Source organism: Lissotriton vulgaris, unplaced genomic scaffold (genome assembly GCF_964263255.1).
Source record: "Lissotriton vulgaris unplaced genomic scaffold, aLisVul1.2 SCAFFOLD_1007, whole genome shotgun sequence".
NCBI classification, from domain to species: Eukaryota; Metazoa; Chordata; class Amphibia; order Caudata; family Salamandridae; genus Lissotriton; species Lissotriton vulgaris.
Genome location: NW_028253487.1, coordinates 690,160 through 806,053, shown reverse-complemented (window position 1 = coordinate 806,053; position 115,894 = coordinate 690,160). Strand labels below are relative to the sequence as shown.

General features: G+C 44.7%; 1 protein-coding gene across 1 annotated transcript; it reads left to right on the top strand.

Annotated features, from left to right (window-relative positions):
* Positions 1 to 31,871: 31,871 nt before the first annotated feature.
* Positions 31,872 to 114,536, top strand: LOC147660954 (ferroxidase HEPHL1-like; the record flags this gene model as incomplete). The annotated part of the gene is made up of 9 exons (XM_086951413.1): positions 31,872 to 32,082; positions 40,348 to 40,487; positions 70,950 to 71,090; positions 71,754 to 71,860; positions 86,956 to 87,178; positions 99,705 to 99,844; positions 102,766 to 102,928; positions 109,191 to 109,229; positions 109,313 to 114,536. Coding segments are annotated over 9 exons (1,364 nt in total), but the record flags the coding sequence as incomplete, so codon positions are not given.
* Positions 114,537 to 115,894: the final 1,358 nt, after the last annotated feature.

Here is a 115,894-nt window from a genome sequence, read left to right as displayed (position 1 = left end):
CACTCCACTAGTACCGATGACGCTGTCTTCTCGTTGTGCATAAAGTAATCGCGTATGCTGGTTTTGTGTGCGTCCCTGAAAACCGGGTCCGTTAGACAGTCTCTAGGGAGGCGCCAGGTGGGGACCGGTGGATGCGGGGGGCGCCAGGTAAGACGTATTATGTGGGCATCATGATCTGAGAGGATCCGTCCCAGATAATCCGTAGATGTAACCTTAGGGAGGATCGGAGCAGAGCAGAGGAAACGGTCTAGGCGGACCCGAAGGTTGTGTGGAATCGAGTGGAAGGAGTAGATGCGAGCCAGTGGGTGTAGGTGTCACCATGCGTCAGTGAGCGCCCAGTGTGTGGTCCATGCCCTGAAGAGGGCCGCCTGCCGGGGGGCCGGGGAGTGTGTGGGGGGAGGATGTGAGCGGTCCAGCGAGGGGTCTAGTGTGCAGTTAAAGTCGCCTCCCAGCACCCATGGGACTGTGGTGAACTGGGCTAGGACGCCCGTAAGGTGATCCCAGAACCGGTCCTGATCCGTATTAGGGGCGTATATGCTGCCAAGGAGTACCCCTTGCCCATCAAGAATTCCCTCCAGAAGCGTGTATCTGCCCTCTCTATCTACTACTCGCGGGAGCGCCCGGAAGGGAGTACCCGGTCTCACCCAGATTAATGCGCTGCGCGCGAACGCTGAATATTGTGTGGCGCAGATGGTCCCTCGCCATTTGGCTTGTAGGCGATTGAGTTCAGTAGCGTTAATGTGCGTCTCTTGTAAAAACGCTATATTGGCCGCCATGCGCCGTATGTAGGAGTACACAGAGTAGCGCTTGCTGGGTGTGTGTAGGCCCCGTACGTTTAGTGTAAGGATATTAATGTCTGAGTGGGGGACAGCCATTCCTAGGGTGATGTGGTTGGGGAAGGGGCACCTCTACAGTTCCCGTGAGCCGCCCATGTGTGCGTGTCGTGTATGTTCCTGCGCGCCAAGCTTCCTTAAACGTGGGGGGGGGACTGGGGGAGTTAACAGCAACTAGAACTTTGGGTGGGCAACTGTCCCAATACTGAGGATACGTCACTGGGGGTGGCATATCCAAACTAGTGTCCCACTAGGGGAGAAAATCAGCAGAAATTTGCGGGGGTGGCAGCATGTGTCGCTGCTGGGCCTGTGCGCGGGTCGGGCTCTAGTAGGAGAAGTGCCTATCGCTCGCTGGCGCTTACATTTATCTAGTAGATCAGTCTAGGCTTCTAGACATCGCGCATTATAACAGGCATTCATGAAAAGGATATGTCAGGTGACAGTTCAGTTGTTCACGAGGAGGTGACAGGTTGGCTGGCTAGGGCAGCGTCCAATGTGTGTGCCACAACAAGGGGGGAGGAGATCGGGCCAAATCCCGACATAGTTCCATCACTGTCCCGGTCTTTCTCTGGGGTGAACAGGTGTGGCTGACCTTCCAGGTCTGAAGCAGGGGGTGACAAATGTAGTTCAGTGGCCGCCCGCAGGGCGTCTCGTCGTTCCTGCATGATTTGGGTGAGATCGGGTGAGCCCGCCGAGGAGTACGCCTGGCTCTTGGGGTGGCCAGATCGCTCATGGTTTGCGCCCCGTCTCCTGGACCGTCTGGAGTCATTATTGCGTGCCTTCTGGGGTCCGGGTTAAGGGATCAGCGGGCAATGAAATTCGGTCCAATCCTGTGCGTCCGCCGCCGTGTCGAAGAAGAGGGCTTTCCCTTTGTGGATCACCTTAAGGCGGGCAGGGAACAGCAGGGAATATTGAAGATCGTTTGCGCGGAGGCGCCTCTTGACTTCTAGAAACGTGGATCGTCGCTGTTGAACCTCTCTGGCATAGTCCGGGAACACCATAACGTGTTGGTCCTCCACCCGCAGGGGGCCCGCCGTCCGGGCCGCACGAAGCACCGCATCCCGGTCTCGGAAGTGTAGAAACTTGGCTAGCATGGGCCGCGGGGGAAGACCAGGTTTGGGTGCCCGGGCCGGGACCCTGTGTGCCCTTTCGATGGAGAAGTATGGCGATCGGTCGCAGTCCGGGGTGAACGATTTAGTCCAGTATTCCATGTAGGTCAGAGGGTCCGAGTTTTCAATCCCCTCCGGCAGGCCCAGGACGCGAATATTGCAACGTCTCGAACGCCCCCTCCAAATCCACTGTGCGTTCCTCCAGGGTCGTCACGCGGCGCAGGATCTCCTGCATATCTGCTGCCTGCGATTGCACCGTTGGTTGCAATTCAGTCACGATCCGCTCACCCTCCTTCACCCAATCCGCCAGTTTACGGTGTTCATCTCGGATTAGGCTAATGTCTGTTGCCAGGGTGCCCAATCTCTCCTCCATCGAGAGGCGAGACATTTCTATTGCTGCCAACACCTGGTCCAGCTTCGTTGATAGCGTAGGGTCGGCTTGCGACGCATTGGTCTGTGTCCATGCCCTCGTCTGGGGCATCTTCTCGACAGCCGTTTCCGGGACTGTCGTCCCCTGGGTGCCCCTCGGCTTCCCCATGGGTGCTGCTGAAAGGAAGAGGGGGGGTTCCCCTTGGTCGTCGCGTGTCTCGCGGGCGGTAGATCGTCGCCACGCGGTGTCGGTGGGTGAGTGGTCAGCCTCTTCGGCTCCTCCGGGTCCAAGGCGAGGCTCGTTCCACCTCGGGTGGCCACCACCGAGGGCGTCAAGGGTGGTACGCGGTTACCGGGGCCGGTGGTTTGGACTGCGTGGGGGCCTCTCCTCTCCGTGGGGTGGGGCCCAGTACCCGCGTTGTCCGGCAGGGCAAGGTCAGGTGGCGTGGGCCAGGGGAGGCGCTGATATTGTCTTCAGTGCAAGTGGGGCGCTCCCGTCCCCAGAGCGAGACTCGTGGCTGTCCCCGGCGTCAGGTCTTCACAGGCGCCATATTAAGGTCAGGCACTCGGAGTCACTGGGCAGTTTGTATAGGTGAGTGCGACCCGGGCTCCCTGGTCGGGTGGCGGCGTGCTCAGTGGCTTTCCCCGTGGGCGGACGTGAGAAGGGGGCCACCGGGGCGTCGACTTGAGATCTTCGGGGAGGGGGAGGGGAAATGGCAGCACAGCACTCACCGCCCTCGGTGATAGTGGCGGGTTTCCGAAGCGCTCAGCTCCGTGTGAGTGGCGTCCCTCCCACGGTCCGCGGTGGCAAGCTGTCAGGATTTGGGGGCCGATCAGGCTCCTGGCAGGGAAATAGCTCCAAGGTGCCGGAGTCCCGGGGTGGCGGCCGCCATCTTGGGGTCCGGGGCCCCGGGGTGAAAGAGGGCGCCGCTCGGTGTTCTCGCCCCCGCAGGGATGTCTCCCGGTCGTCGGCTGGCCGCGTTCTCTGGGGCCGCTGTTCAGGGATCTAGCGCCCGGGGGTTCAAGGGTCCGAGGCTGAGGCGCCGCGGTCAGGATCTCCGGGGGGGACGGGAGAGACCAACACTCACCGCCCACGATGAGGGTGTCGGGCACCCGGGATGGTCTGCTCCGCATCGGTGGCGTGCTCGCCGGCTTCTCGTGGTCAGTGGTGACAGGCCGTCCAGGTCTGGGAGCCGATCAGGCTTCTGGTGGGTGTTCCGCTTCTATGCATCGGAGCCCCGGGGCGGCGGCCGCCATCTTGCGTGTCGGGGCTCCGGAGCGCAGAGAGGTGCCGTGCAGCATGCCCCCCCGTGGGCCAACGCCGTCCCTTATGTAGGCTCCTCCGTAGTTGTTGCTGGTCGCGTCTTCAGGAACCGCTGTCCAGGGAGCCGGATCTCGGCGGCTCACAGATCCGCAGGTTTAGGTAGCGCTCGCCATTTTCCAGGGTCGGCGTCCCTCGGTCCTGGCAGGATACAGCTCGACTTGCGTTGTCCGCCCGCTGTAATTGCTGGTCACTCGAGGGGTGCCCCAGTGTGCGGGGGCATCCCGAGCGTTGTTTCGGGCAGGTTGAGGCTCCCGGCGATCTCGGGAACTGGGCAAGATGCTAGCCCGATCGCGGAGCCTCAGCAAGACACAGCCGCCATCGTGGCTTGCTAAGCCACGCCCCCCTGCCTCCACCTACTTCATAACTTCTCGCAGCCCCCGCTTTGCGGGAGCCGCTAGTGAAAGCCGTTTGGAATTTGGGGCATTTGTGTGTGTGCCAGCAGCTGGGGGTCTTCCTACCCCCCACCCAACCAGGAGTACCGTTCCAGCAGGACAGGAGAGGACTCCAGGGACCAGGAGCCTCTAGGATAGCCACACCTGTGTTCGAGCCGACGGCTCCGCCTCCTCTCAATATTTAATCAGCCATTGTCCCTGCTACGTGGGACGCGGGCGGGCGCCGGGCGAAGCCCGGGCAAAGGGCAGGCCGTCTGTGGCCGTCCGGGGCCAGAGGAGGCCAGCGTGGGCCACCCTATTGACACTTCTACTCTTGGACAGTAAGCTATAAACAATTTAAGACTATAGCACTTGGCTGTAGCGGTTTGTTTGGGGGCTATTATTATTCGATTGTACCGCCCTTATAAGAGTAAGAGAAAGATGGTGGACAGGGTGGTGGGTACTCTTGATGATTTTCTAATAAGAGCTGAATCAGTCTTAACTCAAGAGATTGAGGCTACCGAGCGTAGACTTTCGCTCGATCCGATTCTAGCTAAGGGGGGGGTCACTTCCCAGTGCCCAGAGACCTGTCATCCAGTTGTCCTCCGAAGTAGTGATATTAAATGATCCTTCCTCATCAAGGTCGCTAAGCTTGCTGGCAATTAGCCCAGAGCCGTGCTCCCCTCAGTTACAGAATAATGATGGGAGCCCAGCTAGGGTCATGACAAGAGGGAAGAAGGTCCCGGGTGGCAAAAACATAGAACCTCCAAATAAAAAAAGGAAGGGAAAAAGCAAAATTCCCCGTTAGGAACTTGTGTACCAACTGGGGCATTTGTCTTTGGTAACTCAAGTTCCACCATGCCTGGTTCTTCCTCTATGGCCCCCACTATCCCCCCGATGAATAGAAGTGACTTCTGCACCCTAGTAAAGGAACAATTAGCAGTTTTCTTCGAACCACTCTTGAAGAGATTGGATTCTGTTGATTCCATACTCTCCAAGATGGAAGAAGCCCTGTCCTGCCCGCCCCATGTGCCCCCGATGCAGCCCATCATACAGGCACTAGGTGGGGATACTCAAGCCAGAGTGGGCGATTTACGCAGGATGCAGGGGGGCGCGACGGTAAACGAGCAAGCAAAGGGGGGTGGGGTGCAATCCGCAGGGCCCACTGGTAGAGTACCCACTACTGGTGCAAGTAACAATATGCCCACGCTCCAACGGAAGCCTCTGGGAACAGAGGGGATTTGGAGTCAGGATGATAATAGTAATGGTGGTGGGATAGATAAGCCCCCCTACCTTCAACTTCTACCCGAAGCAACCCCCTATTCAGTTATTCTAGCGAATGTTCCCCCCTTCCCTCAAGGCTCAAGCGAGCACTGGTCGGCACTCAAAAACAAGGCCCTACACTTTCTGAATAAGATGACTGGGATTGGGGATGATCTATTCCATGAGTTTAAAATGGTCAGACGTATAGATTGGGTGGGCCATTCTACTAAAACAATGTCAGGTGACTGCGTAGTTTTGAGTTTTAGGTCACCTACTCTGGCTCGTCACATCCATGAGGTGGCTGGTCATTTCCCATCTAATGCGGCTGCCATTACAATCCTTCCACTTGGCTTCTTCTATAAGAATCATATTATGTCTAGACCCAGGAACTATCGAGAACCACAGGGTGGTTGGACCTGGCCTGATTTTCACATCCGGTCCATCAATCGCTATGAGGTTCTTTCCTCACTTGAAGAAATTGACTGACTGGGAGATGATGCTCATGAGGGTTCAGTTAATGGAGTATTGAAAGCGGGTGAAGAGGCTTTTATGACATCAAGCTCCCCAGCTGGGGAGGCAATGGAAGTAATGGCAGTACAAACCCTTATCCCCACTCCCGTGTCGCCAGTGCCTGATGCCTGCCCACAGGTGGTGGCAGTTGCTGCTGGGTGTGGTGACCCAGGACCGTTGAGAGAACACATGGTTATTTCCTCATGGAATATAGCGGGTCTTGAATCCAAAATTGCTTCTGCCGATTGGTTATCTTATATTGATGGTGCTGACATTTCGGTATTCAAAGAAACGTGGTCAGTAGTTGAGGTGTTTCAAGCTGGATATTTAAATTTTTCCAATCCAGCAAGAACGGGTCCTAGGGGGAGACCGGTGGGTGGGTTAACCAGTTGGGTAAAGCAAGTCGAGGGGTTAACTGCGGAAGAGGTTTGTATAGATAGCCCTGATATTTTAGTCATACGGGTCAGATCAGCTAATGGCCTTGATGTGCTCTTGCATAATGTATATGCTAGGGGACAACCGGGTGGTAGGAACTCACAAGTTATTATGGCTTTAGAGTCTCACCTGATCCAGGGTGCACCCAATGCTAATTTAATTATAGCAGGAGATTTTAACACATGCTTTGAACCTCTGGACTCTGAAGATGGCAGACTTAGTGAGGAGGTAGATGCACTTTGGCGGTACCACAATTGGATCTCCCGCCTATCAAAAAATGGACAGAGGCAGCACTACAAGTAAAAGGGCTGTGCCTAGAATGGGGCCTAAGGGCAGTTAACGGCAGGACTAAATCCAACGCCATGGGGGCAGCAACTTTTGATAATCGGCGCTCCAAAAGTCGCATAGACTACATTCTTGTGAATGTGGAGATATGGTCCTTAGTCCTCGATACGGAAGTCCAATGCCGCCCGAAAGTGATCATAATCCCCTGGACCTTAAAATGAATGTTAGGAGTTTACGGGGCATAGCGCCAATGGAGGATGACAATTGCTCCAATCAATTAATCATCGTGAATGATCTAAGAAGGGTCTGAAGGGCTAAGGTGGTTTTAGATGACAGGAATGTGGTAGCGATTAGGGAACTAGTAACAGGGTCCCTGGAGAAACTCCTCGAATGTAGCTCCCAAGAGGTCCTTAATGTTAATTTAGCTGGGATCCATAAAAAGCTTTTTAGTGGGCTGAAAAGGTTCTTTACCAACTCTAAACCAGCTGGGAAGATTTGTAGGATTAAGCCCAACACTTGGTATAATGACTTGTGTAGACTAGCACATAAAACTCTAGTGGCAGCTATAAAATCAAGGAAACAAGCCAATATCCAACAGTGTGGAGATTTTTACAAGCTAACTCTAAGAAACGCAAAGAAAGCCTGGGATGAGGAGCGATGGCATAGCCTGCTATTAGCATGTAATGGAAGGAAAATGACCCAGTTCTGGGACCTCATTAAATGGGGGAATGGGCAGAGGTCGATTATCCTGAACAACAATGTTGACCCACAGCATTGGGTTGCCTTTTTACTAAGCCCAATTCCAACTGGGCGTGGAAAGCATGGCCCCTGTCCCGCACATCATCACTGATGCACCCCTGTTGTTTAACACTAAAGAGGTATAGGCAGTTCTGAAGACCATTCCAAGTGGTAAGGCACCAGGACCTGATTGTATCCCAGCTGATCTATTTAAGCAGGATCTTGATCTCTGGGTCCCATATATCACAAATCTAATTAATTCGTTAGTAGGGGCGGCCCCAATTCCTGCATCTTGGTCTGGAGCGGAAATCATCCCGATTTATAAGAAGGGTGATCGTTCCTCCCCGGCCAATTATAGGCCCATCAGCCTTATCGACGCACTGCAAAAGATAGTAGCACGAGCATTACTGGGTAGGATCCAGGGCTCGATGATAGAAGAAGATATCCTATCACCTTTGCAGACAGGGTTCCGGTCCCATATGGGGACCCTGGCCCAAGCTTTTCGATTTGTCCTGCTTTATTGGAAGACGGTCCTTTTGGGTAGGGGAACGATCTTTGCTGCTTTTGTGAATTTAAAATCCGCATTTGATTTTGTCCCTAGAGCTAAGTTGTGGGAAGTCTTACTAGGATTGGGGATGACTAAGGAATTAGTTTCTTTTGTGGTGAGACTCCACAAATCCACCTATGCCCAGGTTCGATGAGGGAAACCCGGTGAAGTAACAGAGATTTGAGGTAGGGAAAGGAGTACGCCAAGGGTGTGTGTTGGCTCCCACACTGTTTTCCCTATTCATTAACGGTGTGGTGCAGTATTTTGCTAACCACCCCACAGATGCTCCTATGCTAGCCGGCCACAGGGTGCCCCTGCTCATGTTTGCCGACGACACCCTAATACTATCCAAGACGAGACAGGGGCTACAATCGGCACTGTCTCGCTTTGAGGAGTTTTGAGGCGACCATGGGCTCGTGGTCAATGCAGAGAAGTCTAAATTCATGGTACTCCATGGGTCTAGGTCTGTTAAATCAAGAGTTTTCATGAGCGGAAGGCTCTTGGAGCAGACCGATGTCTTCACCTACTTAGGTGTCACCTTTGGCGATAATCTGAGCTGGAAACCCCAAGTTAAGATCCTTGCTCTGAAACACTCCCAACTAACAGGAGACTGACTGACTGAAATATTTATAAAGCGCTCGAATGCTGCGGCGTCTTGGCGCTAGGAGCCTTGATTAAGGAACATAGGGCTTCATTAACCAAGCCTGTAGCTCCAGCAGTTAAAATTTATACCACTAAAATCATCCCCGCGGTATTATATGGTGCAGAAATTTGGGGATTTGGCAATTTAGCCCAATTATCAACAGCCCAGAATAAATGTATGAGAATGGTGGTGGGCTTGCCTCAATCCTCCCCCCGTATCACTCTTCTTCTAGACCTTGCCTGCCATTCAATTGAGGATATTGTACGGTATAGGCCGCTGGCTTTCTGGAGAAGGCTGTGGATTACTCCAGAGTTACATTTATATGCCAGGGCTCTGACTGAAGTAAGGGGATTGGACCGTTTGCATAAGATCTCATGGTTGATTGGCATAAAAACCCTGCTAATCCATATGGGGAGGAGAGACTTGTGGGACAATCCAGAGTCTGTGGACTTTCCATCTAAAAAATCTATAGAGCAGCATACTGGAACCTAATTAAAACAAGGAGATATTCTGCCCTAACTAGCTCCTCTTTGTCAAGAGATTTTTGCGAATTTAAAGATGAACCCAGCATGGAAAGCTATTGGGATTTAATAACGAAACCCCGAGATCATAAGCTCTATCACCAGTTTAGAGTAGTGACACTCCCGCTTAGAAAGTTTACATGTAAATGGTTACTAGGATCCAGTGACAAATGCCCATTCTGCCCGGATTGTATAGAAGGTATTGACCACTTTCTATATGTTTGCCCGGCGTATCAACATCCGAGAAGTATGTGGCTAAAACCAATTTGTAGAACCCTGGGAACGCGCTCCGCGCGGACTGCTAATAGGCTACTGAAAATAGGTTGTAATGACTTAGTAGTAATAGGCGTAGCCAAGTTCCTGAGCTGGGCTTGGGTTTTGCGGGAGAGAAACAGGAGGTCGTAATAGCTACATATTGATTATGCTGGGCTCAGTATCTTGGGAAATGGAAATTTGGGGTTTACCTATTGTATATAAATAGTGTAAAGTCTTTTGCGAATCATATATTTAATTGTGTTTTAATGTAAAGAGTCTTAAAACTGTAAATATAGACATTTTTTCCTTTGGTGTATTAACGGTTGCATCTTGCTGTAACTTGTAATTATTTGATTGTCCTGTCTTTTAAGATGAATAATCGCAATAAAGACTTTTCTGAATTTGAATTTGGAGAAATATTTGTTACCTGCAATTTAAAGGGGAACTATGGCTAAAATATCAGATAAACCTTATGACATTAACTTCCTTCAGCTTTCAGTTCTTAAATATTTGTGGCTTGCCTTAGATTTCTACAAATTAGAAAATTGTCAAATCTGTCTAGATGAAGAAACATCTCCACTTACCAGAAGCAGGTTCATTCACATGTTTTTTTAACATATATTTGAATTTAGGACATATCAGAAATTGTTACCTACTGACAATGTGGCATGCCTCTTATTTAACTATTTTTTAGGATCACTAACCTTTCTTTTGTGCTTCTGGGAAGAATTGGGAATGCGACATAGATTATGGCATGTCCGTATTGAAACTGGTATCTGTACACACAAGGCAGCGATCCAACATTGGCTTAGTGTGAAATCTTCAACTGGTTGGCAGAGTGGCCAAATCTGCAAGGTGATAGCGACACACTTGTTGTGTAGAACTTTGTTACAAAATATTGTTTGCAGTCCAATATTTGTTTGAGGGGTAACTCTTTTAAAATTAGTAGTGACATTTTGGCTATAATTATATTTATAAACAAGTGGTTTACCGAAGCCCCATTGACTTTACTCCATAATTCTAGTAATTTGACAGGTAGTGCATTCTGTCTCGGATTCTGGTGTAAGATTACAGTGGAGATTCAATATTGTAAATGCCCTGTCAGCATCATAATGAATACCATATGTTTCTTAGAACATGTCAATGAGATCTCAATTAAATGTGTGCAGAAACTTTGCAATGTTCAGGAGTTTTAACCTTTTCAAATTCTGACTCTATTGCCTTTGCATGTTTGAATGTAGGGGCCAGATGTACGAACATTAGGAATAGTGATTTCCTAATTGTGATTTTCTGTGAACCGCAGTTATATCCTAATTGTTATTCCTAATGTATGAATGTATGATAGTTTTAAATTAAAATGAGTGATTCCTAGTGGGTCGTAAATCGACCTACTTCATGAATATCAAAGGGACAGGTTGTAGTTTGCAACCTTTTAGGAAATATAGACATCACAGGAATGGTGGCCCGCTGAGGTCAGCAGATCACCATGTCTGTGATTGCAATTAACTGAAGCAGTCTTATTTTTCTTTGCAATGCAGTCCATTTTCCATAAACATTTAAAACATTTAAAATACATTAGACAGTGGTCCATGGGACCACTACCTGCTGTTTTAAAATATTTGTTTTTATACGGGTATCCCTTCCCATTTGCAAATGATTACCACTGCCTTTGAGTAGTGGGTAAAAAAATAATGTTTTGGGATTGTAATGTTTAGGGTGCCCCTTCCAAATACACAAAAATTAACCCTGCTGATCATGAGGGGCTCATGTCTGTCTTCTTTGCTTGTCGGCCATATGTGGAACGTATGGGCAAAAATTCTACAAGATCTTGGAGCGTGGATTCAGAATATGCCAGTGATGCACAAACTGTATTCCACTTACCTAAAAACCTAAATGTAGAAAAAAGGAATGTAGAGGCGGCATGTGAGATTTGACGGTGGTGAGGCATAAAAAAATGATTGTATTGCGCTGCATTGAGCGATCGTAGCGAGCAAGCCTAAACAACCTCCGGAGGGTTCGGGAGGTTCTCCCCCCGAGAAAATTTAGAAAAAAGAGTGGACAAATGATGCATTTTCAGGCAAATGTGAGAAAGCAAGGTTCATAAAGAATTCTGAAAGTGTAGTTATGACATCAATAAAGAAATTAAATATGATAATGACGTAGGTTTCTGTTGTTTCTGAGCTCAGTACTGCTCTGCAGGCAGTCATTTTGTACATACACTCCAATTCATAAGCAACCAGCTTAATAATCTATGTCACATATCAGCCCACAGAAGCAAGATAAAATTAGCCTTTTAGAAATCCAAACTGTATACAGTGTGCATACACACATTACAAACAGGTTTTGAGGATCCTACAAAGCGAACAGTCCAAAGAAATTTGTAATGGGGCAGCGAGACTGGGGCCTGGTGCTTGACAGGGATTACATACAAGCTGCAGAACAGCAGGTGTTCCTGCTGGATAAGTACAATCAACCATTCGCTATAATTGTGCAGATTTGTCCCTTATTTAAAAAATAAAATACAAGGCTCTGCTCCTTTCAGCACTCCTACCAAGGCAGGTCTTAAGGTGCACTCATGTATCTTATAGCCGACCTTGGTTCCCAGTGCCACCATGGTCTTGTAAAACAGCTGTAATTTCCTCAAGACATTTAAAGGCACTTTTACTTACTTTACTCTAAAAAGTGCAGTTTAAAGAGACAGATCTGTTCTTGTTTAATGGGTTTAGAACTACCATAATACAACTTGTTTTTTTTATTTAACACTTTACACTACATTTAGTTTAAAGGTATCATTAGCCTTTTAAAATACACTCACTTTACCGACCTTGTTAAGATAAAGGCTAGGTTGGCCCTGCCAGAGACGAAGCTGGTGACATGCAGATCAACCCAAGTGTGAAGCAGTTCCCTAAGCGGCCCATCCGCCAAGCTTGCAAAGAGGGCTCAGTGGGCAGGGAAATGGACACAACCTGGCAACAAAATTGCGGATACTTGCATAAAATCAGTTTAGTGAACCCCATAATGGTAAATTCACGAGCAATTTGCATATAATTGCTAGACGTATCAAAGTGTGAACCAGCTGCAAATTGTCCACTTGCTAATTGGTGCGCCCATGTGAAAAGATAATAGTGGGGGCAGTTTGAACCTGTGACGACGGGTCATTTGTAATTGGGCTTTTATAATTTTTTTACTAAACTCATTTTCGTTTTTCTTTTCACCGTTTTTAGCTACAATCTAACTCAAATAATTGGCATAAACTACACAGGTCCGAAGAATCGTTTGTTTAGGGTGTGGTAATTAGTAGATGAGTAATTTAGACCAGATTCTGAGGTTGATGCCTCGGTATGAGGAACATTGACAACCATGCGCTAATTGCACATGAATTCACATGGAAACTGTCACTGTAAGATTTGCCTACCATGCTGATTTGCCCCACGTTTTCCGAGGCAAGCAACGAAAACAATCAACAAAAAATGTAAACACCCTCTTTGGGAACACTTGCATCCAAATTGCAATCCTTTGTAGGAGTTATAAAAAACTGCACCCAAAACAGAATTCACTGCCCAGTCGCAATAAGGTCTAGGCACAGAGACATGGGGGAGGGAGCACCGCGGACATGTCACCGCTGAATTACCTGTATTGCATCTTGGTAAATGTAGTTCATTGTTATTACTCGTTTGGTTCAAAATTCATAAAGTTCAAGGCCAGTGCCATTATTCTTCTGCCGCGTATCCCTAGACACGTGTTTCAGGCTTCTGCCATCATCAGTAGGGAAAATATCATCAGGTCGCCGGACATGCTGCCACAATCTTCTCAGGACCTTCACCACTCAAAGGCATGCAGGCACTCCCTCAGCTCGTCAGCTCGCGGCTCACGGGAACCATTTTACATAAAGACATGGGGGAGGGAGCACCGCGGACATGTCACCGCTGAATTACCTGTATTGCATCTTGGTAAATGTAGTTCATTGTTATTACTCGTTTGGTTCAAAATTCATAAAGTTCAAGGCCAGTGCCATTATTCTTCTGCCGCGTATCCCTAGACACGTGTTTCAGGCTTCTGCCATCATCAGTAGGGAAAATATCATCAGGTCGCCGGACATGCTGCCACAATCTTCTCAGGACCATCACCACTCAAAGGCATGCAGGCACTCCCTCAGCTCGTCAGATCGCGGCTCACGGGAACCATTTTACATAAAGACATGGGGGAGGGAGCACCGCGGACATGTCACCGCTGAATTACCTGTATTGCATCTTGGTAAATGTAGTTCATTGTTATTACTCGTTTGGTTCAAAATTCAAAAAGTTCAAGGCCAGTGCCATTATTCTTCTGCCGCGTATCCCTAGACACGTGTTTCAGGCTTCTGCCATCATCAGTAGGGAAAATATCATCAGGTCGCCGGACATGCTGCCACAATCTTCTCAGGAGCATCACCACTCAAAGGCATGCAGGCACTCCCTCAGCTCGTCAGCTCGCGGCTCACGGGAACCATTTTACATAAAGACATGGGGGAGGGAGCACCTCGAACATGTCACCGCTGAATTACCTGTATTGCATCTTGGTAAATGTAATTCATTGTTATTACTCGTTTGGTTCAAAATTCATAAAGTTCAAGGCCAGTGCCATTATTTTTCTGCCGCGTATCCCTAGACACGTGTTTCAGGCTTCTGCCATCATCAGTAGGGAAAATATCATCAGGTCGCCGGACATGCTGCCACAATCTTCTCAGGACCATCACCACTCAAAGGCATGCAGGCACTCCCTCAGCTCGTCAGCTCGCGGCTCACGGGAACCATTTTACATAAAGACATGGGGGAGGGAGCACCGCGGACATGTCACCGCTGAATTACCTGTATTGCATCTTGGTAAATGTAGTTCATTGTTATTACTCGTTTGGTTCAAAATTCATAAAGTTCAAGGCCGGTGCCATTATTCTTCTGCCGCGTATCCCTAGACACGTGTTTCAGGCTTCTGCCATCATCAGTAGGGAAAATATCATCAGGTCGCCGGACATGCTGCCACAATCTTCTCAGGACCATCACCACTCAAAGGCATGCAGGCACTCCCTCAGCTCGTCAGCTCGCGGCTCACGGGAACCATTTTACATAAAGACATGGGGGAGGGAGCACCGCGGACATGTCACTGCTGAATTACCTGTATTGCATCTTGGTAAATCTAGTTCATTGTTATTACTCGTTTGGTTCAAAATTCATAAAGTTCAAGGCCAGTGCCATTATTCTTCTGCCGCGTATCCCTAGACACGTGTTTCAGGCTTCTGCCATCATCAGTAGGGAAAATATCATCAGGTCGCCGGTCATGCTGCCACAATCTTCTCAGGACCATCACCACTCAAAGGCATGCAGGCACTCCCTCAGCTCGTCAGCTCGCGGCTCAGGGGAACCATTTTACATAAAGACATGGGGGAGGGAGCACCGCGGACATGTCACCGCTGAATTACCTGTATTGCATCTTGGTAAATGTAGTTCATTGTTATTACTCGTTTGGTTCAAAATTCATAAAGTTCAAGGCCAGTGCCATTATTCTTCTGCCGCGTATCCCTAGACACGTGTTTCAGGCTTCTGCCATCATCAGTAGGGAAAATATCATCAGGTCGCCGGACATGCTGCCACAATCTTCTTAGGACCATCACCACTCAAAGGCATGCAGGCACTCCCTCAGCTCGTCAGCTCGCGGCTCACGGGAACCATTTTACATAAAGACATGGGGGAGGGAGCACCGCGGACATGTCACCGCTGAATTACCTGTATTGCATCTTGGTAAATGTAGTTCATTGTTATTACTCGTTTGGTACAAAATTCATAAAGTTCAAGGCCAGTGCCATTATTCTTCTACTGCATATCCCTAGACACATGTTTCAGGCTTCTGCCATCATCAGTAGGGAAAATATCATCAGGTCGCCGGACATGCTGCCACAATCTTCTCAGGACCATCACCACTCAAAGGCATGCAGGCACTCCCTCAGCTCGTCAGCTCGCGGCTCACGGGAACCATTTTACATAAAGACATGGGGGAGGGAGCACCGCGGACATGTCACCGCTGAATTACCTGTATTGCATCTTGGTAAATGTAGTTCATTCATTGTTATTACTCGTTTGGTACAAAATTCATAAAGTTCAAGGCCAGTGCCATTATTCTTCTACCGCATATCCCTAGACACGTGTTTCAGGCTTCTGCCATCATCAGTAGGGAAAATATCATCAGGTCGCCGGACATGCTGCCACAATCTTCTCAGGACCATCACCACTCAAAGGCATGCAGGCACTCCCTCAGCTTGTCAGCTCGCGGCTCACGGGAACCATTTTACATAAAGACATGGGGGAGGGAGCACCGCGGACATGTCACCGTTGAATTACCTGTATTGCATCTTGGTAAATGTAGTTCATTGTTATTACTCGTTTGGTTCAAAATTCATAAAGTTCAAGGCCAGTGCCATTATTCTTCTGCCGCGTTTCCCTAGACACGTGTTTCAGGCTTCTGCCATCATCAGTAGGGAAAATATCATCAGGTCGCCGGACATGCTGCCACAATCTTCTCAGGACCATCACCACTCAAAGGCATGCAGGCACTCCCTCAGCTCGTCAGCTCGCGGCTCACGGGAACCATTTTACATAAAGACATGGGGGAGAGAGCACCGCGGACATGTCACCGCTGAATTACCTGTATTGCATCTTGGTTAATGTAGTTCATTGTTATTACTCGTTTGGTTCAAAATTCATAAAGTTCAAGGCCAGTGCCATTATTCTTCTGCCGCGTATCCCTAGACACGTGTTTCAGGCTTCTGCCATCATCAGTAGGGAAAATATCATCAGGTCGCCGGACATGCTGCCACAATCTTCTCAGAACCATCACCACTCAAAGGCATGCAGGCACTCCCTCAGCTCGTCAGCTCGTGGCTCACGGGAACCATTTTACATAAAGACATGGGGGAGGGAGCACCGCGGACATGTCACCGCTGAATTACCTGTATTGCATCTTGGTAAATGTAGTTCATTGTTATTACTCGTTTGGTTCAAAATTCATAAAGTTCAAGGCCAGTGCCATTATTCTTCTGCCGCGTATCCCTAGACACGTGTTTCAGGCTTCTGCCATCATCAGTAGGGAAAATATCATCAGGTCGCCGGACATGCTGCCACAATCTTCTCAGGACCATCACCACTCAAAGGCATGCAGGCACTCCCTCAGCTCGTCAGCTCGCGGCTCACGGGAACCATTTTACATAAAGACATGGGGGAGGGAGCACCGCGGACATGTCACCGCTGAATTACCTGTATTGCATCTTGGTAAATGTAGTTCATTGTTATTACTCGTTTGGTTCAAAATTCATAAAGTTCAAGGCCAGTGCCATTATTCTTCTGCCGCGTATCCCTAGACACGTGTTTCAGGCTTCTGCCATCATCAGTAGGGAAAATATCATCAGGTCGCCGGACATGCTGCCACAATCTTCTCAGGACCATCACCACTCAAAGGCATGCAGGCACTCCCTCAGCTCGTCAGATCGCGGCTCACGGGAACCATTTTACATAAAGACATGGGGGAGGGAGCACCGCGGACATGTCACCGCTGAATTACCTGTATTGCATCTTGGTAAATGTAGTTCATTGTTATTACTCGTTTGGTTCAAAATTCAAAAAGTTCAAGGCCAGTGCCATTATTCTTCTGCCGCGTATCCCTAGACACGTGTTTCAGGCTTCTGCCATCATCAGTAGGGAAAATATCATCAGGTCGCCGGACATGCTGCCACAATCTTCTCAGGAGCATCACCACTCAAAGGCATGCAGGCACTCCCTCAGCTCGTCAGCTCGCGGCTCACGGGAACCATTTTACATAAAGACATGGGGGAGGGAGCACCTCGAACATGTCACCGCTGAATTACCTGTATTGCATCTTGGTAAATGTAATTCATTGTTATTACTCGTTTGGTTCAAAATTCATAAAGTTCAAGGCCAGTGCCATTATTTTGCTGCCGCGTATCCCTAGACACGTGTTTCAGGCTTCTGCCATCATCAGTAGGGAAAATATCATCAGGTCGCCGGACATGCTGCCACAATCTTCTCAGGACCATCACCACTCAAAGGCATGCAGGCACTCCCTCAGCTCGTCAGCTCGCGGCTCACGGGAACCATTTTACATAAAGATACTATTAAGATTCCCTGGACCACTATACATCTAGTGTTAAAACGTGTAAAAAAAGAATGATATTCTAACACACTAGATTGTGAACTTTGAAAGTGGACAGGACATTTTGTTTTGTTTTATTAGTATTGAATCAGTATATTCACTTGTATAAATTGTCACCAACTCTTCTTTCTCTTTCTCTTAAATCACTTGCGCCATCTTTCGAGCACTAACTCTATGCACGTTCTCCATGAGCACCTTGTTATGCGTACCTTTAAAAACATTGTAAATATTGAAAAAACCTGATAAAATTGGAACTTGAAACCTTTGAATTCTAAGAGGTTATAAGCATGGTTTAGTAAAAATAAAAATATTATATTTTTCTATAAATATGACACAGTTGTTGGGCTCTGTGACTGTATGAATAAGTCTGGATCTTTTTCAAAGAGCAAAATTTATTTGGGCTCCAAGTTAGTAAATTAAGGACTACTTTTTTGATATAATCATTGCATTGAATTGGGTCAAGGACCATTGTTTTTGTTAACGTACTGTACCCAGGTCCCAGACCGGTTTGGGATACCCCATTTTTGGTAATCATCACCACTCAAAGGCATGCAGGCACTCCCTCCCCCATGTCTTTATGTAAAATGGCTCCCGTGAGCCGCGAGCTGACGAGCTGAGGGAGTGCCTGCATGCCTTTGAGTGGTGATGGTCCTGAGAAGATTGTGGCAGCATGTCCGGCGACCTGATGATATTTTCCCTACTGATGATGGCAGAAGCCTGAAACACGTGTCTAGGGATACACGGCAGAAGAATAATGGCACTGGCCTTGAACTTTATGGATTTTGAACCAAACGAGTAATAACAATGAACTACATTTACCAAGATGCAATACTGGTAATTCAGCGGTGACATGTCCGCGGTGCTCCCTCCCCTATGTCTTAAGGTCTAGGCACAGAGATGGGATGGTGATTAACGCAGCCCGCGCAGAGGCAGATTCCCAGCGATGGCATTTGTCTCTCTCCATTAGGCTTTATGGGCTGAATTTATGGCGCTATTACTGGAGCTACCGCACTGCGCGTGCAGATGAAACCGTTCACGCTAATAATGGAAAAAGTAACAAAAATAAGGGGGACGATTAGGCCGGCGCGCATTTTGGGGTCTGTAAGAGCATGTCCTTGCCAAGTAGGGCTCAGGACGATGCAGGAGCTCCAGTAAATAACAATATCCCTACACGTTAGCCTACTCTTCATATAGCCGCATGTGTGTGCATTTCGTTGTATAAATTAAACGTTACCTTCCTTACGTGCCGCCTCCGCTCCTTCACTCTATTTAATGCTACAGCCGGTCCCGATACATATTCCAGAACAGGGAGCACGGAAGCAGCAGGCAGGCAGCCTCCCTTCCCTACCCTAGCCAAACACAACGCCGTAATGGCAGCGTTGTGATTGGTGAGGCGCAACAGAGAGCGCCCCAGCCGGGCCTTTTTCTCTATGTAGGCTGCTGCATGCAGCCTACATAGAGAAAAAGGGAAAGTGCGCATGACTGAGTTGGTCGGCCCTGGAGCTGACCAACTCAGTCAATACCCACAACAGTGGGTAAGCCACTCCCCCCTGCCCTCGAGCAGGACCGCCCACCCGCCGGCCCCCAATCAGGCACCAGGCACTTCTGCTTTCTTGCAGTGCGAGAAGCAGAACCATAACATGTTTTACCATTTTATGCTTCTGCTTCTCGTATGGTGAGAAAGCAGTAGGGCGACGCCCCAACACCCCTATGGTGAAGCGGCCACCGCAGGAATGTCTGATTGGGATTATTTACCGGAATAAAGTGATGTATGGGTTACAAGTGATTGGACCTCATGTAAAACAGAGTTATTGGCTGGGTTCATTGTCGAAAAATCGTTATACCTCTGTTAAAGTCAACAACACTGACATTGTGGTTAATAAGGAGAATACAACTTCAGGAGGTCAGTCACAAGACCAATGTGGCCTTATCACCACACTCTCATCTAAAGATGCAGGCAAAGACTAGACACTCACTCTCAGAAGACGGCTGATAGCCAGAAAGCGGTCCTAGGATGCTTGATTCCGGTCCAGGGAAGACATGGCTTGGCAGTTTGGGCTGGACTGTTCCCATGAGGCACAGGGTCAAGACTGATTTGCATATGGTCATGTCTGAACTGGGGTGGCTTGGTGAGCAAAATAATGATGGATTAAACCCAGATCTGTGACTGGGGGGAATGTTTTGCCACTGTGCAACATTCCGTCCATCACCTTGCGTGTTTTCCCAGTCAAACGTTAGCATATAGTAAATGTAATAAGGTAACCCATTGTTACCCTACAGGAGAGGTGGGACTCACAGCAGTGAAAAAAAAATGTAGGAGTTTTTCACAACCAGGCTGTGACGGCTCCGCCGCTAAGGTGAAAGAGCGTCACCCCAATTCTCTTTAAAAGGGAAAAATAAAATGATGATAACAAGGTTATTGTCATTTTAATTTTCCGCTACTGAGGGCTGGACTAGGGCTGGGCATGGCTGGGCTGGTGGCTCAGGGAGGAGGAGTGGTTTGGGCACACTGAAGTGCACATGACTGCTTGGCTGGCCATCTTGGCCCGACCAAACATTCATGCGCACTTTGCATGTTCCTCACCAGGCTGTAATGCACAGCCTGGTGGAGAATATGCAAAGGCTCCCTGTCCCCATCTGAGCGCTGATCCACAGTGTTCAGACCAATCACAAAGCTGCATTGCAGCATTGTGATTGGCTCAGGGTAGCCTGTGTGCCCGGGTGCTTCCTGCAGCTTCTTCTGGACTGCAGCCAGGAAGAGAAGCACAGCGGAGACGAAGGAGAGGCGGCAGGAAATGTGAGTTTTATTTTATTCTATATATATTTTTTTAAGTTTAGAAAGCTTTATTGAATCAAATATACCATGTAAAACATCAGTACAATATCACAAGCAGTAAAAATAAGCCAATGAAGATACGCAATATAAAGGTGAAATCAAGAAGAAATCCCAAAAAGGGAGTAATACAAATGTATACTAAGAGAAAATGCATTTTTAAAGATTTTTGTGAAAGGTGAGAAAAGGGGGAAGAAAAGAAAGGAGGGGTAGAGAGAGAAGGAGAGGGGAAAGAAAATAAAAAGGCAAACAATTCATAAACTATAAATACAAATTAAGGCAAATGTCTGGAAAGAAAATCAGTTAAAGGTAGCAATAACAAATCCTTTTTGGTCAAAAGGGGGTAGTAGTAGCATAGGCACGATCAAGTCTATGGTGGTGACATATCAAATTCCACCATGCATTGTAAGACATTTTTGACGTATCCTTCCAGTTCGTAGTAATTACCTGCAAAGAAATGGCTATAAACAAATCTATAAAGTTACGAACATTGCATGAAACATTCCAAATGGGGGAAGAACCACCTAGAAAAATATGAACAATATCAAAAGTGTAATTTGAGCCTATAATATCATTCAACTTGGACCATATTTGATACCAGAGGGATTTGACCAATGGACAGTGAAAAAACATGTGAAAAAGATCACTGTCAGTATGAGAGCAGGACCAACATGGACTAGATTCTGAGGATTTGAATTTAAATAAATCCTAAGGGGTAGCGAAAAGACGATTATAAAAGAAATATAAAGTCAATGTGGTACTTGCTGAGCGAGATACAGTGTGAATTTTAGACCATATGGAATCCCAGACAGGGAAGGAAAATTCCTGCGACAAATCTCTTTCCCATGCAAGCTCAGGTTTAGATTTGGGACGGTGTGGGGGAGAACGGGAAAGAATCTTGTAAATAACAGCAGCTTTGGGAGGAATAGTGAAATCTGGTGGAGAGGAGCCTGACGGATCAGTATCAGGTAGGGAATTATGATGAGATATGAAGGTGGTTAGAGCTAATTTAAGCACGGGGTATTGGGAAGAGTATGTGTTATATAAATTATAGGACGTACGAATATCAGAAAAATCCATCAAGGAATAATCAGTGAAAAGCTTATCCGCAAAGATAATGCCTTTGTCAATCCATTCCTTCCAAAAGAGTGCTTTATTATTGGTCTTTAGGGATTGATTGTACCATAACGGGGTGAGAGAATGGAGACGTGCTTCAGAGAAGGAAGAGCGAAATATTGATAGGGCGAGCGCCCTTGAATGTTTGAAAATGGGTGTAAGAAATCGTTTAGGGGGTTGAGACAAACGGGTAGCAGTGAGAAAAGAGAAAGGCAAAAACTGAGCCAGGTCTATTGCACTCCAGGCTCTGACAGAAAGAGGGGATGAATCTGTTAAAAAGGGCCACATTTGTTTTAAAGTAAAGGAGGAGTGAAATTGGATAAGGTTGGGAAAGTTGACCCCTCCCAAATTCTTTGGTTGCTGAAGGCGAGAGAGAGAGATCCTAGACTTGCGATTATTCCATAAGAACCGAATGAGAATGCGATTGATGAGCGTAAAAAAGTAAATGGGAAGGGAAATGGGAAGCATTGAGAGATAGAAATTAACAATGGGGAAAAGCATCATTTAAATGGTTGCTAATCTCCCCCACCAAGATAAGAATAATGGAGGCCAACGGTCTATAAGGGATGTGTGTGTGTGCGTGTGTGTGTGTGTGCGGGCGTGCGTGCGTGTGTGTGTGTGTTTGTTTTTCAAACACTCAAATAACTGAAGCGCTATACCCCTTGCTTTTGCAGCCGTGGTCTCACTCTCCACCATCGACCCCTTTTAAAATTATTTTGATTTGAGATTTTTGTAATGCTCCTAATGGCTTGGAATCCTGCATTCATCTAAACTGCTCGTCTTTGAATTGGATTACTTTTGGTTTTTGTGTATTACCAGCAAATTCCCATCTCTGCAGTTCGTATTTGAAGACACTTGTGTGTGTAATATTTACAAAATGAAATTAAATCATTTGTTCAATGTCAGCTTGTTTCTTTGTCACGTGTTGTTCTGGTTTTCAATGTCCCAAAACTCATAGTAAGCATATTTCAAACTTAATTAGCAATATTTCATTTGTACCCTGCTAGAACCTCTGGCTTTGTGGACTGGGTATGTGGGAACTGTTAAACGAAATACACCTTTTGGCCCTGTTTTTGCTTTAAAAAATTTGGGTTTGCGTATATTGGTCGCTCAGTGCCTTTCGGGTATTTTATGAAGCTCACCATTCGCCTTTGAGAGTTCTGTTCTGGCAGTGCTTAATTTGTAAAAAAAAAAAACATAAGTGCCAGGGCTGTCGTCAGGAGGCCACTGCATCTTGCACCACACATTGCCCCTGCCATGCTGCCAATGATAGTATCAACACAACTACTAACCATCACACTCCAGTGTGACAATTCGCACTGTTCCAGGCCCCCCCAAGCTTTAAGAATTGCTTGGGCGGCAGGTAATAGTTGTTTTTAATGTATACTCAATTAATAATTAACTGTTATTGTTGTAAAGAGACAGCGCTAGCTTGTGGTACTCTGTCACTAGTACTGGTGTTGACAATCAAGTGCAGGTGCTGACCTTAGGAAACCACCGGCTCATATTAAGCACTGTATTCTGGAGCCCCTCGGCCACATGCGTATCTTGGGCCTCGACTAGTTTCAGCTGTTAGATTGCACCAGCTCTTTGGCTGTCTGATCAAATCTAAGTTGTAACTCAGGGCTTTAAGTGGGCCAGGTCTCACCAGTGCTGAGCATCAGCAGTTTTTTAAAGGGGACCTCAAAACGGGTCTCTATCGGGCTCTGTTTTGTGCCCTGGCACCCCGTTATTTTCTGGACTGCAGTGACAGCAGACACATCGATGTGCGCATGCTCAAACCTCTCACTAATGGAGATGTTACGGTATGACATCATGCCAGTTGAGCGATGTAGGTAGGGGGAAGGGAATTTCTTTAAAGAGACTCATTTTCTCTCTGGGTTTCGCTTCACTTTTTGAAAATCGGGAGCAGCAACAGTGTCACCAGGGCTTTAAGTGGAATCTTTTTCAATATTATATACAAGCTATAGTTGCTGCTTATTTATCTTATGCAACTAACAACCATTGACAAAGCCAATAATCCTGACGTGTTGTAGGTATTATGTTACTTGTTGTATCATATATCTGGATGCAATGACAGAAACAACAAAATACAAGTCGGGCTGTACACTATTCTAAGCAAAGATTTTTAGCTTATGTGTTTTTAAACCACGCCCTTAATTACATCGGCCTTGCCCCTTTGGGACACCCTCCCTTCCCCCCCTCCCAGTTCTCCCAGTTTTTTCTTCCCACTTAAAGCCCTGTTGTAACTATCTGAGCACCTAGCTACTAGGTGAGTGGTTCGTGGGCCTTCTGCAGTCCGATAGAAGCTGGAAAGAAAGACTTATTAAAGGCCGCTGTGTCAGGCTGCTTGCATGGATGCCTGTGAGAATGAGGGATGTTAATGTTAATGTTAATGTTAAAAGATTTCTAAAGCACATGGCTGCCCATGGGAAGGACATGGCTTTTGTAGTTCGGACTGGACTGTTCCCATGGGGCAACAGGGTCAGAGCTGATTTGCATATCGCCATTGTCTAACCCAGGGGGGTGTGGAGTGCAAAAAAACGATGGATTTGGGCCCAGATCTTTTGACTGGGGGAGTGTGTGACATTGATCCACATTCAGTCCATCACTTGTTGTTTTTGCAATTGCCGCCCTAAGTGCGCTGGGGATGCCCAGACGTGGGTCCCAGGCACTCCACACCACTTGGAGTCAAGCTAGCCGGGCTGATGAGAGGTGTTACCTCGAAACCGGTCCGGTCCTCGGATGCTTGATTCCGTTCTGGGAAGGACATGGCTTTTGTAGTTCGGACTGGACTGTTCCCATGGGGCAACAGGGTCAGAGCTGATTTGCATATCGCCATTGTCTAACCCAGGGTGGTGTGGAGTGCAAAAAAACGATGGATTTGGGCCCAGATCTTTTGACTGGGGGAGTGTGTGACATTGATCCACATTCAGTCCATCACTTGTTGTTTTTGCAATTGCCGCCCTAAGTGCGCTGGGGATGCCCAGACGTGGGTCCCAGGCACTCCACACCACTTGGAGAAAAGCTAGCCGGGCTGATGAGAGGTGTTACCTCGAAACCGGTCCGGTCCTCGGATGCTTGATTCCCATCTGGGAAGGACATGGCTTTTGTAGTTCGGACTGGACTGTTCCCATGGGGCAACAGGGTCAGAGCTGATTTGCATATCGCCATTGTCTAACCCAGGGTGGTGTGGAGTGCAAAAAAACGATGGATTTGGGCCCAGATCTTTTGACTGGGGGAGTGTGTGACATTGATCCACATTCAGTCCATCACTTGTTGTTTTTGCAATTGCCGCCCTAAGTGCGCTGGGGATGCCCAGACGTGGGTCCCAGGCACTCCACACCACTTAGAGTCAAGCTAGCCGGGCTGATGAGAGGTGTTACCTCGAAACCGGTCCGGTCCTCGGATGCTTGATTCCGTTCTGGGAAGGACATGGCTTTTGTAGTTCGGACTGGACTGTTCCCATGGGGCAACAGGGTCAGAGCTGATTTGCATATCGCCATTGTCTAACCCAGGGTGGTGTGGAGTGCAAAAAAACGATGGATTTGGGCCCAGATGTTTTGACTGGGGGAGTGTGTGACATTGATCCACATTCAGTCCATCACTTGTTGTTTTTGCAATTGCCGCCCTAAGTGCGCTGGGGATGCCCAGACGTGGGTCCTAGGCACTCCACACCACTTGGAGTCAAGCAAGCCGGGCTGATGAGAGGTGTTACCTCGAAACCGGTCCGGTCCTCGGATGCTTGATTCCGTTCTGGGAAGGACATGGCTTTTGTAGTTCGGACTGGACTGTTCCCATGGGGCAACAGGGTCAGAGCTGATTTGCATATCGCCATTGTCTAACCCAGGGTGGTGTGGAGTGCAAAAAAACGATGGATTTGGGCCCAGATCTTTTGACTGGGGGAGTGTGTGACATTGACCCACATTCAGTCCATCACTTGTTGTTTTTGCAATTGCCGCCCTAAGTGCGCTGGGGATGCCCAGACGTGGGTCCCAGGCACTCCACACCACTTGGAGTCAAGCTAGCCGGGCTGATGAGAGGTGTTACCTCGAAACCGGTCCGGTCCTCGGATGCTTGATTCCGTTCTGGGAAGGACATGGCTTTTGTAGTTCGGACTGGACTGTTCCCATGGGGCAACAGGGTCAGAGCTGATTTGCATATCGCCATTGTCTAACCCAGGGTGGTGTGGAGTGCAAAAAAACGATGGATTTGGGCCCAGATCTTTTGACTGGGGGAGTGTGTGACATTGATCCACATTCAGTCCATCACTTGTTGTTTTTGCAATTGCCGCCCTAAGTGCGCTGGGGATGCCCAGACGTGGGTCCCAGGCACTCCACACCACTTGGAGTCAAGCTAGCCGGGCTGATGAGAGGTGTTACCTCGAAACCGGTCCGGTCCTCGGATGCTTGATTCCGTTCTGGGAAGGACATGGCTTTTGTAGTTCGGACTGGACTGTTCCCATGGGGCAACAGGGTCAGAGCTGATTTGCATATCGCCATTGTCTAACCCAGGGTGGTGTGGAGTGCAAAAAAACGATGGATTTGGGCCCAGATCTTTTGACTGGGGGGGTGTGTGACATTGATCCACATTCAGTCCATCACTTGTTGTTTTTGCAATTGCCGCCCTAAGTGCGCTGGGGATGCCCAGACGTTGGTCCCAGGCACTCCACACCACTTGGAGTCAAGCTAGCCGGGCTGATGAGAGGTGTTACCTCGAAACCGGTCCGGTCCTCGGATGCTTGATTCCGTTCTGGGAAGGACATGGCTTTTGTAGTTCGGACTGGACTGTTCCCATGGGGCAACAGGGTCAGAGCTGATTTGCATATCGCCATTGTCTAACCCAGGGTGGTGTGGAGTGCAAAAAAACGATGGATTTGGGCCCAGATCTTTTGACTGGGGGAGTGTGTGACATTGATCCACATTCAGTCCATCACTTGTTGTTTTTGCAATTGCCGCCCATAAGCGTCCCAGCGCTGACAGAAGAACAGGCGAGAACAGAAGAGGGAGGTTACGGGAACAGCCAAGTCTTTAGTAGTTTCCGGAATGGCAGGAGGTTGGGTTGGGCACGAAGGTCAAGAGGGAGTGAGTTCCACAGTTTAGAAGCGTTATATGAAAAACGCCGGCCTCCGGGAGCATGACCTCTTGATCCTGGGTGGCAAGGTCAGATGGATATTAGAGGATCGGAGGGTTCTGGAGGTGGTATAAGGAACAATGAAGTCTTTAAGGATAGGGGGAGCTTTCCCGTGGAGAATTTTGTGGGTTAGGCAAAGGGCCTTGAACTGCACTCTTTTCAAGACGGGTAACTAGTGTAATGCTCTGATGGCCGGTTTGGCCGAGCAGCGATTCTTGGTGTCAGTAAGAATCCGGGCGGCAGCGTTTTGTACTACCTGGAGCTTGGTTGTCACTTTCTTCAGCCTGCCAAGATACAGGGCATTTCCGTAGTCCAGTCTGGACAGAATAAGGCCCTGCATAAGGAGCTTTCTTGACTGAAAGGGGAGCAATGGGAGAATCTTACGAGCGGTGCGCAGGAGACCAAAGCAGGCTCAAGCTGTTTTCCTTGCTTGGGTGTTCAAGGTGAGGTTTTGGTCTAGCCAAATCCCGAGGCTTTTGATGTCGGGTTTTGGCGGTTGGAGGCAGGCCCATGCACGGGGGCCACAAGGAGTCCGGACGGAAGTGAGACTGATTGCCCATCACCAGTATCTCCGTTATATCACTGTTGAGTTTCAAGTGGGACCTGTCCATCCAGCTGACTATATATCTCAGACAGGAGTACAGATCGATGGTAGTATTTTCCTGCTGGCTGAGAGAAACCACCAGCTGGGTGTCATCCGCATATGTCAGAAGTTTAATTCCGTATGGGGTGACAATTTTTTCAAGAGGAGACATGTACACGTTGAAGAGCGTAGGGCTCAACAAAGAGCCCTGCGGCACTCCGCAGCGTATGGAGGTCTCTTTGGAGATGTAGTTACCCTCCGCCACCTGGAAGGAGCGACTGTGAAGAAAGGATTTTAACCAGGACAGGGCTGGCCCTGAAACACCAAGGTCTCTGAGCCGCTGAGCCAATATATGGTGGTTGACGGTGTCGAAGGCCGCACTTAGATCCAGGAGGATCACTGCCACTGATCCTCCTGCATCGATGATCTTCCTGGCTTCTTTGACAACCGCCACCATCGCTGTTTCAGTACCCTGGCCCGGGCGAAAACCTGTCCGTGAAGGTTTAAGCAGTTCATTGGATTCCAGGTAGTTGGACAACTGGCCGTTAATACATTTTTCAGCCATCTTGCTGATGCATGGAAGGAGAGAGATCGGCCTGAAGGTAGTCAGGTTTAGGGGGTCAAGGTTAGGTTTTTAGAGTAAGGCCCTGACCACTGCCTTCTTCCAGCTGGGGGTACCGTTCCGTCTGCTAGTGAGGCATTGATCAAGTTCACCATCGGAGCAAGGATGGTGGGTGCTACCTGTTTTAAGGTCTTAACTGGGCCTGGGTCAAGCGGGGAGCCACTCTTGAGTGATTGGAGGATGGGAGACAGGATGTCCTCACTGATAGGGGTTAACATGTCTAGTCCTGTATTAAGGTTCTGGGCCTGGATCGGACACAGATGTGAGGGGTCCGCGGAGGTGAGAGGGGGGAGTTGGTGGAGGATATTTTGGATCTTTTGATCAAAGTAGGTGGCTAACTCGTTTCAATGATTGTCCGAGAGATCACTCGTGCATATAGGCTCCGGGGTTTTTAAAAGTTTTTTTTACAATTTGAAAGATTTCTCTAGAGGAGCAGGATGCAGTACAATTTTTTTCATTGAAGAAGGCTGTTTTTGCGCAGCTTTTAGAGCTTTTTTTAAAATTGAGGATAGCCAGTTTATACTCCCTCTTGCTGTTAGAGTAGAAGTCTTTCCTCCACACTCTTTCAGACCTCTTACAGAGTTTTTTCAGGAGGCGGATCTCGTGTGTAAACCATGGGGAGGTAGGTTTTTTCCGGGGTTTCAAATACATTTTTTTGGGGGGGACGGTGTTGAGGGAATTTTCAATCCAAGAAGGAAACTCGGCATTCGCTGTTGCGGGGTCTGCTTCATAGTTAGGCCTAGAGAGCTCCAGGACATGCTTCCATTTGCCAATATCCAGTTTGGCCCAGGGACGAGAGAGTCTACCGGGAGCTTGTTTGGGAGGAGGAGTAGTCAAGATCCACCAGCTACAGGGGATAAGCAAGTGGTCGGACCAAGGCAATGGAATGGGTGCTCTCACTTTGAGGTCAGGGATGTTGCAGAAGATGGGATCAAGCAGGTGCCCAAGAGTATGCGTGGGTTGGTCGTTCTTTAAGTGGAGTTGATGGGTTGCCAGGTCTAGAAGCAGTTCTGAGGCGTTGTTGTCATTACTATTATCAAAGTGGGTATTAAGGTCCCCTAAAATTAAAACATTGGGCAGGGTGCTGGCCATGGCCATGGAGGTTTCCAGGAGGGAACTACAAAACTGTCCCAAAGCCCCCTGGGGCGGCGATAAATAAGGACTCCCGGGAGGGAGTTACGTGGGGACATTTGAATGTTAAAGTGCACATTTTCACAGTCCGAGAGGGGGCTGTCGTGAAATCTACACGAAAGATGGTCTCTATAAATAATAGCTATCCTTCCTCCCCTTCCCTTGACTCGATCCAAGTGTTGTATAAGGAAGCCATGAGGCAGCGCTTGCACAATGTCCGAGTCAGAATCTGGAGCGAGCCATGTTTCAGTGAGAAACAGAATCTCCAGTTGATGCTCTTCTAGAAGCATATGGATTTCTTGGGCATGTTTAGGCAGGGATCTGCAATTTATCAGGGCCATGTTGATGACCGTCTGGGTAGAGTGACTGGTTTTGGCAGAGGTAAGTTTGAATGGGCAGTGGAGACAATGGGTGCGGGCGGGGGCTCTCACCTCTGATGGATTGGATGCATAGGGACTAAAGGGGCTGGTTTAATTGGCACAGGAGTTCTCTGGAGTAAGATAGCCGGAGCTTGTGGGGAGATTCCGTGGTGCCTGGCCCTAGGCCCGTCCTGGCGCGGACGGGTGCAGACGGGCTTACCTCTGGCGCACATGGCGGGTCCGGCGGGGAGGGGCATTTTGTAGTGTGAGGGCCTAAATCGCCCACAACACTAGATCGCCGACCGATCCTTCCCAAGATGGCGCCTGTGAAAAACTTTGTTTTGCCTGCCTAGTCCCGCGGTCCAGGAGACCCTAAATTGGCCACCAGAGGATCGCAAGACCTCGGGGGAATCACGAGGAGGTTCGGGGCTTTTTAATGAGCTGTGTCTAACTCACACAACATTCGAAGTGAATATAAAAACTATGTTAAAATATGTCACAAGAAAATTACAATGCAAACAATTTTAAAAATAAAGCCCTTGGCTCCCGGGTTCCGCCTCAGGAGTCGCATGTTCTGTCAATGAGTCTTGCCTATTGGTCCGCCCTATATGTAGTGTGAGGGCCTAAATCTCCCACAACACTAGAGCGCAGACCGATCCTTCCCAAGATGGCGCCTGTGCAAAACGCTGTTTTGCCTGCCTAGTCCCGCAGTCCAGGAGACCCTAAATCGGCCACCAGAGGAGCGCGAGACCTCGGGGGAATCACGAGGAGGTTTGGGGTAGGTCGATAAGCTTTTTAATGAGCTGTGTCTACTCACACAACATTCGAAGTGAATATAAAAACGATGTTAAAATATGTCACAAGAAAATTACAATGCAAACATTTTTTAAAATAAAGCCTTTGGCTCCCGGCTTCCGCCTCACGAGTCGCGTGTTCTGTCAATGAGTCTTGCCTATCGGTCCGCCCTATATGTAGTGTGAGGGCCTAAATCGCCCACAACACTAGAGCGCCAACCGATCTTTCCCAAGATGGCGCCTGTGCAAAACGCTGTTTTGCCTGCCTAGTCCCGCGGTCCAGGAGACCCTAAATCGGCCACCAGAGGAGCGCGAGACCTCGGAGGAATCACAAGGAGGTTCGGTGTGATGCTTACGGACAGCAGATTCCTTTTCCCTTACCTTGCTTTATGAAGGGCAATCGGGTGGCTTCTGTGCAAGTGTTAGAATGTTTTTCAGCGGCCAGAAAGAACAGTTAATGCACAGGGTGTCAGGAAAGTGTGAGATTTTTTGTCCTCAAATTGTAATGCCCAATATATGAGAAACCACGCTTATGAAAACTTAGTACAACTTTGTGTTTTTTTTTCATCTTGAAAGTTACATCGTAGCATACCACATGATTATTTCCGCTGTTAATATTTTTGTCATAATAAAGAATTGTAGGCTTTGCAATGAAAAGGACTAAACGTTCCTAGCTGCACTGAAAGAGACGTAGTCAAGGACAACCTAATTGTCCCAGACTGAATAACATACTATGCAACAAGTTATGTCGCCTGAATAGACTCTGGGAATGTCCGAGTCTAATATAGTAGAAGAACGAGAGAATCTTCAAATGTATTCTTGAGTAAAATGTTTCTTACAGCTTGTTCGCTATTGGTGCGTATCATGTGAACTATGTATTCGTGTAGGAAATATTGTAAAGCTCTTTGTCTAAAGTCCTACAGAAGCATGTGATTTCTCTGTGGGGGCTCACCTTCGCCCTTTCATAGAAGATAAATCTATGCTTCATTTTCAGTAAAACTTTATTGAGCTCTTTCTATATTCTTTATTATTTATATGCTTATATACTTATTGCTGGATGGCTTAATTGATGCATTCTGTACTTATATTCTTTGAGTAAACTTTACTGTAGTTCATGTCTGTCATTCTTAGCGGAATGGATTGGAATATAATACTAAAGCTTGAATGATAAATCAAGTATAGACAGGTCCAATGTGAGCATCAAAGTTCAGTAGGGAATACACTGCCTCCTGGTCCAAGTACATTCGAGTGCATTAAGCAGGGAAAAGAGATACCAGTTTGCACGCTGACATGAAGGATCACACACACTCCCACTTTGTTCAAACATCCTTTGCAAGCACGTTTTAGGCTGTTCTTCAGGTATCAGGCATGAGGCAGCTTTACTATGCACAGGGATAGTTTATGGGGTCACTTTTCTGGTGTTATAGGTCAATTCCATTGCTTATCTAAATGTACACCTTTTCATGGTCCCATATACTGGCATTTAGCCTGCTGTTAAAAGCTGTCAATTTTCGTAAATGGTGGATTTTGGGCACATGCAAATAAAGTCATTCTGCGATGATAACAACTTATGTTCAAGAGGACAGTGGAATTAACATATAGGTCTTTGGCAACTTGTCTACTAGACTGACTCTTACCAGAGATATGTTAAGCATCAAGTGGCAACTCTTTGTGGCACATGGTTGTTCTTCATTTGTGTAAGTTACATTAAATGGAAATTTATGTTATGTGATTTTATTTAAATGTTCACTTCACTAGCTGAGTTTGCCTCTGCCTATCTGCGTTTACAATTTGCTTGTGTCAAGAATACATTTTACAGCTCTGGACAAAGGCATTCTGAAATTTGTTTACAAAATCTGCCTTCAGAAGTCTTATGTAACAAATTGTCTTGTCGCTTTCAGGCATCTTTCAGGTAGTGTGTCGAACAGCCGATCACTTCATTGGGGGCATGAAACAGATGTATGAGGTGAAAAGCTGCAACAATACGTCCATGTCTAGGCGCGAGTACAGTGCTATGAGGACATATTTCATCGCAGCCGAAGAGATGAACTGGGACTATTCTCCTGATCTGAGCTGGGAACTTGAGAGGCATAATGCTACAGAACAAGACAGGTACAGTACACCAGAAAAATGAGATGAAAGCTGTATGCCCTTTTCTCTGTGGAGGCTTCTGGCATTCATTAGTGGTGGGGCAGGGTGGAAGGAGGGAATACAAACAAAATGGAACACAATCTATACTAATATAATAAAGAGAGAGCCCAAACCTTGGAGGCGGGTAATCTCAGGAACCACAGCACCAATCACAACACCCAATACAGCGTTGGAAAGGGCAGTTGCAGCAGAAGGACATAGGCTATGCAGACGCCCACAATATACAATTAAAAAATTAAAGAACTGTGGCAGCAAAGTAGTCCCTTGTGGGCGTGTCTGCATTGTGCTGTGGGCGTGTCAAAGGCTGGGGGCGTGTGGTACGTTCCGCCCTTCATGCCATGTCTCATATCATGTGCTGTGGGCGTGTGCTGGAGGCGTGGGCGTGTGCGGGCGCGGGATTACGGGGAAAAAAAGCGAGCGTTGTGCCCAATATTTCATTGTTTTTTCTTCCCAGGTTCTGTACATTCCAGCTCCGGGTGTCCACCCTGCTCACTTTAAATACCCCTAATCCCATGATCATAACCCACCCTTACTCCTAAAAATACCCCAACACCCTTAAACACTAACCCATCTTAACCCTATAAATATACCCTGTACCCCAAAACCCAAACCTATCCCTAAACCCTAAAAATACCCCTGTACCCCAAAACCCAAACCTAGCCCTGATCCCTATAAATACCCCTTTACCTCAAAACCCAAACCTACCCCTGAACCCTAAAAATACCCCTGTACCCCAAAACCCAAACCTAGCCCCGGACCCTAAAAATACCCCTGTACCCCAAAACCCAAACCTACCCCTCAACCCTAAAATACCTCTGTACCTCAAAACTCAAACCTAGCCCTGAACCCTTAAAATACCCCTGTACCCCAAAACCCAAACCTATCCCTGAACCCTAAAAATACCCCTGGACCCCAAAACCCAAACATACCCCTGAACCCTAAAATACGCCTGTACCCCAAAACCCAAACCTAGCCCTGAACCCTAAAAATATCCCTGTACCCCAAAACTCAAACCTAGCCCTGAACCCTTAAAAAGCCCCTGTACCCCAAAACCCAAACCTACCCCTGAACCCTAAAAATATCCCTATACCCCAAAACCCAAACCTAGTCCTGAACCCTAAAATACCCCTGTATCCCAAAACCCATACCTATCCCTAAACCCTAAAACTACCCCTGTACCCCATTACCCAAAACTATATCTGAACCCTTAAAACACCCAAACACCCCAAAACATATACCTCAGTACCCCAAAACATATACCCCTATACCCATACTTACCTTATCCAAACATTTAAAAAAAACATGCTTTTACCATTCATGCATTTACAACAAATTTCGTTGTAAATGTATGTGTGGTAAAAGCATATAAAATGTAATGCCATGTGTTATAATGGCATTGCGGAGTCATGGTACTTTCGTAATGAAAGTATGCGGAGTGATGGTATGCGGAAAGAAAGTTGCTGAATAATGGGTGTTTATCCTCCCCGGTAAGTACATTGGTGGCACGGCGGCCCACATCTCCAGCAGTATACTCATATTTTTTCACCACCGATTTGAAAAATGCACAGGTCTCTCTCATTGATGGCCAGCACCGACATACACTTTTAGACACACCTCCCGCCACAAGTTCTAGAATTGCGAACTTTAGAGCTGGGGAGCTACGTTCGAATCTCGGCATCAGCTCAACATCCTGTGATTCCAGGCAAATTGCTTTGTCTCCCCATGCCTACCACAAATGAATGTGTTCTTCTGTAATGTAAATTGTGCTCATGCCATGTTATCGAGTTCGCGCTATATAATATCGCAAGGAAAAATAAAGTAGGGAAACTCGAGTTCACACACTACTGAACGCGCACTCTTAAGTGTATCAGCAGTGCACTGTGAATAGGAGCGTTTCACAGGCCTGTCACAGATAAGAAATGCTTTCAAAACGAAATCCTACAAAACAATATAGTACTGGCCGGCAGCAATTCATACCTGGACAACGTCGGGACGGGCTGCTAGTTAAAATAAATAAAATTGTACTTACCTGCCAGTCCGATGGACACTGCCTCGCTTCTCTCTGAGGATCGTCGACTCCGGCTGCACACCGCACAGGCTCCCAGATGCCGCTCCCAGATGCCAATCCCAGCACTTCTTGCATGCTGAGATTGGTCTGAGCGGCCTGGTTTGCCACTCATACAGTAACTAGGAGTTTGTGGCGTTTCCCAACCCGGCTGTGCAACACAGCCGCATTGGAGAAACCTAAATGTGCATGGCGGTTTGGCTGGCCAAGCCGTCATGTGCACTTAAAAGTGCCGACCACCACTCCCCCTGCCATGCCTGTCACAGAGGATTGCCTGGCCCCGCCCCACTGAAGACTCGCATCTGCTGCGACCAGGCAGGCAAAAAGAAAATGATAATGAAATGCTTTTATTATCATTTTATTTTTCATATATAGCCGCTCTTGTCTGTGGACCTAATCTCATACTTCCTGTTTAACCCCTTCCATGCTCATGACGAGCTCAGCTCGTCATGAGGCACAGTTGAGCTGTGCTGATGACGAGCTGAGCTCGTCATGAATATAGGAGAATAGCTATTTCCAGCACAGGGGAAAAAAAAGCCAAGCAGCGATGTGGTTAAACCATTAGGTAGGAATGCCACTTTTCAATTATTGACTGATATCTTTCGATCAGGTATTCTTAACCTGTGGTCCGAGGACCCGTGAAGGTCGGTGAGGCCTACTCAGGGGTCCACGACAGTTCTACAAAATTAAATGAGGTTAAAATTATTAAAGTTTTCACAAATAAAGAAATAAACTTAAAAATGTGAGAACTTTTTTCCATATTCGATTGTGAATTAAACACAATATTTTCATATTTGAGCATTTGCTTGGTGTATACATGTTTTTATATTTTTGTGTACTCTTTTGAGGTCCAAATCATAGATGTTTCTTAGGTTGGGCGTCACCGACTTCCAATAATGACTCAGTGGGGTTCCTGGGATTCCAGCAATAATTCAGTGGGGGTCCACAGAAGTCAAAAGGTTAAGAACTGCTGATTTAGAGGACTCTTACACATTTTTTTAAAGAAAAACATATGTTCCAAGTTCATGGGAACTAAGCAACTAGCTGACCGAAAGGAAATATTCAACTCTGTTTTGTGGAGTGTGCAAGCATTAAAAGTAATGTACACACTAATCTCACACATTCTGGTCAGCATGACTGGTGTCTAAGTGACACTGGAAAAGGTTTGCATATGAGAGAAATATTTACCTCACCTGAACTATAGAGAACACAGCAGGAACATAGGACCTGCCAACACATTCTTCTGAACAGAACCTGAATGGCAGTTCTATGGGAATAATTCACTTAGTGAACTAGGTACTTTTCTACGTGTAGCTCCTCAAAAGAGCATGAGAATGGCAGGCTTGACCAGAATCAAACATAGGGTATTGATACGGGGTTGTACCCAAAAATGTCGCTGGGACCTGGGTGATCAATGTAATAAAAGGAAGGGGTCCCAGTACTGGAGAGTCAATTTGCAAGGCAAACCAATAAGCAAAAAAATAATCAAGAGACAAATAAGTTCACATTGTTTTAATCACAATGTGAGTATTTAACAAATATCTGAATTTCATCACATAAAAACAATTTGCGTAGTGCCCCAAATTGGTAAAAGGAGGAGGGGGGGAGTGATCCTGTGAGGAAGACGACTACCATTAGAATCCAACTCCACACCCTAAATGCCTTCATTAATTGAAATTTGTGGAGTATGATGTTTTGTAGGAATGATGAATTTAACCATGTGGTCTAAAATTCCTACACACATTGTGTAGCTTGTACAGATAATGTATATTGATTGATTTAATTGTCACTACAGGATTCCTCTTTTCCCTCACCACTTCCTCACAGGATCACTCCCCCCCTCCTCCTTTTACCAATTTGGGGCACTACGCAAATTGTTTTTATGTGATGAAATTCAGATATTTGTTAAATACTCACATTGTGATTAAAACAATGTGAACTTATTTGTCTCTTGATTAATTTTTTGCTTATTGGTTTGCCTTGCAAATTGACTCTCCAGTACTGGGACCCCTTCCAGAATCAAACATAGGCCTGGGCATCAAAATAAAGGTAGTAAAGGTAGTAATAAAGTAGTGGCCCATATTTGCAAACTGAGGCTGTTTGGAACTTTTAAAGACACATTATATAGGTATTTTTCAAGGTATGGGGGACTGCATGCATTTGTGCTTGTTGTAGGCAATGTTTGTGGTAATATTTAAATAGCCTAGTAGACTATAAACAGACCCTCAAACAGCCACAAAAAACAGGTCCACACACTGACCTGTAAAACCAGCCCTTCGGGCACTGCCGGATTGTCCTATAGGCCAGTCTGACCCTGGTGGATGAGCAGACCAGGCAGGGTGCAGAATTAATAAAAAACAGACTTACCAGTAGGTAGACCAGCAAGGTTTGTAAGATTTTTCTGGCTCACAGCAGGAAGGGCTGCTGACATGTGCCTCTTTTTGTGCCCATTTTATGCTCCAGCATGAGACCCATATTTCATATGAGCTGGTGTCCATGTCCAAACTATGACTGAGCTTCTGTCGTTTTTGTGGTGCTTCTCTGTATCAGAACAGACTTCTGGCATCTTTTTTTTCAATCTCATGCCATGCTGAGTAATAAAGGCAGGCTCTATCAGACCAGTCTTCTCTGTGACAGCTCCATGCTCTCAGATAGTAAATGTGGAGTGACAGGTGCCTGCCTGTGTTCGCTACACAGCCGTGAAGATGGCAGCACCACAGGTATGGTGCTGCATTGTCTTTCTCGACCCCTTCAGTGGGGTTTAGACAACAGGGTGGCATTCCGGTGAAGGTAAGCCTACTAGCCTCAGTCAGGTGTACCCCGTCCCGCAGGTAGAAATGCTCCCCCCAAATACACCCATGAGGAATCGTCTGCAACCGGGGGGCTCGAAACAATTTGTCCAACTGTGTGTTGATCCTCTTTACCGAGTGATTCAACGCCTTGACCGAGTCATGGGAAGAGGGGATTGCCGCGCTGCCATGCGGGCTGGGGGGCCAAGGGCTTCTCTGTGACAGCTCCATGCTCTCAGATAGTAAATGTGGAGTGAGAGGTGCCTGCCTGTGTTCGCTACACAGTCGTGAAGATGGCAGCACCTCAGATATTGTGCTGCATTGTCTTTCTCGACCCCTGCAGTGGGGTTTAGACAACAGGGTGGCATCCCGGTGAAGGTAAGTGCACTAGTCTCGGTAAGGAAATGCTCACCACACTGACCATTCCTGAAGCTGACCAAAGAGAGCTGCTTTACTTCTACACATTTTGGTGTGTATGGCACCACATAAGTAATAATGTGTAACATGGTCACTTATATGATCAACAAGTGGTCACTGTATCGGAGAGAGACGCAAAATATATGCGAGATAATAGAAGAGAAGTAGTGCTATATGGCATTCATTAAAATAAATAAATCTTACTGGTGCTTTTTGTTAACATTTTGTAACCAGTGGAACATGTCTAAAAAACAGAATATGAAGCATACAGCGTGGATGGAATTGACGTAAGTTAAGGATTATCAAAGTACCAAAGATTAAATAAATACCACATCATGGTTCATGTACGCAGGTCGCTGCGCGATCTTCCGGCAGACATTCCCAGCAAACAGCAAGATTTTATATTTTGTTGAAACAAGTAACTGGCAAAAGTGGAGTGACCGGTTCTAGTGGTAAATCGCTCTGCTAATACTTTCCGTGCCGCAGTGGGAATTGATGCAATCTGCTTCTTTGCCGGAGGGTTCTCTTGTTTGGGCATTGGTGGGCCTTGCCAAGAATCCTGGCAATTTCTGCATCCCACCGGCTACCTTGGATCCACACAAATGACGCAAGTCATTGTTGCAATTGGAGCACGTGTAAACTCAGAAAACCCTTTGCGACTGGGCCATCTGGCCTGAAGAGGAGGGCCTGGAAATGCTTTCTAATTCTCTCCAATCATTGTAGTAATCACAGTCAAGAAAGAAAGGTTAAAGGTTCATGCGCCATTATAAACCATACACTTTGGGACAAATGTACCAACATTAGGAATACTAATTTCCTATTTGCGAATATCTTCGAATCACATGTATAAAAATATTTTTTTTCAAATAATGCTATTAGGTTGTAAATCAACCTACCTCATGAATATTAATGAGGTAGGTCGCAATTTGCATCCCATTAGGAATCACAGCCATCACAAAGCTGCTGGTCAGCTGAGATCTGCAGACCACTATGTTTGTGATTGCTTTTAAATAGAACAGATTTTTATTTTGAAAGGCAGCCTGTTTTCCTTAAAGGAAAGCATGATGCATTTAAAAAAAAAATAAACGTTCAAGTTTCATTTTTTAAGAGCCGGCTGTTGGACCACAGCCTGTTCTTAAAAATTATAATTTTTTACATTCTCAAGCAGGAAGGAGTCCCATGGGGATCCCTTCCCATTTGCAAATTGGTTACCACCCATTTGGATGGTGGTAAAGTATTACTGTTTTGCGACCAGAATTGGGTTGCAAAACGATTATACAATCCATTCAAATTCAGTATTTGGACACGCCTCTTACAAATACCAAATCGGTATTTTCAATCACAAATAGCAATACAGTAACATGTTTATAATCGAAATTTGGGATTAATACATACCAAGATGTCTTTTTGCATTAAAAGCCCGATTCTGCGAATCAGGCCGTTTGCAAATAGGCCTAATACATCTGGCCCTTAATCTTCTGGGAGAGGCTGTGCATTCCCAGAGCTGGAAAATAGGTGCCCGAGATCCAAGACCCTAAACTTAACTTCTTTAAATAAAAACTTTCTGAACTTTCTAGGGTTTATGTAAATGTATCTGATGGGCCAGGTATAGGGAAGAAAGCTCCTGCCCAGCTAGGTCGCATCTTGATTTATCCCTTCAGCACATCTGACTTGACTTTTCAGGCTTTCTCAATGAAAATATTAGCATTTCTGTTTTTTACCTGGATATCCTAGGAGTAATCCTCACCACACTGTTTAAAGGTCCACAGCCGCTTCTTGTGATCCTGCGGTCTTGTGTGCCAGAGAGGCCCACTTAGATTCCCAATCAAACACTCACAATTCCTTAATAGTTGCTAATGATAAAGCCCCTCCTCCTGCACAGCTTCTCCCCTTCCTACCAATGGGATAATTCCGGAAAGGCAGAATAGTGTAAGTTTTGGAGACAATTTGCAGTTGAACAAGCGTCCCAAGTTGTGTCAATAAGCCTTTCCAGTTTGAGCTGAAAGAAATATTTATAGGTTTACCAAGCAATAAAGATAATATCAAAGCTATTTTTCAGTGTCCTAATGACTTTCTTTACACAGACACTTCACATCTCCCAGTATTTCTATGGATCTTTAACATTATTTGCCTCAATAACTTTCATTTCGTTCGATTTATTACACTTTGCGCTTACCTTGTTTGTTAAAATCTGGTGTATGTTTCCTGTAGACCTAAGTCTTCAAGTATTCAGCAGTTCGACTGTTGGGCAATATGCCAGTGGAAAGTTACCAAACCTGTATCGGTAAAGGGTTTAATTGTTGATATCTCTGTGGCTTGTTCCATATTTACTTGGCAAGTGCACAGTGGCCTCTTAATTTGGATGTGACCAATAATAGTAGTTACTGGTCCCATCAGAATTATAAGGTTTTTACTTTCACCCAGAGGTTTTAGCTGTTGCAAGCATCCTAATACTTTGAATAAAAATCTGTCGCAAAATTAGGAATTACTTATTGAGTCACCCTGCAATTCTTCTCTTCTTAGTAGATCATCAGGTTCCACCTCGAGAGAGCTGGATTTTCTCCACCCCTGGAGTTAATGGTACCCCTGGTATCAGGAAATCCTGGGGCGGGGTAACTTTGGCCCATTTCCTTAGGCCACTCCTAATAACGGCTATATAGCATACAAGCCAAATCCAATATTTATGACACACTCAGGTTGTTCTTGGAAGATTTACTTCTATCCAGAATTACAAAAGTTTGTGTGTGATCTGATTTTTCTTCCCAACATTTTTATATTGACTCCTAATACGCTTATACATTAAATAATGTATTATATTGTATTACATAAGTCATGTATTTAAAGGACCCAGAACCTGCATGCCTACATATGTGTGCTGCTTTGATGAGTTGAAATCAGTGCAAAATCTTTGTCATTAATTAGTACAATTTTCTTGTTTGATTATTCATTTTGTAGCAATGGCCACGTGTTTGTCAATAGTGATGAAAGCCATATAGGATCAAAATACAAAAAAGTTGTTTATAGAGAATACACCAACGGAGAATTTACGACCAGCAAAAAAAGAACTCGTGATGAGGAGCACTTGGGCATCTTAGGTACATTTTTTTGTGAATATCGTACAGTATTTTGTGAAATCAAATCCTTTATTACAACTTTGAGCAGGCCTTTCAAGTGCAGATATATTTATCTCATTGCAAGTGTTCAGTTGTCTAACTTACAGATGATCACCTGGCCAGTCTTTGTTTTAACTCCACAGCACACACATTTACTAGAGACTCCTTCAATAAACGGCTCATACCGAGGAAATGTGCCCTTTTAAAAACTGTATGCCATTTATAACTTTATTAGTCTTAATGTATTGGATTTATTTGAATTACACACCTACCTGAGGGTTTAATGATATGTTTCATAATAGAAGAAAAAACAAACATTGAAGCAATCTAAACCACAAACAACACAAAAATCACTACGACAGAATGTCGTCTTGAAGAATTTATCTTGTATGTGTTACAGGGTACGTATCTGGCCATAGGAGGAAGGTATGCCGCACACCAAGTACCACATTTGAGAAAAGCAGACCTCACAAAGCGGTTGCTTCTGAACACTCATTGAAGGTTTCAAGCTCTAGCCACCTTTCTATTGCAACCTAGATAGCTGAGTAGTCCTGTAGGCCATTTTAGCTGGTTTGAGTGTGGCTGTGGAGCGAGAGCTTGTGCAGATAGCAGTGATTTGGAATGATCTACTCTAAGGGGTGACGCTTGTGTCTGCTGAAGCCTTATTGCCGAAGACCATATGCGCTCTGCACATCAAATCTGTACACACTTGAAATGTATCAGTGCGATTCATGCTGTGAATAAGTCAAATTTCCAAGGCAAAATACATTTCCATGGGCCCTGAGCATTCTCTAAGGATAAAAGCCTGATCTGATTTCAGAAATTACACCGGCTCTTGTGTTACCGCTGTAGTGAAAAAGAATTTTTTAGCTACAATTTTAGTCAGACAATCGGTAACAATGGCAACTTGTAGTCACTTTACTACGTTCTCCGTTGCCCTCAGTTTCTACTGCTACTCTGAGCTATGCTTTGTCTGTATTCATCTGCGACATCCCCACCTCCACTCAGCTTCAATGCTCAAACAGTGTGATTACTGTTTTGGATTGTTTGAAGTGGGACACATATCAGTGGGTCATCGCCATACTTAAGACAGGACAGGAAATGTCTTCTTATGACATCCGTGGGTGGCGGCATACAAACAACAAACAGATAACATAGAACCTACAGGAGAGCAAAAGAGGGCAAGCCTACATGCTACACATGGATGACATATATGGCCACTACCATTTTGTTTCTTCCTCAAAGATGTAGCCAACATATGTCTGCATTGCTTTGCTTAATGTAGAAAAATGCATCCATAAATTGATTTACAACTGTCTCTGTACCCCACATAGGAGGTTATTCCCTACCTTTATGTTGTTTTCTTGCTTTTGTGAGCACATATCCATCACATATCTTTGTAATACTTGTACAGCATGGATTTCTAATGTCAGGATTGTTGAGGTTAGTGCCTTAGTACCCAAGCATGAGTTGAACTACACTTACTGGACATTTCCACTGTATCACGATCAGATTAAAGAGAACTTGGGCCCAGTGGGTGTCTATCCACTTCCATACTCTTATGCCCTCTACAACCATGTGGAATATTTGAGTGTCACGTCTCCCAGTATACACACAACTCTGTGAACCTATAGCCTATCCAGGAATCCTCATCAACTAACTGAACGTCATGTGCCATACAGTTCCTGAAGACAGTAGGGGCCTCTCCTTGTCCTAGAGCTTCTGGAGCAACCCACATTCATTGCACCTCTTGGCGAAAACACATTACACCCCAACACTGCACTGGTGATAGAGGCATCATTTACCGATAGTCCCTGTAGTCAGGCATCACTCAGTGGCCGGTAGTGCTGTGCAGCAGCGGTACATATTTGGATCCTTTGGGTCCACCCAGAGGCTTAGGAGACTGTAACACCTCTCTTTTCATCATTTAGTGTCTACCTCCAAAGGATTGGCTTATCTGGGTCCCCATAAGACTGAGGTTCCATTGTAAATGTAAATTGATACTTGTATAGCGCACTACTCACCCGCAAGGGTCTCAAGGCGCTTGTACGTATACCGCTGTGGAACCCATCCTGGCTTTCTCTGTGAGGCGTCCACTCCTGGGCACCCCCAAGGTGGAGGCCAGGCATCCTTAGCGTTGTGGGGGCCGTTGTGGAGATTAAGCAAGCTATTGCCCAGAGTTGCAGAGTGGGACTCCATGATTGGAATAGGCACCGAGGCGAGAATTATCAGGTCCATGGAATTTTGAGCCCAAGACCCGCCGAGGCGGGGAATTGAACCCTGGTCCCGGGCTAGACCTCTGCATCAGGGTCTGCCGCTCTAATCATTGAGCCACACTTCTCCATTGAGGTGAATCATGAGAGGCTCCTAGAAAGCACTTAAAAATTAAGATCTAACTTGAAACTTACTACTTAGTCAGGGTGACATCCCTGTCAACCTTCCACCACCAGCCCTTTACATCAACAGCACCATGGCTCCCTGTCAGAGTGCAGCTCAATCTGTCCTGAACATTTTGTTTGTGGTATAAGATTGATGCATTAATCTCCCCCTCAGTCATACATAGTAAACAGTAGTAAATGGGACGCAGACCTGCTGCAACTCAATTAAAGAAAGCACTAACACCCAACTGGGGAAAGAAAGAAATCTTGCTTACTCCCCTGCCCGCTACATGCAACCTAATTATGTTTGCTACTTTCCCCTGAGGCGGAAGCCGGGGGCGCTCTTTCTCTTCCTTACATGCAGAAGTAATTACGGTGTGTTAGACATCAGCAGGACTATTTTTAACAATTGTATATATTTTATTGGGCTCGCTTTTAACATCCCGGTAAAAACGCAAAACAGAGGGTGAGATGTAATTCACCTCCTGGGTCTACTAATACAGCTTGATCCTACCGGCGCAGCCGAGTCAAAGCGCTGACGCCGGTAGACGCGGAATTGCCACCGCCATCTTGGGAAGGCAGGCAGGGTAGCGGTCCAGCTTCTCGACCACTCCCGCCCTCCCGCCTACTTAAGGATCGTCTTAGGTTCCTCCGGTAATTGTTTGCTACTTTCCCCTGAGGCGGAAGCCGGGGGCGCTCTTTCTCTTCCTTACATGCAGAAGTAATTACGGTGTGTTAGACATCAGCAGGACTATTTTTAACAATTGTATATATTTTATTGGGCTCGCTTTTAACATCCCGGTAAAAACGCAAAATAGAGGGTGAGATGTAATTCACCTCCTGGGTCTACTAATACAGCTTGATCCTACCGGCGCAGCCGAGTCAAAGCGCTGACGCCGGTAGACGCGGAATTGCCACCGCCATCTTGGGAAGGCAGGCAGGGTAGCGGTCCAGCTTCTCGACCACTCCCACCCTCCTGTTATGTATAAACACAACTACACGTCCCGACCGCGCAGCGGGCGGGCGCAGCGGGCGCGCCGATGGCGCGCCGAAGGCGCGCCTAAGGCGAGCCCGTCTGCGCCCGTCCGCGCCTGGCCCGGGCCTAGGGCCAGTCCCCCTGCTCAAGCTACCATCAAGTCACGTGTAAGTTGGTCTAGGGAACAGCTATTTCAAATTGGAGCGAGCGCCTGTTCTACACAGGCCCGCTGCCCCCCTAATAACCTGGACGGTCATACCTTTCACTGCCCTCAGTGCAATCTATCTCTCCCCCCTTGGAGTGAACGGACCTTACCTCCCTCTCCCGCCCCGGGTGCTCGTATTTTAAAACTAGCACTGATCAACTGTAGATCCCTCCCCCGCCATGCCAATGATATTTGGTCGATTCTGACCACTTACAGCTGGGATATTTTATTCCTTACGGAATCCTGGACGAAAGACTCCTCTAACCCGGACATCTATCTAGCCACCCCCCCGGAGTATCGCTTCCTGGGTATCAACCGGGAGGGCAAAACGGGAGGTGGCCTTGCCATTCTGTACAAATCCCACCTTAATATCACCATCAAAAAAATCACTAACATTGGACTGATTGAAGCTATGTATTTTGCTATTGCTGACCCAGCGGCAGTTTACCTGACCGGCATTTTAGTTTACAACCCCCCTAAAGCTTCTCCTTCCTCTTTGTCTCAGTTGATTAGCACTATCACGGACCTATCTCTCAAGCACCCGCACTTTGTTACACTGGGAGATTTCAACCTCCATGTAGATGATCCCACCTGTATTCAAGCCAGACGTTTCCTCGATGCCCTCCATAGTCTGGGCCTGTTGCAACTCATCCATGGTCCAACGCACGCTGCTGGCCACACACTGGATCTTATTTTCTCCAACCTTCCAGGGACCATTACGTATCCCTCACTCCCCCTTACTTGGTCTGACCATTTCCTACTGAGGGTGGACATTCCCCTCCCTCAGGCACCTACCCCGGCGATACTGGGAACAGACTACAGGAGAAAATGGCATAAGATCTCCTGTTCTGCCTTAGAACCGTTATTTAACTGTCCTCTTGAGTCTCATGTGGTAAATATCGATGACTGCGTCTCCACATTCAATACGACCCTATCGGCTGCGGTTGATGTAATCGCTCCACTCCTACCGGTATCTTCCGCCAGATCTCGCCCCTCTGCTCCCTGGTTTTCAGCTGCTCTCCGTGAAGAGAAAAGCCATTGTAAAAAATTAGAACGTTGCTGGAGAAGAACATATGATGCTGAGGCTAAAATTACTTACAGAATGGCCCTTAAGAAATTTTCTAAATCTAAAAAATCTGCCATGACTGAGTTCTTTGCCTCTCAAATAAAAGCCGCGGACAATTCAGCAAAGACACTGTTTAAAATCGTCAAAGACTTTGTTAAACCCCCTGTTATGACTCCTAACAATTTAGCCAACCTGTCTCTCTGCAACGGACTATCTGACTTCTTCCAAGAAAAAATTGAAAAGATCGCATCCTCCTTTCCTCCTCCTGTCATTCCCCCCCCCTTGGCCCCTATCACCCACAATACTGCTCCTACTTTAGACTCCTTTAAGGAACTTACTCCTGATCTTGCACTCAAATTATTGTTACAGTGCAAATCAGGCTCCCCGTTAGACCCTGTCCCCTCAAAAATCATGAGTGAATTGTCCACCCTACTGCTGGAGCCACTCACTACCATCTGGAATGCCTCCCTACGATTAGGCCAATTTCCCTCTGCCTGGAAGGAGGCCCTCCTTGTGCCCATCCTTAAGAAATCAGATGCTGACCCGATGCAATTCAGTAATTACCGGCCCATTTCCCTTCTCCCGAAACCCGCGAAGGTTTTGGAGTAAGCAGTCCAACTACAACTGGCAGAGTACTTAGAGACCTACTCTCTGCTACATGATTCCCAGTCCGGCTTTCGTACTGGTTACAGTACGGAGACCGCTTTACTAGAGGTTTCGTAGACTGTGCGAGAGTGTGTGGATAGGGGCGAGGAGGCCATGTTGGTCCTCCTCGACCTATCCGCCGCTTTCGATACGGTGTCCCACCAAATTCTTCTAGGCCGACTGGAGCAGATTGGACTGAGTGGCACTGCCTTGGCTTGGGTCTGTTCTTTTCTTCAAGAACGCTCCCAGAGGGTTCTTCTCAGACCCTTTGAATCTGGATGCAAACCTCTCGAACGCGGAGTCCCACAAGGCTCAGCGCTGAGTCCTTTGTTTTTCAACGTGTACTTAGCCCCACTGGCCAGGGTGGTGGAGGCATGTGGAGTCAGAGTGATCTCATACGCTGATGACACACAGCTGATATTTTCTTTTAGAGATCCCTCTGACCCCAGCCTCTCCAGTTTCCGCCACTGTCTCGGCGAAATCTGTTCATGGATGTCCTCGAATCACCTACGGCTTAATACTGACAAGACTGAGGTCCTGTTTTTTAACCAAAAAATGACCATTCCACCCCCACTTTGGTGGCCAACGGTACTTAACCCCCCTCCAGTCCCGGTCCATTCGGCCCGTAATCTGGGCTTTATTTTTGATGACACCCTCTCCTGTAGCCCTCAAATCAATAAGGTCACTGCGACCTGCTTTGGCAAATTAAAAATGATGAGAAAGATCTTTCCATTTCTGCCAATTGAGGCTCGCAGAACCGTCACTCAGGCATTAATCACCGCCCATCTGGATTATGCCAACAGTCTGTATGCTGGGGCTCCTTTATATCAAATCGAACGCCTGCAGGTGATTCAGAATGCTGCGGCAAGACTGATTGGTAACATCCCATACAGACACTCTATCTCTGCGTTTCGAAGAGAACTTCACTGGCTTCCTATAGCCAACCGTATCAAATTCAAAACGCTTGTTCTGGCCTATCGAGCTATTAACGGATCTGGTCCAGAATACTTAAGAAAGAGATTGAGACTGTCCCACTCAGTTAGAGACCTTCGTTCTAACAATCTGCGTCTCATGCTTGTGCCTAGATTCCGGCGCTCAAGAATGGGTGGCAGAGCATTTGCTGTCTTAGCTTCCAAACATTGGAACAGCCTACCGATTGACCTTAGATTTACTCCATCTGAAGCTCTGTTCCGAAGACGCCTGAAAACTTGGCTATTCGCCTCTATCTAGTTTGCTCTTCTCCTCTAGCAGATAATTTTAGCGCCGGGACACCCCCGTTGGGGGTAGCCGTGCGCTTTACAAAATTCATAAATAATAAATAATATGTGGCAGGTAATGCTCAAATTCAGGGCCTATATTGAACGCTTATTTAATGGATGGTTTATCAATTTCTTTCAGTGGTTAAGCCAAAGCCATCAACCTCCTCTAATCATGGGAGTAGGTTTTAAGGCTTTCATTTATTTGGTGTCATGTTACCTGGCAAGAACAAGAGTTAAGGATTTACTATGAGAACAAGCCGAACAAGGTTTCTATTATAATAGTGAATACTCTGTTATCCCTGCAATTCTACCTGGGCACCTCTCTCCTGGTTATCTTGAGAATGGTCTGAAGGAAAAATCTAAAGGATAGAACTAGTGCAAATTATGTAAATGTCTTGTTGCATAAAAGAAAATCTCGATAATGCTTAATCGACAGTAGAGAAGAAAGTTCCCAGAAGAACTTAAGAAGAAAAGATTCAAATGACCCAAAGAAAATATCACTTAAAGGTATCATATTATATGTAGCAGGACTTGAAAATAAAATTTCTGTCGGAAGCCAGAAATAGGGTTTGAGATTTAGATGAAGGGAACTTATTTAAATCCCTGCTGACATACCACATTTACCAGATTGGTAAACTGCAAATGATGCAAAGTTGCATATCTGTTATGGTCTCTAACCAGCAAATCATTTAAAGATGTGCATCCACAAATAGTGTCTCTGTATCATCCGAGAGTGAGCAAAGTGGCTCTGAGTTAAATCCTAGCAGCTTCTGTAGTTGTGGTGAAGACAATATATCAGGTCACTTAAACCAAAAAAGGAGGAAGAACAGACGACTTAGACAACCTATGAAATACTAAGCGGTTTCAGGGCAGTTGGAATAAGGTAGCAGTAGAACGTGTAGTTGTGTGAGAACAAGTTTCTTCGGAGGGGTTTCACGCTTACATTTTTAGGATCATGATTGACATCTTTCTTCTGGGCTACAAGCTAGAGTGACCATGGTTGTGCCAGAGACAAATGAATGTTGTAGGAGATAACTGATGTAGAGTGAGCCAAAGAGGTACATCTAAGTACTTCTTTATGCCTATTAAATGTCTTCTCACTGTGAGTGATCTAACCCTTGCAGAGGTCTGCACAAAATCTTAATGCGATTACTAGTATTGCTTATGTGGACGCACTATCGGTTCAGAGAAGGGATTCAAAATAGCATTTCAAAATACAGTCAATATTAACGGACTGATTCAAAAAGAAGTTCAACATCAGAAATGTAGGAAAACCATGAAGGGTTTTTACATTTTTAAAAGGGCAATACAGAAAATAGAACCAGGCAAACGCAGCATCAATCTCATTTAATCAGTCAAAGAACATATAAATCAATTGCCATGAAGGCTCTCAATTACAGAAATAAAGCAATAATGAGCAAATAGAAGTAAATAGACTGACTCTCATATGTGCAGTAAATCAGTAGGAAATGGGACAGCATTCCTAGTAGAAACCCAAAAGAATCTTGACACACTCCCAAATTCCAGGCTTTATATAGCCATTTTCAGCATGGGGAATCATGAAAACTACAAATTCAGTATGGTATGAGCATTATTACAGCAAATCCCAATTCATATTTCTAAAACATTACAAACGCGTACCATCTTAGCACTTCATGATTATTGATTTGCCCCTTCTAACTTAATGTCATCGATGGTGTCTGAACAAAATAAACAGAAAACAATTGTGAATGAATGCATTACAATGTGCTATCAGGAAGACCATTGGAAAGTACCAAAAGGATTCCTTCAGTGGGTTCTTCGAAAACAATATGTCAATTAAAATAAACCATGCACATCTTGCTTTATGTGGTACCAAGTGGGGAAATATAAACACACAATGAATATCATGATACAACAGAAATTTTAACAAAGATGGAGCCGAGACTTAACTAAGGCTTAGTTTATTCTAAGCCAGGAAACCACACAATAATACATCATACTGAATTTGTTTTAATTTCCATAGCTCCATGTTAATGCACATTATAAGAATTCAATTTAGAGTGGCAAATCTTAATGCACAGATACAGTTTTAATGTGGAAAACTTCCACACTTCAGTGTTTTTGTAAAAGAAAAAATAAATAAAATGCTGAGCAACAGCTTGATATTGGGATAGGTTCAGATCTAGCTACAATTTTTTTATGGAACAAATATCCCAGTGAAATAGGGACGGTCTCAGTTTCTAAAGTACTAAAGTTCTTAAGAATGTACTGTCTGTGCACCAACTACACTTTTCTTCGTGTGGGCTTAGTCTAGGGATACAATTTCTCTCCGACTTCTTACATAAGGTAACCTGCAAAGCTTCAGTTTTGCAACATGAATCTTTGCTGGATTCCCATGCTGTGCATTATTCCGCCATCTAGTGGTTGGGTCCGGTCATAAAATATACCTCTGTTTTGCAGAAACTGGGATAAAACATTAAATAAACAAAAGTATAAAGTAGAAAATGAAGGAATGTATGAAAATGTAAAGCATCAGTCTCAAAGTAAATAAAATAGGCAGAGGAGTTTAAAAACCAGCCAGGGGCATACAATTCCCCGTTTCATAGGAATTTTGAAAGATTACCTGCATATTCTCAGTTTTTTGGGTGCTGTTGATGATACTAGTCACAGCTTAACCGTAGGTATCAATTTCTTCCTTATTAGCATCTCTAAAGGTGCTTTTTCCAAGACACCTTCACTATTTTTGCCTGCCTCCTTGCGCCTTATAAGTATTGACAATAAAGCACTAATGGCATGGACAGGCTCTGTATGGTTCCCTCAATTGTGGTTCCCTCAATGGAAGCAAAAGCAGTGTACCATTAACTATTAACAAGGCAGATGCAAGTGCTGCACTGAAGATCATATCTAATGGCAACACAATAGAGAATAAACCATTCATTCGAATCTAATCTCTGACTGTAGCGCTTTGCTTGTGCCTGACTTTCAGAATGTAAATGTAAATGTATAGGCATTTATATAGCGCACTACTTACCCGTAGGGTCCCAAGGCGCTTCGACCGCTGCGAAACCCTTCCTGGCTTCCCTGAGAGATGGTCCCTTAATGGGTATCTCCAGGGTGAGACCAGGCATCCCCGGCGGTCTGGTGGGGCCGTTAGTGAAGATGAGGCAAGCTAATGCCCAGAGTTGCCGAGTGTGATCGCTGCTCAGAGTGGGCACCGAGGCGAGAGAATTATCGAGTCCGCTGACCCTGGTCCAGAAACCTGCCGCGCCGGGAATCGAACCCTGGTCCCGGGCCGTCCTCTGCTCTCGGGTCTGCCGCCTCTAACCAGTGAGGCGGCAGACCCAAAGTGAATGTGCCAAAGTGAATGTTTAAGCTGAATGGCAAGGTCCTATCTGCCCAACCAGGGAGGGAGCAGATGAAGACTTAGAACAAACAGAAGAGTGTTTGACAGTACTCCACATAATAAGTATCAAGGTCACAAAGCAGTGCTTAATTTGAGCCCGTGGTTTCCGATGCTCAGCATCAGCACATAATCATCAACACCAGCGTTTTTCATGAGCACCAGTTGAGGACACATTCACATTCATTTTTGGTAGGCCCGGGGAGATTAAGTGATTTGGCCAGAGCCACAGGATGTTGTTCCAACATCAAGACTCGAACCTGGTTCCCCAGTTCCGAAGTCAGTTGCTCTGTCCATTATGCCACATCCTGGGCTGGTGCCAGCTGCCTCCCGAGGAGAGCCCTGGTACTTACTTTTTTTTTTTTTTTAATAAATTAACCACTTTGTTTCAGTGGTACAATGATTTCCTGAAAACATGCTGGTAAACAAGTATAAATGTAGGTGTATGGATTTTCCCTTAGATTTGATTTGATTTGCAGAGCGTTTGAATGCCCTGAGGTGTCCTGGAGCTGCTTCTCACCTTACCTAAGACCTAGAGGTTTTACTTGCTACCTTTCCCTTTTGGGGTACTAAAATAAATTGCCACACAAGGGGAAGCTTGCGCGGGATCAGGCACAAGGGAAAGATTGCCCAGGGTCATACAAGGGGGTCAAGAGTGAAATCTGGGAACTAAAAGCAAGAAAACACCCTGCTACATCTGAGAAGAAGCTTCAGACAAGAAACGGTGTAAGAACGAGTAGGTTATATTGGCACAGGCAGCAGACTTTATGGCATTTTTATTAACTGGATTCTTAAATTAATTTGGGGCTTGCAGGGGGAGGGGGGGTTGGCCCTTTTGCCCATAACAGTGAGCCATTCCTGAGCAGCACCGCATCTACCTCAGCAGCTCGTCCTTCCCTTTGTCTGCACTGCACTGCTCTCACTAGCAGCCCTGCACTCCCTTGGCAGCATCTTGCATGGCCGGCTTTACTAATCCAGATCTGTTGTTTGCCGCAGGCATATTAACCCTCTGCACTACTTCATGGCGAGTCAAAACTTCCACGAGACAAAACTCTGATCTCTCTCTAGCAGGAACATTAATCACAAGTTAGCTTGACTTTTTTATTGCTGCTTGAAAGCTGTTGATAAGGAGCTCTGCAGCGGGTGCTTGTAAATCCTGTGTTATTGCTAAACACAGCACCCCTGAGGTCAGTGCCCCCTCCCACCCTTCAAGGACAGCGCCCAGTGTGGCTGCACCAGTCGCACCGCACCAGTGAAAGCTGCACGCCTGCCCAGGGTTGCTGGTCTGACAGAGTTCTTTCTTTCACAAATACATAAATGCCCTTCCCAGGACGGGCACAGGCCCACCTGTGTCCGGCAGGTCCAAAAAATGAAAATAAAACAAGCATTTGCAATGCAATAGGTCTCGCATTAGAAAAGTTTGAGCCATTGGTCTTGTAAATGACATTTTTTTTACTTATGTGTTGGTTTTGAAAATAGCTAAATGAATAGCTTTGTCATTTACAATGCCAATAGTTATAACTTTCGCATATGTGACACCTATAACCTGGGGTTGCGCTGAGTGATGCTGTGGTGGCGCTGAGTGGTGCTGTAATGGTGCTGAGTGGTGCTGTAATGGTGCTGAGTGGTGCTGTGGTGGTGCTGAGTGGTGCTGTGGTGTTGCTGAGTGGTGCTGTGGTGGTGCTGAGTGGTGCAGTGGTGGTGCTGAGTGGTGCTGAGTGATAATGTGTCGGTGCTGAGTGATAATGTGGTGGTGCTGAGTGGTGCTGTTGTGGTGCTGAGTGATAATGTAGTGGTGCTGAGTGATAATGTGGTGGTGCTGAGTGATGCTGGGGTTGCGCTGAGTGGTGCTGTGGTGCTGCTGAGTGATGCTGTGTTGGTGCTGAGTGGTGCTGTGGTGGTGCTGAGTGATGCTGTGGTGGCGCTGAGTGATGCTGTGGTGGTGCTGAGTGATGCTGTGGTGGTGCTGAGTGATGCTGTGGTGGTGCTGAGTGATGATGTGGTGGTGCTGAGTGGTGCTGCGGTGGTGCTGAGTGATGCAGTAGTGGTGCTGAGTGATAATGTGGTGGTGCTGAGTGGTGCTGCGGTGGTGCTGAGTGATGCAGTGGTGGTGCTGAGTGATAATGTGGTGGTGCTGAGTGGTGCTGTGGTGGTGCTGTGGTGGTCCTGAGTGGTGCTGTGTTGGTGCTGAGTGGTGCTGTAGTGGTGCTGAGTGGTGCTGTGGTGGTGCTGAGTCATAATATGGTGGTGCTGAGTGGTGCTGTGGTGGTGCTGAGTGGTGTTGTGTTGGTGCTGAGTGGTGCTGTGGTGGTGCTGAGTGGTGCTGTGGTGGTATTGAGTGATAATGTGGTGGTGCTGAGTGATAATGTGGTGGTGCTGAGTGATGCTGGGGTAGCGCCTAGTGGTGCTGTGGTGGTGCTGAGTGATGCTGGGGTGGTGCTGAGTGATGCTGGGGTGGTGCTGAGTGATGCTGGGGTGGCGCTGAGTGATGCTGGGGTGGCGCTGAGTGATGCTGTGGTGGCGCTGAGTGGTGCTGTGGTGGTGCTGAGTGATGGTGTGGTGGTGCTGAGTGATGCTGTGGTGGTGCTGAGTGGTGCTTTGGTGGTGCTGAGTGTTTATGTGGTGGTGCTGAGTGATAATGTGGTGGTGCTGAGTGATGCTGTGGTGGCGCTGAGTGATGTTGGGGTAGCGCTGAGTGGTGCTGGGGTGGCGCTGGGTGATGCTGGGGTAGCGCTGGGTGATGCTGGGGTGGCGCTGGGTGGTGCTGTGGTGGTGCTGAGTGATAATGTGGTGGTGCTGAGTGATAATGTGGTGGTGCTGAGTGATAATGTGGTGGTGCTGAGTGATGCTGGGGTAGCGCTGAGTGATGATGTGGTGGTGCAGAGGGCAGAAAGGCACAAAAAACGAGTCTAACAGAGGGCAGAAGGGCAGAAAAATAAGGGAAAACGAGTCTAACAGAGGGCAGAAGGGCACAAAAATCGAGCCTAACAGGGGGCAGAAAGGCACAAAAAAAACCGAACAAAATTAAAGTGGTGTGCTCAGTGCTCAAAAATAAAAAGAGTAAATAAGGTCAAAAAGAATATAAATGTGCAGTATGGTTTAAACATGCTTGGAATAACTGAAAGTTGCTCGTTGGGTGTTTTAACCAGCAGTGCCGAATAATTAAGCGATGCTGTAGACACGTTAAAAAATGAACAAATATAAGGCAAAGAACTAAGTGATTCACGTGTTCAGTGATCATTGAACAAGTAAAACTGGCGCACAGACGTGCATCCTACCAAAGTGACCGCAGTTCCATGCGGTGAAAGTTTAAATTTGTGCCTTTGATCAAATCAACGAACAGGAATTAGACGAACTAGTGCACGAGTTCAATGGTGATTTAAAAAACAATAGAAAGCCCACGTAAAACAAACGCGCACACGTGCAGCATTCTGAAGTGACCATGGTTCCATGCAGTAACGAGAGTGAATCCGTACCTGTGAAAAACTCAGAATTGAGCGTGCTCAGTGTTCGCGGTGTGAAAAGATTGAAAAAATAATACCCTGGAAGTAAATAGTGAACAAAACCGGAAGTAGACTACCGAGTGCAATAGACACTATAAACCGACTGTGAGAGAAAGAAGTTCCAGTGTGTCAATCCAAAATGAGCGAGAATACCCAACATGGTACAATAAAGTTTTCAATCTGTGAACAAATCATCCGGTGCCTGAATACGAAAATTAAAAAAGCCAGTGTAACTGACAAAACAATAGGAAAGAATGAGTAAAGATGCCGAAAAGCATGGATAGACCAGCAGTAGAAAAGTAGAGGAGCGGCTACGCTATCACATGTATCAAGATAGTGTAGGAATTAAAAAACATAACAAGCTCTTGGCATTGCTGTGGGAGGGCGTGGGCAGCAACAGCAGGGGTGAATAATTAGGGGGGGAGGAGAAATGCGAGACACGGCCTGGCGGCTGTGAAAAGTGTGAAGCAGTGGGAGGGGGAGCGTATCCCTTTGAAGTGAAGCTCTCGGAGGCAAGCGGCTCGGGGAGCAAATGGTAAAAAGCTTGTGTACGAGCACATGCACTCGACGTAATCCGCGAAGGTTTCAGAGCTTGGTTGAGCCTCTATACTCTCGTTTTGTTATCTCTTGCGCGATTAATAGGATGAGACCTAAATACATACTATCAGTCACACCATTTACAATCACGGTGTGCATGGAAAATTATATGTGCCTCAGAGCTGTGCTGATACAGCAGCAAAAGAAGCCAGGGTCCTCTAGTCCTGTGTGCAATGCAAAGGCCTCATCTTCAACAAGAACAGAAAACAAAGAAAGCATCTTGCGACTGCTCCCTTCTGTTGTTAGTTCTCTTTGGTGCAGATGCAGGAAGTGCAACAGTGAGCCAGGTAACTGCCTGCCAGACACTCAGGGAAAGGGTTTCTTTGTTTGTTCCTCCTGCCGCAGTATGTCTTTTTCTTCTGGCTGAATTATGGAGCTAGAAATAGAGGTCGAAAGGGGCCCATTTCAGTTGCCCTTTTAAATTACTACCAGTGCTCAGACCCGGCAGGACCCGGCGCACTTAAAGCCTGGTTCTTTCTTCTTCCTCTAGTCCTTCTCCATTTGTCTCCTTCCCATGCTTTCCTCCAGAAACCTTTTTTTTGTTTTATCTCATTGCTGTGCGTTTACTTTCAAACTTCCCTCTCTTTCATCCCTTTGTCTCCTCACCCCCTTTCGAATATTCTCATCCCACTTCCTACTATTTAGTTGCATTTCTTCTTCCCATGTTCAAGTTAGTGTTTCGCGCTTTTCTTCCTTTCCTCATCCATCCTCCTTTCTTGTTTCTCCTTTTTCGTTTTTTCTCCAGGGTCCTTGCCACCTCCTGTTCTTCATTTTACCTCCTCATTTCTCTACTTCTTCGTGCCTCCACCATGCCATCCTTCCCCATCCGAACGGTATCCTGCATGTCTACATACACCTTCTTTCACCTTATATCAACCCTTATATTCTCTCTTCCTCCTTTCCTACCTTTCCTTTCTCTCCCTTCTTTTTCTCTTTTTCCATGTGATCTGTCTCCTTCTGTCGTTCTTCGTGACTGTTTTTCTCCCAGTTACACTTAATAATAATAGACAGTTTATAAAGCGCCTGGTAACACCTTCCCGGTGTGTACCCACACTAGTAAGGAAGAGCTAGACACTTTAGCATAGACTGCCCGCCCCGACGTGCCCCTATAGCCTTGGTATAACTTGATATATCACTACACACTCCACTCTGACACTCCACTCTGCTGCACTCAAATCCACGCCACTCTACTTCACTCTGTGCTACTCTACTTCACTCTGTCACTTCACTCCACTCTACTCCATTCTACACCACTCTAAGCCACGCTACTCTATTCCACTCTACTCCACTCAAAACCACTCAACGCCACAACGCTCAACACATTGCCTCTCTGCTCTACTGCACTCCTCTTCATTTTACGCCATTCACGCCATTCTACTCTCCTCTACATCATATCACTAACTTTTAGCCATGCCTAGCACCATCTTCACAGCTGTACAACATGGCTAAAGGACATTGCCAAAGCCAATACGTTTTGCCTATGCGAGATCTTTTGGCTTTGTCAGTGTTTTTTTTTACATGTTCTCAGCCAACTTGACTTAAAGTAAAAAAAATATATATTAACGAGCATTTACAATGCAATAGGTCTCGCATTAGGAAAGTTTGAGCTATTGGTCTTGTAAATGACAAATATTTTATTTATGTGTTGGTTTTGAAAATAGCTAAATTAATAGCTTTGTCCTGGGCTGGAACGGTCAGCAGTGGCTTGTCTCCCATCCAGAGAAGCCCTGGCCTGCCCGCTGAGGCTGGACGGGGCAGCTCCAAAGCTGCTGTGCACGTGCTGGTGTCGGTCGAGTGACATAGTGGGCGAAAAAATAATGGACTGGAATGCGGCCTGCAGCGTTTGCCAGTAGCGGAGACGCTGGCATTGCACCCATCCCCGCTGTGCAGGAATCCGAGCTGGAAAGAGGCCGAGGGCGCATGTTGATGCTGTCATTATCCTCACGTGCAGGCATAATGGAGATGAGAGGTGGCATAAGGGAAAGAGGGGCATAACGAAATGGAGGGCGCGCAAAACAGGAAAGATGAGAGAACGGCTGAGTGAGAAAGAGGGCAACAGAAAGAGACATGGGAGAGGGAGACACATCTGGGAAGATGAGGGGGGAGTTAGAGAGATGCGCACGAGAAAAGATGACGGGAAACAGAGGGAAAGAGGGAAAGAGGGAGGATGGTAGAAAGGAGGAGTCGAGGGAGACATGAGCGCCTGGAGAGGAGGGGGGCGAGGCAGACATGCACGAGCGGCACGGGAAGAGGAGACGAGGGGTCAAAGAGAAGTTAAAAGTAAAATTAGAGATAGGGTGAGGGTGGGAAGAGAGGGTGAGGGTGGGAAGTGAGGGTGAGTGGGGGGAGGGCGAAGGAGACGCTGAGATGATGGGGGCACAGATTGGGTGAAGGATATCAATAGAGTCAGAGAGAAAGAGAGACAACGAAGGACACAGTAAAGTGGTCGGACAGACCCCAAAGGGGCGGAGAGATGGAAAGCGAGGAGGGGAGAAATTTTTATTTTTATTTTATTGAATGCATTTCTATATAGCGCGGACTTTAACAACAGGTGTCAGTGCGCATCACCGTAGAACACAGATTTCCAAACTATGTGGCGTGACACATTACTGTGTCGCGACCCACATGTAGGTGTGTCGCATCGGCAGAGTGGAGCTGCAGGGGCTCTTAAGGGGCAAGCAACAACAAAGCCGTATTAACATGCACAAAGTCTTTAACGACCTGTGAAGTGCTCGGGTGTGGCCGTGAGCGGGCCTGGGAAGTGTCTCATCCCGGGCTGCCACACACAAGGGGGAGGAGGTGGAGAGAGGGGGGATGAAGCCCTTTGAGGCCAAAGTGTGTTGCGTGCCTGTCTACATCCCATCACACACCCACTCGACAAAGGAAAACAAATGGACCAAATGGTGCCTTTTACAAGAATTGTCAGTGCAATTTTCAAATCTTCAAAAACAACTTTGTGTTCGTTTTTCGCTCCTCTTGCATTCAGTTTTACCGCCTGCCTCCTTTGATTATCTGCTTTATTTGATGAAAGCATGAAACGTTACTGATTTCACACTTTTCAGCAGTTAGCAGAGATGTCTATCAGATTAGCTCAATCTTGCTGGTTGAGAGACCAGAGACGGAGAACACTGCTGAAAGAGAATCTGTTCTCAGGCAGCTGTTATGTGTGTTCTTAACAAGCTAGTAAAATCTACCAATATAGAACATAAGATGGCTCCACTTTATCGATGAAACAACCGTCTCAGCAGTAAGGCAGATCATTCTGCAATTGACCGATTATTCAATATCATCACTGTGTCCTCAAATTATTAATCGACTATCATCTTGAAATATATTTAAGCACACAACTTTTGTTCCAAAATATCAGTTTGCCATGTTTAGTAAATTATAATCCTTAAAAAAAATACCTTGTAATTTTTCTTAATTATACATCATTTTTTGTCGCCCTATAACAACTTTTCATTTTTAGTAAATTAATGTGTTTGTTTCCAAATATTTGTCCTTGAGTTTCTGAAAGTAATTTCTGTTGTCCGCAATTATTAGCTTGACCACATAAACATTCTTGCAATGTCGGTAAATAAATATATATGCTGTTCATACCAGACAGAGAGGGAGTGAGACAGAGAGGGAGGGAGGGAGACAGTCGGAGGGAGAGGGAGTGAGACAGAGAGGGAGTGAGACAGAGAGGGAGGGAGGGAGAGAGACAGAGGGAGGGAGACAGTCGGAGGGAGTGAGACAGAGAGGGAGTGAGACAGTCGGAAGGAGAGGGAGTGAGACAGAGGGAGGAAGACAGAGGGAGGAAGACAGAGGGAGGAAGACAGAGGGAGGAAGACAGAGGGAGGAAGACAGAGAAGTAGTGAGACAGAGAGGGAGTGAGACAGAGAGGGAGTGAGACAGAGAGGGAGTGAGACAGAGAGGGAGTGAGACAGAGAGGGAGTGAGACAGAGAGGGAGTGAGACAGAGAGGGAGTGAGACAGAGAGGGAGTGAGACTAAGAGGGAGTGAGACTAAGAGGGAGTGAGACTAAGAGGGAGTGAGACTAAGAGGGAGTGAGACTAAGAGGGAGTGAGACCGAGAGGGAGGGAGACAAAGAGGGAGGGAGACAGAGAGGGAGGGAGACAGAGAGGGAGGGAGACAGAGAGGGAGGGAGACATAGAGGGAGGGAGACAGAGAAGGAATGAGACAGAGAGGGAGGGAGACAGAGAAGGAGTGAGACATAGAGGGGTTGAGACAGAGAGGGAGGGAGGGAGGGCGAGGTTCAGAGGGAGACAGATGGAGGGAGACAGATGGAGGGAAAGGCCACCTCCGCCACTGATTCCCTCACTGGTACCCTTTAACAGTGCCCCTCAAGTCTCTGTGTGTGGGGAGTGTGTTGGGTGTGTGGGGTGTGTGTGTGGGGGGTTGTGGGGTGTGTGGTGTGTGTGTGGGGGGTGTGGGGGGTGTGGGGTGTGTGTGTTTGGTAGTGTGTGGGGTTGAGTGTGTGGGGGTTATGTGTGTGTGTGTGTGGGAGATGTGTGTGTGGGGGTGTGTGTCTGTGGGGTGTGTGTGGGGATGTGTGTGGGGTGGGGTGTGTGTGTGTGATGTGTGAGGGGTGTGGGGCCCGAACCCACCATAGGTGGTTCAGGCTCGCTTGCTGCGCTTCCTTGTGTTACCGTGTCCCTGAACTTTTTTAAATAAAAGGGTGTGTCACCAACATGAAAAGTTTGGAAAGCTGTGCCGTAGAACATAGTATGTTACATGAGGAGACTAGAGCGCGAGAGAGACCGATGAGGGGACACAAACTAAAGGAGACAAAAAAGTAGGTGGACGGTGGAAGAAGAGACATGGTTTAAGAGGGGCAAAGACAGACAGACAAAGGGGGATGGGGTGATGGAGACATGGAAAGGGGGCGGGAGATTAAGGGACATAGTTTTGGAATGCGGCCTGCAGCGTTTGCCAGTAGCGGAGACGCTGGCATTGCACCCATCCCCACTGTGCCTGAATCCGAGCTGGAAAGAGGCTGAGGGCGCGTGTTGATGCTGTCAGTAGACAGATGGCAACAGAAAGAGACATGGGAGGGGGAGACACTTCTGGGAAGAGGATGGGAGGGGGGTCTTAGAGAGATGCGTGCAAGAAAAGATGACGGGAAACAGAGGGAAAGAGGGAGGATGGTAGAAAGGAGGAGTTGAGGGAGACATGAGTGCCTTGTGAGGGACGGTGAAGCAGACATGCACGAGGGGCACGGAAAGAGGAGACGAGGGTCAGAGAAAAGTTAAAAGTAAAATTAGAGATAGGGTGAGGGTGGGAAGAGAGGGCGAGGGTGGGAAGAGAGGGTGAGTGGGTGGAGGGCAAAGGAGACGCTGAGATGAGGGGGCACAGATTGAGAGAAAGAGAGACAACGAAGGACACAGTAAAGTGGCCGCGAAATGAAATTAAAAGCGGCCGGGAAATGCAAGCGGCCGAGAAATGCACATTCCTTTCTACTGTGAAGCAGGGATGTAAGGGATGTAATTGGGGGGAGGAGAAGTGAGTCCGAGCGGGAGGGAAGCCCTGGCTCTCGGCATTGCGTGGGCGGGGCGCAGGTCCCTTTGAAGTGAAGCTCTCGGAGGCAGGCGGCTTGGGGAGCAAATGGCAAGCGCGTGCACGAGCACATGCACTCGACGTAATCCGCCGGTGGTTTCAGAGCTTGGTTTGCCCTCAATACTCTCGTCTATTTATCACTTACGTCATAGAATAGTCGAGACCTAAAAAACGAATAGGATGCACCCAACATTTACTGTGTCATAGTGCTTTTTAAATTTTTTACTTTAAGCCAAGTTGTAGAGCAGCAAAGCCAATAGATCTCGCATAGGCGAAAACTAATGGTTTTGCCAATGCATGCATTAGAAAGCCAGTCTGTATACTGTACCCTATATCATTAGGAACTGAGAAGCAGAAGACAGATTCGAAAGAACTTTGCTCCACAATACTAATACAATTGAAAAATATACCACAGAGGTATACAGTTGCCTTTTATATGAATTTATTTTCTTGCATGACATTTTTAACAGAAATAATGTATATTATAGTAGAACAGTAATAGGGCACTGTGATGATAGCAAGACGGTGGTGCAACGAAAGCTGTGGTAAATAAGGGAGCAATGGCACTGCGTTCAAATGGATGCTGTGCAGAATGAGATTTTCTCTATTGATCCATTATTTATGATGAGGAGTTGATGCCTCAGAGACCCTTCCATTTGTTCAAATGGTGCTTCAGGGCCTCCTTAAAAGTGCTTAAAAGAGTGGCATTGATCATTCATGGGGAGATTACTTCTGGTAAAGTGATACCAGGAGGGAGAATATGAAATTCTGGACAGGGAACATAAGGTTTGGGGAAGGGTGATTAAAATAAGTAATGAGGGAGTATCTGAACAGCCATAAGAAAGAATGAATACCAGAGTTAGATATTTTGGAGAGCTCTGCAGTGCCTTGGGAGCCAGCAAGCCAACGGACATGGGTCGGACAGTGATTTCAATTCACGATGGTACCACACATGAGGGTGACAAAGTTAAAGACTTGATCAAAAGGTTGGCAGGAGTTTAGGGACGAACTTAAAAGTTACACGGGTTCAGTAATTGAGTTGACTGTTGACAAGAGCCTTTGACTGGTTTGGCAAAGGGAAGGGGTGTGATGAGATGACTTTTACACATATTGGGAAGATTGGGTCTGGCTGTAGTGGTTGTCTTAATTATTAATACGAGATAATAGAGTTGTAGCTCACAGTGGAAGCACTTAAGGATACAAGTGTAGTGGATCAAAATGTAGGACCTGATTAGAACGTGAAAAGAGGAAATGGTTTTGAATGCAAAAAAGAATGTGAAACTGCTAATTACTGTTTTTACTGGGTTAAGTACCCGTGAACATAGAACCATCCATTGGCAAATGAGCTAGAGATTTTAGTAACATAACCCTGAGGAAAGGGTATTCAACACTAAAGAGAAGATTATTTTATCATCTCCAAAGTGGTAATACAAGAGTTTGAGTGTTGAGATGATGATTTTGAGCTAACTAGTCTAAAGTGGGAATGGGAAAGGACCAATGATTGAGCTTCAGAGTAGCCACAGCGAGAGAGTGTTTGTGGTGGAGGGAATATAGAAGCATGAAGCCAGGTAGGACCAATCAGAGATGGGTACCTGGGTACCTCATCCTTCCATGGTGGATCAGAGTTTGGCATGGTCTGTCATTTCAGATGCAGCCAAGATGTCACTCAGCAAATATAAAGGAATAGAAGAGCTGGCTGTTGAAGCAACAAAATAACATTTTCTGTGGGTTGCATTTTTAAGAACCAAGCTTCTGAGCAATTGCAAATATTGGTGATGACGTCGCCGAGAGAAAGGTGATGGAAAGTGATCCTGTCCAGGATCAGTATGAAGAATGGGAGCTGGGTATTAAAAGATTTACGAATGATCTGGTAATAATTGCTTGGGTTTAGGACGCTGGGAGCAGATGTACAGAAAAGAGTGGACTGGTTGAGTGCTGTGTGAACGTGGTGGAATGGAAGGAGGTGATGGGTCAGATAGTCTGAAGAAGAGACTGTTGGGCCTTGCTGAGTGAAGTCTGAATGAGGATGGGACGAGGGGAATGTGCATGGCTTAGACGGAGAGAAGCCACAACAATATTGCAAGATGTAAAGTTGAAATAAGGATGAAGGAAGGACTTTTAGGATTATTGAGGTAGAGCGTAATTTTTCAGATCTTTGTTTGGAAAAAAGTGGCGAAACCAACTGCTGTGACGATGGTGTGTCGGTTTTGTGTCTGGGATGGACTGACACAGGATTAAAAGGGTCATACAGCTGGCGTAGCTGTAGGTAGAGATGGGAGACCAGCACCTGAAAGTAAGGAGATTCAGCAAGGTCAAGCTTTATGGTGGGACTGGTGAGGGGGTTTGTTGTGAGCAAGAAGTTTGAGAAGGCAACCCTCCTCCTTTTGCATGGATAGTTTGGATTCTGCGTCTCTTCTCCAAGATGGTGTAAGCGGACCAGGATCTGCCATGGTTAAAAGGGGGTAAAGATGCAGCAAGGCAGGAGGCATGGGAGGCCCAAAGGAGGGTTTAGTGTGGTTGGAATCAATTCATACAATTCATCCTATCCAATAATAGGTTTGCTTTTTATATTATTAACGCAACATGGTTGGGATGGTCAAAGATCTATGATATATATATATAATATCTTTTCTGATTCATTTAAATCGTGCATACATTAGGATGCTAATAAACATAATTAGTTTCCTGATGAACCACTGTTTTTGACAAACATTATGGTTCTAAGTTCATCTCTGATGTAGGGAGCAGCCTTGTTCCCCTCTAACGCCTTTAGAGAAGGCATGTCAGGTTTTTCACAATAATTTTCAATTAAGTTGTGCACAATTTTCACATACATTATATAATTAGACGGTGTGGAGGCTTCCGATGATGATAAGTGGAGCACACTGATAGGAACCTATCAGTAGCTCTCTGGAGGGTGCTTCCTTTCTCACGCATTTTTGGTGGTGGAATAAAGATAGTGTGTGAAATGAGAAACACTCACAGGGGGTTGATTGTGGAAGATAGTGACACTACGTTTTTTTAAGAAGGATAGGAGCACCCCAAGTGTTCAGCATTGTTTGGCCAGTACCTGAATCATTATCACCAATAAGAGGTGTAGGGAATTCTCATGGTTTGTATCCTCAGATATAGAGCAGGTTTTTTGTGAAGAAAATGTCTTTTCTTGGGCCAATGGTTGTAAATCTTTTGGAAGCATAATCACTGGAAGGTTGTACCTGCAGAATTATTCTGCCGAGGACCACCCACTGAATCATCTCCCATAATCAGTGTGCTTTTTTATATCGTATTGTACGGCAGTTGCAGTTAAATAGCATTTACTGCCGCTGCCGAAGCTCTGAAGCACTTGACAGCGAGTAGCATGCTACTTGTAACAGGGCTCGAGTCAGGGTACCACGCGGAGTGGATGGCGTCCCCCCACTTATTTTACCAGGGGGATGCCATCCCCCCTGCTAAACAGCTGGACTTCACTGTTTGGCCTCTCTGGGACGAGATTGTGAGCTCCGATCTCGTCCCAGGGAGGACGCAGCGGTAAGGCGGGCACATTTCACGAGCAGATGGGCATTTGAAGAGAGGTGGGGGAGTGCACCTCTTGGGAGCCGTCTCTAACGAGTTTGGAAACACACGGGGAGGCAATGAGCTCGATTTTGCAAGCCACCTTTCATGACGTCACTTCCTGTCGTGACGTCACTTCCAGTGACAGCGTCCCCCCACTTATTTTTTTTTAGGACTTGTGCCCTGTTTGTATCTGATTAGTCTGTGTTCTGCTCACTGCCTCGCAGCACTGTATCCAGACAGCAGTGAGCTTTTTATTAAAGACATTAGGCAGTGTTTGGAAGATGTTAATGACTGCTTCCGGAAGGTTGAATGATTGTTTTTAGTTCTGAGTGCTGTAATGTTCAGTCAAATCATTTAGCAAACATTCTGCGGTATGTTGCTGCAATTACATCTGCAATTAGCCTGGCAGAACACAGGTACCTCTCTCCAGCAGTATTAAAAAGATGGTATAATTATGTCTCCACACTACTTAGCACTAGGCTTGTAGTGCTGATCTGTTTTGGTGGAGCGTAGTCTGTTTCTTATGCTGATATTCGCAAATGACTTTCTTAAACTCCTACCTGTGTTTCTTTCTACGTGTATTTATTTGTATTGTAGTCCATGACCATGGAGTAACATATTGGTTAAGGGGCTATGCATTTATTATTTTTGTTGTTGCTATTGGTTTCATTATAATTATTTTTATTTTTCTATTGAATATCGGCCTCTCAACAACGGGGAGAAACAAATGGAAAACATTTATCACAGCTCTTCAGTTTACTTATTTTATTTTTAAGTGTATCATCCAATCCACTATTTTGTATTCTGGTGCTTATAAGCCTGACTTTAAAAATGACACTAACAGGACAACCAGGAGCAGCAGTAGTAGTATGTTTATGCATTAAAACATGATTTATGCACACCTGAGATTGTATGTGTTACCATCAATGTTCTCTCTAAATTATTTCCTCTGTGCACGGCACTGCCGGGCCTCTGAGCACTTCAGACAAGGCTGTGTGCACCAGGGACTAGGGAAAATTCACTAGCCAAGTGAGCATGTTGTATGAGTTCCCAAAATGAGTGGTATTCACGCCAATGAAGGTTTGCTTGAAAAGCAGCGTAAAATGGTCCATTTTGAGGTAACTGATTTAATTTAATGGATTACCAAACCAAAATGGTTCCATCAGCACCCCAATGACAACATTCATTATTTACCCTTGCAGCAAATTTGTCCCACAGATGCAGAAATGACAGGCTCAAAAGTTTGTACTTTGTGCTCACCTATGCCAAAATGCCATGAACAAGAAGAATTTCTCACTCAAGACCTACAGAGAAAGCATAGGTGCTGATCGTCTTCTTAAGACACTGTTGTGTAACATGGTTGTAGATTGCCGCATTGGTACCAACATTTTTAGGGTACCCACTTGACGTAAATTTATACACACTCGTGCTTAAAGAACATCATTTGCCTTGTCAGTGCTTATCTGGAAATTCTGGCATGAACCAGTTTTTTTCTGACCTATGCTGGACCAAAGCTAAGCATAGTTTTGGGATCTCCTGGCAACGGATCGATTGAAGCTCATAGCAATAGGCTCAAACAAAGCCTAGCAATGCCTGCTTATGCGATAACCTCTCTCCCTCTAGCACAACCATCGACCAGTCCTTTGTCATGAAGTCGATTTTCAAGCCAGTGTTTGAGTCCCAGTATGGTGGGCACTCTGGGGTCAAAAACCAGTATTGGCTGATAGTCCCCTCATCACATGGGCCAGTTTAAACGCTTGCATATGAGCTTGTATCACAGATCTTTTCCAATCCCACCTGTAAATGAAACTTTAAGGCAATACATCAATCACTTTACAGTCTCTCAACTAAGGAAAATAGACACCTGGACAAAGGCTCGAGGAAACTGTGAGTGCAAAAAACACACAAGAAGTACCTCGGTATTGGTCATTTGGACTCCCACACCATCTCATGCCTTCCTATTCACAGTTTGCATTCCTCTGTCATTTTAAGCAGGATTTGTCTCCTGTCATTCACAAACTCTTAAACAAAACCAGTAGCATGTATAAGGCTCAGAGCATGGGCAAATCCAACTACCGGTGGTCCATATTCAACCACAGGCCTCCCCATGACCAGTGCTTTAAGAGGAATGAAAAGGCTGGGCGGTCTCTTAAAGGGGCATGGTCAAAGCAGTGTATCAAGAAATCCTTTCCAAAAGTCATTGAGGGTGTGGCTTTAAACATGAAAACTAAAGTCTTGTACTTCACACACCGTGTCCCCCCACCATTCCTGGGGTGCCTCTCTGTTTGTTTTCTGTATTGCATTATCAACAAGCAATTTTCTGATTATATAAGGTTCATAGTTAGCATAACTCAATATAAAGTCCAACTGTATACAAAAACCTCAAACATTAAATATTTCACATTTGATTTTATTGGTATATATTGTATATATTCATCATTTCTGTAAGGGTACATAAATTTATATTCTTTTTCTGTTTTTCTATTTTGTTTTGGTTTCTTTTCTTATGATTATTTTTTGGTATAGCAAGCTTGTATCCAGCGTTCCTGCTCACAGGCAGTCGGTCTTTTTGTTATTTTGAAATACCGGGAGCTGGAAGTATTCTGCTACTTTCAGCAGACATGAAAGTGTGAAAATCATGTACCACACAGATCCTTGCTCCTGGAAAGTTATTTACAGTCCATCTCTAGACTGCTAACAATTCCTTCGAACGTATCCTCGTTCATCATCTTCAACTATTTGGAGTGTAACTCGAATGTGGAGGTACCAGTTAAAATTCCAGCTAAGCCAGAACTTTCTATACTATCCTCAATGTTAATATTGCTACAAATATCCGACTGGTCCATCACAACTATTGATTCTTAGATATCAACTACGTCTCTCCACGGCTACAACATATGTCCTCAACATTTTTTTCATCCACCTACGCTCGAAAGATATCAAGAAGCCCTCATTATCGACTGACCTATTACATCTACGCCATTTATCAGGTCTGGGTCCATATCAACTTTTAGCAATAGACGGTCACCTGAAGAAGGCTCAAGAGCCGAAACGCGCGTAGTGTTATCTACCGTTTTACCTTCAACAATTTGTACAGTCTCATGTCTATTGGTTATGTACTTTCTCTACTATGATTTTAACTGAATGTTGCTATACCAAAAAATAATCATAAGAAAAGAAACCAAAACAAAATAGAAAAACAGAAAAAGAATATACATTTATGTACCCTTAAAGAAATGATGAATAGATACAATATATACCAATAAAATCAAATGTGAAATATTTAATCTTTGAGGTTTTTGTATACAGTTGGACTTTATATTGAGGTTATGCTAACTATGAACCTTATATAATCAGAAAAAAACTGATCGCCTGACATAGCAGACAAACTCTGACCCCGTGAACTGGGCCATTTAACCCTCCTTCATTCTCCTTCCCATCAGCACAAGAAATGCTGAGAGGTTTGCACACAGCTGGGTCACCACTTTAATTAGATTTCATCCAAGAATCCAAGAGGTGATGAAATATTATTATAAAGAGCTTTCTGGCGGCTCCAACTGTAACCCCGGTGGCTTTTGAATTGTCAAGCTCCAAAAAGCAACATCAAGGCGCACACCTAATGAGAGACATTGCACCCGGTGGGAGGCGGTGTTGCACCCAACTTCGTTTAGCTGTAATGGCAATTGATAAAACCTTTTTAAATCATCAGCCAATGCAGCTCTGTGGGTTCAGTCGTCGCTGCTAAGATGTGTGTGTGTTCTCGGCATCATGGTAAGTACAACTCAGCCTTTTGTCCTTACGCGCGGCGGTCGCTAAATTGAGTACAGACTTTTGGATAATCAGTTTGCCGGCCGGGAAAAATAGACCCGAGCTACCCAGCCAATCCAAGCACCGCTTTTATGCTGCTTATAATAATAAACAACATAACAGCAGTGCTTGGATTGGCTGGGGCATGCAAGCACAACACTCTATTGAAGATTGATGAGGCTGTGTCTTTGCTGATGAAGCTCCATGCTAGCCTTCAATGTGGAAATCTGAACTGTGCGTGTCGGGTTAGCCGCAGCAAAAATACCAGCCAATCTGACAGGCGCGCTCTTTAACAGCCTCAGCTGCTCATCCCAACCACCTACGGCTTTCGTGAGAGCACCGTAGCCCTGCCCCATAAAGAACAAAAATGAATGGCATTACAGGGCTATTTAAATTAATTATTACACTAATGAGCCTGGGAGATAGTGGCTCACAGCAGCACACACACAACCTGCTCCCCAAATTGCCTTTTCCTTTTCTTTGGGACTGTCAGTTTTTTGTCAGCTCTGTGCACCCTTCACAGACTTTCTCATCAAATCATAGTTAACACATTTGTGACTATTGGTCTGTGCACTGTGCAAAGGGGCCAAGGACTGGATCTGTATGAAGTCTGAACCTGTATAACTTACTGAAATGCATTGTGATCAGCGTGTGCGCCACTGCTCTCACTCTTGACCCAATATGAACACCAACCCATAACAAAACCTCACCCAGGCGCCTGAAGACGCCTCATTGCACAAGACGCACTATACAAGAGTCAAATGTTGCATGAAAAGAAAATGCAGAAATACAGCTGCAAAAACCAAATATTTATTTATTTATTTATTTAATGGTTTTATAAAGCGCGTAGTAACTCAGAGAGCATCCCAGCGCTAACCTGCTTCTCCAGGGGTTTCTGCCGTCTGACGGGATTATGTTTGCGGGAAAAGGAGAGTTTTTAAAGTTTTCCTGAACTGGAGGTGGTTCAGTTCTATCCTAAGTCTCCGTGGTAGGTGGTTCCAAAGTTTGGCCGTGTGGACCGAGAAACGACGGCCACCTCAATACTCGTAGGGAATGCAAGATGAAGTAACACGTGAAATGTAAACCGGGACTGCATCACTGATATGGATTACCTTAATGGTTAGAGAGTCTTTGCGTGAATCGATGTTTTTTTGCCTGTAAAGTTAAGGACAAGAATACAAGGTCTAGCAGAGACCAATTTTAAAGTCCGGGTTAAATTACTGCCAGGTCTATGACACTGACATTCAAAGCCTAGCTCACGACACTTTCATCTTCTGTGAATATATATAAAGAACAAAATAAGTAGTCATGTTCAAAGTAGAAGATTAATGTCTAGGCAATGTAGCTGTAATGCTGACTTCAATACACGTAAACAAACAGGAGAGGGGAGGTAGAGTAGTTCAGAAGGATTCGTACTCCACAAGCTAATTCGTATAAACAAAAGGAATCCTCCTTGAAATGACAGGGAAGTGTTCACCACAGTGGTATGGGAGCACTTAGTGTTTCTTAAAATACCCCTCACACACCAAAAGGCCCCTTGGTGTCATGCTTCATCATAGGGGTCTTCGCACCCCTCTAGCGGGATGCGGCGTGCTGCGACCTACGACTACACGGGAGCACTTTTAGTTTTTTGACTATATGTGGTGCATATGAGTGGGTATGTTTATTATGTGAGTGGTGGGATTTAAGTGAAGTAGTTAAAAAGTACCTGGCTCGTAGGTGTAGTAGAATTGTTTTTTATTCATGGCCCCGGGCTGGTACTATTAAAAGAAGTGAAGTGCGAGGTGTGTATTGTCGTGATTATGGACAACACCTCATGTGTGCGTCGACATGTTTCGGAGGCAAAGCTCCTTCTTCCGGACAGGGGCACAACTTCCCCACCTTACTCACGTTTCACTAATGGTTTACAGATGTATTAATGTGATTAACAAAAGTGAAGAAAAAACTATAAATATGTGCGGGTATATATAGGCTATTATGTGCCTACAGCGGTTCAGCTCAAGTAAATGCAAATTGCATGACCTGAGGAAAAAAGAAAAGAAAATTATGGTCTCCCTTATCCAGGGTAGCTCAAACAGGCGCAGTCACCTGGAACAAACCATCCAGCTTAATTAGCCCTGTGGGAAAAAAAAACACTTACAAGACATACAACATAGATAACATATAACACACTCTTAAAAAGTTCAGAGGTTTGAATCATACTAATGTAATTGCGCTTGCTTGCTTCATGAGCATTCAGAACGTCTGGGGGGTAACTGCTACTGTGCAGTCTAGATGACTGAGAATTTTAGTTCAAGAAAGTTCTATGATGTTTCGGGTGCTCATGAGGTTATGAATGAAAGTCCAGTTTAGGTGAAAGTCCTGTATTTAAGATATTAATCATAGGCAACAATCTCGGTCTTCAGTCGCTTCACTTAGGCCGCACGTTAAGAAGACAAGCGGTGGTAAAGCCAATAGGGCTCACACTTGCTCACACTTGCGACCTATTAGCTTTTCTGATGGTGTTTAGCCATGCTGCACAGCATTCTGATGCTGTGCAGCGTGATGAAAAATTAAATACATTTTTTTACGCGAGTGCCTCATCAGTTTGTAGATGCACACACCACGCACGCATGCACCTACAACATGACATCAGTGTTTTTTTTCTTTTTAGTTATCGATCGGAGTTGGCTTTATAACTAAAAAGAAAATAAAACACGGAAAGCGTTTCATTTTTAAAATTTAATGCAAGGGAGTTAGGAACAGAAGCAAGAGAGGGAAAGTCAAAGCAAAACTGAGAGGGCGGGAGGGACGAGAAAGCAACACAAGGGAGTACGGAAGGGATGCTAAAGCAACACAGAGAGTGCAGGTTGCAACAGGAAGAAGCACAGGGTGGGAGCAGGGAGAATCACGTGGGTAACAGAGAGCAATGTGGAGAGCACAGAGAGAGAAGCACACTAGCTTGATAGTTTGAAAAGATAAGCACTCTAATGGAGTGCTTAACAGGATAGAAAAAAGTAGTGTTTGAAAAGCAAGCTGTGGAAAGGGAGATGTCAACAAATCAAAGCAACGGCAAAGGGGCAATGCTCCATGGGAGGGACAGCCACACGACTGCCAAGCTTAAACACAAATGCAAAGCAGGCAAATGAGAGTGACAGGAAAGTCAACCAATAGTACTGTACTCTGAAGTAGTTACACCAGTCTCACTGTTGAAAAACTTGCTGCAGCTAGCATTTAGGAGCTAAATGTGAAACCCCCATTCCCTTTTAGTAAAAGTTTTCCTCACAAATGTACTTCCTGCTCAAATGAGGTTGCAATATAAAATACCCAATATGGCACCTCAAGCTATCTGAACTCAAATAAAGGTTTTATGCTTGCAACCCTAAAAGAACAAGTCTTTATCTTTTTTATATGCCATGACTTTTATTCTCATTGAGATTGTTGACAGGGTTTATGAAGATAACCAAAATGGTCATAGATATGAATAAAAGCATTTAGCAGTGAAAATGATGGGTATTTTATGATTTATTTCAGGACCAATCATTAGAGCAGAGGTCGGAGAGTCAATATTGATTGTTTTTAAAAATAAGGCCAAGCAGCCATATTCAATCCATGCACACGGGGTGGAAGAAGTTGATGCAGGAAAATCAACCAAAGTGGCAATAACACGGCCTGGTGAGTATTGTAGAAAAATAATACAAATAAAGTCATAAGCTTTCAAAGAAAATATAAATTTGGCATTTGGGATCTAAAAGTGCAACAATTAAATTTTAAGGATTACTAAACTGTTTTTTTTCTGTAAACACTTATTAATTTATGTGAATTTTGCAATCTTCTGTATGATTTTACACTTTTCAGTAGAACTTTGTAATGAATACTTGTGATGTGACAAGGATGTGAAGCAGATTATAGTGATTTAGTGCACTTCTCATACCTGCTCTAAGTTAAAACTTTAAGTTAAAAGAAACTTTTGCCAGTGTACAATGATGTTTGAAACAGGGCTAGAAGGGAATGATAATGTGAATATTGGATTTTAAAATAAGTGATGGTAGTAGAAATTGAGACAGGTGGAGGAAAGATTTTAGAAAGACAACCCAAAAATTAATTGTGCCCCAGTGATCTAAGGGAAGTGTCAGCCTCTTTTTGAGATGTATGTATGTGGACGAAAAATGGGCAACGTATCCATGTGTTGTCTGTGAAATAAAATAAAATGCTGTCCGGAAGGCAGAAATTGAAAAATCTTCCTGTCACTTTGAAAAGCATTTCAATGCATACAACATCTTTTAGGCTTTCTTTTCATTCTCATCTTATTACACTAGCTTTTAATTCCTGTTTCAGGTGAAGTGAACCTCTATAGATGGAATGTACCTGAAAGGTCGGGTCCGGGCAGTGACGACCCCAACTGTATAACCTGGGTTTATTATTCCACAGTGGAGTTTGTGAAGGTAATTTAGACATGGACTATTCATCTTATTTACTCAATGCTGGGTATTCGTAGTAAATAGTCTGCCGTGTGATAGGGCAATTTTATTCACCACTAAGCCTCCATGACACCAGTTTAGACCTTCAAACTCTCATCCACTCAAACTCAGTTCCTCAATCTTTAGCCCCTTTTTCATTTCCCCGAGACCAGAGGTGAGGCCCAAGTCATTCTTTGTTGGTGGAGCGATTTGTCTGACTAATTTCAATTTCAGGAATATGTGTTGTGTGTGTTTTCTAATCCAGGCCTTACAGATTTTGGATTCTAACATTTTCTCTGCTTTCACACCTCTATTGTAATATCATTAATTATATTGTGGTTTATGACCCGCTTCTTCCACCATCAAATTCTAATTCACCTAAAGCTTTTCTGAGTTTGCTATATGTCACATTAATAGAGCCAGTTTTATGTTTTGTCATTAACTCTAGTACCTGTTTCTCTAGGTCTTTTTTCTTTGTTTGCACTATTCGGACAAATTGAGTGGTTTCAGAATTGAGGGCCAGATGTAAGTGTCCAAATACCGGTCGGAAACGGACGAAAATACAGATTTTCGGCCGTTTCGGACCTGTATTTGGACATTGGTATGTAGGGGCCTTAAAAACATACCGATTCGGTAATTTTACCGATTCTGTAATTACCGAATCAGTAATTTTACCGATTCGGTAAATTTACTGAATCGGTAAAAATTCCGAATCGGTATTTTCTTATGTAGGTAGCACTGTTTACAGTGCTACAGGCCTTCAGAATTCGGTATTTTACCACCCAATACAATTGGATGGTAAAATACCGAATTCAGGTGTACATGCACATCTGTGCATGTACACCTGTGCCATGTGACACACAGACATGCCCTTAGTGCATGTATGTGTGCCACATGTCACACAAGCCTGTACTTGGGGTGCTAGAGGGTGTCAAGGTGACACCCCCTGCACCCTTGCAGGATTCGGTATTTACCGATTCGGTAAAAACCGAATCAGTATTTCCCATTGATTCCTATGGGCTTCAAGGCCCATAGGAATCAATGGGCAATACCGATTCGGTATTTACCGAATCAGTAAATAACGAATCCGACCGATTCAGTAAAAATTATCGAATTTTTACCTACATCTCTTTTACTGATTCATGAATACCGAATCTGTAAAATTCGGTATTTAAGAATCAGTAAATGAGATTTACCTACATCTGGCCCTGAGTTCTCTAAGTACTGCTTTTGTAGCATCCCACCTATTATCCCACATCACATACTGTTCTGCGTTTTTTTTATGCAGTAAGTAGAAAAAAACAAGCACAGATAACAAACTCATCAGAATTCAAATAGCATAGATTTGCATAATACTTAATAAATAGGCGTCTGATATGCTTACATTTAAATATATGTAATATACGTAAGTATAGCCTTGCTAGCAATCAATTATATCATGCTCCCTTTTCAAAGATATTAGCAAACACAAATCTACATCCCACCCCGAGTTTTTGCACAATCAATCACTTCGCAACAAGTGATGCAATAAAAATATAGCGTTGTCGTCGAAAGGATAAGTTGAGTGTATCAATAATTCCTAGAAAGACAGTAATTGGTTCAGGGGTTACGTTTTTTGGAGTTTGTTGTCAAGCCAATGGAAGATCTGCTTCTAAAATTCTGTTAAAACTGGACATAAAAAGCAAATATGAAACCAATCTCCTTTACAGCAATTACATCTAAAGCATATTCCCGAGACAGAAGGGTACAATTTATGGAGACAAGATGGGGTATAATATAGTTGCCACTTGCAAAAAAAGCCAAACATTTAAAATGAGCCCCTCTTATAGCTTTATGCCCCCAGGTATTATATGCTCTCCATGTTTGCAAATCTACCCTACAGCCTATAGTATTTTGTATCGTTTGTAGCACCTGTGGTACTACTTTTACATGTATTTGTTCAAGTAGAATCTAGAACCAGTTTCCTACTTCCCCGGTCTCTTTCACATAATAGTTAAAGCCAATTGAATTTGCCAGGGTATCTGGGGGAAATTGATATTTGGCTAAAAAGATCTGGAATTGAAAAAAGGAAAACTGTAATGAAGAGTGGAGTCTTGGATAGGTGAATTTGATTTGATTCGAGGATTTCATTGTGCCTTCTATGAGGAAGTTCTTAATGCAATGTATCCCTGCCTCTTCCCAAGTTGTTATATCTTTTAGATTTATATGGAGGCCTATCCTAGTGCTATGTGCAATTAAAATTTCAGTATGGAAGGCAATAAACTGAAATTCCTCCTTCAACTGAGAAAATCTGTCCAAAATAATCTGAGGCGTCTTATAGCCGCTACGCTTTGGGAGCCTAGGAATTTTAATAAATGGAATAAGCTGTATGCCAGTTTCCAGAAGCATTTGCTTTAAGTAGTAATTGCCTCCGAGGTCAGATCTAGTAGCTGATCTTATACAAAAATCGTAAAAGGCAGCTTGATAATACTTTTTGAAGTGAGGAAGTGAAAGACCACCTTCTTGAATAAATAGCTGTAAATTCTCAAGTTTTGTATGAGGTTTCTTGCCAGACCAAACAAAAAAACGTAGCATTTGGTCTAAGTCATAAAAAAACTTGGAAGAAAAAGACATAAAATCATCATTTTTATGGCAGCAACTCTCCCTATCAAAGAGAGTGGTAAGACCTGCCACTGTTTTAAGAGATTTCTCGCCTTAGAGATGATATTACTGCAATGAATCATGTGACACGTAGACCCCTAAGTGTCTGATTGAACCGGTCATACAGACTGGGCAGCGCATATCCAATAGAAGAATATGATCCAAACAATTAAAAATCAAAATCTCAGATTTGGAATGATTGATTTTATGACCCCCTAAATCTGAAAATTATGTTAAAAATGTAAATACTTTAAAAATATTTTGCTTCTCTGCAGACAGATATAAAATTATGTCATCTGTAAAAAGCTTAAGCTTGGGGACTCCCAACAAGGGTGGTTTGATTTGTGGATCTTGTCATATCAAAGAGGCAAAAAGCACAGGTGACATCGGACATTCTTGTCGAGTTCCCCGTCTAATTTGTAATGATCCTACAGTTTGGGAGTTGATTATGATCTTTGCTTCAGCATTGCTATATAAGTTCTTCAATAATTCAACCATTTATAATGGAAAATTAAATTTGCTAAGAACCGCGAACAGTATTTTCCATGTAACCAAATTAAAAGCTTTTTCAGCATTTATCATAATAATTAATGCTTGTGTCTTGTTGTTTGTAAAATAATCAATTGCCTATATTAAGAAATTGGTGTTGCTTGCCATAGTTCTCCCTGGCAAAAATCCTGACTGATCGCTATGAACTACTTCTTGAGCTGAGATGGTTATTCTTGCTGCCATAATCTTCGTGAACAGTATATAGTCACAATTAAGCAGATTGATCAGCCTATATGATACTGGATTATTGGGATCTTTACCTTTTTTAACAAAACAGCCTTAGAAAAAGATTTTGGCACAAAACTTCCTCGTAGTATTGCATTAAATAAGTCAACTAGGATTTCTATCAGTTGGGTTATAAAAATCGGCTAGGAAGCCATCACAGCCAATGCTTTTCCATTAGGGGAATCCTTTATGGCCTCTTGAACTTCCTCAGCTGTAAAAAGAGTTACTATTTGAGCTTGCTGGACATCGTTGAGTTTAGGTACCTCTATCAGGTTAATAAATTCTTCTATGGAGGCCGAAGAAGGCAAGGATAGGCACGAATATATTTTCTTATAATGTGTGAGAAAAACAGCCCCGATATCCTCCCTTTGGTCTACTATTTTATTTCTATCTTCGTTGAAGATTGATTTAATCGTAGCGTTGTTTTTGCTGTTTTTTAGAGACCACGCCAGAAACTTGACAGCATACTCACTCTCTTCATACACTTTTTGAAAGCATGTATTTTGGTTCACAATAGTCTTCGAATAATACTAGGCTTTTAGATCATGTCTGGCTTTTACCAATCTATTTTTCGAGTTCTAAAAATAATCGATTATGTATCTATAAACTGCTTGATCTTAGTCACGCTGTAGAGCCATAGCAGTCATCCTCCTTAATTTAGATACATTGGCCTTATAAGATATTATCTCTCCCATAATATAAGCTTTATAAGCTTCCCAGATAGACATATAAGAGGCAGACCCCTTATTTATTCCCCAAAAAATTAATTTTAATCTGCTTATTCTTGACCCATTCTTGCTCGGTTAATAAAGTTTAGTCTAAAGTCCCTCGAAGATATTCTTGCCTAGCAAGATTGACTTTGATCTCTATCACTGTAACCGAATGATCGGAAAATGGATTTACCAGAATATAAATCAGACCCCGTTCCCAGTGGTGCGAGATTAAAAAAAAGATCAATTCTCGAAGCGGAATTAAATCTTTTGGAGAAACAGGTATATTCACGTTTATGAGTAGGCTGAGCTCGCCAAGGATCAAGTACAGTGAAATCCTGGATTAAAGTAGCCACACCTCTAGCAACTTTGGATTTATTTTGAGCTTATTTTTACATGAGGAGTTTAATTGTAAGTTCTGCAAAAAATTCAAATCCCCCCTATGATAATATAGCCAGTAAGCTGAGAAAGAACGTCTTTAAGACCCTCAAGGGCGACTATGTCATTGACTATGGAACAATAATTGCTAACTATCTGAAAGATTTGATTGCCCCATTTCCAATTTACGATAATCTACCTTGCACTCACTAGGATCTTTAATAACCTGTATTGCCTCTCTGTAGCAATGACGTGTAAACAGAATTGCAAACCCCCTAACGGCTGCTCCTGCTGAATCAAAACAAGCTTGTGAGATATAATTTGGTAGCCTGTAGGGAGGCGATTCTTTTTTAAAATGTGTCCTTTGTAGATTTAAATTTAGTTTGGTTGTTGACCCCATTAATATTGCATGAGTCAAGTCTAATCATTTGGCGCGCTGCCTTTCCGGTTGGGTATAGAGCCTAAATAATAAAACTATATTATTAGGAGAACAACTTTTTCCCATTAACAGTTTGAGTAACAAATTTAAGATTTTCTCTAACTGCAGTGTTTTTTTTTCCTCCCCAAACCCTCCCACCCTTGTGTACCTCCCACCCCCAAAACCCCTCTTTGCTGACCCTACCCATTATGGGCCCAACGTTCTGCCCCCCCCTCCTCGCCCAAACCACCTTAAATAAGTACTTTGGTACAGTACTCTTGAACTAGTCTCCTTGAGGAGCAGCCGATGGCTTAGATTTTGATGGTAGATTTAGCTTATTTAATTAAATGTTTGTCCCTTTTCCTTTTCGCCTTTTATTAGCCATCGGACAGGCATTTTTAATCAAGAGTGCCTCACCTTATTACCTGCCTCCCTCTTTTACTATGCGTAGAAATTTTTTAGCTTGATCTACAGACAGAAATACATGGGCACATCCTTTATATAAGACTCTTAACCTGGATTGATGCATGATCCCAGCAGGCGTCCCTGATTTCTTAAATTCCTTAATCAGTCCAACAAACTCTCTTTGTGCTCTTGCAGCTAGGATTGACATATCAAAGGAAATCCGAAACAAAAAGTTCTCTATTGTAGAAAATGATTTTTTTAGAGATTGCCTGAGATAGAATCTGTTCTTTTATACGCACATCGCCAAAACTAGCTACAATTGTTCGAGGGTATTTGGTATTTGAAGGACGGATTGCTGGAACCCGATATGCCCGGACAGTAGTAAGGTCGCCTCCTACGGCTGTCTTGTCCTGGAATACATGCTTATGAAGCAAATCCGGAATCAGCTTTGTAACAGATGAGCCAGCTCCAGCCTCTTCAGGTATTCCCACGAATCACAGATTAGTACGTCGTGATCTATTTTCGATATCATCAATCTTTAATTGAAGATCTTCAAGTTCCATCCGCATTTTGTATAGTGCAGTGTCTAGAACAATCCTCTAGTGCAGCTACTTTGAGTTCAGCTTGAGTCATACGAGAGGATAGTTGCTGGAAGTTCTTGTTGATTTCGTCATGTTGCTCATTCGTTTGTTTGTGAGCTTTTTCTTGTGAAATCTTCATCTCTCGTAGCTTGCTTATGATCTGGAGCAGTGTCATCTGTTATAATGTGCTTATTGCCATTTTCATGTCTCTCCTCTTTGGTTCTCTCTCTGCCTGCTCAGCCTGCTATGATGTCATGTGGAATGTTAGGGTGGCTTTGTATGTGGGAAGATCAGTTGGTGAGATGGGCTGAGCAGAGTGGACCTTGCTCCTGGTGGGGCTTTACCAGAGACTACCTGATTTACCAAGGATCTTCTTATAACTATATACCTGCTGTTTTCTACCTGATTAAACCTACTTATACCACCTTCAAGAGATGTCTGCCCCATTACTTCGTTTTAACACTGGCGACGTTTGAAAAAGAACCTACCTATGCTACCTTGGATGGATTTTAAAACGGAAGTAGATCAAATAGTGTTGTTAAAGAAGCTTTGTAAGAACTGCGACTTAAAGATTTAAAGACTTAAAGTAAGTGAACTTTTTCTTATGGATTTTATGAAACTTGGCATCCCATTGCCCCACCAGTGACCCTGCCAACGGTCGCCCTCACTACATGGTGCCAGTTTCTATTAGTCTTCCTACAACCTGGGAAGTAAGTCTCAGTTAATATCTGATTAACCTTATTGTATAAGCTTGGCAACTGGGATCGATTTTTTTTCCTTTTCTGGACTGGATTCTCCCTCATCAGCGTTTTGTAGCACTGTTATTTCAAGTCTATAGCACGCAGCACATGAGAAGAGACTTTTAACTTTTGAGATTGAGCCAGCTTTTCTTTCTGTGCCAGCTGACTCACCGTGTAACACGCAGCAGTTTAATGTTAACACGCAGTGCCACGATTAGAGCAGCGCAGGGATGTTTGTATATTTCAAGACGTTCAACTTGTAGCAGGTTTTCAACATTAAGCGCTCACGTTTTGAACTGTTTGAGCTCAGCAGCGCAATGACTCTAAAAACACAGCGCTAACTGCTACTCGAGACTATTATTTTAAAAATACACTCCCTGCGCGCATGAAGGACATTTCGCTGCATTTACTCACCGCTTGGTTTCTGCGCATATGCTGGCAACAGCGGGTCATTTCTCTTCGTTGGCACCAGTGACGGTTGGTCTTTGGAGCTCCTTCCAGTTCGCCTGCATGTTTGGTGTGATGACGTCGCTGGAGTCCTCCGTGGTATTGGTGTAAGTCTCCTTTGACCTCTGTGACAGCGTCAGGTCCAACGTCCTTGTGAGGTCTATTTTCCTTAGAAAGCGACGCCGAACGACGCTGTGGCGGCCATTTTGGGACATTGGGATGAATCCCTTTGTTATCCTGGGTTTCACGACGTTTCACCTCCAAGTTTGACTAGCAGATACATCGCAGGGGAGTGATGTTTACTTTTGCCAACATCTCATTACGTGAAGGCTAACTTTATTATAGTTGTGGCAAACCTGGTTTTACATGCGCAAATCTGGATTTACATGCGCAAATGAGGATTTCATGATGATTCTACGTTCAACCATGAGGGGACTTCTCGTGTTGATGGTGCTGTTTGTGGCGCAATTCTCTACTTACGCTGGATGTTTCCTGCAACTTTTGGACTATGGATGAAGGATTATTGACTGGATTTTCGGGTGAGGTATCGCTCATCTACCTAGACTACGGTGACCACGTTTATTGTTTTAGTTTGTTTTGTTAATATTACCTTGTTTTACATTTGCATATTCACAACTTTGTATTGAAGGCATGTTACTGTGGTTGATTTGTTTGTAACCTTGAAGTGTGTTTTGTCTGAATAATGTTGTTTTAAGGAAGACGTCGCGAATCTTCCTGTATTTACAACATTCTTTACTTGAAACAGCTCACCGGAGCATGAGACATTTTTATTTATGCTGGTCATTTGTATTTTTGTCTCTTGTTTTCTGGGGTGTTGTTGATGAGTATGTGTGGTTTTCCTTGACTCTGGTGGTGTGTCCCTTGTACAGTTGTGCGTGGCTGTCATGTGTTTTGTGGTTTTCCTGGGTTTTGTTGTGGGTTTTGGTGATCCATGTTTTGTTTTCCTTTGTGTGCGGTTGTTCCTTTGATTCTGTGTTCTGGCGTGTGTTGCGGGAGTGTCTTGTCTGCACGCTTGTGCTCGTTTTTTTCTGAATTTTTAAGTTTTGTTCAATTTTGTCTAGTATTCTTGACAATTGAGTTAGGGTTTACCCATAGTTTTTCGTGTGTGTCGTGGGTTTAAGCTTGCCCATAGTTTTACGAGAGTGTCTTTGGTTCTAAGTTTCCCTTGGTTTTTGATTAGTGTGTACATGCTGTGTGTGATTGCTACACACATGGGGTTAAGAGTTACCCTAGGTTTTTGGTTTTCTGGTGTTTTGTCAATTGGCTACACAGTCTGTGTGTGACGGGTACACACTTGCTACCTTTATTTTGGGATTTGTGCACTTAAGGGTTGTAGATCCCTGTCTTGCCCCAGTTTATCCGGATTTAGTATTGTGCTTGATTTGTTTTATTGCAGTTTTTGGTGTATGGCACATTAGGTTTTGTGTGCGGTTTTGGATTATTGGTTTTTAGGATGGTTTTTCTTGTTTTGTTTTTCTTTTGTTTTTGATCATTTTCAGGGAGAAGGAGGTATTGTATTGTGTTGATACTGTGTCTTCTTCTTTCTGTCGGAAGTGCGTTTTCCATCTGTGCATTTCTTTTTGTGCTTATGATCATTATCCATGGGGAGGGTTGAGTTTGTTGCATTTAGTAATGCTTTCTCTTCTTCTCCTTTTGGTTTTATATTAATACATTCTCTCTTCTTCCTGTTGATGCATGTATTAATGCATTCTCTTCTTCTCCTTTTCTTTTGTATGGTTAGGGGATGTTTTGCTTCTATATTTTAATACATTCTCTGTTTCTTCTTTTCCTTTGTTTGTTTAGTTATTAAAGAGGGGGATGTGTTATAATGTGCTTATTGCCATTTTCATGTCTCTCCTCTTTGGTTCTCTCTCTGCCTGCTCAGCCTGCTATGATGTCATGTGGAATGTTAGGGTGGCTTTGTATGTGGGAAGATCAGTTGGTGAGATGGGCTGAGCAGAGTGGACCTTGCTCCTGGTGGGGCTTTACCAGAGACTACCTGATTTACCAAGGATCTTCTTATAACTATATACCTGCTGTTTTCTACCTGATTAAACCTACTTATACCACCTTCAAGAGATGTCTGCCCCATTACTTCGTTTTAACATCGTCTCAACTCGGGAAGGTAGCAGGGGCAGCACGGGTTGCAAAGGATTGCTAGTTGAGGCGATACAGTCTCCAGAGCCTGATGAGAGATTTGTTGAGAGATCTTATTCTGGCTTGGAGGTTCAAATGTGTGTGTATTGTATTGTATTGTATTTATTATTTGTAGTGTGCTGCTGATGATGATGATAGTGGTGTTTTGGTAGTTGCTTGTCTGCTATTGGGCAATGCATGACTGCTTTCCTGAATCTCTTTCGAAGTAGCACAGGAGAATAAGGCATATGATTGCTTCCCTTTTTCAGTATTTGGGGGTGCAGGTAAGGGACTCTTGCAGAGAATTGAAGTGCCGACTATCGGTATGGCTTTCAAAGGAAATATGGCTTCAGTGCTTGAACTAGATTCCATTCTGGTACTCGTTTCCTGAGCTAGATTAAGCCAAGATTCCTTGGGATAGAGGGACTGTTTATTCGGATTCTGAAGTGGTTTCTTGCATGTTTGTTGTAATGCCTTGAAGTCTTGAAGTCGTTCATTTTCTCCCCTTTGAGGTTCTGCTTGGCAGTACGTGTTTTCATAGAGGAGTCCCTTGAGATGCGTTTTATCGAAATACCGGAGTACGGGAATATTTAGAAGATAGCGAAGTAGCCAGCGCCTTCTTAATGTAATGTTACCCCCTTTATTTTCATTTATGTTTTTGAGTTTTTGTGCTTGTATTTTATCCCACTATAGCCCTCTTGCCTCCTCGCTCTAGGCCTTGCTCTTGGCTTCTCTGATTGCTTCTGATTCTTGGTAATCCGTTAACAATGCCAAGATTACTGCTAGAAGGTTTATGAGGAAACTGCTAGCGGCATCCGTCCTACATGGACCGCTTCCACAGCAAAGCCCTTAAACACCTCCTCTCGGGATTAGACCTAGTGTTGCACCTCCGGTTGCACTTAAATTGGGAATATCTCACTTTTTCTTTGTTTCCCCTGCTTTCCACTTCTTTCCACTCCACTCTTCCTGCACAGACCCTTTTCCCTCTCCCTGCTGAAGTTGAGTTTGGCTCTGGACCCTCCTCCTTCCTTTTCTACTTTTTTTTTTTTTTTTTTGAAAAATCTTTATTGTCAAGATGGCATATTATACAATCACATTGGCATACATAGATCTCGCTTGTGTACCAGTGGTATTTCTAATCAAGAGAAATGGAAAAAAACATGTCGTGATCCAACAACTTACGTTTGCCACCTTGTTATGTGCATGGAGCATTCATAAGACTCCGATAAATACAGGTTTCATGTCATACCTTCATAACAGTTCCTCACGGTAATCCTTGCGTATCTCACTCTTGGTATGTTTACCCGCTCCTAACAGTTCAACTTTTAAGCATAACAAAAACAGTTAACCCAACTAAGGTCATCATTTGGCATGGGGTAATTCCGTATACAGTCAGCAGTCGGCCATTCCACACATGCATTACTAATCCCAAGATAACTTTGCCACCCTGCACCCTCTCGGCACATCCCAGTGCTCAGTGTGTGGACCCACTCCATCTAGTCTTCATCCTCTTCAGACTCTGAATCCCGGCCCTCCGGCAATGGTGCACATGGTTCTCCCCTATATTTGTTCCACGGCGTCCACACCTTATTCCACTTACGGGGGCAAGCTCGCATCACATATACTGCCCTCTCTTTCACCATTAAAAGGTCCATGTTCCTGATCCACCCAGCTACTGTAGGCAGTTCCGGGGCACCCCATTTTTGCGCTATATCTCGTTTGGCCACCGTTACAGCCAGCGTAACCCACAGCTGTCCATACCGGTCCAGGTCATTAGGGTCCCAAATGTTTAACAGGCACTTACGGGGTTCTGGTAGGACTGACACTTCCATGGCCTGGGAGACAGTGCGCATAATTTGCCTCCATACATCTTGGATTCGTGGGCAATCCCACAGGGTGTGGAACATAGTACCCTCCTCCCCGCAGCCCCTGAGGCAGTATGGGTGTGGCGCCCGCTGTATTTTATGTAGGAGTGGTCTGGTGTAGTAAGTGCGGTGTAGAATCTTGAGTTGTACTAAGCGGAACCTGGCCGATATGCCTACCTCCCGTGGTGATGCATCCTTTTCTACTTTTTGCGCTCACATTTTTCGACGTTTGCTCTTCTATGCTCTTTTGCGATCTCTCCTTTATTTAACAGGTTGCTTTAATTGCCATTAATTATAATTTGTAGCTTCCCCTTTTGGCTGTTTTTGCCCTGTATTCACGCCAAGAGATTGCTACAATGAAAGAAAGGGGCTATTTGGAGCTTGTTTTTAACTAACTATCCTTTGATGGAGCGAGTGTTAAAAGCACATTCAGAGAGCAAAGGCGCTACGAAAAGAAAGAGAGAGGCCAGGATCCTCTGAAAGAGATCAGCATCAATAATAAGCACTGCAACAATTCTATGAGAGAAAAAAAAAATGAGATGGAAAAACGTCTCCAAACGTCCCCAGACATGCAGAGAAAAAACCGTCCGTCCACTCACTGTACCCCCGGCGGTAATATGTCATTACCTCACACACTATTTTCGTTGTTTTGATAGTCTTTTCAGATGGGTCATGTTGGCTGCTCGGTCGCATATAAACTGTTAACAATTCTCAATAAATGCTTACGAATATTGGGAGAACTTAGTTGAGCCTTACCAACAAGATGCCCACCTTAAATTGCATTATTAACTAGCTAGTGTAGTGTGCTCCTCATCGGCTGAAGCACATGCGCAGGGACACGTTGCAAGACTTTCTCTTTCTGACCGCGTGTTATAATATTGCCCTGTCATGTTGTTAAAGTGTTCCGCAGCCAGTAGGGGCAAATAAAATGTAAATGTAATTTGTACTTGTAAAGCGCACTAATACCCATGGGTGTCCTGGCGCTGAAACCCTTCCTGGTTTTTCTCTGTGAAATGTCCACTCCTGGGCACCCCCAAGGTGAAGCCAGGCATCCCAGCGCTGCTGGGGCCGTTGTGGAGATTAAGCAAGCTATTGCCCAGAGTTGCAGAGTGGAACCCATGATTAGAATAGGCACCGAGGCGAGAATTATCAGGTCCGAGGAAATTGAGCCCAAGACCCGCTGAGGAGGGAATTGAACCCTGGTCCCGGGCCAGACCTCTGCATCAGGGTCTGCCGCTCTAACCATTGAGCCACACTTCTCCACAATAGGAGATACTAGCCCGATTGCAGCTAGCAATTTCACTGTGATGTCTCATCTGCTTCTACTGGCTCTCACGCTGGGTGCTGTATATCCCACGAGTGACAAACAGCTGCATTGTGGTGGTCGATTAACAATTCTGTCCCTACCTCTATGTGACAGGGCGTAAACGCTGTAACCAAATATGAATAATTAGATCATCTAAGTAGTGGGACGAAGTGTAGCTGTTAGATTTAGGCGGTACACTGTTTTGCAGTAGGTCATCTGTTTCATTAATTTACCTCATCTGGGTTATTGTTCGTCCACTTTATTGATTAGACACCATTACTAGTGTTCCCCACAACCCTCTGTTCTGACCCTTTGTCCGCTAAGTTCCTTCTGTGAAATGCACCTGATAGCATTTTTGGGTTGTTTAATTTGGTTTCCTTTATTAGGTATCACCTGCACAATCCCTTGCCTGTGCTTCAGAAATCTATTGTTTTCAATATAAACTTAAAAGGGACCTACATCCCGCCTCCTTTCTTTCCTTGTTTCTCATGCTCTCCTCCTCTCTGTTAGTAGATCTCCCTGCCTCCATTTCGCTCTGGCGCTCTTATACCTTACAGTTCTCATCCTCGGAAACACTCGGGTTTCTCCCGGTAACCAGACTCCCTTAAAGTGGTCACATGTATGTCATGGTGGCGAGTTCTTGTACTTTAACCTTGAGGGTGTGTGCATGTGTCTGTGTGTGTGTGTGTCTGTGTGTGTCTGTGTGTGTGTGTGTCTGTTTGTGTCTGTGTGTGTGTGTGTGTCTCTGAGTGTGTGTGTGTGTGTGTGTGTGTGTCTGTGTGTGTGTGTGTGTCTCTGTATGTGTGTCTCTGTGAGTGTGGCTAGCTGTGTGTGTGGCTCTGTGTGTGTGTGTGTGGCTCTCTCTGTGTGTGTGGCTCTGTGTGTGTGTGGCTCTCTGTGTGTGTGGCTCTGTGTGTGTGGCTGTGTGTGTTTGTGGCTGTGGCTCTGTGTGTGTGTGTGTGATATGAGCTGGAAACCCACATCCCACAACCCACACCTGCGGTGTGAGAGACAGCAGTGTGTATGAGAGACAGCAGTGTGAGAAACAGCAGTGTGTGTGAGAGACAGCAGTGTGAGAGAAAGCAGTGTGTGTGTTCTAGGGAGAGACAGCAGTGTGAGAGAGACAGCAGTGTGAGAGAGACAGCAGTGTGAGAGACCTTTAATTTATGTTTTGGTTTTTGAAACATAAATAAAACGCATTGGTATTTGCAATGTCAATAGCTCCAACTCGCGTAAATACGCGACCTATTGCATTGTAAATGCAATAGGTCTCGCATTTGCGATAGATTACGCTATTGGCATTGTAAATGACAATGCCATTTATTTATCTGTTTTCAAAACCAACACATAAATAAAAAGTTTGTCATTTACAATGCCAATACCTATAACTTTTGCAAAGGCGAGACCATTGCATTGTAAATGCTTGTTCAATATGTTCTCGCGTTCTCAAGGATCATCAAGCTCTGCTCCCGACGCTGGTACATGACTGCCATCCCGCTGCCTCCTCAGCTGGGCTCTAGCTCTATATGGCCTCCCCACAATCTGATCTGCATTTTCATCAAAATATTGTTGGGTAGCATTTGCAATGGTCCCTCGCAAGCCTCTGTCTCTGCTTTATAGGTCGAGCCTGGACAGCGCATGTACTGCTCTACGAGCCATGCTGTATTGGAGTGTGCAATAGAAGCCCCGCCTACTCTCTGCCCATATTTGTCATTGGCTTGTTTCATTGCCATTCGTAAATGCTGGCTTCTGATTTGTTAATAGTCTTGTTAGTCCCTCCTTAGTACCGCCTTGTCTTCATTTGTAGCCTCCCATGAAGACTGGCCCTTTTGCTTCTGTTGTTACACGGGATGTCTTATTTAGTCTGTAAGCCCTATTTTCTTTAATGAGTTTCTCCTAATGCAGGCACGACATGCTTTCCTGCAACATTCAGCATGCCATGCGTGCTTTTACAAAAAAAAAAGCATTTTTTTGCCAATTTGACAAACAAATGCTTTTTTGGTAAAAGCTCCCCATACCGCACTTTCACTTTAATAGCGACCACATCCCTTTCCTTAGACACGGCTTGTCTAAAGAAAGGGTTGTGGCCTCTATTAACGTGAAAGCAGCATGGGGCGCTTGTAAACAACACCCATTTGCAATCCAATAGGTCTCGCATTTTAGAAACTTTGACCTATTGGTATTGTAAATGACAAATCCTTTTATTATTCGATGTTTTTTTAAATACAAATAAAAGGCATTGTCATTTACGACTGGGGGTGAATGTTTGAATTTGTTCTGCATTCTGTCCATCAATTGTGTGTCTATTGTCATTTACAATGATAAAAGCTCAAAATCTCACAAATAGTATGTTGCCTTACTTGTTTCTCTACAACTAGCTTTAGAAATATGATTGAAAATGCTCAAATTACACTTTTCCTAGATGCATGGACTGTTCTTAGCAAGTGATGTTATGTGAGGCTAGTCCTACTTTCAAGAGGAAAGGGTAAAACAAATGTAATTGTAGGAAATTAAAATGCAAGTACATTTCCATTGATTTTAATATATTTGGCGAAACCTAGATGGGATGCAGCAGAAAGCACCTTATAGAAAATTAGGGAATGTTTGTAGACTGAGTGGGTATGATTACAAACAATGAGTGTCTTTTGTCTACTTCCAGGACACATACAGTGGTCTCGTTGGACCCCTGATAACTTGCCGGAAAGGAATATTGAACAGCCAGGGCTTCAGGAATGATGTTGATCGTGAATTTGCTCTCCTCTTTTTGGTGTTTGATGAAAATGAGTCTTGGTATCTCCACGAAAACATCAGGAAATTCCTTCGGAAGAATCCTGAGGACTTCAAAGAACTCGAAGACTTTGAGGAAAGCAACAAAATCCACGGTGGGTGATATTTTGTTGAAAGAAAGAAGTTCTAGAGAGAAAGAAGCCAGAAGAAGATATAGGGGCTGTAGAGGGAAGAACAGGCTGTAGAGCATCTGATATATTTGCACTATGATTTTCAATCTGTAGTTGAAGGTTAGGATTAATAAAGGAATTTCTGTGGGTTTAGGATAGAGGAGGTCATGCAAGATACAAGAAGTAATCACATAGTCAGATCTTTATGGGCATTCACAAACATTTTGTATGGCTGCTACTCTTTTTGATTCTCTGTATAGAGTAAGTTGGGTGCATTAATTTTACAACTTGCATAGATTTCCATGAGTATGTTATTTGCTTGTTTAGTGCACAATTACACTGAGGCACCTTGGTACTAGCAGTAGTAATAAGCAAAACAAGGAAGTAGTTAAAGGTACCAGAAAATAGGTCTGGAGACTCATTTTCAAATGTTTGTAATCCACACTGCGACTCTGTGTGATTGGTATAGTATTCCAGAACTGGGGGCCAGAACTTTGATGAGAATAATGAAGCCAATCTTGTAGGACTGCTAGTACAAAGGGGGACTCTAAGGTCTTATAGAAAGGTCTGGCCTGCTTCATTAAAGGCCTGGTGGACCAAGCTCAGTGAACTAAAATAAACCTGGTGTTTTACAGGAAACTAGTGAAGCAAGCAGTGAGCCGAAGGCTCATGATCAAATTTATTGAGCCCACAAACCAGTTTGACCGACTAGTTTTGGAGGTGCTGACATGTATGATTCAAGGACTCTGGCAGACCACGATTGATAGGACTGCAATGGTCCATGTGTAAGAACACATACGCATCTACCACTGAGGCATGCATCGAAGAGGTCAATAAAGGGAGGATCTTCAGCACTATCCTGAACTGGAAAAATCTGGTCACCGAGAGCTTTTTCACTTGGGCTGCGAAAGATAGGTCCTGATTAGAGAAGTCACCCAGTTCCTTTCCAATAATCACACCCCTGCCTTGTCGCTGTTGAGCTTCAAGACTCGATAATTCTCGCCTCGACGCCTACTCTAATAATGGGTCCCACGCTGCAACTCTGGGCAATAGCTTGCTTAATCTCCACAACGTCCCCAACAACACTGGGATGCCTGGCTTCACTTTGGGGGTGCCCAGGAGGGGCATCTCACAGGGAGAGCCAGGAAGGGTTCCACGGCGTTATACAAGCGCCGGGACGCCCCGTTGCTGGGGCAGCTGTGCGCTTTACAAGTATACTACTACTACTACTACTACTATGTATACTTCAAGCTCAAATGGCACCTAGGCAATCACCCAGCTTGCCAATAGAGTCCAATGCCTGTTAATCAAATCTGAGCACCTGCTAGGTACCATCTGCAACTGAAAATGTTTTAAAGACTTAGGAGTGCTCAAAGGCCCTCAGAAATTACATATACAACCTGAACATGATTGGAGAAAGGGCAAAACCCTGAGGGACTCCGAAGCTAACATGAAGTTTAGCAGATCTGAAAGGCACAGCTTAGTCCAGTCTTGACTCACACAGACATGGGGTAGTAAGTCCTGCAGCCTGATTCCGCCATTGAGGGTTACATGAGTAACCCATCAAACCCTGTCAACAGATCTAACAGTACCAGCTTTGCTTCCAAGCTTGCTACTTATCCAACGTGCCACCATAAATGATTTCCCATCATTTTGAAAATGGCAGGGAGGAGAGTGATTGGACAATAGTTCTTAAAAAACAGGCAGAACAAGGCCAGGCTGCTTAACGAGGGGTGAGATAATCCCTTGTTTCTAAGAACTAGGGCTGCATTCTGTGGCTAAGGTAGGATGGATGAACGCATGGATCCCTGGTGCCTGTGCAAGGGTCATGAGGGCTACCTGTTTTCAAATTAAATGTGGCATAAGATGCTTCCATTGTCTCGATGGAGAAAATGGTGTCAGTAGCAGCTTGCTACCACTCCGCTATTGCTTCAACTTGTGCTAGACGCATATGTGAATCAGTATCATGCATGTCCTCTTAAATGTTGCGATTTGGTCTGAAAAATAAGCACTTAGATTGTAACAGACGTGTGGGTGCAGTCGGGGAAAAGCAACTTTGGGGAGTGAAAAAGAATGTGGTGATGAATAACACTCTCTTGTGTGTGAAGCTGATGCAAGGCGAAAGCCACACAAAGGATTCCTTTGTTATGTGGGAGGCTTACACTGACTAGGCCAAACCTTTTTTTACATACCTCCAAATTCAGCACAATTTGCTTCTTTTTCTCTATGTTTATGAATAGGGATTGGTCCATTGCTTCAGGTGTCTGTCTACTGACGATACAGAAGGACATGAGTAACATGGAATATATTGGTCTTCCTCTCTATTAAGGAAGTCATAGAAGAATTGAATCTGATCTGACACACCCCCCGACAGGACTAAAGGGGACGAAATGTGTTAAAACTCAAAAAATGACCCCCACCCCCTTATAAAATCACAGCCAGTTCTGGAAAAGGCATAGGTGGAAAGCTGGTAAACTGTAGGGTAAGCCTTTGGCTTAGCATCAAAAAATGAAATTAGACAACAGTCATACCACATGATGGGGTATTTGGACAAAATATCCTGTTGTAAATATCGGGAGTCCTAAATCTCGGCAAAAAATATTTTTACATTTAGTTTGTCATTTAAGTGATTTATAATGTTTTATTTAAAAGCTACTAGTAATGTATAGTGGTGTAGCAGGTTGCTAGGTTTGTATGGGTATAGGGTGTGAAGTTAATTAAGGAATAATTAACAATTATTTATATATTAATAATTTAGTTGAGTATCAATTATGTAAATTGTGTAATAATTATAATTTAGGTGCAGGCTGCTCGATTTTTAGACGTATAGGGTGGGAAGTTCATTAAGTGATAAATAACAATTATTCATTTATTATTGATTACTTAATTCATTATTATGTAAATTGTGTTGTAATTATATGTTTTAGTTCTATTTTAGGTGCTGGTTGCAGGGTTTGTAGGAGCATAGGGTGGGAAGTTGAGTGACAATAAACATTTATTTATTAAATTGATAATTATGTACATTATGTAATACTGATTTATTTTAGTTGTGGGTTGCTAGGCTTGTAGGTATATAGTGTAGGGTGTTAATTAACACCATCGCTGCTTATGGTTTTCCCCTCCTATGCAGACTATTATGTTTTCCCTTTGTTCATGACGAGCTCAGCTCGTCATCAGCACAGCTCAACCGTGCCTCATGACGAGCTGAGCTTGTCATGAGCATCGAAGGGGTTAAGTTTAATTGGTGGCGTGGCCTGATGCAAGATGACAAAGATCGTCTGAACCCGGAGCTTCGACCCAGGCCTGTGAGTGAAAGGGATCCTTGCACCCCCCCAACCCCCAGGTGCTGCAGTTACCAGGATTGTGCTGCCGAGAGCACAGAGATTCGCGTGAGCGCCATTTGAAGCCGCGCAGGCCAAAGGAAACCAGCGAGGCTGGAGCAATTACACCAAACAGACTGGAGCTGGCCAAACCGCCATCTTCCATTTGCATCTCAGCATGGCGGCTGCTGCCGCATCAGAGATTCATTTGGATACCAGTATGGGAGTGCCCCCTGACAGAGAGAATGACTTGCGGGAGATATCTCGGTATGTGGCCCTCATTCTCAGGGAAACATGGTTCTAGTGGCTGAGGAGCTGCACGGGAAGCCTGCAAAGAGGACATGCTTCCTCTCACCTCTCTCCCCTTGCCACAGAAGAAAGAATTGTGTTATGCTGGGGTCAGCCGTCATGGAGGAGAGTAAAGGGAGAAGGGGTCATCTTCCCCCAAGAAGAGCAGGGCAGAAGAGGAGCCAGTTGGGCACAGACCCTGGTGTATATTCAGATGGTAGAGAGGCCCACTGAACTGGTGAGTGTGCTGGACCCCCTGTGGGGAAAAGCAAGAACTACAAGTGCTGATGCTACAGCAGGCTGTCGTAGCCGGGCCCTCTGGGTAACCATAGCCTGACTTGGAGGACACTTGAAACAGAGCCCAGTCTACGATCTTCTGGTAGCCCTCTTGGCATTGTGTATAATGGACTAGAGACTGGATGTGCTTTCGTCCACCCCTCCCCTACCCCGCTCATGGCCTGGAACCCCCTTCGGGCAGAATGCTACAGACGGCGTATAGCACCAGGCCCTGACTGAGAATCCAGTAGTGGTGAGGAAGGGAACCTTCACCTCCACCGGAAATTGTGGTTAGAGTCACTGGAGTTGGGCAATTGGACAAAGGCATGTAGGGTGGAGGGGGCGCTCATGCCCGGGTTTTGGGGGTTGCACGTTTGCCCCAAGCAGAGAGGCCCTGTCTGGCTTGCTACCCTTGGAGCTGGGTCCTCTGACCCATAACTGAAGGGTGGTTGTACAGGGGGCGACCACCCAACGCCGGTTGGTGGCAACTCTGGAGCTGTTGCACCATATTCTGCCCTTGCACCATTAAGATGGTGGGTACGGTGGGGAACGTGCAGCATGCCTGGAGATTCAGGGGGCGGCCAACCGACCCTGCCAGTAGACAGCTGCCTGGATATGCACACACTCACAATTCTGGCCATCTGGCAAGATGGCCATGGTGGTCAAAATCGACTCTGTGTCGTAGGTGGTGCATTTGCTTAGTACCGACCACAGTAAGGTAGCGGACAGAGTGGGGGATACCAAAAGCACTGTAGCGCAGGTCTGACTATCAGTAACAGAGATTGGCTCCTACCTGAGGGCCCTGGAGAGAGTCCAAAAAGTATTTACTTTGAGGGCTGCTCCTACCAATATTCGGGTGGTGGGGATCCTGGAGAAGTCTGAAGGCCCCAGTGTGGAGATATCCCTGGAAGCGTAGTTACAGGGGAGGACCTTGAAATTGCCTGGGCCCAGCCCTTTGAGCAATGGTTGCCCGCTTGTTTAACTTCCAGGGTCAGGATGCTATATAGCAGGCGGCGAGAACACATGGCCTGTGGATGGTGAAGGGTGCGCAGGTGAACATTTACCCCGATTATATGGCGGTCGTCCAGCACCAAAAGGAATCCTTCCGGTTCGTTAAGTAACACCTCTTCAAATTGGATAGTCGGTATGCTCTCCTGTTCTGGGTTGTGAGACTTTCCAATGGCGGCAGCTGCTGTCTGGGACCGGTTGGAGAAATAGGAATACTAGCCACTGGCGAAGGAGGAATGGTTTCAGGTGTTGTGATGGCTGGAAAGAAAAGGAGACGGAAGACACAGCAGAGGAGGTTGCATACCACCCCAACCAATGAGCAAGAGCAGATGGACAAAGCGAGGGTGGTGGCGAATCTCCAACACCAAACCTCCCTGGAGATCACCAACTTGTGGGAGGCCTTGGAAACAGATATCGTCAACTCGTCAGAAGAGAGTTTTATTAGTGACACAGACGGCTATCTTGGACCTCTACTGAGGGCTACCCTTTGACATTGGACAAACTAGCGTGATGCTACAGACAGTAAGGTGGGCGCACTACTGGATCAGTGGGCATGGAAGAGATATGGAGCTTGTCCACTGCGCTAACACGGGGAGTGGTGAGTAATGACAGTAATGACTGTGAGGGGCCATTTTGTCAATCACACTGACGAGGGGGGCTGAGGACTTCAATTGATGTGGGTCCAAATGTTTATGTGTGTTTGTTAACGGACATACAATGCATTGGGGTGACAGCTGGTTTTAAGACTGCAGCATTGTAAGATACGCTGGGTGGGAATTTGGGGTATAGTTTTGATTTTGCAGTTTCTAGCCAGGGTAGGAAATGGAAGGCCAGTATTGCTAACCCCCTCTCCCGTCGGGGCGGCCAGCTCCTCCAGGTGTTGTATACTGGCAAACTGTGCAATGGAGACGCACCACCTTCGATTTGTCACGTGAAATGTAAATGGGTTGGGAAGCGCGATCAAGAGAGACTTGAATGTTACGTGGCGGATGTTGAGTTTCTCCATGAAATGCATTTAAAGGGGTTCTACTGTGCCCCCGTGGGCAGGGGACACGACGTGGTGGCGGGACGCACAGGCTACACAGTGGGTTCCAGAGGGTGGCATTCCTGGTGAGAAAATCCCTCCCTTCCAGGTGACACAGACGTGTTTTGGTGTACCTGGGCTGCTACATGTGGTCTTGGGTAAGTGAGATTGGGATACGGTAGTACTGATAAGTGTCTATGTCCCTCCAGGACTACAGGCGGAATCATTCCAGCTCTGGGCCAATTACTTTGGGATCACCCACAGTTTCAGTGGTTTTGTATATTTAAATCATTACATTGTCACTGAAATTCTCACCTAACTTTAGAGTTATTTTAATATTTGTTTTTTAAACTGAATATTTCATATATGTCTATATATTTATACTAGCAGCCCGTGCCGATGTTGTCAGGGGCTGAAATAGAATGTGTGCAAAGGGTTGTAATAGTCAAGCAAAATTTATTGTAAGATCTCGTGAGTTTAGCAGCATTAGGTAAGTATCACAAAAGGTAAGATTATTTAGGAGCGTTATTTATCATTGAGCTTACCTGTCGTTATGTACCTGTTTATTGAAGTTGATCATAGACGATAATGTTAGTTGGAAAGTTCTGTGCAATATGGTTGTGCGCTTGTGCATGCACTGTTAGGAAGAGCGTTCATGATATGTGCCTCCTTAGCGGTAACGTTTGCATCTTGTGGGTGCTGTGTAGTAATTTGCTTATAGAATCCCTAAGAGCTTATGTCCGACGTTGTGTGGCTGTTGTAAATGTGTGTACACTGAGACTGCAGTGCGTCACAGCGTGCTTGCAAGGCCTGTGCATGTGTGAACAATTATTTTGTGAAAGCTTTGTAATGTTCTCTGGTACGTTGATTGGCCTTAATCCCCGCTTGAGGGCCGTAGCAATTTGGGCAGTGGTAAATGCGAAGGCTGCCTGTTGTAAATCTGTGTACGCTAAGACTGCAGTGCATGACAGCATGCTTGCGAGGCCTGCGCGTGCAATAAGCGAAGCTTGTGCTCCCCGCTGTTAGTGTGAGTGGCTTGAGCCCCCGCTTGAGCACAGGAGCAGTATGCAAAGCTTTGTGATCCCCGCTGTTAGGCTGAGTGGCTTGAGCCCCCGTGTGAGCACTGTAGCAATGCCGTGGCCCATGAAACCTTGCCCATTGGTGTTTGGGCAAGCCCCTCTGACAACGTCCACGAGGCGCGCCCCGTGAATGCGGCACCCATTCATGTTTTGCCACTCCCCTCTGACAACGGCCAGTCCCACAACGGAGTAACGTGAAGATTTTTGTTTACAATGCCGTTTTTGCTTTTACCAGTAATGACGGGAAATGGCGCGCCCCGTGAATGCCGCGCCTATTGGTGTTTGCTGTTTGTCCACACCCCTCTCACAAGGCCCACGCCTACAAGGGAGTCCTGTGAAGGTTTGTTTGCCGCTCCCATCACTGACAGCACAACGCCCACAAGGGATTACTTTACCCCTAAGGTTCTTTTACCTTTGTAATGTATACGGTGGCCACTTGTATAGACTATGTCGATCTGCTGCAACTGTCCTCTCCAATGCTGTATTGGGTGCTGTGATTGGTGCTGTACTTCTTGAGCTTACCCGCCTCAAAGGTTTGGGCTCTCTCTTTATAATAGTAGTATGGATATATGGTGACTCAAGGAAGATTTTTCAAACAGTAGGAAGGTGGGAGCACTCTGCCTCACATGTAGGGCTGAGTGGAACTTGAGGAGTTTCACTCTGTGGAATTGCGTGGAGTTGCCCAAAAACTCTGCCAAATTCCGTAGAGTTCCGTGAGTGGTGGCCTATTGCTCAGCCACCCCTAATAAAGTCCCTTTAGCTGCTGAGGGTCGTTGGGGACAAGTGCCCCTATTGTTGCCACAAGTAAGTCACTCAGTCTCTAGTGTATTTCTGATTGCCAACTCGTGTTCTCAGCCTCTTCTTAAGGGAAACACCTTATTCTAGTTAATAGTTAAAACCTTAAAAACATTGCTAAAAGAAAAGCTTCTTTGGTTATCCCATATGTTTTAAGGATTAGATTTGGATTAGCCCCTTAAACACCATGTTGCATATGTAAAACATTAAATGGCCATTAAGTGTAGAGAAAAAAAAATTCTTTTCTCCCAGCCTTCAATCACTACACTAACCATAGGCACTCCAGAATGGTGCTTTGTGTGGTGATGTCAACTGTGGTTGTGACATCATTCACTGTATGGCACATTGAAGAGAAGGATTAGCCTGGATTCACACTAGTTGGAGCTGAATGTCCGATCATTTGGCCTCATCCTTCCATGGGATTCTGGAGGTTACTCCTGCTTCACCTGTCTATTCCGCCATCCCTTTGTAGCAACTGAAAAAATCTGAGTTCTAACCTTGACTTCCCCATTTGTCGCAAGTTGTGTGATCCTGGGCAAATCACCTTGTTTTCAGTTGTATATCTAAAAAAAAGTGTGAGGCTGGAGATAAGGCTTTGTAACTTAAATTTCCAGACCACCCTCTTAAGCCTGAACGTGCCTAGAGGTGATTCATTTTTCAGGATTGTTACACAAGGCAGCAGGAGTCTGCTGAAACGTGTAGATGTTGTAATCTCGTCGTGAATAAAGCCCAAATGTGTTTCTGTAAAATCTACCTGGAGTGCCGGATGGTTATTTCTTCACGTTGTGGATAAACTTATATGCTATATATATATATATATATATATATATCCTTGTAGACTCTGCATTCAGCGTACTTCGTACCACAGAATAATGGACCACCACGCAGCAGGTAAATATTTCAGGAAGATTTATTCTCTTTTGTCACGGTTCTTCTCTGGCATGACGCGTTTCGGTTAACAAGTACCTTGATCACATGGCCACCATGCATTAACCTTCCACATTAAATACTTGTTTTTTCAACCATTCTCACCACGTGGTGCTAAAAAGTGAAGACATACTACTTAAGACAATGCACTTTTCTCCTTATGTATGCCATATAACATTCACATTATTTATGTTGTCTTAACGGTTCCATTTTTTGTAGTCACTGTTTAGACATGCATCATTTCATAAATGTGCAAAAATCATGCCATAAATATTAAATAGATAATAAATATGTGCAATACAATTGCATGATATTTTACAATATTTAAAAAACTCTAAAATTAATCGCATTTCAGAATTTAAATATAGCAGCATAAATGCTTAAAAATCGATCCACTGTTCTGCAATATTATGCATTGGTTCATGTTAAAACTCTTAAAGAAATAAAACTTTAGAATTGAAACCAGATATCGGCATAAATGCCTGTAAACCCAATTATGTGCAAAATTACGCAGTCACAGTACATAAAGGAAATTCCTCCTTTTATATGTGCAAAACAATGCCTAGTAATGACTATCCTTAAAAAACCGATAATTTGACATTTTATATTACATTTGCATACTAAGTTCTTTACAAATTTCTATAGTTAATAGTCCGAGCCCGGGCATAAAACCAAATATGTTATCTGCATTGTCTGAAAAAGAGCCCAGTGCATATAAAAAATGAAAAAATATAAGTGTATTTGAAATTTTAGGAATAAGAGATTGGCTTGCGCATTTGCATAAGAATCTAATTCATCTTTTACCGTATTTTGCTTCATATTTTACAGTTGTATTTATAAGAACGTGTGCATATCTTCCGTGTTATTTAATCCGTATGGAGACTTACTATTGAGATTTAATATATATTTCGTCTCCAACTGTCTCAATCAATCAATCAATCAGGAGTTTGTTAAAGCGCGACTACTCACCCGTAAGGGTCTCAAGGCGCTAGGGATGGGGGCGTGGGGGGGTGCAGGTTCCATTCCATCAAGGAGGGGGTCTGTCGAAGAGCCAGGTTTTGAGGTTTCTTGCGAAGATGGGGAGCGATGTTGTCTGTCTGAGGTGGAGCGGAAGGGCGTTCCATGCTTTGGCCGCGAGGAAGGAGAAGGAGCGGCCTCCCGATCTGGTCTTTCTGGTGCGGGGGACCACGGCGTAGGAAAGCTGGGCTGATCGTAGGGTCCTTTGGGGTGCGTGGAATTTGAGTCGGCTGTTCAGGTATGCTGGTCCGGTGCCGTGGAGGGCCTTGTGTGCGTGGGTGAGCATCTTAAAGGTGATTCTCGCCTCGACGGGGAGCCAGTGGAGTGTGCGCAGGTGCTGGGAGATGTGGCAGTGTTTTGGCAGGTTGAGGACCAGTCTTGCGGCGGCGTTCTGGATGTTCTGTAGCTTGCGGATGAGGTTTTTGTTTATTCCGGCGTAGAGTGCGTTGCCGTAGTCGAGTCTGCTGGTGACCAGGGCGTGAGTGACTGTCTTTCGGTGTTCGAGGGGGATCCATTTGAAGGTCTTACGAAGGAGGCGGAGGGTGTGGAAGCAGGAAGATGAGACAGAGTTGATCTGTCTCAAACGCTTTTCTCTGTCCCCACCTCTTTTGGGTACCGGTACTGAATCAATGACATAATAGGTTAAACAATTGATGTTTTTATCATGAATTGCCTTAAAATGCCTTGCTACCGGATAGGTGGGATTGCTGTTGATAATCGCTCGTATATGTTGTAATATTCTTACATGCACTGGTTTAATAGTGCTGCCCATGTATCTGAGCCCGCACGTACATGTGAGTATATATACAGCGAATTCTGTACGACAGTCATAGTTGCCTTTGATTTTATATTCATACTCACTAAAAGGGGTGTTATATTTAGTGGTGTTCACGCCAAAATTGCATGCCCGGCAGGTTGTGCATTTATAGAAGCCCTGTTTACTTGGCAACCACATAGACTCAGGAGCCCCTGCTGTCAGTGGTTGTGAGACATAGGCGGCCATGTTTTTGCATTTTCTAAAAGTTACCTGAGGTTTATCTGAAAGGTCTTCTTTTAAAATGCTATCGGTTAAGACAATTGGCCAATTTCTATTTAGTATTGCTCTTATTTTACGTTCCTGTCTACTGAACGTGGTAATTAATCTTGGTGTCTCCTGGCTGCTTACAATTTCATTTTCTACCTCGATATCTGGTGGTTGTAATTCTGTTCGAGGTCTTTCACCTGCTTTAATTGTAGCTCTAGTAAGCATATCTTTTGTATAACCCCTGGCTCGCAACCTCTCTAAACTTTCATTTTTGCACCTTTCATATTCTTCGGGGGTACTGCATATGCGCTTTAAACGCAGTACTTCCCCGTAGGGTATACTTGCAATGAGATGTTTTGGGTGTGCGCTTGACGCATGGAGGGTCGCATTGCCTGCAGTTGGCTTTCTATATGCAGTGGTGGTTAATTTGTTGCCTGCTACCTGTATTGCAGGGGAATATATATATTTAGGCACTGTGATGAGTGTGGTCACTGTGCATTGTCCTGCTACTAACCTGCATATTAGAAACCAACCTGGGCCCAATATTTGGGCCAAGCCGATAGACAAGTAGAGGTGCCCTGGCCTTCAGCCATTTTGTGTGTCATGCTCAGCAGCGGCTGGCAAGGAACGAAAGTGGAGTTGCGGTGGGAGGGAGGGTTGGGTGGGGCGAGTTGGGCGAGGGGACGGGGGCTCAAGGGGGGGCATTACAAACATTTTTAAAAGTACTTACAGTCTACCCGAGTCCGCAGCCGCCTCTCCACTGTCGTGTCGTCTCTCCGGAACCAGGAAGCTCTCAGGCCCCTCCCCTGAGCTACGTCGCTCAGTCCAATCACAACGCTGATTGGACTGAGCGACGTAGCTCGGCGCTCAGGCGCGACCTGGAAGGGTTTGCATGTTTCTCACCAGGCTGTGTAATGCAGCCTGATGAGGAACATGCAAAGTGCGCATGACTGCTTGGGGCAGCCCGAGAGGGCCGTTCAAGCAGTCATGAGGACTTTGGCGTGTGCAGCAACCACTCCTCCTCCCGACGTCACAGGAGCCCTGCCCCACCCAGCCTGGTTGAAAAAAGAAAATCATAATAACAGAAAAACTTCTATTATGATTTAATTTTTTTACACTGCTGCGTGAGCAGTGGGTCGACGCTCCTCTGCCTTAGCGGAGTAGCCGCCACTGGTCATGCTCCAGCAGAAAATAGTGAGCCAGGTAATGGCTGCCTAGAATTGCCAGCTTGCGCCATGTGGTCTCTACCATATTCTTCAGTGCTGGGCTTCATTCGGCATGCTAATGTGTTCTGGGAGCTGTAGTCTCAGTTCTTCGTTAAACCAGCTATACCAATAACGCTGATGAGCATAGTGGCAGGAAATGCTAGGAAAGGTAACCAGATGCTATGGACCTTGGAGGCAGATAGTGATAGGGATGGGGAAACAGAAGCAAATCAGGTACAGATCTGTTTCGGTCTACTGTGGAGGGAAAAACTCTGACAAGCCGGGATAATTGATTCGTCCTTTTAAAATGAGAAGCTCTTGATTTATTTATGTCGTTTTCTGACAATTGTAAATAGAAATCACAGTTTCTGTAACACATTTGTTTGCAATTCCGTAAATGGGTGTCTCTTGTCTAAGTGTTAAATAAGGCAAGTCCAAGATTGTCACAGCAGGAAAGATGTGTAGAAGAACGGTTATGTTTACAAAAAATTCAGTTCTGTACTTCAAAAACAAATTTTTCTTGACCATCAAATATTTTTTCTCGTCAGCAATAAATGGAAAGATCTATGGAAACCTTCATGGCTTGACAATGATAGAAGGAGAAAAGACAAACTGGTACTTGATGGGACTTGGAAATGAAGTTGACATGCACACTGTCCACTTCCATGCTCAGAGTTTCCTGTTCAAGGTTAGTACAAATTAAATGTACTTAGCAGTTAAAAAGATGTGTATCTGATTGTAATACTTGTGAGTGGGAAAGTATCTTTGTAACATCCCAATATAGATTAACTGTGTGAAAGAAAGGCAGCTACATTTGTGAGTTGTAACTCAAGGTCACTACAGACCAACACACTTTTCCTAACTGAGCCCTTACACCATATTGTCTTAGTATGTGAAGAGGAGAATTGGTTGAGCCTCCCAGTGTTAACTATTGCATGTCATGAATAACTATTCATGGCACCTGCTTGTGTGTCATGCGTTTTTCCTAACCTTGTTACTCTATGACTAGTAAATGTCACTAGCTGGAAGGTAGAACTGAGGAACACTGGCTGAAGTCAGTTGGAGTGGAACTGCTTGATGCTCCTGTTGTACCAATCTTGTTCTTCTAAATTAGCTACACATTGCCACAAAGTTGATGGAGTGGTCATCAGTGTCTTCATTTCTAGTATAATACTGCTCATCTTTCCCCTTAACAAAATAATACATTAAATATTCTACTATCTATTTTCCACAATGTCGTAAAGAAAATAAACTAAAATTACCATAAGATAATACCAAATGTGAATGGAAAATGCAACTCTACAATACATTACATAATCCTGCAAGCATGAGGCAGCTTGCGACAATGTACACTTTTTAGTATTCCTTGCATTTCGCCATTAGGACTCATTCCACTACTTAGTGAACATGCAGCATTTTTTTTGCTGCAATCCTAGCCCCATTAGATCCTTCCAACTCAAATGGCCCATCTACTGCATCTTTTCCAGACAAGCCCATAAGCACAATTCTATCATCTTCGCAGCAATCAACTCTTTTCTACATTCTGCTACATTCTTTAACTCATGCTGTACTCTTACTTACCACGCAAGGACCCCCTTTTTAAATTCGACATAGCTCCACCCTCTACTCTAACTGCATTCTTGAAAAGCTCAATTACCTGCATGGGATTAGGCCTTGTGCAGTACCTTTACCAGAATAAGAAGTTTTCTTCAGTCTAATCCAGTCCCTTTTTTTCGCCCAAGACTTAACTGTTTTTTCCTCCCTTCTTGTCCATTCAAGTCTTCATTTGTTGTACATATCCACAGCATTTCTCATTTCGTGTTAATCAATTCCAAAATCCACCACAATTATTTTTAACTACTATGATACCAATTTGGAACCCGCTTTACATCCCCATAACAACCGAAATGGAGTCAACAAGGAAATAGGATTAGTTTTAGTCCTGTAAGTTAAAAAAGTGGATTCCAATGCTTTCCTCCAAACAATTCCGGCGTTGAAAGCTAACTGAATAGATTTGGGTGTTAATCTGTTCGATCTCTCACTTGACCATTTACCTCACAGTGAATTACAGAATTTATCCAATGTTGTATACCTGACTGGTAAAGAATTGCTCAGTGTAATTTCTTGTAAATTGCTGATACAATAAATTCAGACAATCCCTCCCTGCAGAATAACGCTTCTAATAATTCCACAGTGACTTATAATGTAACTTCTTCAATCATCCTTACTGCGGGCCGTTCAGAATAGTAATCCACAACCACTACCCCATAAGCTTCTTGTCAGAGAAGAAAGGAAAATGCCCCCCCTTTTTTTTTTTAGAAGAAGAAATCTGAGTTGTTTCACCTTAGTAGCATAATCTTGTATAAATTTAGTATGAAATTAAGTTAATCCAAGGAAAGCCACTAATTTTTCCTTCGACGTAGACGTCGGTGCTTTCATTATACCTTCAACTTGGCAGATTTTTGCTTTATACCAGTATTAATAATGGTATGGATTCTGTATTCAACCTCTTTTCTACAAACATTTTACTTATAAAACTTAAGTTTGAGACCTTTTTCCTGAAGGATATGTTTTGGTCATGGTCAAGCATGTATTTTGCCAAAATCTAAGTTATCATCCTGGAACGCCACTGATCCCCCAATACCATCCAAAGTTTATTTCATCCGTTTTTTAAAAAATCGGAGGCCACACTTGGCAGGCTAAGAGGATGATAGCAAAACATACCTTCTGGTGTAACAAATGTCATTGTGGAATCTTCATTCAAGACAACTTGATGTTTCCCACTTGCCAGGTCTGATGTTGAGAAATTGACACTTCAGCAAAAACACTTACCATAGAATGTACTTGAAATGTAGAGTCAGCTCTAATTTCTTGAATAAAACGTTCAGAGTGTTCCACCCCTTTAACTAATTTTGAAGTAGCATTCCATGCCAGTTCTGCATTCACCCATACTCTTTCCTATACTTTTTTTTGTAGTTGATTTCCATTAACATTTGATCTTGCAAAACCTGCTGGCAGTTGTCATGTTCGAAATCACACATTGTGCTAGAGATCTTTGTGCCGACACACATTATTCAATAGATTTAATACTATCTTGCTTTCCATAGTAACATTTGGAATGTTCAATTACCCCATTTGTTTATTTTCCTAACATCTATGCATTTGTTGAGATGAATGTCACCTAGTCGTTCTAACAAAGGTAGATTCTTGAATTCTTTTAATCTCAACCTACCCAAACAATGTTTTAATAAAAATAATTTCCAATGAGGTGTGAAGAATCACCTTCTAGAACTTCTACATAGACAAGCAAAACTGTTTGCCGTGTTTCCCAATTCATGGGTGGTTGCGCCAGGTGATGTTAAAAATGCTGGTGGTGGTATGATTCTTGACATTATGGAATGTTTACAAAAATGTACAATGTAGAATATGCGGAATTTATATAATAAATCGACAAAAGAAAAGTAGACACCCTTATCTGGTGATAAAGTATTTACAGCTGTCCGGTTGCCTGTGGAAAGTTGAACCTGGGACAGATGACTGTCAAAATAATACTTAAATTTAAAAAATCAAATACTAGTGAACTTACTGTTTTGTCATTTCTTTCCGCAGACCGACAAGGAGCACAGGGCGGATGTGTATGATCTTTTTCCTGGGACGTTTCAGACCATAGAGCTGATAGCGGGAAATCCTGGGACCTGGTTACTGCATTGTCATGTAACCGACCACATTCATGCTGGCATGGAAACAACATTCACCATCAGACGAAAATCAGGTGTGGATTCATGGTCTTCTGTCCTGCTGGAGGACGGGTCTAGCCCTCTCCAGAGCTCTTCAAGATAGCAACCCCCAGTAGTTGGTACAGACATGGTGTTTTGGGTCTTCAGGGTGTAACTTGTAGGTAGAGTAATCCTATTGGTATCTTGTGAGGATACACTAGAGGGGCACCCTTGAAAACTGATAAGACAATGTAGGAACAACATTAGAAAGGCATTTTAGTAGTTTCCAAGTTAACAATTTACCAAACCAGCAGAATTTACATTTGTTGATACTTCTGGCATGGGTGTTTTGTCATGACAGAGAACCCGTACCTAAGGCTGGTTTCTTATTCAGATTTCTGCCAAAATACACAATATTTTAGAAACATATACCCATCATGGGATTACCTCTTGTATATTTTCACCCGAGTTAATCATCTGGCTGAATGGCTATGGTTTAAATGTGGTCACTAATATTTTTTGTAAAAACATATTTCTATTATTAGGGAACCCATTGGGATCTAAAATCCATAGGCTTTTGACGTAATTTTTTTCTTTTAAAGAAAAGGAGCAAATTTATGCTTAAAAGCATTCATAGACCATGTTTTTTATTTAAAAGAAGAATTTAATAGATATTTTATAAAGGTGAGCAGAGTAGATCTTCCCAAATAATATACAAATATATGAATATTCTGATGGCGTCTTAAAATACCTTTTGTAAGTGATGGAAAATGGGTGGGAAAGTCAACCCCTGACACAATTCTTGAAATTCCCCCCTAAAGAACTGTGGCTGTACCTTATAGCAACATTACATTTCTCTATCACAGTATGAGAAACACAACATGAGATTTAAAGCTGAGCCGATATAAATAGTTCTTAAAACTGACAATTTGAAGGACAATACTGCCTCAAGGTGCAAGAAATACCCCCATCATCAGCATCAAATGTCATTAGACTTAAGAATTACATTTTCACCTTACTGCACAATTCTGCCACAAAAAAACACACGGCAAAAGTAATGCAATTTATGAAAAAGTCCCATCTAAGCCATGAAAGAGACCCCAAATGTGTGAAAATGGCTCCACTGAGTGATGATTTTTGGCAGTGTTGACTTTCAGTTTGCCTGATATGACCAATAAGTTGTTCCCAAATGAGAGACTAATGTGTCCCCAGGATAGTATGGACAGTGGTGCATACTTTTACTTGAACTCATAAACTCATGACAAGTTATTTATCTGGGGGCTTAGCTGTATGGCGTGGAAGTTACTGGTGGATCTTTCTGATTGGAAGGAAAATATGTCTTGGAAGGCTCACTATTTATTTCACATCTTAAAGATGACTTAGTGGCACAACATTGACAGTCAGGTAACACCTTTTGGGCTGCTTCACTGTCTGTTGACTCCTCCAAGCTCTCCTCTTTACCTTCTCAGTTATATTGCTGCTACCTGTCCCAATAAGCCATGCTTCTATCATATATATTTTAGTCTCCATAAAGACTAACTTAACATCTTGCACATTTGCTGCTTCACAATGGTTTACCAATGACTCAAACGTCATTACATACTGTGTTGAATATTCATTCTTTCCCTGCTGTGAAAATATTCCTAGCAGGGTTGTCCCTCTTCTTTTCCCATTTATTGGTTATCCTATCTGTCCAGTCCTGCAGACCTAGACCGTAATCTAGTCATCTGGTTGACTTCTTGCACAGGCCACTGGCCCCCAGTCGCTGACCGCACCATGACCGCACCATGACTTCAGCTGTACGCATTCGCCTCCTGGGGAGCCAAGGCCTTTGTCGCTCAAGCTTACCTGCAGCCTCACCCCACAGGGTAAGAGCCAAAGGCTCAGGTCACTGGTCCGCTGCCACTCCCTCTCCCCGTAACCTCAGAGATGCAGGTAGAGGTGGAGGGGTCTTCTTTATCTCAAACTTGAGGATTTTGGTGGATGGTTGAGGATTCGGTTAGGTGCCTGGTTTAATCTAATAAAACGTTAGAAAAAGGGTCCTAGGGCTAGATTAACGACCCAACAGACACATGCCCTATTAACACTATAAAGACGAGAAAAATGTCTGGGGGGTCAAAGAATGCTACAATCCTACTGTGTAAACATCAGAAAAGGTGCTGTGAGATGGACAAAGGTAAGACTAATATGTGAAAGTATGTGTCATACTGCACTTAAATTCCTGAGTTTGGATAAAAGTGCCCATCAGCTCCCGCCCTAAACGTGTATAGCCAAGCCAAGTCATGAGATTGGACAAGAAGCCACATGTTAAAAAATATGGTGTGGCCAACTGAATACAAACATAACTTAAGGCTTTTGAAGTTTAATTTCTCCACCTCAATTCTGTTGCTTAGGGACTAGTGAGTGTACCCTTGGCAGTGGAACTTCAGCTAATGTTGAAGAAACTGTTTAAAGTTCGCCTTAAGGAAACAAGCATTAAAAATGCAATAGGTCTCGCCTTTGATTAAGTTAAAGCCATTTGCTTTGATATACAATACCATTAGCAAAGCAAATGGCTTTAACTTAATCAAATTGGGGAGGAAGCCCACATGGGTGAGCACATCACGGAGGAAATTGGGAGGAAGCACACAGGGTGAGCATATCACGGAGGGAAGTGGGGAGGAAGCACACAGTAAGCACATGACAGAGGGAAGTGGGAGGAGTACACATGGGTGAGCACATCACGGAGGGAAGTGGGGAGGAAGCAAACCAGGGTGAGCACATCACAGAGGGAAGTGGGGAGGAAGTACACAGGGTGAGCACATGACGGAGGGAAGTGGGGAGGGAGCACACAGGGAGAGCACATCACGCAGGAAAGTCAGGAGGAAGCACACAGGGTGATCACATCACGGAGGGAAGTGAGGAGGAAGCACAGAGGGAGCACATCTTACTCTCCTTCTCCTGTGCCTACCAAAAATGAACATGCCTAGTATAACTGGTACTCATGTAAAGCACCCCAATACTTTCGTCGACTTTGATATTTAACCAGCGAGCGTTCAAGCTGACATTTTGACAGCAGTAAAGCAGACTCTGCGTCTCAGCAGGTCACAGGCACAGGGATTGGCTGCGTCCTCCGTAAGTGGAGGGGGTCTGGTTTCCTTCAATCGTGGGGGAGGAGGGCTGTGTGTCCATGGAACCCCTGAGCCTCACGGACACTAGACTCACAATGCAAAGGACGCCTCACCTACCTTGAGTTCTGAAGCTACTGTCATTTCCCCAATGACCTGCAATCGTCACGTGAACAGCTGCTCCTTAAGGCCCTGCAGTTGCTCCTTAAGACGCTGCACTTCCCGGCGAGTGGCCGCAGTGGGCACCTTAGTCCTCAACAGCTGCTTGGGGCGGCGCGAGGCAACACCACCCTGAACGTAAACATGTTTTGAGCTGTTCAACAAAGAGGGCCCTAAAACCTTAGTGGGGGTGGGGGGCTTAAAATTCGTTGGGATGCGGTAACTGGAGAGGCACGTGGAATGAATGCCTCGCTGATGGTCAGCTGGCCTCCCCCTGGCGCTGGCACCAGCGGGGCATTTCCGCCTTCTCGCCCTGGTGCGCCTCATCACGCTTTAAAAGGGGAGAGCCGACGTGCCTTGTTTACTGCACTCACGCTATGGGGGAACATCATGCTACAGATTGGAATCTACGGGGAACAGGGGGCAGCTGCGGGAGGTGCCATAGGCGACACTTTATACTAGTCCAAAAACACCAAAAGCAAGTCAGCTCTCAAGTCCTAACAAGCTCAGGGTCGGAGGCCTTCGTGCAGTCTGCAGAATAAGGAACCCCATGATTGATTGGAAGGGAGGGAGGAGGGACAGCAGAGAGAGTGGGGTTGAGGAGCTACGAGAGGGAAAACAAAACAAGCCTCAATCTCTTGTCTTTATTGGGCCATGTGTTTAAACATGGCCCCATAAAGATAAGAAACCTTTCACGGCATAAGGAAAGCAGACGAGCCCGTCCAAGTGGGCCAGCTGAAAAAGCCAAAAGTATACAACATAAAGAGCTCTTTTCCAATGGCTGGCCACCGTTCAGCATGAACAGTGAGGCCGGCCAATGGAAGAGAGGGGCGGGGCTTAAAGCCCTTTACTGAAACTACTCAAAATCATTAAATTTTGCCGAGCGAGCTGCGCATGCTAGCCGAGACCTAAAAAGGAACTCCTTTTACTCATTTTATCATTTTAAGCTTAAAAAAAAAGCGTTAGGGGTTTTATTACTAAAGTGCTGAACCTGCTTGAAGCCACATTAAGCAGCCAAGCTTCGTTCCCCTGCCATCTTCCAAAATCAAGCTTCTTCTGAATTCTGCGGTGAGTCTTGCAGTGGAACAATATGTTTTAGTTGGGCAGAAGGGTCATCCGCCATTATGCTTGCTGTCAGAGAGAAGAATAGGAAAGCAGCTGGTAGGGATCAACCCTTTGCCACATTTTATATTAATGGTACCCGCAGGAATTCCAATGCTGACTTGGGAAGAGATTTCAACTTAGCTACATACCTTTTGACTGTTAGTGTACTCCAATAAGATGGGCGTCCGTAAATTGTCATCTGGAAATGCCCTTCCTTGAAGGTAGCCGGTCTCCCATGCTTCACCAGTGCACACTCATATAGGCTTCAATAACTTGACTGAAACAGTGGAGGACGTGGACTAGCTGCCAACGTCTGGCTCCTTATGTAGTTGGCACTTTCACTTTTCCACCGATTTTAATTTTATTTAATTGGATTGTTTCCTCTAATTAGAGCCCCTCCTTAATTTGGTTTTAGGCATCTGCTTATTTTTTTTTATTGCCAGGCTGCCACTGGACCTGAAAAGGAAAACTGGAGATCTACCCAGAGATGTAGTGAAACCCACTGAGGAGTAGGGCGATAACATTAACATGAACAGAGGAGGTTATTACGAGTATGGCAGTCCTTGTGACCTCCATACTCATGGTGGTGGTCCGACCACCACCACCCTGGTGGTCTGACCGCCATATTACGATGGTGGCAGTGGGATGGCCATCAGACTGCTGCCTATGCTGGGATCCAGGATCCCACGGCAGTGGTGGTGTGGAAAGGGGCCTGCATATGCTGACGGTGCTGATGCCTGCACCGCCGAGCTTATTACGACTTGCATTTTCATCGCCCATTTCATGGCAGGGAGCCCACCATGAAAAGTGTGATCGAAATGCAGGTAAGGGGGCCTGACAGGAGGTATGTGCGGGGGTCACATGTTGTGCCCCTCTATAATTGCACTTTCGTGCATGCACTGTGCGGCATGCATGGCATGGTGTATTCCACACAGTGCACATACGTGCAGTAGGCTCTCTTACGGTGGTGGTATGTTGTATAGGCTCTTCTATGAGCCTAACATACCTGCAGCAGTGACTCTGCCACAGCACCGCCCACCCACCCTGGATTGAACTCGTAATCCGGCGGACAGACACACCACTAGTTTGGTGGTCTTCCTGAGACCACCGCAGTGGTGGTCCCCTGTTGAAGACTCCCATACTCGTAATAAGGCCCTATGTCTACTTACCTGGGATTTTATGTTTTCCATAAAATACCTAGTTTAATTTCCATTTTGTGCGAGGGCTTCTTCAGTTTGAGGTATTGATTGGACAATCAGATTGTACTGGGCCGCCCATCTGCTGGGGTTAATTGGGGTTTTAAAGGGTATTTATTAAATAAACTGTATATTTTCTTTTTATTATTTTGTTTTGATAATCATAACATCAAGCCAGTTGCAGGGCAGCCCCCAGGTTTAGCCTTCCCACTTCTTTCTGTCTCAGTCCCATCGCTCATGCGCCCCGCTACTGGCTATTTACTCACTCCAAGAATTCTTCTACTATCTCAGTTGTTTCTTTCCCCAAATATTCAGTGGATCAAAGCGTTTTTATTCCTTTGGTCATTCCTGGAATACTTTGCGGCAAAATAAAGCCAGAAAATAATTACTCGAGGTAAAAGTTCAAACAATGGAAAATAACAACAGGATGCTGTATTGAGAGTGTTACGTTTTGTCCCTTTTTGTACTTTTTCCTTTATTCAATCATATTTTGTTCTTTAATAAATTTGCATGGTTGAAAATAATAAATAAAAATACCGTGAATCTTGGATACACGCAAGCAACACAATTTAGCATTATATTACACCTGGAGCATTTTTGTGATGGCTACGAAATGTTTTTTCTTGGGCTGAGCACAAGATATTCATGCATTCAGAATTGTTCCTTTGCCAGGAAGAGTCCTTCATCTGCTAATTAATGAATGATCTAATACCAGACCTTTGTCTTTTTTTATTTTTGATCAAACACAATAGATCCTGTAGGCCCATATGAAGAATATGGTGTTACAAAAGGTATGAATACTTTCTGAAATTAAAACTTCTTGTGACAGTGTTAATTAAATAAAGCATTTATATGAGATTTTTCTATTTTTCAGGCAGCAGCCAAGCAGGCGTAGAGCTCTTTGGAAGCAGCCTGGATGCGAGACAGGCTAAGACCGCCCTCATAGCCTTGCTCATCATTGGAATCACGCTTCTGTCGATACTATTGACTGTCCTCGTTGTTCTCAGTGTCCTCCGGAAAAGGATGTTTCGTTGGACGTACCGTAACCCTGCACTCCCAGTCGATACCCTGTGAATGCTTATTATATATAGGAACGTGCAGTATTACTGGTGGCAGGGGTGCCGCTGTAAAGTATAATGTTACTTGAAAACAGGATGTTAAATGTGCAAGCCTTTTGAGTATTCAGCAAAATGTGGCTCCAAAGTTTGGATTTGTTATATAGGGATTATGATCCTCCAAACAATTTGATCTTAAAGTATGTCGAGTTAAGGTTCCTCAGATGTGTGGAGGACAGTTAGCAAGATGCTGATGATCTGAATAATTCAGTATGATGATGATGCATGGTCAATGTTCACTAATTGAACTTAAAATCAGAACAAACCATGCATTTCAATTGTTGCAAACTGTTGGCATTATTCAGTGTCATTGGGAGGTTGCACAAATGAAAGTGTTGACCAGCTTACTTTAGCGACTGTCAGTCTCCATGTGGTGTTGGTGTAAACGCTTTATTGAGCACGTTAGTGAAAGATATATATATATAGTAAAAGACACGGGCTGCAACAATAGGAAGAAAATTGGTCTGATGTTCAGAATTCCGATGGCAGTAACTCCAAGGAATGAGTGTTAGCCAGATCACTGAACTTGAAGCCCTGAACACCTAAGAGCCATCAGCTTCAACTGACCATTTGAGTCACACTGTTTATCTCTCCAGCCATTCCTCTCTCTGTTTAGTACAGAGCCAGTCAAGGTAGAGGTACATGATTCAGTCACCTCCTTCATATGCTTACTGGATCTTGAACCACATATCGGGAGGTCGGCTCCTCAAACCTCCTCGCTGGTCATCAGCATGTAATGTATTAAAACGGATTGAGAGGAGAAAGTGTTTTCCAGGGAGAAAAGTCAGTGAAGCCCGAAACATAAGCCCCTGTCTGCCTCAGAGATCTCGATTCACGACAGAGGAAGCGGAATCCTTGAATCCCATTGCAAAGTCCGTGAACACACAAAAACACAGCCAAGCTCTACCCTTTCCCACACCTAGAATTTCTTCCTTGCAATTAGTGTAAATAAATAAAAGCAGCTCAGTTTCAAGCAAGTGCTCTATAGCTGTCGATCACTGTAGTCTGTGGTAGTCAGTGCTTTAAGGGGGATGAAAAAGATGGTGGGGGTTCTAGGAACAGCATGATCTAAGTAAGGCATATAGGAAGCGATATATGTCAATGAGCAATATATATCGTTAGAACCCTATGAATAATACATTCAGAAATAGCCTTTCTTTGCAAAGAGAATAAAAAAATTGACAAGCAAAAAAGCCCCATCGATACCAATCTCTAAACAATCTCTGTTCAGATCTTACTTTGCAAAGCTCTTTATCAAAGCACCTTGGAGTCCCCACAGCAAAGGTTCACTCAAAGTGTGGGCTTGATCCACAAGAGTAGGTCACATTTCTGTAGTTAGTTTACACTTTGTAGTATGTTTACTTTGTTCAGTATACACAAATTCTGAGTGTAAACTTACTACAAAAGTTAAATTACATGTCCCCACCACCAATTGGCCTACTCATGTGTGAGTGAGTGGGTGACATCCATCCCTAAACCCCTCCTAAACCTCCTCTTACTCCTTCCTCATCCCATCCCTTTTTGTAGTAAGACTTTCCCTTTTACAACCGACTCCCCCATGTCCTCCCCACATTTACTACTAAAATCCATGCTTGCATGTGCGGAGACTCCGCAGTTGAGGAGGGGAACTTCGCACCAATAAGCATAGTCAGTGCTTGAACTTTGTATTATGTATTGTAGCGCCTGTGTAGCACTACAAAACGTACTACAAAGTGAAGTTTGTGACTCGGACCCCATATATTTTACCCCATTTAGACAGTCTACAACACTAGATTAATACCGCTTTCCAAACCTCCATCAAAAAGCCAAAGCCAGACCCTCTGTTGAAAAACTCTATAAAAACTTCTCTAAAACGCCCTATCCAGACCTGCTTCTAAACACCCCCCTCATGTCCTCCTTATAAAGCCTCATCCAGTCCCTCTTATTTATTGCTGATTTCAGGCCCCTTGCTAACAAGCTTCATCCAGGCTCTTCCTATTTAGATTTTCTTCAAAATCCAAGCCCACACCCTCATCTGGAATGGCCCATCAACTCGCGCTTTCAGTTCATGTGTGGTACACTTCAAAAAACATCATTAAAATTCTAATGATTTCCCTAACCTCATTCCAATATTCAGTGTCCCATCCACTCTTCCCTAAAAGCCACCTTTACCCTTCTCCAGTAACACCATCCAATCCTAACTCATTAAATTGCCACCCAATTCTTTATATTTGTATTTATATTTATATGTTTTATAGAGCACGTGGTTACTCAAATAGGGTTTCTCAGTGCTGCAGAAGAAACAGATTTCACCCTCAGTCAGTCTGGCTTTTGCCAATTAGTAAAGCCAAGTCTTCAGATGTTCCCAGAAAATATCTAAAAGATTGCCCTCCCTGTCTAATACAGTATATCGGAGAAACCTAGGCCATTTTTAGATTGTCCGAGCATAGGCATCTTGCAGGGAGGTAAGGGGTGACAAACTTCTAAAACAGTGTGGTTCCAGGTGTGTCAGAGCCTTGTATTAAATGCACTTCTTAATGGGAAGCAAATGCAGTTCTCTTAGCTGTGCCTCCAAAGAAGCGAACAAGGGAGTATGGCCTAGAAGACGTTTTGAATAGTTTTAAGTCTTTTTAAGGAAGCCTTGGAGAGACCAAGTTAAAGGACCTACCATACCCTACGTGGGCCCACGGCCCGCTGGCTCCTCGACATTTGTTATCCTCTCAACTCTCATGTGATGTGTGCCATCTTCCTGTGCCCTTCTCCTCCCCACCCACCCTCTCCACCCTCCGATTTGCATTTCAATCAATCAATCAATCAATCAAATTTATAAAGTGCGCTACTCACCCGCTAGGGTCTCAAGGCGCTGGGGGGAGGGGGGAGGGGTCCTGCTACTGCTCGAAAAGCCAGGTCTTGAGTTGTTTCCTGAAGGAGAGATGGTCCTGTGTCAGCCGTAGGTGGATGGGGAGGGAGTTCCATGTTCCATTTAATGATACAGTTTATTCCTTCTTGTCCTTCACTGTACCCATGTTGTGTATTTTTGCTTCAATAAAAAATGACAACACAATAAAGGGGGGGAAAGGACCTACCATAATGCAGGCATAAAGTGATCAACACCTCTATTATGGTTTTCTGTGTGGATGTTGGTAGGATCTAAAGAATCCTCTGAAACTTCTTAGTAGGCCAAAACAGCAGGATGTCACTAATAATCTGGTGATCAAACCTAAATTCACTATCCAGCCAGATTGCCAAACCTTTTACCACTTGTTTGGCCGCTGGCAGAGGTCTAAGACCCTCAAGCCTTCATGTGGGCCCCCAGAAGCTTAGCTGATTCCCAATAATGAGAATCTCAGTTTTTCAGCTGTTTAGTTGTAGACAATTTTGCTCCATCCAGCAAGCCATGGCCTACAAGCTTCAACTAAGTTGGGCATGTTTTAGAAAGTTTGATGCCCATAAATGCCATCAGGGTACCCCGCCTTCAATGCCTGACATAGACGGCACACCTCTCATAGGAGCAGATAAAGCAATATCACAAATGCAATGCTGAAAACGTTAGGTGGGGAATATAGAAAGCCTGCTCATAACTTAAAAGGAATGCACAAGAGAAATCAGCAGTCGGCTGGATCCCATCACAGCGTTCACCAAAGAACAGTTCACAATAAATCTGTCATCTCTGCGAGCTGCCCCAGTCTCTCCCTCTACTCCGCGTTTTGCAAAGTGCTTTCTTGGACACAATGTTGTAGCTTCTGCCTTCCCACTTGCTTAAGATGGATCATGGACTCTCAAAATGCCAAAAATCTGCACCGTGTGATTCATGTGGAAAGCTTGAAGTGGAGGGCTTGAGGGGCCCACCTCGAAGCCAAAGGCCAAACCCACTGGTAGAATCTATGGTCTCTTTTCAATTGATAGAAGGGTTTTTCTGCTGCTGCCACCATCTGTATTGGAACATTCACATGTATAGTCCGCCATGGGCAGTTGCATCCGGGATTCTATTGAATACATGAAATGGGATTAATTTAAAATTAGAAGCAGTGATATCTCAGTACACCACAAGGCTAAGATAGAAAGCTACTGCCTGATTTAGAGTTGGTTGGTAATGGGAATTATCCCATTATCCTACAAAGCACCAAATAGCTCTGTGAATAGCTCACCAAACATTGAATTACAGAGGTTATCTCAAGGAATGCTCCATAAAACATCGAGCCCTATGAAGCAGCTGCGGGACAACATGTGTAGTGCTGTCAAAAACACTTGAATGAATCGTTGAATCCCTAAAATGTATTCCACATCAAGGGGCAACTGAAATTGATGTTTTAACTAGTATCCCACTGACCTTTAAATCTAGTTTATTGCTCCGATATGGCCGCAGTTGTTACTTTTTGCCTCATCTACCACCTTACGTAAACATCAGTGGCCAGTGACTGCGACTGGCTACCATGTTGGGTATTAGTTCTAAGCCACCTTTTACAGGTGTCAATGGCTGGCACATTGACTAGTGCTTTTAGAACGCAATAAGAACGAAAGGTTCTAAATACATTAGCACAATTTACTGTGATCTTTGTTCCTCCAATGTAAAACGTGTTGTAGTGTTAGAGCTTTTCAAAATGATCCCTCTTTCTTACTAAGGTACCCATTTTTGGTATGACGGACCATTGACCCAGAATATTTAATTTTATTTTGTTACTGTAAATGATGGTACTGAAGTACTTAAGTACTTGTGTTTCTGGTTTTTAAACACATATAATTTATTTTTGGAACTACAAATAAGTTGCAAGATGTACACTGACTACTTAAAGCACATCTGAATGTGAATTTCACTGAGCATCTGTGTAGGTAATGTAGACGATGAATAATTGTGTTTGTTTGTGTCTTGAAGTGCATTGTTAATGTTGAGAAATGGAAACGGTAAATACTTAAAAGTGTATGGTTTTACTACAAATCATTTTTCCGACGATGCTTCTTAAAATGCAGTGTTTTCTTTTTGTGAAATAAATATTGGTTTCTATTTAACGTGTTTGAGTTTAGCATGAAAAATGTCTAGCTTGTGAGAACTTATTTTACAAAGCAGATTTATAAAAGTTAACCTAACACCATCACAATTGAGTAGTTTAAGGTGGAATGGACAAAAATGTGGGCTCCAAAAATTATTCATTTATCGGTAATCTGACGAAACATGCATTTCAATTTCAAGCAGACTGCATAGCATAACAAACATTTGCAATGCAAATTGGTCTCACATGTGTGAAAGTGATATTGGCATTGTAAATTACAATGTTTTTTACCTATGTGTTTTGGAGTGGAGTGTATGCATGTGTTGTGGAGTGGAATAATGTGGGTTGGATTGGACTTGTTTGTTGTGGAATTGTGCGTGGTGTGGAGTGGATTTGTGTAGCAGACGTATGTACATGGTGTGCAGTGTAAATATGTGGAAATGATGTTGTATTGAGTGTACTGGGGGTCTAACTTGCTTACCGGCGCACCGGTGACGTGCCTGGCTGCGCCCGGAGGCGCTTCAAAGCAGAGGAGCGCCGAGCGCTCAGTGGGGGTCTAACTTGCTTACCGGACTTTGCTCCCTTGAAGCTCCTGCCGTGAGGAAAACGGCTGCGGGGCTTATCTCGCCATCAAGAGCGCCGTGAGGGCAACGGCTGGGGACTCCATCCCCTAGGTGCCCCTGAGACCACCGGTGACGTGCCTGGCTGCGCCCGGAGGCGCTTCAAAGCAGAGGAACGCCTCCCGCCACGCGCGCGGGCGGCGCCCGGGAGAAGCCCGGGACAGTCTGTGACAGTCCGGGACAGGAGGAGACTGGGCCGGGCCACAGATTTTGACTTTTGTGTGCCGCTGCTCTCGGTGCCCCCCGTATTGTGAGATTGCTATTCTTTTTTATATTACTATTCATTCCAGTATATAACTGTGTGCTCAGACATTTACTGCTTTAATTATATAACACGTTCGAAAGTTGCAAAAGATTGTATAGCCTGGTTAAATCATGTCTAATTCAAAAAGTGAGAAGGTTACAGTGGGGGCAGGCGCCATCGATAATTATATGGTTAAAATGGTACATAAAATTAACAACGATAGGAGAGCCTCCGTAGGTAGAAAGGGGCCATTTGAAGTAGCCTTAGATGTATCTAATACCGTGGTGGAACCTCTGGAACATGACCTTACTGGGTTGGGCTTGCGGGCTGTTTTAACAGAGGATGCCCAGGTTCACCCAGAGTTGCAGGTCGAAGTCCTAAACTCATCCTCTAGTGAAACAGAGGAAGTTCAACCAACCTCTAGACCAATAAGATCATGCAGGAATCAACAAAGCAAACGTGGGGGAAAGAATAGTAAAAAAAGGGCTGATATCCCTAAACCCGCTAAAC